A 144,179-nucleotide genomic window follows, 5' to 3' on the forward strand; every position below is an offset into this window, starting at 1 on the left:
ATACTAGTGGGTGGGGATTATTGGAGGATATTAGCAAAGAAAAAGATAATTGATTCATGCAGAAAAGAAGCTAATAAAAGGAGAGATTTTAGGAAACTGTCTACATTCAAGGTGAACCATCAAAAGAGAATTCTGATGAATTCAAGGATGTTGGTAACTGACATAATAAAAGTGGTCCTGAGGGTTAACCAGTTCTGAGACTCCAGGTCAACAACAAAGGCATCCTTACCCTTTGGGGATGCTGAGTTTGAACATTAAAACTTAAAGGTTTCCTTTTGATAACATGTCATTTAATTTACCAGAACCTCACTCAAGGATGGAACTCGGGATGTTTGGAAGAAATATTTTGATAAGGCATTGGCACCAGGGGTTAAACTCAGGGTAGTCAGTGGCTTGTAACCTGCCGTTGGGTCCTTGCTTCTGCAGGTTATTTTGTTTTGATGAAGGCTAGAATGCAGGTTTGGGTGCAGAGAGGAATTGCTCAGTGTCACACTGTGGAGGGAAGTGAGTGCAGTTGCTTGCTGGCAGGGAGAACCACCTGAAGAGGGGCTTTGCTGTGGAGAAGGGGGATTGGGGAGAAGAGTCATTCCAAATGTCTCTGCTTTATAAAATCATCAGGAAAATTCTCAATTATTCACCAGTGCTTTGTGGAAAAGGAATCCTATGGGGGATGTAAAGAAGAGGATGAGAGGGAAGCTTCTGAGCAATGTTGGATGTTCATAAGATGGAAAGTAGGGGAAATTGAGTGTTTTGCCTCCTATGTTTTCATCTGCCCTTTCATTCAACAAATATATAATGTTATTCACCAACCCGCTGAGTGCTGGGGGTGCAGAGATGGACAAGACCAATATCGTTGAGTTAACAAAAGTACGAATAGACTAAAGGACATGAAGAAAACGTCTCCGGATTCTCTGATAAGTCATGAGCAGAGGAAGATGCGTATCACTGGGGAAGATATCATTAAGGATACCTGTGTGTGTGTGTATGTGTGTGTGTATCTGTGTGTATACCTGTGTGCATATAAGTAACTGGAAGAGTTATTTGTGCTGGAAAATGCTTGATCAAGCACCTGAATGGCCTATTCTGAAGCCGTAGTTTGGGGGCCCAAGATGAACCCATACAAATGGGTGAGGGCTGTGGAAGGTGCCTTCGGATGTACTCCGTCCTCTGCCCAGGATTCGTGGGTGTTGTTTCCTGGACCTCAGCTGGCAAGTGAGGTAATGAGATGCGTCAGTCCACTGCTGCTGCCTCAAGTGTTTGTACAACCCAGCATTGACTTTTCGCCCCCCTTCTCCAGAAGACCGAAGTCATACATTTTTAATTGGAGTTTTTCAGCCAGAGAACAAACTGGCTTGCTGCCCAACTTATGGGTGAAGATGTCGAGAGAGAAACCTTCACCTTCTGTCCTGCTGGCAGCAAATGCAAACAAACCTCTTTTCTCCCTCTCTCAGCTGCTTTCTCTCCTCCACGGGCCGACTCTATTTAAAGCACTGACTCCTTCCCAGATTTGAAGACAAGGGGTAGGAATAGTCTGGCATAGCCTTTGTCTTTCTCTGTCAATTTAGGCTGGGACTGCGGGTAGAACTTCCTGTTTTCCTCTCCCCTACTTCCCAGCTCCTTTCCCGGCAAATTCAGCTTAAAAGTCTGTTGTTCTTATTCTGTGTGTGTGTGTATGTGTGTGTGTGTCTGTGTGTGTGTGTGTGTGTTGGGGAGTGTTAAGGCTCCCCCAAAGCAATAAGCGTCATTTAAAACCATAGTTGGCAACCTCTACAATACCCCCATAGGGACAATCTTTATTTGCTTCAGTTTGGTAATTCAATTGTGATAGGTAAAGTTGTGCAGTCATAGCAAAAGAGAGAGAATTTTTAAAAAAAAGCAAAAAGGAGGGAGGAAAAAAGCCTGCCAGCAGCTGTCATCTATCTTGTGAAAAGTAAAAAGTGCTTACCTGTGTCCAGATAGTAAATCCTACCTGCTTTATTAAATAAATGTAGTATTTCACTCAGGGAAGGAGACCTTTGGAATATCTGGAAAATCTTGCAGGCTTTGAAATGGAATAAAGATTGATTTATGTGGAGGTTCTCTTGTATGTTTTTCTTTCCCCTGACACAAAGAATGGTAACCGAGACACAAGATTCATTTTAAAAGACCAAGAGAAAGAGTTGGGTATTGGGCATTTGGACGTTTTATTTTTCTTTCTTTAAAAAAGAAGAATCATAGGGTTTATTGGAGAACCAGAAGTGTATATGGTTTGGGCATTGCGATGTATATCAAGTGTCTGGCTGGAGGCTGTCACATAGTAGGTGTTCAAAATGGTAGCTTTTGTGTAATTAAGGATTTGCATCCATGTTTTTTTTTTTTTTTTTGCATCCATGGTTTTGACTTTGTTTTGTTTTGTGCCTTGCCTTGAACCAAAGGTAATTTAAGTCTCTGCCCTGTTGGTCAGGATCATTTCAACTGCAAATGATAGAAACCCCAAATCAAACTGGTCTAATTAAAAAAAAAGTTGGCTCAAGAACTGAAAAGTTCATAGGGTAATGGCATCAGGTATGGCTGGATCCAGGTTCTTAAATAGTAGTAATGGGATTCTTTCTCCATCTCTTGGCTCTAATTGAGTATTATTAGCTTGATTCTAGTAGGCCTCTCTCTTGTGGTGGCCCCAAATTTCAATTTGGGGGCATCCATTTTTGCACCTTCACTGGTTCATCCCCTGCAGGGAAAGAGAGTTTTTCCTTTAAGGAGCACCCACAAAGTTTAGGGATTCACTTTAGTTGGATTAGCTGTGCTTATGACCACAGCTTGAGCAAATCGTTATGGCTAGTGGGATGGGATGATGTTGGCTGGCACAGTTTCCCTCATCCCAGTTATAGGGGGGAGTCAGCCCTGCCTAACTTCATGGACTGAGAGTGAGGGAGGGGGGATGCCCAAGGAAAATGGGGTGTGATTACCCCAAAAGGTAGATGAAAGCAATAGAGATCAACTTCGGTGGCTGAGATGAGTTCTGAGAACTTAACTTCATCTGTCCCCTTCTTTTGCCACTTTCCACCTTTTCTTTGCTATTTCTCTTTCTTCGTTTATTTAATAACTATTTGAAGGCTTTCCATATATCAGTTCCCATATTTGTACCAGAAATACAACAGACTATTTCAGAAACTGACATTCCCTCAGTGATTTTATAACTGCATACATGTTTAGTGAATACTTGTTATACCCACACTTTCACCCCTTTGGGCTGAGCCCAATATTAGGCACAGGTGGAAGAGAGGAAGGGAGAAAAGAATGACTTAAACTTTGCCTCTTGGAAAGGAAATAATGAACATGTAATTTTTTTTCTGGCCGTACTGCGTGGCATGCGAGATCTCAGTTCCTGACCAAGGATCGGACCTGCGTCCCCTGCGCTGGAAGTGTGGAGTCTTAACCACTGGACCTCCAGGGAAGTCCCAATAATCATGCAGTTAAGAACACTGATGTGCCTGCTGCATATCAGACCTTGTGCTAAGCACATGGTGTGTATTAGTTTTAATTACCACATAGTCCTATGGAGTGGGCACTCTTACTGTGCCCATTTCTCAGATGAGGAAGCTGAGGCACACAGAGTGTGAGTTACTTGTACAAATTTACCCAGCTGGTAAGTAATAGTCTGGGATTCCAACTACCCCAACCACCACCCTGTACTATTTTTATGTTGGGGTCACATTATGTGGCCTCAATATTACAGCACTGAGTGATATGTCATCCCTTCCAAAGTGTGGGACACTGATCCCCACAGAGAAGACCAAGGCAGCATAGGCCAGGCAGATGACATGTAGATGGGAGGAAGAGGCTGGACACCAGAAAAGCAGGGATCTCTTAGCCTCTATCATTTTCACCCCCCACCCGCTCCACCACTAGAGGCATGGCCACAGAGAAATATTTCTCACTGTAATAAAAACAGCAGAACAAGCACCGTGATAAATGGAAGTGGACCTTTAACTTTGGCTAGTGATGGAGAGATATTAAGGAGTGCTGTAGACTGGGGCAAACTTGGCCTTCATGCCGTCTCATTGGAGCAGCTACCATGTAGGAAGGTGAGATTTCTATTGTCAGAGCATCTGATTTTTTTTTTGAGAAATATTAAAAATATGGATTTATTTTTTGATGAAACCCCTTGATTTGTAAATGTTGGTATCTAATTCAAAAAATTTCAAAACTCTTGTGGGACAAATGAAACCTACCTGTGAGGCTGCCATCTTGAGATTTCTGGACCAGAAACTTCTTAAAGATAGAGTTCTGTAACCACATAAATTAGGGACACCATAGGTGCTGCACCTACCCTTGCAGGTTTATAAAATGCACTAGCAACTGCAATGATTTGAGGTGTCCTGAATAAACACAGCTTCGATTTGATGTAACTTTGCATTGCTTAAACATTCTAAACCACAGATGCCTCCCTGGCCTCACTGCACCTCTTCAGCATCCTAGGGACTTGTGTTGTCTGGACCAGTGTCTGTTGGTGGCCCCATGTCAGGCTCCAGAGAGGGCACCATTCAAACATGGCTTCCTCTTCCCCAAGTATGATTCCCCCATCCTGCTAGATATCAAGGGATTTATTTGCTCTTACAGTTGTCCTGAGGGCATTTGGGGGACATGGCCCCGTGGAGTCCTGACACTCATATGACATGTGCTCTGGCTACAGTGTTTTCAGCAGCCAGGGCACAGTGTCTCCTGATTGGACAGTCAGCTGGTCCCCGCTGGCGGTGTGATGAGAGCCGCCTCTCGTGGGCTGGTGGCTGGCCAGATCCCATAGCTTCTCTCCATCAGCTTCTTCAGCATTTCCTGGGTGGTGGCTCCACCCTTGGACCTGGCATTCTGGCTTCCTCGGCATCTTCTTTTGGCCTCTGTCTGCTTGCATCACCCCCTTTATCCCTCCACATGAAAGAGCCCCGCCTCTCAGGACTAGAGGCAAGTGGCCAGGTGCTTAGGGCACATGCGTAAGGAGGCTCTCGTTCCCAGAGCTGCCACGGGGCTTGCACGGCACGAGAGGGAGCTCCTCTTTAAATTCGCACCCTGCGCACCTCTCTCGCCTCAGCTCCCAGACCCTGTGTCTTTCTTTCCCCTCATAATGGCACTGCAGAGCCCATCAGGAAGGGCTTTGACTACCCATTAAACCTGGACTTCTAATCATTAACAATAAATAGAAAATACCCTAGTCTGATATGTCTCTTCCCTTCAGTTTTCATTCTGTCCCGGAGAAGGAAAGCACTGTGGGCTAAAATTCTTTACTGCGGTTAAAAACATAAAAATTTTCTTTAAATCAAAACATGTGCATTTATATCCTCCTGTACTTGCGTTGTAAGTCACTGTTGAAATGGTCGAAGACATAGGATTTGGAGTCACATGCTTGATTGGAATCCCAGCCCAGCCAGTTACTGGCAACATGACTTTGACAAATTAATTGAACCACCTGACTGTCGGTTTCTCGGTCCGACTGGCTATATTCACTTCATAGAGTTGTCGAGGGGGTCAAATTGAATTCGGTGACGTTCACAGAGCATGGCAGGTAATACAGTCCCCTGAACACAAAGTACCAATAAACAGTCTTTCGACGCAACATGTATTTGCTGTGAATCCACACATGGCAGGCTTTGCTCTACGCTCTAGAATCACAATTGATGCAAGTGTACATCCAGTCCCCGCCCTGGAGCTGCCCACCGTCTGGTGGGGGGAGAAGGGGGATTAAACTAGCAAGAATAGAGGTGATTAAGTGTCCTGTAAGGGGAAATACTAATGTCCAGGTGGTATAAGGTGGGATCTCCCATCAAGCCTGGGGAGTTGGGGACAGTTTCATGTTTAATCGGATTCTTAAGGTCTCAGCCAGGAGAAGGGGGATGGGGGGAGAAAGATGGGAGGAGGGAATGGTCCAGGCAGAGGGGAGAGGCTGTGATGAGAATCCATGAAACAGTCGTTGTTGGTTTTTGCCACTTGAACCTGTAGGGATGTTTCTTTTTAGTTTCACTTTAAATAAAACTGCTAATCACAGGTGATTTCCAAGTGTATCTTCTATTAGGGCCTTTTCAGTGGCACTATTTGACGTGAGGTTTTAGAGAAACGGAGTGACATTAGCATATCTGAGAGAAATTCCTTTGGGAGAGAGTTTGGAAAAGTCATTAATATAACAGAGAGGAAGTAAAAGGCATCACTGAGCAAGTTCCGATTTCAGATCCCCATTTCTCCTAGCATTATTTTGACCTTTCTCTTCTATTTATTTAAAAAAAATTAAATTTTTGACTGAATTCAGTCCTTCACAATGGGGAACTCTATTATTGCTGACCTGAGTCAAAGCATAATTCAGTCTTTGGTCCCTTGTTCTCTGCAAGTTGATGTGATAGAAATGCAGAGCCTGCTTCTGCAGCTTCTGTAGATACTCCAAAGATATGCCCCCATGAGCTCCCAAACACCCCAACTCCAAACTGGAATAGTCAGTTAGTAATTGGTGATTCTCCCCACTTTGAAATAACAATAATGGTATTAACAAAAACTAGCAGTTATTGAGTCGATAACCTGCTCTTTGCTTCCAGTCTCTTCTAATCCATTCTCCACTTAGTATGGGGTAAACTTGACAACAACCCACCTTTACTTCCATGATCTCCCCGCTTAAAACTCTTCAATGGCGCCCTATTGCTCTTGGGGCCAAGAATAAATTCTTTAATATGGCACAACAGCCTCCTGAAGACAGCTTTCCTGCGTCATCTTACACTAATCGCTGTGTCCTAGCCACACTTGCCCTCTTTTTGGTCCTAAAATGGGACATGCTCCCGTCTGCCTCAGGGCCTTTGCACATACAATTCCCCTCACTTAGGGTGACCAACTGTCTCAGCTTGCCAGGACTGAAGGGCTTCCCATGCTGTGGGATTTCCAGTGCTAAAACCAGGGAAGTCTGGACAAAGCAGGATACGTTGACCTCCCTACCCGCAAGGAGAACTCTTTCTTCTGTGTTCCCATCTCTCTTCACTCCAGTTAACTCCTGCTCTTCTTTGAGCTCCCAGCTCAAGTGTCACTTCCTCCAGGAAGCCTTTCCTGACTACTTGGGCTAGATTGGAATATGCAGCCTATCAGAACACTATTGTTTTCCTCCAAAGCATTTATTTGAGTTTTTCATCTCATGGTCACACAACTAACTTGTAAAATTAAGCTGTGTCTTCTCTGACAAGGGAGAGCTCCAGGAGGATTGGGACAGTCTGAACGGTCCATAACAGTGAGCAAATACAGCGGCACAGTGCTTAGTACATGCTTGGTGCTCAATTAGTACAAGTACAGTGAATGGGCCCCTGTTGTGAGCTGGATGCAATGCTGTATACGTTACATAAATTATTTTAATCCCATTTCATCCCTATGGGATAGATATTGTCATCATCCCCATATTGCAGATGTGGGAGGTGAGGCTTAGTGAAGTTAATGATGTTTTTATGGCCACCCAGTGGGAAACTGGTAGACCCTGGATTTGAACCATGCACTTCTGACTCCAGAGCCTGAAGGACGCTTAACAAAAAGCCGCGTGGTTAATGTTGTAATAAAGGCATTTCTTACATATTTTATGATGCTGCTGTCTACATTTATGAATGTGTGTGCGTGAGTGCAGCACTCCAGCCGCAGCCGCTCCTGACTTCCTTGCAGGCCCATGGGTGACCTGCCTGGGACCCTGCCCAGGAGGAGCGTTTTGGAAATTGCCTCTACTGACCATGGCTGATGCTGCATAGGCCAGTGTAGACAAGCCAGCGCCCTGTCAAAGGTCCCAAGTTGGGCTTCCCTGGTGGCGCAGTGGTTGAGAGTCCGCCTGCCGATGCAGGGGAAACGGGTTCATGCCCCGGTCCGGGAAGATCCCACATGCCATGGAGCGGCTGGGCCTGTGAGCCATGGCCGCTGAGCCTGCGCGTCCGGAGCCTGTGCTCCGCAACGGGAGAGGCCACAGCAGTGAGAGGCCAGCGGACCACAAAAAAAAAAAAAAAAAAGGTCCCAAGTTAAATTCAGCATCCCAGAGACAAGGGGTGGGGGAAGCTCGTCTTTTGGGTTCCCTGCTGGTGGACAGCCTTTCCTGGCATTCACCAGCAAACTGTCCATAAGTCTGATGCCAGGTCAGTTAGCTGAGCAGCAGTGGGACATGACTGTCAGAAGGATCTTAGTTCACTTGTTCCTTCATTCACACAACAGATACTTACTGAGGACCTACTACATGCAGGACGAGGGCTACAGAAATGATAGAAACAAATGAAAATCCTTGCCCTCATGAAGCTTCTATTCAAGTGGGCTGATGTGGACAATAAAGAATAAAATGTTTATCTGAGGCTAAGTGCTATGGAAGTGGGAGGGCGCGGGAAGGGGTAGGTTGTGCTGAGTGTCTGGGTGGGTGTCTGTGTGTACAGCTTTAATCCATGTGATCAAGGAAGGCCTCTCTGAGAAGATAAGGCATGAGCAAAGGCTTGAAGGAGGTCAGGGAGGGAACCACCTGGATATTTGGTGGATGAGCTCCCCAGGCAGAGGGAACGGCGAGTGAAAAGACCCTGAGGTGGGGTTGGAGAGACCGAAGACCAGTAAAGAGACAGTGTGGGCAGAGTGGAGAAAGTAGGACTGGGGTGCGGATAGCAGGAGGTGCAGATGAGAAGCACCGTAGTGAGTGTGGAGGACCGGACCACCTGACACCTTGCCGGACGTTGTCACAATTTTGACCCCTCCTCTGAGGCAGGTGGGAGCTAGGGGTGAATTGGGGGGCAGAGGAGAGATTTGATCAGGTACACTTTGAAAGAAATGATGGTGAGTCTACGCAGTGGGGCTCGTTATGCAGCTTTAGAATGAATGTGGTAGATCTGTGTGGTGCCGTGTGCCGGTTTGCTTACTTGACTGGCTCATTCATTTTTGAACAGATATTTGTGTGCCCACTATGATGAGTAAGCCTTGTGCTAGTGGCTGCGGATGAAATGGTAATTGAAGCACATGACAGCCCTGATTTCATGGGGCTTAAAGTCTAGAAGAAGAGCCGGATTAAAGATAAGTAAGCATGGGGACTTCCCTGCAGGTCCAGTGGTTAAGACTTTGCCTTCCATGCAGGGGGTGCGGGTTCGATCTCTGGTCAGGGAGCTAAGATCCCACATGCCTCGGGGCCAAAAAACCACAACATAAAAGAGAAGCAATATTGTAACAAATACAATAGAGACTTTAAAAATGGTCCACATCAAAAAAAAAAAAAAAGATAAGTAGGCACGAAAAACCAACAAACAAAATAATTCCACTTCTAGGTGTGTACCCCAAATAATTGAAAACAAGTATTCATATAAAAATTTGGACATGAATGTTCATAGCGACACTATTTACAATAGCCAAAAGGGTGGAAACAACCCAGTTGTCCATCAGGTGATGAATAGCTAAACAAAATGGGGTATATACATACAATGGAATATTATGCAACAACGTGGATGAACCTTGAAAACATTACGCTAAGTGAAAGAAGCCAGACACAAAAAGCCACATATTGTATGATTCCGTGGATATGAAGTATTTAAAATAAGTAAATCCATAGAGACAGAAAGCAGATTAGTGGTTGCCAGGGGCTGGGGGAAGTGGGGAAAAGGGTGAGTGCCTAATGGCTTTCCTTTTGGGGTGATGAAAATGTTTTGGAACTAGACAGAGGTGGTGGTTGCAGAATATTGCGAATGTACTAAATGCCACCGAATTGAACACTTTAAAATGGTTGATTTTATGTTATGTGAATTTTTCCTTTATTAAAAAATATCTAAGTAAATCACTGTGCCAACATGTATAGATTTAAAGTGCTCTGAAGGAAATAAATAAGATGATGTGATAGTAAGACAGATAGGGAGGGTGGCCGGCTCGGCATACAGGGTATGCTGTCATGTGAGAAAAGCAAAGGGAAGAAATAGGTGTTAGTACGTTTCCATTTGTAAACATTCATTTGTATACAAGTGATAAATTTCTGGGCAAATAGACCAGAAACAACAGTGGTTGTTTTGGGGGAAGGGAGATAGGGATCTGAGCTGGAATCAGAGGAGGAAAATTTACTTTTTATTTCTGTGGGTCTCTTTATTTTATTTTCAGAGAATTGTTTATCATGGACAAATATAAACACACACACACAAATAACAGAGTACCATGAATCGTGATGTAGCAATTGCTCAGCTCAGGCAATATTCGTTCGTTGCCAATCTTGGTTCATCTGTGTCCCCACTAAATCATTTTGAAGCAAATCCCATTTTATTTATATTCAATACATATTCTAGTATGTCTAAGAGGTAAGGATTTGTTTTTAAAACGTTATATATTAAGTGTGATAATAGTGTGTTAACAATAATAGTTTTACTTTTTATTATATATATTTAGTTTTACTATTTGATTAAAATTTTCTTTTTATATTTAATTGTTTTAAAAGAGAGGCAGGATCCTTTTTGGTTCTTTGGTTCTTTTTTCTGAATGTGATCTCTGCTAAGAGGTTGAGTGCAGTGATTCGTGTATCCCACTGACATGTCAGCCCTGTGATTTAAGAACAGACGTTTTAGCATCAGCCAGGTTCAAATCTTACCTTTCCTACTTGTTCTCTCTCTGACCTTAACTTCTTTGAGTTGTCCTTTCCTCATGTAAAGTAAGTAAAATGAGTATCTGGCTCATTGTGAGAATTAAATGAAACTTTGCAAGAAAGGATGATAGCCTTTAGCATGGTCGTGAGACATTATACACACTCTAAAAGACTTACTTTGTTTTATAACTGGCTGTCCTGTAATAGTTTGGTTGCAAGTATGGATTCTGGAGCTCACATCCCTATTTCTTAGCTGGGTAACGTTTTAAAAGGGATCAAATGTGCATATAACGTGTTCAACTCAAAATATGGTAGCTAGAATTATTACTTTATACTTAACCCATAGCAATTTTGTATCACAAAAGTAGCTGCACCCTAGTTCGGGATGGAAGAGCATCAAGTTCCCCAAAGATGCTGAGATTCAGTTCCCACAGATAGCACTGTCAGATTGAAAAATAAGGACGCGCATTCACTCTTGAGTGGAATCTGTGCTTGAGTTTGTAGTGACAGGAGAGAAGAGAGGGTCAGCCCAACTCCCATAGCATTCTAATCAGCTCCCCTTTCCCTTGGGGGGAAGGGTCAGCTCACGCAGTAAAATGCAAGGATCTTTGTTTTTTTGTGGCTTTGGTGTACAAAGGATGAGAAAAGCTATAAGGGCTAAAACTTCTGGAATTCTGTTCAGCTGTAAACTTCAGGGAAAACTTTATCGTTTCCCTTTCTTCAAGTATCATCCCTTTTGTGTCCAGGGATGGGTTTTTCTTGTCAATTGGGGGATAATAACATTACTCCCCTTTAGAAGCATGTCTTTACGTGAAAAGGTATGTGAAAGCACTTAGCACTGAGGCAGAGTACTCATGCAGAAAAATGAGTAGTTGTTATAACCGTCACTGTGATCATGATATGTGCACAGGTAATTGTGACACAAAGCAGAGAGCATTGAGGATCTTATGAAAATACAAATGAGAACTGGGTGGGAGTTTCGAGAAGAAAGGGTTTGCTTCCAACTTGAAAGTGGACGACAGGGGTCTTGAGAAAAGGAAATTAACAATGATTCTAAGGGGTGGAGGGGATTTCAAATGACCCTTGGATGACAGGAAGTTTGGACATGTGAAAATGAGGGGAATGTAGAAGAAACCAGTGCGGTGTGAGCAGAGATATTATGGGGTGTGTGTAAGGAGTTTGGCTTCACTAGAGTGTGGATTCCACGAACAGGGAATTGTAAGAATTAAAGTGGGAATTACAGATCATGACTGAGTCATGGAGGGCCTTGAATGCAAGGCTGAGAGAGAATTTAATCTCTGGGCCAGTGGTTCATAAACTTCTTCTGCCTTGACACACCTGATGCATGGTACTCACATATGTGACTCTCCCCTCTGGGAAGAGCCAGGGCTTTGCACAATCCAATGTAATTCCATTCCTTCCTCTTCTATTTAAGGGAACCTATCAGAAGGCAAGTGAGTGAGAATGACATTTTCAGAGGGATGGATCCCATCTGATTCATTTTGAACAAATTAATCCTTCCCAGACTTTGGGTTCTAATTATAATTTAGAGGTAGTAGATTATATGATGGTTGAGAAGATGATCTCAGGGGCTAGATTGCTTGGGTTTGATTCCTGACTCTTCATCTCACTACCGGGATGACCTTGGGCGTAATACTTAATCCCTCTGTGCCTTTATGTCCTCGTCTGTTGAATGTGGAAAACGTATTACCTACGTCACAGGGTTGTTGGGTGGATTGGATGAAGTATCGTCTGTGACATGCTTGACATAGAGTAAGTGCTTTGAAAGTGTTAGGTATTACAGTTTGTAAGTCACCGACGCCTCACGGGTGGTGGATGCCATTGGCTCTCAGCTGTAGGGTGTTGAGAAGAATGATGGCAAGATGGAAGGTGCAGATGGGCAAGCAGCACAGCACAGAGTAAGAGTGCGGGCTCTGGAGTCAGCCGTGCTTGAACCCTGAATTTACCGCTCACTGGCTGCGTGGCCTTGAATGGGCAGAGTAAATTCTCTAAGCCTCAGGCTCTTTCCTTTTCTATAAGATGAATACAGTAATAACAGCACCTACTTCACAGACTGGTTGTGAGGATTTAGTGAGATGAGGCATGTGAAGCACCTGTCATAGTCCCTGATGAGTCTGTTAGCTGTCTGCTGCTGTGTGACAGGTGACCACAAACTTTGCCACTTAAAATGAACAACTCACAGTGTCATCTCACAGTTTCTGTAGATACTGCCTACTGGGTTCTCCACAAGGTTGCCATCAAGGTGTCAGCAAGGGCTGGGTTTTCATCCAAAGGCTTGACTGGGGAAAGATACAGTTCCACATTTACATGGTTGTTGGCAGAATCAGTTTCTCACTGGCTGTCGGTTGGAGACCACCTTCAGCTCCTAGCTGATTGCTGGCCCGAGGCCACCCTCAGTGCCTGGACACACGGACCTCCCTTGAAATGACAACATGCTTCACCAAAGTTATCAAGGGAGATAGTGTCTTCCAAAGTGGGCATTGAATTCTTACTTAATGTAATTGCATATGTGCCATCACATCATTCTGTCCCCGTTCCCATTTCTGTTGATTAAAATCAATTCACAGATCTTGCCTGCACACTATGATAAGGACTACACAGGGTTGTGGCCCTCAGAAGGTTGGGGTTGTGGCAGCCACCTACATAATGCATACCTGATACATTCTTGCTGTAGGAAATGAATTTGGCAAGCAGAAAGCATCAGGAAGACAGGAGTTCACTCCTTCTATTTTTGTATCCCAAAGCATAGCGCCTTTCGTATGGTGGATTTTCATTAAATACTATTTGGATAAATGACAAAACTGTGAATTTCCCAGAATGCTTTCCCTGCCCCAAAAGTAGGCTTGTGCAGTCCAGATGGGGCCATATCAGTCAGTATAGGCTTGGTATTCTGTAGTAACAAAACAACTTCAAAATCTCAGTGGCTCAATTGTGGTTTATTTCTTGTTTATTCTGCATATCGACTGAGGGGTGACCAGGGGGATTTACTTATAGTCTTCATTCAGGGAACCCCTTCTGGTGGAGTAGCCACTATCCGGAATACTGCTAGTAACTATGGCAGAGGAAAAAGGGGAATTTTGAAGGGTCTTAACCTAGTAGATAAGTAATTCGTTCCAAAGTGCCTCACATTACTTCCATCCAAGCTCACTGGCCAGAAGCACTATCCCATGGGCCCACTCACCCCAGGGAACAAGGTGGTGTAATCATATCTTGCACTCAAGAGGCAGAGAGTCAGGGGTAGTTGGTGACCGGCACTGTTGACCACCCCAGATGGATAATGAACTGAGAAATCAGAGAAGAGTGCTTCTGACTACTTAGAGCTTTGCGTAAGTGGCCTGGACTTTCTCTGTCTGACATTCCACATCAGTTCTCCACCCTTCTTCTTTGGTCCTGTGCCCCTGGATGATGACCTTCCCAGAATGTATCACCTGGACTCCCTCTAACCTCTGGTTTCTGGTTAGATTCAGCCGAAGAGTGACCTGTAGGAGTTTGGAGGATGAAAAAGAGGTATTTGGGTTATTTATTTTCCTGGTTTCCTTTCTCCTTCATCTCTGTCCACAGCTCATGTCAGACAGCACCCCACACACAACTAGAGCTTTCGGTGGGTTCTGCTAGCAGCTGCATTTATTTGCCATTTCCCTCTTAAGGTGGCCCAGTCCTACCCTAGTGCCTGGGTGCCTCCCTATCCTCTGTTGCCCCTGAAAACTATGCCCACAGCTTTGTAAATAACCTCTTCCGTGATCTCTTTTCCGTTACCACTTTGAATGGGCTGTTCTCACTAGGATCCCGACTAATAGCTCTAACTCATTGACTTTTGACAACAACAGAATGATGTAAACACTTCGTGTTTCCTGTGGTTGGTTTTTTAGGCATGTGAATTCCTATAGAGTTATATGGAAGCTACTCAAAATGATTAGGCTGAAGATATTCCAGAAAACACATTGGCTGGAAGCGACGTCAGTCTCAGACCTCGTTTTTTGGGGAAGATCCTGTTGGACATTCTCCCACCTACGAACTTCTCTGATTGTTCTCATGAGACACCTATTTTCTTGACACTAAACTCTAAATTCTTAGTGTCTGGATTATGTGTCTAACTTTTCTGAGCTTGAAGTCAGTTGGAAAGAACACAGATGCTTAGGGGGATGTAGTCAATTGCATGAATGGCCCCAATGCTTCATTTCTCCCTGGATTCATGCCCTCTGCAGCCACTTTGCAAGTTATTTTCTCTAAAGAAGCAGAATATGTTTCCCTGCCCCAGACCTTGGGTCTGTCTGCGTGATTTGCTTTGGCAAACTAAGCGTTAGTGGCCATGGTGCAAAGTCCTGAAAATGCTTCTGTGCTTTCACTGGCCCTCTCGCACCTCAGCTGTTGCCACGAAGACAACGTATCTGGCTGCCTTGCTGGTCCAGGAGGAGGGTGAACTAAAGACACGTGGAGCACACTGCTCCCCTCCGTTCCAGTCTTGTTCTGCCGACTCACTGAGCCCAGCTGAGGTCAGTAAAGTCATAGCGGGGCCACGACCCACACGACTGTGGGAATAAACAGTCAGTGGCTTGTAGTGCGGAATTACTGTGGCCGTAACTAATCCAAGTGGTGATGAGAAACAAACGAGTTCACTGCTTATTCTTCAGTTCGTTCCACTCACAGGATTAAGCACCTACTCCGTGGATGAATAAGCCAGACGTGATTCCTAACCTCGGGTCTGCCCCTCCTCAGCTCACTCGCTGCCACTCGAATGTCAGAGTTTCCCACAACTGTGGACAAGTCTTGTGTTATATCGTTTCATGTCATCCTGCACTCTCTCCTCGAGGCTGTGTTTCTTCCGGGTGTTTTTGATTGCAAGTGATAGCAACTCAGACTGACTTGAACCAAGAAAGGAAAAAGGACTTACTGACTCATGTAACTGAGAAGGTCAGGGACGATAGCTCAAGGCACAGGTGGATTCAGGGTCGTGAGGACTCAATCCATGTCTCTGTCTCAGCCGTTCCTCCTCAGCCTGGCTCAGATCTCAGATAGGCTTCCGGCTGAGGGTCGCTGCACCAGCAGCTTCCACACTGGTCTCATCACTGGATAGACGCTTATCACCTGCTCATCTTGGAACAAATCACAGAGGTGGATGGCCATGCCTAGAGCATGCGTGTATCCCTAGAGCCCGGGATACCTAAGAGTGGGCGAGATGGGTTTCCAAAATTGTAGGAAAAGAAGAGGAAGTTTCTTCTATTAGTAAAGGAGAGAATGGGGCTTCGAGATGCAGAACCAATAGGGTGGAGATTATTGCAATTTCATTATGTCATGTTTTATGTATTCCCCTTTATTATCTTAGCCTCTCCCACTGGACTGCAGGCTCCATGAAAGGCAAAATGTGCATCTGTTCTCACCTCTAGATTTCCAGTCTCCTATATAGTCTGGTACATATTCGGAGATCAGTGAATATTTCTCTTTTTAAAATCTTTATTATTTTTATTTTCTCAAAGAGACATTTTTCTTTAGATATGCTCTACCTTCCCTTTATTTTCTCCCCAGGTTTATTGCAATATGATTGACATACAGCACTGTGTACGTTTAAGGTGGACAGCATGATTTGACTCACGTACGTCAAGAAATGATGACCACGAGTTTAGTGAACACCCATTGTCTCATATAGATACAAAATAAGAGAAAAAGAAAAAAATGTTTTTCACTTGTGATGAGAACTCTTAGGATCTGCTCTCTTAACAGCTTTCGTATATACATACCATACAGCAGTGTTAATTTCGTTAATCATGTTGTACATTCTTGAATGAGCAAATGAAGTTTGTAGTCTGTTGGGAAAAGATTAAGGTAAAACATGGTCAAATTCAATGAGTTACCTCAGATTTGCAGGGCAAGAAATGCAGAAAAATTTTGTTCATAGTAGTTAAAGCACTGTGTTAGGATGAGATTTATATATGACCATTTAAGAATCTAAAGCTTTGGCAAGAAGTATAGTAGTAAACAAAAGGCACCCCTCCCCCATGTCTCCCTCTTCATCTTGGTAGCACAGCTTGTAGGATACACAGTATTAATGTTCTGTAGACAACCGGGATTTGTGTGTATATGCATTTACGCACACCTATGCACAGAAACACACGAATGGTGTGGAGAGTATTGTAGAACCACTTGGGGGAAAATAACTAAATTTATTTTTCATCTATTCTTTTCAGCCTAGTCTTCTTTATTATGTCCACTTAATGTGCTAATACTATACATTTTAAGAAGTGTGGCAGCCGTTGTAAGCAGCGTAAAAGCTGGGCTGTCAATGGAATTCTAGGGAGCTGATATCTTCAAGGGCGTGGAGAAGAAAGGGTGCTGGGAAGAGCTGAGGCTTGGAGGAAAGTCTACATTGATTTGGGTGTGTGATTCTGGTGAAAGGTTTTGGTCTGTGAAAATCCAAGCTGTCTTGTCCAGGGGATGGTTGGGGAGGGGTGTCTTCACAATTAGAGTACCCGGACAGATCATCCCCAAAGGGAAAAAAAATGAGCGCCAGATGTTATCTCCCCACTTTTGCTTCCTGTAACTTTCCTGATAGAATTAAACCAATCTTAGGGCAGAACACATGTTCCATATTTTGAATGGATTTACTAGAAATAATTCCCTAAAGAGAAATTATATAGACGACTTATACTCTTCCAAAAGAATATTCTCTGTTAAAAATAGCTTTTGTTCCCCTTGAAGACATGCAATAACATATCCTGCATGTTACCCAACAATATCGTGCATGTCACTTACAATTAACTGCCCAGACTGCATTCTTTGATTACATCAAGAGGTAGTAAGGGGTGCATTAAGAGGGCAGGTTCTAGAGCTGAAGTCGAATCCAGCCCTCCCTCTTACTCAGTGTATGACCTTGGCCAGCTACTTAATCTCTCGTGCCTCAGTTTTCTCATCTGAACAGTGGGAATAATAATGGTGCATATATTATGGACTCATCATGAAGATTAAATACATTAATAAAAATAAAGCACTCATAATAGCACTCAGCACGTAGATTACATTATGCATGGTGGCCATTATTATCACATCAGTGCACAGGAGAAGAGGGAAAATGTTTCGACTTCTCCACCTTCCACTTTTGATCAGACTTGGTCCTCTCTTCTTCAAATGCAAGAATAGATGGAAAGTGGGTCAAAGTGAGGATGGACAGGTTGGGAGCCACAGTGAACATTATCTGTATAGGGAAATGAGTGAATTCATCTCTTTGTTTCTATTTCTCTTCCTTCATGGTTTGGCCAGTTGTCTTGTCTCCCAGTTTATGGCAGTGGCCACCTAACCAGACTCCCTGCCTCCAAACGTATCCCCTTATTTCCATCTTTTAGGTTTCTATCATAAATAAATTTATTTATCAAATATTTTAATTATGTTGCTGCATTGCATTAAAAACCTTGAATGTTTCCCCAGTTTGAAATTCAAACTCCATAGCCTGGCATTCAATTATCTTTGCAAAATGGCCCCAGTCCCTCCTTCCGGTACAGCCGTCCTTCCCCGTGATTCATAGATTCTCACCATGCTAGAAATACTAGTCACCTCCTGAAACGCACAAGCTTTCATTCTTCCATATCCTTGCCTGGCTGTTTCTTTTGCCTGAATGCCATTTTCAAGCCAAAAAAAAAAAAAAAAAAAAAAAAAAAAAAAACAAAGAAAAACAAAAAAAAAAAAAAAAAAAAAAAAAAAAAAAATCCAACGAACAGCAAGAACAAAACCTATCCTTGTCAATTATTATTATTATTAAAATCTGAGATTAGCCTCAACCATGCCATCTTTACTTTGTCTTTCTCCAAAAGAATCCTGTTGAAAAAAATTACATGTACAAATATCTAAATAGAGAGAGGTACCGAAGCCAAGAATCTAGTTAAAATATATAATGATGATCCCCCTGAATGCTTACCATATGCCAGAAACTACCAAGTGTTTCTGATGTAGATTCTCACAACCTCATGAGACAGGTGCAGTGTGTTACATTGCGTTGTGTTCACAGTTCACCTACCAGAATTCAACTGCAAACACTCCATGGGGTAGAAACAATGTAAACTGTACAGCTGATACCGCCAGCGATTCTAAGGAATGCATCTCTGCCTGGAATAAGCATGTAGGAATGGAGGAAGTTCACCTCCTTTAGTCTTTGACCATTTTATCATCTTCAAGGATCTCATACAATCATTCCAGAACATGACGACGATTTACATATTTCATACGGCATGCCCACTAAATGTAAACTGACTTTATCTGGAGCTCTGCTATAGAAGCAGTAACTTATTTCAGCTCTGGAGGGAAGATCTGCGTTGAACTTGGGTGAGACATGTGGGCAATCATGTGATTTTTTTCATCCCAACCAAGACACTTTTGACCGTAGAAGAGGATACTTTTAATAATTATGTAGGGACAAAAGGCATGAAGTCGGACTGCCCCAGTCAGACTGGGACTGCTCCTCTCTGCTCTCCTCCATGTGAGGATTTGATGGGAAGGTGACTGCCTGCAAACCAGGAAGAGGACCTTCACCAAATCCACTGGCACCTTGATCTTGGACTTCTCAGCCTCCAGAACCGTGGGAAGTAAATGATTGTTGTTTAAGCTACCCAGTCGGTGCTATATTTTTGTTATAGCAGCCTGGACGGACTAAGACACCTAGGGGCCTCTGTCCTGTGTGGGTCAAATGCAGCAGTATGAGAAGATCAGACTGCCTCACTCCCTTGCTTAATACAACCCACCCCCCATGGTTCCTTGTGTCCCCCGGCACGGAGCAAAGTAATGCACGCTTCCCGCCAGAGGCAAGATCCACCAAGATCTGGTGGATCTCCTTCTCGTGCATTGCTCTGACCACGCTGGACTTCTTGTTCTTTCAGCAGATCAGCTTTTTCCTAGTTAGGGCCCCTTGCACTTTCCTGTGCCCAGGACGACCGCCATCACCTCATCGTCTCCAGGCGGATGCCTGCTAATCCTTCAGAAATCTGTATGGCCTTTCTGTCTAGAGTGGGTGACCCCCCTTCATGCCCCAACGGCTTTCTGTAACCCACATATGCTGCTTGTCTTCTAGCCCTTCACAATGTTTGTAATTTAATTTTTTCACTTGTTTGTTTTTTCCCCACACTGTGGACTATAAACTTCATGAGGGCAGCGTTCGTGTCAGTCAGTTTTTCACTCTTTGCCTAGCACTGGGCTTTGTTTATAGTAAATATTCCACATGTTTTTGCTGAATGAACGTTCAGTCACATCAGGATTGCCAGTGTGCCATGCAGAAAAAAGATCACACAATTTCAAAAAGTTTTTATTCCATACTTGATTATTAAAGAACAATATCTCTCCCCAGAGCAGGTCTATAGCATCCAGCTAGGTCTTATACCTACTAAAAGTAAAGTATCTGTATTTTATTTAGAATTAAAATCAGAAATGAAGGAAAGATGGCCCTTTCACTCCAGCCCCTCTGCCTCTTCGCCCGACCATGAACACATGGGGCATGCTGCCTCAGGACCTTTGCACCTGCTGTTCCTTCTGCCTACAACACTCTTCCCTCAATATCAAGATGACCTGATTCTTCATCCATGTCAGATCTTATCCCTGAAGCTTTTCCTGACCACCTGTAACTTCTGTCCTGCCAGGTACCAACTGTGCTCTCTACAAAAGAGGGAGGAAACTTAGGGAGGTTGAAATTCAGCCCACACTCTACCTTTCATGAACTCCTGTTGGAGGAGGAAGAGACCTCTTTTTCTAATTGATCCACCTAGAAGGGGGTGCCTTTACATGATGCAAAGATGCTCTTTGTGCTGAACACCCTAATAGTGGGATGAAAATACTGCCAGGTTATATTATGAAGGCATAAGCAACAAAAAAGCCTCACACTTCCATGAAACTAAGATAAACCTGAAATTCCCTCCTGATGGCTCCTCTGGAAAACCATTTCTTCTCTGAGGCTTCCTGGGGTCTCTCTCTTAAATATAAGTTTGCCAGGAACGTCATGGCTTGAGAATAAATATTTCCCAAGCAGCTTTGGTAGACTTTTCCAAATCTGCACTACCCTTTTTTTTTTTTTTTTAAACTAGATCCTTACTCTATCTACAATTTCCTCTTTCTTCTTTGCCTTTAATATTTATTTATTTATTTTTGGCTGTGTTGGGTCTTCGTTTCTGTGCAAGGGCTTTCTCTAGTTGTGGCAAGCGGGGGCCACTCTTCATCGCGGTGCGCGGGCCTCTCACTGTCGCAGCCTCTCTCGTTGCGGAGCACAGGCTCCAGCCGCGCAGGCTCAGTAGTTGTGGCTCACGGGCCTAGTTGCTCCGTGGCATGTGGGATCCTCCCAGACCAGGTCTCGAACCCGTGTCCCCTGCATTGGCAGGCAGATTCTCAACTACTACGCCACCAGGGAAGCCCCTGCACTACTGTTAAAAAAACAGATTATTTGAATGTCTTTATGCAACATTTTAAGCTTGACATTAACATTTTTGTTTAGGCATAATTTATAGCAACTCAAGTGTTTAAATATCCCAGTGTACACCAGTGTTGGAGAGTGGGATGCCCCTTTAATTATTGAGATTCAACCTGAGACTGATAGAACTATTAAGACTGAAATTCAGTGCCGGCCTGGAATGATGCTACTAAAATTGAAAGATAATTCCCTAGTCTGTCAGCCTCACCATCACTACTAAATTTCCTCCCAATGAACAAAGGTGTAGCTCGGAAGCCCAGCCGACTGGAGACTTAACGATTGCCTAGGAAAACCAGATCTGGAGCCCATGTGGCCCCAATCCCCCTAAACTGATTACCTTGGTGTCTTTTAAGGTTTGGGCGCTAATTTAATTGACTGCTGTGTACAACCCCAGGAAAGGGGATACGAATCCACTCAAATCCTCACTGTTAAATAAAACCCTCGAGGAAATTACTGGCAACTGAGGGGTTTGCAGAGGAAGCATCACCAGCAAAGACCTCATTCAAAGTGGTTGCACCCCATTCCCTTGATAAAATGAGTACTTTTTTAGCTTCCCCACTGGGTAGCCCAGTTATCACGTTTGGCCATAAAACACAGTCATTTTTATATGTTTTATTTCAAAAACATGTTTTGCAGCAGTCAGATCTGTAACGCATTCATATGTGGCTGCCTTTATTGGATCAATCAATGCCATCGATTTCCTTTTAAATGCAAAGATTGCACAATTCAGTTTTAATTGTGGATCTGGTTGCAAGGGCTGTCTCTTGGAGCCAGGCAGTTCTGTTTTTCCCCTAATAGGTCACCTTTTACTGATGAACATTGGCTGGGTTGGACCTTCCTTGGTTACCGTTTCCCCCTTAATGTCAGACACGGAGGCAAGGGAGAAGGTGCACACAAGTGGCTGACTGAGGGAAGCATTTTTGCAGGGTTCTAATATCTGGGTTAGGTGTTTCGTTATGTCTTAATAAAGGAGTTAAAGCGAAGGTTAAGCTAAAGTGCCCTGGGGAATCTTTTTTTTTTTTTTTTAATGTCTTTATTGGAGTATAGTTGCTTTACAATGTTGTGTTAGTTTCTGTTGTACAACAAAGTGAATCAGCTGTAAGTATACATATATCCCCATATCCCCTCCCTCTTGCGTCTCCCTCCCACCCTCCCTATCCCACCTCTCTAGGTTGTCACAAAGCACTGAGCTGATCTTCCTGTGCTATGCAGCTGCTTCCCACTAGCTATCTATTTTACATTTGGTAGTGTATATATGTCCATGCCACTCTCTCACTTTGTCCCAGCTTCCCATTGCCCTGCTGTGTCCTCAAGTCCGTTCTTTATGTCTGTGTCTTTATTCCTGCCTTGCCACTAGGTTCATCAGTACTGTCTTTTTAGATTCCATATATGTGCATTAGCATACAGTATTTGTTTTTCTCTTTCTGACTTACTTCACTCTGTATGACAGACTCTAGGTCCATCCACCTCACTACAAATAACTCAATTTCGTTCCTTTTTATGGCTGAGTAATATTCCATTGTATATATGTGCCACATCTTCTTTGTCCATTCATCTGTTGATGGACATTTAGGTTGCTTCCATATCCTGGCAGTTGTAAATAGAGCTGCAATGAACATTGTGGTACATGTATCTTTTTCAATTACGGTTTTCTCAGGGTATATGCCCAGTAGTGGGATTGCTGGGTCATATGGTAGCTCTATTTTTAGTATTTTAAGGAACCTCCATACTGTTCTCCATAGTGGCTGTATCAATTTACATTCCCACCAACAGTGCAAGAGGGTTCCCTTTTCTCCAGCATTTATTGTTTGTAGATTTTTTGATGATGGCCATGCTGACCGGTGTGAGTTGATACCTCATTGTGGCTTTGGTTTGCATTTCTCTAATGATTAGTGATGTTGAACATCTTTTCATGTTTGGTGGCAATGTGTATGTCTTCTTTGGAGAAATGTCTATTTAGGTCTTCTGCCCATTTTTGGATTGGGTTGTTTGGTTTTTTTTTGATATTGAGCTGCATGAGCTGCTTGTATATTTTGGAGATTAATCCTTTGTCAGTTGCTTCATTTGCAAATATTTTCTCCCATTCTGAGGGTTGTCTTTTCGTCTTGTTTATGGTTTCCTTTGCTGTGCAAAAGCTTTTAAGTTTCATTAGGTCCCATTTGTTTATTACGGATTTTATTTCCATTACTCTGGAGGTGTGTCAAAAAATATCTTGCTGTGATTTATGTCAAAGAGTGAAGGAGGCAAAAGACCTGTATGCAGAAAACTATAAGACACTGATGAAAGAAACCAAAGATGATACAAACATATGGAAAGATATACCATGTTCTTGGATTGGAAGAATCAATATTGTGAAAATGACTATACTACCCAAAGCAATCTACAGATTCAGTGCAATCCCTATCAAATTACCGATGGCATTTTTCACAGAACTAGAACAAAAAATTTTACAATTCATATGGAAACACAAAAGACCCTGAATAACCAAAGCAATCTTGAGAAAGAAAAACATGGCTGGAGGAATCAGGCTCCCTGACTTCAGACTATACTACAAAGCTACAGTAATCAAGACAGTATGGTACTGGCACAAAAACAGAAATATAGATCAATGGAACAGGATAGAGAGCCCAGAGATAAGCCCACGCACATATGGTCACCTTATCTTTGACAAAGGAAGCAAGAATATACAATGGAGAAAAGGCAGCCTCTTCAATAAGTGGAGCTGGGAAAACTGGGCAGCTATATGTAAAAGAATGAAATTAGATCACTTCTTAACACCGTACACAAAAATAAACTCAAGATGGATTAAAGACCTAGATGTAAGGCCAGACACTATAAAACTCTTAGGGGAAAACATAGGCTGAACACTCTTTGGGAAAGCATTTTAAAAGGGTGTAATGAGTTTGTAATATAAAACCACCTGTCTTAGGGGAAGGGGTACCCTGGGGCCATTAATGTTTTCAGCTCATTGATAGAGGCTCCCTCCCACCTCAGGGCCTTTCCTCATAGTTTACCCATGCGTTGCTTTATTTGGGTCTGTTCACTCACTGAATTACTGATTCATTGACCTAAAACCAGAACCAAGTGAGCTAAATACTGGCTTGTTAGTTGTGTGACCTTGGTCACGTCTCCTTATCTGTGTTCCTCATGGATCAATCAGGAGTAATACTAAGTACCTCCTGGGGCATTACCAGGGTTAATTAAAAGAATGCATATGAAAGCTTGGGCTGATGCCTCATAATAGGGAGGACATACTAAATATTAGTTATTATTATTTTTATTTTTTAATATTAAATCTTGTCTTCTTTGTCAGTACCTTAGTCCTTACATTTTTATGTAGAAGCCATATTCTTTTTTTCTAAACTTTTTATGTTATATTGGAGTATAGTTGATTAACAACATTGTGTTAGTTTCAGGTGCACAGCAAAGTGATGCAGTTTTGTTTATTTATTTATTTAATTTAATTTTTTGGCCACACTCTGTGGCATGCGGGATCTTAGTTCCCCAACCAGGGATCGAACCTGTGCCCCCTGCATTGGGGGTGCAGGGTCTTAATCCCTGGACCACCAGGGAAGTCCCAGTTATTATTATTATAGGGTGTCAGGGCAAAGGGGAGCAGTGACCTATGTAGGTTCCATCCCCAGGTAGCCATGCTTGGTGGATCCTGTGTCTCAGGCACAATTCTGTGTATTTTACAAATAAGTATTTCTTTAACTCTCAGATCAATCCCACAAGGTAGGCACAGTTATTATTGTCCCATTTTATGGATGATGAAACTGATGGGAATATTGTCTGCAAAGGTACAGAGCTGGGCACTATCCTAGGAGATCTCCCAGGAGAGGGAAGGTCAGGATGATGGGAATGCAGGAGTAAAGTGTGTGTAATGGCAGGTGAAGTCTGAGAAGAAAGGTGGGTCGTGGGTGGGGGGCAAGGAACATGGTTTCATCCTGTAAGGCATCAGAGACCTTCAGTAAGGAAGGATCCTGATTTGTTATTCAGGAAAATAACTCAGGCAGCAAGGGTGCCTGAAAGAAAGCTAGGATTTACCAGGGGTCGGCAAACTTTTTCTGTAAAGGGTCAGACAGTAACCATTTTAAGCTTTGTGGGCCATCCAGGCTATGTCTCAACTATTTACTTCTGCTGTTGTAGCACAAAAGCAACCACAGACAATGAGAAATGAATGGGCCTGCTGGTGTTCCAATAAAACTTTATTTACAAAAACAGGCAGTGGGTTAGATTTGGTCAGTGAGCCATAGTTTGCTAACCCTTAGTATTCCGATAGAATATTTAAGCATGATGATTAATTATGGTAATTAGTTTGTTCTGAAATAAAAAAGGGAAACAAAAGATTTAAAGTTGTCCTTTATTCTTTACTCTTAGCAGAGATGCATTCATAAAGTAAATCTTGGGATCTCACAACTCTGAATTAAATAATAATATTTGGTAGGGCTGACTCTTGACAAAATTGCCAAGGTGTTGGAATAACCCCTGTCATTTTTCTTTTTCTGCACCATCTCTCCCAATTTCTAGGTCTTCGGCACTCTGGAATTTCCCTCGGTTTGGGGTAGCTGAGTTACATAGGGCAGTGGATCTCTGAGTTTCTACAGAGGAGAGAGGGGGGAGGACGAGGTCACCTCAAAAAGAGCTTGAGGTGACTTGTCTTGAAGTTATTTCCACATAGCAAGCATGTTATTTTATTTATAGTATAAGCGTGAGGAAACTTCAGAGGGCCTTTTGATAAAGATTCTGACTGATAAAGGAATATTAATGATATGGCAGATGTCAAGGGCTACGCGGGAGCAGAGCTTTCCCCCTTCGTGCAGGCTAACAAGGGGCCTGCCGCAGTTTTTTGGATGTTGTTGAAGACACAAGACTCTTGGGTCAGAGACAAAGGGCAGCTTACTACTCACAGCCATGGCAATAGCCCGAGTACCAGCATTTGTGCTGGTTCCTGGAGCTCTAATTCCCACAGGGTAAGACAAGAAGGGCTGGGTGACGTCTGCACACGTATCCACTTGTGGGTTGTGTTACAAGAGAGGAATCCCAAATTTAGGGAACCCCAAATCTTTTATAATGGGCAATATCTACCCTCTTCCCTAGAGGGAAACATTTTCTTTCTTATTATGGACAGTAAACAGATCTTCCCATTGCTCCGTAAGGTGACATCCTGTCTATCTTCCAAGGCTGTTTGTCGCACAAAATTCATGAAAGAATAGCCTGTCGCAAAGGCAGGCAGTGCCTCTGCTCACAGCCAGGAAGAAATGCAAGAGACTCCTGGATAATTGTCTCCCGACAGCAGGGTTCATATTTTGCATTTTAATTAGGTTCACAACAGAAAGTGGAAAGAACTCTGCTGTAACGATAGTATTTTCAGCAGCAGTGAACCAGCAGGCGATGCGTTCCTCTGAAGAACAAGATGATCCCTGCAGCCCTGGCATGAGCCCCCTTCACCTTTGCTTTGTCTGCTCTGACCTCTGGCTGACTGTCTAGGGTCTGTCTGCCAGCTTTGGTGGTTAGAATTATTTTTATCGTGTTAAGGGCTGTTTTCACACATCCGAAGTTTGGGGAGAGACATTTGTTGTAAACACACTTGATAAATGATCCCCAAACATGCCAAAGAGTTCCAACCAAGAATGAATCACTTTTGAAGAATGCTCCTGTAAAATATTTTGGGAAAATAGCCTTTCTTTTCGGAACTGGGTGTTAAACCATTGCAGAGTTATCATGAGTTCTTGGGACCTTTGAGTGGACATAAGACTGTCGGACTGTTTTGTGGTCACCATGATCTCTGCAGTTCTAGTGACATGGACTGTACTCTTTTATCAAGAGCCATTAACAAATCATGATTTCTCCTTGAGTATAAAAGAGAAAATGAAATGAAATCAGTTTTTTTCTTTTCTTTTGGGAAGGTGAGATTCTCTTCAAGTCAGGGGAGTTCTCTCTTGAAATTTTAACAGATTCCTGGGTTGGAAATAAGCTAGGTTTGGATACTTGAAGGTACACGATGAATTTAGTGATTTTTATATCTTCATTGCGTATGCCAGGCATAGGTATATTTATTGGTATATCGAAGGTGCTCAATAAATGGTTGCTACAGTAGATGGGTTCTTGTTTGGCAGTTAACAAACATATATTAAGTTCCTACCAAGTGCAGCCCACCAGGAGCATGGTGTTTTGGGGGCATCACTTCTGATGTGCATTCATGGAAGCTGTTCAACTAATTAGGAGTTTAGATCTGTTGACCCTGTTGATCTTTTTACTCTTGTCCTGGCAGTGCACTCTGTGTCTTGATTGTATGAGGTCCTGAAATCCTCACAAGAACCCTAGGGGGGTGGTACTACTAGTATGGATATTTTATAGATGGAAAACTGGGGTCAGCAGGGTTAATCGTTGACCAGGTTGCCACAACTAGTTAGTGGTGAAGGCTGGATTTAAGCAACACAGGCTGCCTCCATAGTTATCCTGCTTCCCTAGAACTCAAGTTTTTACTTTAGTGCTAAAACATGCTGTATAAAGGATGCACCAGATATCCCATGTCTCCCTTGAAAATGGAACAATAGTAAAAGAAGTAGATTTTATCTTAACAGATCCCAACAGTCTTCAGGGTTATTGGAATTGTCCCAGTTATGGTGGCTGAAGGCATACACTTCCTTCGTGAGAGCCTTGTTTTAAAATATAGAAAATTTGAGACATAGTAAAGGTCAACAGATCAGGAGATGATTGCCATTGAAAAGACCGTTCGTTACTTACAGTTCCCAGGAAGGGGAGGGCCACACCATGCCTTGGGGGACCACACTGGGAAGACTGGGGCTGATCAGAGGCAGAAAGAGAAAGGGAAACTGTGACCTTTATTGTGGTCTCTAAGGGAAGACCAGGCCAGGCAGGATAAACAAGTTAGGACTGGCTAGTTTGAGTAATTTCAGCAGACTTTGGAGGCACAGGGCCTCTCCCTAGTTGTCTAGTACCTGGCCCTGGGGTGATTAGGACAGGGGGATAGTGGCCTGGAATGTGAGAGCCTGATAAGGGAGGGGGTTAGAAACTCCAGATTGGTTGGATTGCATTTGAAAGATGCCCTGGTGGGTGATGGTGAGGGAAGCAGGAGGCCAAGGCAAGGTGACTCAGGCCTACTATAGGACCACAACAAGGTGTGTCCAACATCTGCATGTAGGGCAGATGTTCAAGCCTCAAGTTTACAAGAGGCGGAAGTATGGTTAATACATTCCTTAAGAAGAGATGTGTAGTGTGGTAAAAGAGTGGGGTGGGTGTAGAATGAGAAAACGTAGAAGAACAGGGTCATGGACTTGCCTCTTCTACCAGTTTATTTGTAGGACTGTATGCAAGTCCTTTTATTTTGCTTTACCAACACTCAATCTCTCCATTTGTAAAGTCAGGACCTTTTACTAAATCAGTATTTCTGAAGATAAGGGACACATCGTCAGTGTTACATTAGATGACTTCAGGCAGGACAGAAACGGGGCATCAAATTAACATTAAATCACAAAAGGTTATTTACTTTTCCGTTGCTTTCAGTCTTTCTAATTTTGCCCCAAAGAGAAAGTCTCAATTTGGTGCTATTATGCCGTTAACCCCTCCCTAACTGTTGCTACTTTCATTGCAACCAAAAGTGGATCTCTCACTTCTTAGACACTTTGGCAGGTGTTTCAACCTGGTTCTTGGTTGCAAATAACAGAAGCCACTTAGGAAAATAAATTGAGTAGAAGGTGAGAGCACAAGGCCAGAAAATGTTAATTACTAACAGGATGAATAGGTATTTGGATCCAAGGTATAACTCAGATATAGGGAAATTCATATCATCATAAGAGACATCCCCAAGCCCAGTGTATTAGTTTCCTAGGGCTGCCGTAACAAATAACCACAAACCTGGTGGCTTAAAACAGTAGAAATTTATTCTCTCATAGTTGGAGGCCAGAAGTCTGAAAACAAGGCACCAGCGGGGTCACACTCCCTCCAAAGCCTCTAGGGAAGAATTCTTTCTTGCCTCTTCCAGCTTCTAGTGGTTCCTGACAGTCCTAGGTTTGTCAATGCACCACTTCAATCTCTGTCTCCGCCTTCACATCATCTTTTCCTCTGTGTGTTTCTGTGTTCTCTCTTCTTATAAGGACACCCATCATTGGATTTAAAGCTCACCCCACATCCAGGATCTCTTCTTGGAGATCCTTAATGGATTACATCTGCAAGGCCATATTCCCAAATAATGTTACATTCTGAGGTTCCAAGTGGACCTGAATTTTGGGGAGATACTTTTCAACCCAGTATATCAACAACCAAAGGAAATCTGAGAAATCTGAGAAATTACATGAGAAAATGTCATGGGAGTTGGCTGCGTGGGCACTATGCATGGTGTTTTGCAGTATATCATCCACCCCTGCGTGGGCCCCTCCATAGGAATCCATTACAACTAGCCCTTTGTCCTTGATTCTTTTCTTTTAAGTTTCAAAGTCATGAGCCAGAGTATCTGATTGGCTAAGTCTAAGTGATTTGCCAGGAGATGAGGAGAGGGCTATGAATCCTTCTTCAGCATCCATCTCGGAAGTCAAGACCCTGCAGTTTGGACTTCCCCATAAAGGAAGGACATTCAGAGGCTCTGAACTTCATACATTCAGAGTATGAAAAAAATGACAGATGTCTACTGCGAAACAGCTAAATTCAATGCCTCTCTCCCCATTAACTCTCTTTTTACAGTTGTATTCTATTTATAACAAGTGATACTATTTTTTCACTTATAGCAGTACGGCTTTGTAAATTGAATTTATTTAGGTAAAAAAAAACCACTATTGATTTACAAAGGGATGAGAAATTAATGACAGTATACAGGTGTTATATTGCTATGGATGGATACGTAGTGGTACCCAGTTATGGTAAGAATCATAAATGTAGGAGACAGATGTCCAAAATCCACGCTGAACTGGAGTATTTCCAGACCCTGCAATTCTTTGCACTCATAGCTATTTGTTTAGAAAGACTTAGGTGTCATGAGCCTTGGGCACTATGTATCTATAATTCAGGGCATCACAAAGAACTGAGAACAGACAATTCATAAATTTCAGAGATTTTAGCAAAGCACTGCAGTTCCTCTGTGTTTTAGGTGAGTTTTCCAGCCTGTGCTGTTTTAACGTACACTGTATTTGGAGCTGGTTCCTATATCTCCAATAACCTACTGGGCATTTTCAACTGTATATCCCACTGTTACCTTGAATTTAGCAGGTAGAGAAACGAACTCATCATCATGTCGTCCCCCCTGCCCCGCCCCAGCCTGTATCTCCTCTTGACTTCCCAGGTGTACTTCCCTGATGTACACCTGCGGCTCCTGCAGCCTTGGAGGATTTCCGACATGCTCATCTCCATCACCTCCTAAATGTATCCAGTCACTGCATTTTAGTGAATTCCCCCCTCGGAGGGTGTCTCGTATCTCTCTTTCCTACCCACTGTTACCATCGTTTTCTAGGCTCTCACCTGCTCTTGTCCTCTAGCTGGGGTCTCCAACCCTCCCTTCCCACAACTCCAAAGTACATCTTCAGCTTAGTTACAGCTGTATCTCGTTTCTTCATCATCGGCAGTGCCAAGAAGTGGCTGGAGTGAAATGTAGCCCCTTCTGCAGTTTCCAGCAGTCCTACAAGCCCACGGAAGCGAAGAGTCTGAGTCACAGCATTGTGTGTGCCATGCAGACACAGCTTCAGTCCAGTTCTCTTACACAACCTTCCAAACAGACTGCCGCCCTCCCAGTTTACCTGTATGGAGCCAGCTTGGCCCCTTATTGTCCTTTGAGTACACAAAACTTAGGGCTTTCGCCCTCAATTCAAATTTCCTCCCTCTCTTCATTCCCTCAATTTTTTGATCGATACTCTTATTAATCACCAGGAGGTCTAGCGTGAAAAGAACACTAGCCGTGAACTCAGAATTGATAGGCAATGTTCAAACTTTGCTCCTTCCCGCATGAGTTCCTGGAGTGTGTTATTAAGATAGAAAAACTTGAGTGGCTAAACATTTGCATTTCTTATTTATTTTCCCCCATTCTTTCCAAGTTAATTTGCATTAGGATACATCTGTTAAGTGAACATGCCCAAGACCTTTTACCAGTTATAGCCCTAGGTAAGCAAGGTAGGAATGGAGAGGAACATCTGTTTGCCCCTAGCTAGTAAGATTTCTGAGGTTTAGCGTGGGACACCAGCTGTCTTGCAGAGTCCTGATTTGTCACTGATTATGGAAAGATGCTAATGATCCCCAAATGACTAGACCTGGCAAGGACAAGGTGGGAGAGGAGTACCCTTTGGGTAAAGGGCAGAGGTGGTACCAGCCTGTTTCTCAGAAAAAGCTTCCGTCCCCCACCCCCCTTCCCTATCTCATTCCAGTTCTGAGTTGACCTGGGAAATTACCCGAACTCCTCGGTATGGGAGGTAGTAGAGAGATAATAAAATGTCTTGCTATTTGGCAAGCAAACGGGCTCTTTATTTTTTACATTACTTCAGGATTGTAAGGCCGTTGTTCTAGGTGGTTTTGAGTAGGTTTAACTAATTGTGACTTGTCTTAGGTTGGTATACATCCATTCTCCTCCACAGAGCTGTTTCTGAATGTTCCAGACCTTGTCAGTTCTCACGTCTCCAACTTCTGTACCTTGACCCCTTTCATCCACAAGTAAACCATTTGTTTGGCCTGTCCCACCAGAAGTTCATCTGGTCAACTTAACATGACCAAAAGCATAAAACTTAATACTTAAATTGAACACTCAAGTGTCTACTGGCTTATGTCATTAGTTTTATCTTTTCACTGTGTAGATTCTCTCTTCAAATAGAGGACACCATCCTTAATGGCAAAGATTATGGCATTTAATTCCATGTCTCTTATAAAGAACTTTGAACACTCTGCCCTCCTGCCACTGAACTCAAAGTGTTGGACACATAGCACAGAACTCCACAAGTATGTTTCTTTTTTTTTTTTTTAACATCTTTATTGGAGTATAATTGCTTTACAATGGTGTGTTTCTGCTTTATAACAAAGTGAATCAGTTATACATTACAAATGTGTTTCTGATTTATTTATTCTGCAACTAATTGTTTGTGTCTCAACTGTGTGTCAGGCCTTGAGGTTGGCAGTGGGTGTACAGCCATACACAAGATAGAGTAGATTCCTGCTCTCATGGAAGAGCCGGATAATGGGCAAGTAAACACGTGGATGGTAGAGTTCAAGTTTGGGATTGGTGCTATGAAGGAAATAAATTCTTTGCTCCAACAGTCTAGAGACTTGGTCAAAGAAGGCTCTGTGTGGAGGTGATGTTGAAGCCAAGACGTGAAGGGCACAAAGGAGTCAAGGATGCAAAAGTCCGGAAGAAAGGAAACGAGACGGGAAAGAGATTGTTTTCTAGGACATTATAGACGGTCCATGTGCTGATGGTAGGGGAGGGATGTATGGTAAGATTTGTGAGTTACTCGGGCTCTAGTCCTGCTGATGCATGAGGAGTTGGGGTTTTGATCTAAGTGTAGTGGAGAGCCATTGGAGGATTAAAAGCAGGGGAGTAATATTGTGAAAAATAGGGGAGCGAGGATGACATGGGGGGACAGGTGAGGAAGGCACTGCCACAGACCAGGTGAGAGGTGATGGTGGCTCCTATCAGGCTGGTGACTGTGCAGGTAAAGGAAAGTGGATGGATTTGGGAGAAACTTTGGAGGTCAAACCAATAGGGCTGATGAATGTGGAGAATGCGTAGGAGGCAATGATTCCCATATTACTGCCTTCTGAATGTTGGGGTCACTTACTAAGGTGGAGGAAGCTAGTGGAGAGATTTAGGAGAGAGAAATCAGTTTTCACTTTGGACATGTTAAGTTGAAGATGCAGATGTGTCAACAAAGTAAAGATGTCGAGGGGGTATTGGTCTCCTGAATCTAGAGCTCAGGAAAGGAGATCTGGACGAAAAAAATGAATTTGTGTCGCCAAGAGATGGTATCTGAAAGCCACAAGAATGGGCAAAAGTCAACCAAGAGGATAGAATAAACTGCCATGTGGGTGTGAAGCCACTTATATGTCTGCAAACTGTTCCATGTGCTTCTGGGCTACAGAAGCAGGGTCTAGGAGAGTCGAGGCTCATGTAGCACGCAGCAGGGATTGTGAGGTAGACCTCTGCAGGCAGAGGCAGCTGAAAGCCTGTTGGTTGGGGTGATCGGGGGGAATCTGCAATTGTCCACATGGGGCGAGTCCAGCAGAATCACATTTTGGATGCAACCCTCTATCTCCTAAGAATATTTCTACAATTAGTGTCACACTTCAAGGACTTTATGCAGACTGTGGATTTAAACTGGGTTAAGGTATTAGATAAAAAACAATAGAACTCATCAGTGTCATTGCGAAGAGTTTTTTTTGAAGAGAAGAGAAAGTTGATGGTAATTTTCCCAACAATATGCAACGATTGTGCCAAAGCTGTTTTTCCTGCCGTAAGATCATTCAACTGAGTGATGATATTTTGAGGGAAGATAATTGCACTGTGTATATGGGACACAGCCGCTTAAAAGCAAAATAAATAAATAAATAAGGAAAAATTTTAAAGGGGAAAATAAAGGAGAAATTCCATCGATCAGCTTGTTTCTCACCCTTTTGTTTATACCTCAGAAAGGGGTTGAATGTGTCTTTTCCCTATTTATTCCTGTTTATTTTAGCACCCAGTAGATCAAGCAGGTTACTTTTAGCTAAAAGCAATCTCTGGTTACTTTCAATTGCCTTAAGTGTTTCCTTATTGTTAATTCATAATCGCATAAGTAATTCATGACCAAATTTTCATTGTAAAAAATGAAAATGTAGTAAATATGGCTAGTTTCTTTTTTTTTTTTACTATTTGATATATGTTTTATTTATTTATTTAAAAATATTTATTTATTTGGTTGCGTTGGGTCTTAGTTTTGGCAGGTGGGCTCCTTAGTTGTGGCTCACAGGCTCCTTAGTTGCGGCTCACTGGTTCCTTAGCTGTGGCATGCGGACTCTTTGTTGTGGCATGCATGTGGGATCTAGTTCCTGGACCAGGGATTGAACCCAGGCGCCCTACATTGGGAGCTCGGAGTCTTAACTATTGCGCCACCGGGGAAGTCCCTAGTTTCTTTTTTGACCCCTGCACTCAATTCAGTACTTAAACAGTGGGTTTTATGTGTGTCCTTAAGCCGTGTTTTCAAGTGCATTCCCATGTGTATTCTTTGGAAAGAGACATGTGTTTTCTTTGGAAATATATTTTGGTTTATTCTTCTTTTTTTTTCATTAATTAACTAATTTATTTTTGGCTGCATTGGGTCTTCGTTGCTGCCTGGGCGGAGAACTGGGGCTACTCTTCGTTGTGGTGCGCGGGCTTCTTGTTGCAGAGCACAGGCTCTAGGCGTGCGGGCTTCTGTAGTTGTGGCACAAGGGCTCAGTAGTTGTGGCTCATGGGCTCTAGAGCACAGGCTCAGTAGTTGTGGCGCACAGGCTTAGTTGCTCCACAGCATGTGGGATCTTCCTGGCCCAGGGATCGAACCTGTGTCCCCTGTACCGGCAGGCGGATTCTTAACCACCGTGCCACCAGGGAAGCCCTGGCTTATTCGTTTACACATATAGTTGTCACTTTTTTTCTGCCCAAAATATGTCTTATAGACCTTGCTGTGTCAGGGCATACTGAGTTGCATGACATTTTTTAATTGTTAGGTAGAATTCCGTATTGTAGAGATGCACTTTCTTTTGCATGGCTGTCTCTTGGCAGATCTTTAGATTGTTTCTGACTCTTTGTTCATACAGACAGGCTGCCGAGAGCATCCTTGACATATCCATGCGAGTCTTCCAGGAAGAACTTTCCAGTCAATACTTTTTCTCAGAAGAGTGATTTGTGCCCACAGATTCAAATTTAGCAAGCATTTGCCAGACTCTTCCTTTGTTCTGGGCTTGGTGTTAGATGTGTTAGGTGTATCCATCATCTTATCTAAACCTTCAGCCATTAGTGAGGTGAATGGTACTTGAAGCCAGGGGGCCAGAACTGACCCACTGCACCCTGTCACCTCCCTGCGTGGTCCTGTGACAGCCACTTAGTTATGGAGAAGAAGGGACTTGGGAGTCATACTCCCTAGGTTCTCAATTCAGATCCTTGCTCTTTCCTGAAGAACGTGGCATGACGCTTTATTGTGTCACTTAATCTCTTACAGCTTTGGCTTCCTTACCTGGAAAGTGGAGCTATGAATAATACCTTGATCAGATGGTGTGTGACCTGTGGGTTATCATGGATCCAACAATATGAATGAGATTTGAAACGTAAGAAGTACCAAATATGCAAAGCTTTATCCTGTGATGGTGTCAGTGAACAAAGTCCCTGACCTCAAGGAGATTAAATTCTGTACCAGGGATGGTTAAGCACGTCACCAGGACAGAATGGCATCCAGGTCACCAGGCATCTGACCAAAAGGCCAAAGTCCTTTGTTTCCTTTTATCCCTCTCCCTGCACGTTCCCTCAGAATTGCTACTGCTTTAAACATCTCTGGGCCTTTCTATTAGTTCAAAGAGATCTAAATCAGGAACTTTTGTTTTATTTTGCACCACATCAGAAACTAGGAAATGGATCCCCTTTTTATGGATTTTTGGTAATTTGGAAAATAAACATGGCTTGAGCATTAGGATGAGTTTGGAGCCTTCAAAAATCATAAGTAGTTTGTAAGTGCCTTCTATGTATCACAAAGTATGTTAAAGCTTTACTTAAAGTACTAGAACTCTTTAGATTGCAAGATCCAAAAGGCTTACCTAAACAAAAGCAAAAAGGCTGAGCAAAAGGTAATTTATGAAACAAATCATTCCAGTATATTCCATCTTCTGGCATGGTTGGATCTAGGAGCTTAAACAGTATTGTAAGGACCCAGTCTTCCTCCCTTAAGGATTTTGGTCTGTGTTCCTCTGGTCTGCCTTCTTCTTCACTAGGTTCTCTTCTTGGGGTAGTAACATGGCTGCCATCTGTTCTGAGCTGATGTCCTATTCTTTTAGTAATTTAAACTGAGCATCCCTCTTTCCCTGAAAAGCAAAATAACTTGAGTTGGGCCTTATTTGTCCTGATTGCTCCGGATTGGGTAATGTGTCCATCCTTAACTGATTGACTGTGATCAGGAGATGAGTTACTGCGATTGTCCAGGCCCAGTCGAGTGTCTGTCCTTGAAGCTGGAGAGGGGTAATCAGTAGCCATTCAGATCACTTGGACTGAGAGGAGAAAAGCCAATGCTGTACAAGGTCGGGGGAGTGGGAATGGGTGTTGGGTTTGCAAAAATCTCAGATGCCTCATGTGAGTGTTACATTTAGTTCTCGTAATAATTCCATAGAGTAGCACTGATAGTCCTTGGTTAGATGAAGAGGCAGATGCTTTGAGTGGTTAACTCATTTGCTGAAGCCCACTCAGCTAGCAGCTGGAGAAGCTGGGTTTTGAGTCTGGGTTTGACTGCATTCTTAGCCATTTCATTCTGTCCCTGTTCTAACGTTGCCACCCCACCCCTTTCCTCCCCCCTCTTCCGCCACCCCAGTGCGGAGGGCGATCCCTGCGAACAGCGCTGCTCAACTCCCATTAGCATCGCTGGTGCCTGGTTTCTCTGAATGGCACAGTCAGCGTTGCAGCAAAGGTGGGTCAGTGCGCAGTCCTATTAAGAGAAATCTTTACTAAACCAATACATGGGGTCTGCAAAACCATCGGTCTTTCCAACTTCACATCGAGTGGCCTGCGCTCAGGGGTAAAGCAAGGGGCTATAAATCACAGGAAAGGTTCCCCTTGACGCATTTCCACAGCTGGAATGTGAAACAAAGTGTTGTTTACTTTGTTTAACACCACAATTAGTAAAAATCAAAATGTCTACAGATACATTGGCTGTAGTAAATTATTAGGTAATTAACCTTAATGCTCCTTGCTCTGAATCACCAACTTACTTTGGCTCTGGAGCCATTGAGACTGTTTCTCAGGAATCATAATGTACGATTGCACCAAGGCTTAATGTTAAGTGCAACAAAGTTTGAATACAGTGGAAGGGATTTAGGATGGATACATTCCAAAAGAGGGAGGGGAAGAGCTTTGTGTAGTGTGGAAGGAAAAATACAGACTTGCAACAGGAACGCAAAGTAGGGAGGAGAGGTGTTCTTTTTAAGCAATCTCCAACTTAGATTTTCTTTTTTTCTGCCAGCAAGTTTAAGCCCTTATCACGTCATGCTTGGGCTATTTTAATAGAGAACTTCTTTCTCTCTCTCCTCTCCTCTCCTCTCCAGACCAATTGTACCAGATTAATCTTCTTGAAGCACAGGATTTATAGCACAGCCTGATTCACTAAGTCTTTAGTGGCTCCATACAAACACCTTCGTATAAATTTTTGATTCTTCCTCAATCTGGCTTTCAAACCACCTCTTCTGTTAAAGCTCAGGGTGACGCCTTTGAGCATCTGACCTCTGCCCTGCACACCCCTCCTGGGCTTTCTTATTCTGAGCTGATGCTCCTTCCTAGGGGTCGGAAGATGTAAAACAGTGATGGTTAAGAGCAAAGAGTCTAGGGTGAGATTGCGTGGATTTTAAAGCCAGCTTTACTAGTTACTGATTTTGTCACCTTAGTCCTGTTAGTAAATTTATTTTTAAAAAGTTTGTTTATGTATATGTTTATATCCATAGAATTAAAAACAGTTGTTTATATTGTCCTGGAACTTATTTTTTTCTCACTCAATAATAAACCTAGGAGAAGTAATCATATATGTGTTATTTCTTTCCTGTGGTCTATTATATGGAATATATATATATACACCCATATATACATATCTCCCATTTCTTAAAAAATAGCAACACAGCATTATATACTGTGGTCATGTCACAGTTGATTCAGCCATTACCTTACCGATGGGAATTAGGGTTGATCTGTGTTCTTTGTGCATTTTTACTCTTAAACTAAAGCATCCATTTTGATTCAAATTTGATTTAGTTTGTTTCTTGAATAAGTATTTATTGAATACCTATTATGTGCCAGACACTATAGTAGCTGTTAGGGACATAATGTCATCCTGCTATCACCAACTCTGTAGTCCCACGGACAACAGATTTGGGGAACAAGGGTGTTCTCAGGACAGGTTTTGTGATGTTACCCTTTATACCAGGTAGGCTCTGAAGCCAGCAAATACAGATGGCCAAAAGCAAGTAGCATCAGAATTATTCTTGAAAACCCTTGAACTGTTTGCAGAGTGTTCAGAGTTCTTATATGCAGTTCTCTATGATAAAGGGGGAGCTAAGTGGAGAATTCTGAAATATTTCTCTTGCCTTCAGGCTCTGTTTTCTTTTTTAAAGTGTTAGGCCTCCATAACTTTAACTCAGGTGCATGTGTGTAAAAGATCATGAGGCCTTGAGGTGTTGAGGTGAGAGACGGTGCATGGTTGGTTGTCAGGTTCTCAGATTACTTATGGCTTAGGTTTGCATATATTATATGATTCTACTTTATAGAAAATGCTCACAGGAGCCAATGACAAGTTCAGAAACTCAGAGAACTATTCCATTAGTCACTGGAACCAGCACCCAATGATTGCATGTGTTGTTTCTTCTTGAAAACAGAGATTTTTAGTATTTTTTTGGCTGTGAAGCTTTCAAAATTAAGACTGTTTGTTGTTCCCAATAGCAAAAGCTAATTTTCTGTTACCCAGAGATACAGCTTTCTCCCATATCAATTTTTTATGTTCTCTGACTTTTTGGAATTCCTGTAATTCATTAAACTGAAGTAAAAATAAGAAGGTAAAAATTGGGTTTTTATTCCAGAATGATTTTAACTCAATTATTTTCTCCTTTCCTTAAATATCAATTGCTAAAAAGAAAAGATATTTTTGTTTCAAGATGTATAGTGAAGAAGTTAGGGCTTCTCAGTATAAACGATTTATGGGGTCAGTACTTTGCACTTAAAGAGAAAACCAAAAGGGGGAAATGTTTGGGCAAGAGGGGAGTGTATAATCCTCAAACAAAAGGCTGTGAGAGTTTTCAGTGGAAGGCTGAAGGAGGTTGAACGGTAACAACAGCAGGTCTCAAACAGGATGATTTATCATTGAATCATGTGCAAGCATTGAGTCACAAGGGTACCACACATGGCTAGACTTTCTCTTAGCTCACTCCCATTTCTCTTGGAATATGATGTGGTTGAGTAGAAGGGTCATGATATGTGCAAGCATCTAGATGGAATAAAGTTGACATGATTGCCATGGGGGCGTGGCCAGCCAAGGAAGGCACTTCTGGCTGTCGCAGGCCTCCCCAGCCTCATAGAGGCTGGCGAGCTGGTACAGAGTGACTTGCCTGCACCCTCAGTCACGCTAGGCCAGGGAGCACCAAAAGCTGACCTGACGCCCTTCTGTAGGATCTCCATTTACATGTCTCACCAATCACCCCAGGAAGGACAGGCCTGCCTGTTATCCTAGTTATCCTAGCGTAACCTAAGTCATTTGAATGTTTTAACACACAAAAGCAAAACAGCAGGAAAGCTGGAATCCAAGGTCTACCAGTGAACTCACTGAAAAGGAGAGAGCACGTTGGTCACACTTACCTTTAATTTGGATGCAACTCAAGTCTTGTCCTTCACAGCTAAATCCAGCAGTAAAAAGTTTTAAACCTCATGGAGAAGATGATATTTCGGTGGAGTTCCCATAATCAGAGCAAAGATACAATGCGGATATTGGAAAACCTGAATTAGGTCCAAACGTGTTAACTATTTCTGGATTATCTACAATGTACCACATCTGTTCTGGGCTTTCTGACCTGTTTCATCTTCACTGTGAGTCATCTCTTTGACTTCAGATTACTAATGTCACCATAAGTTTTCTGAAAACCACTCTCTCTGAGACTTACTTCCTATCTAGTCATTATTTTTGGCAAGGGAAGAGAGAAGAAATCCTCTAAATCTTTCTCCTGCCTTACTTAGTGTATTTACCTTACCATTGAATATGAATGATTTGGTGAAAAGAATGAAGATCAAGAAGAGGTTTGGGAAATAAGAATCAATAGTAATGTGGCTTATGTAAGTATATCTTGCCAGTGCCATTAATTATGCCACATTTTAAAATTATATGAAAGTTGTTTATTTTTACTCCCACAAGCACTGCACAGTGCACATCTGAGAGTATGCTCCTTTGTCAACATGTTTGAATATTATTCTACGTTAAATCTCAAGTAGCAGTTTTGCTGGGACATAGAATCTGTAAATTTCAAATTTTAATAGATTCTGTCAAGATGCCCTCCTGTCTTAGCAGTCTGTGAAAGAAAGTGCATGCCTATAGTCTGCCAACGCTTTGTATTTCAAACTTTGATGTCTCTTGCCACTCTGTTGGGTGTTACTCCCCTCTTGTTGTTGTGGGATGGATCAAGGAATGGTTGTTAAAGTGGTTTAGCTTCATCCACAATGTTTGAATTTTATAAGCAGAATGAACTCATGCATTACTTATGAAATTTAAACTTCTTTTAAAAAATACTCTTAAGGGCTTCCCTGGTGGTGCAGTGGTTGAGAGTCCGCCTGCCGATGCAGGGGACGTGGGTTCGTGCCCTGGTCCGGGAGGATCCCACATGCCGCAGAGCGGCTGGGCCCGTGATCCATGGCCGCTGGGCCTGTGCGTCCGGAACCTGTGTTCCGCAACGGGAGAGGCCACAGCAGTGAGAGGCCTGCGTACCGCAAAAAAAAACCCCAAAAACAAAAAAAAACACTTAAAAACATGTCCATGCGATTGATGTTCACTGTTGACACTCATGGTGGAGTGGTGACCATCTGAGACATCAGCACCAGGATGGGGAAGGAGAGGCCAAGTCAGGAATGAGTGAGTTCTGAGGCTAAGACCAAACCCTGGTGCATAGATTGAAACTGGAGTCAGGGTCCTGCTGAATTGAGATAGTGAGTCAATAGCAGAGAAGATACCAAACTGGAGAAGCCAAGAGAGGAAAGAGAAGTCTGAGAGCAAATCACCAAATCATCAACCCTAGAGTCTAGTGAGAAAGCATGACGAGAAGTTAGGAAAGGTGCAGGGGATTCAGACAGATTAGTGCGAATGAAGCTCCCCTTGGTGCAGTGGGGAGAGGAGAGCAGGAGAGGAAACATCTTTTGAAAGACAGTCTCAAGTCTCCCTTCTGAGGGATGCCCTCACTGGCCTTAAAAACACAGATCTCTGCATTAAACAAACGGTATTACTGATGTCTTAATAATTTCCCATAATGTCTCTTTTCATTCCCTTTATAGAACAGGAACAAATTTGTAATTACACATTTACATCTTCTCTTCTGAGCCTCATATGTCTAGTCTAGGGGTTGGAGAACCTTCCTGTAAAGGGCCAGTAAATATTTTAGGCTTTCTGAGCCAGATGGTCTCTATCTCAACTCTGCCATCAGCCTGGGAAAGCAGGTATGGGCAATACATAAGTGAACGGGCATGGCTGTGTTACAATAAAGTTTTATTTAAAAAATTAGATGGTGGCCGATTCAGAGAGTGGGCTATGGCTTTCTGACCTCTGCATTTATCTGCATCATTATATATGGCTAATAATAGTACTGATCTTCTCGGTTGATTTGAGGATTGAGTGAGAACATGCAGGTAAACTAGTGATGAAATAAAAGTCATATTTTATGGCAAGATAAGAAAAATTCACACATAAAATTTTTCTCTGCCCATTTGGACCTCCTTCCTCCCCTTTAAAAGTGTATATTGTGTATCTGCATTAATCAGACCTCCTTAGGAGATAACATTCTTTCCTAATCTTATAAAGGGTCACGACTTATTAGGAGATAACCTTCCTTCTCAGTCTTTTAAGGGCTCATGAAGACGCTTGACCCCCTACTCACGTTGTAAATGCAGATCTGGGTTGTGTATACTGTCAGTACGTCCCTTGACGTATCCTTTGTCTCAAAACCTATATATGCAAAGGAAACCATAAGCAAGACGAAAAGACAACCCTCAGAATGGGAGAAAATATTTGCAAATGAAAGCATTGCTCACCACCCAGTTCTACAAGGATTAAGTCACAACCCACTGTAGTCGCCCACCAACAGTGCACCCTGAGAGGAATTCAGGATGAGGTACTCTGTGCTTTGGATAAACAGGCCCTTAGATAGTTAGATGTGTATCTCAAGAAGAATTTTAATGACCCCCAGATTCTTGCATCTGCCCATCTACAGAAAAGCACTAAAATCATCAAACTGAGGTGTTTGTTCTTTCTGATTAGTGCTAATTTTTTACCAAGATGTATGCTTGACTGCATGTATTTCCTAGCCAATATATAAAACTAGCATCTCCTCTCCCTCTTCAGAGCAGTTCCTCAGAGCTGTCTCCCAGGCTATAGTCCTCAGTAAGACCCTGAATAAAACTTAATTTCACACACACACACACACACACACACACACACACACAAAAACCTTATATATAATTATGACTTCTAATGGGTGGAACTCAGAGCTTTCTGAAAGACTGTCTCCTGGGTTATAATCCTCAGGTTGGCTCGAATAAAATTTTCCATCTCTTTCTTAGATTGACTATTTTTTTTTTTTTATTGACACTACTTTCATTGGTTCAGTGCTTGGCATATAACTTTCTTTTCTATTTTCTTTATTAAATGTTTAATTAATATAAATTAATTTTGTTATGATCACTGTAATTATTTTTTATAAACCTGTTTAATGTATCCGCTCATGAAAATGTTGGTTGGGTCTGGCTCCTTGTCATGTTCTCTACGTGTGGGTCTCTCATTCCTATGGGATTCTCAGCACCTAGAATATCCCCCCTGAGGTGCCCAAGTGCTTTTAATAAAGACTGAACCTATCGCTTAAAACAAACCTTACAGAAGCACTGAGGTTGCTAATTGCTCTTGGCTGAAGATGTTACCTGGCATTTGATCTTTAGACAGGCCTTGTGCAGTAAATGGATTTCAAGCTCAATTGGGAAGCTCAGTAGTCTCATAAAAGCACAATAAAGACATCGCTTTCCCAGAACCCCCTGAGGTTCGAGTGTCCTAGAACTGATTAAAAGCTGTTTCACTGAGTGTTACTTTCCAAAGTGAATGAATATTCTGATGACTACGGCTGTTTGCACTGAACTACTTTTTAAGTAGTAGCTTCATTTGCTGTTTTGATAAGTCTGATGAAGAGTGCTTGAACATTAGCAGAGATTTAGCAGGCATTCCGATTTGTTGGTACAATTTTCCCCAAACTGTAGGAATTATCCTCTCATTAATACTGTTGTTCGCTGTTTGGGCTAAGGCATGTAGTGAATGCATTGTAATTAGGATAAAACCAGAAACGAATGAACAGATTGGTTAATTGTCATCAGTAAATTTCCTCCTGAGTCCTTTTACACCATGTCAAGATGTAGGGAAGCAGCTGAGGATGAGTACCATGCTTAAGTCTAATTACATTGGAGTTTGATACTTTATTGTGACAAATCTATATTTGCAATATTCGGTATCTTTTGAGAATACAGCCGAGTGTCATGCCATTGGCTCTGAAGAAGGGAGGTTTAGAATCACGCATAAGGGTATAATCCTTCTGATGAAATGTCGAAATCCTTTAAATTCCAAAGTGAAAACTTGGGAAAATTTCCCAGTTGGAGTTCTTCTCTGGAACAAAAGATTCAATGTCAAATTAAGGTGGTGGTTGAGAGTTTTGGAGACCCCACTTTTATAATTACAAACTAACAACCAGCTGTAATGCTGTGGCATGGTAGAGGCTGTAACGGTTGACAGATACAGGGTGGGACTTTCAGACCACTCTTAATTGACTGAGTGACCTTAGGCCTCAGGTAAGTAAAAGTAAATAGGATGACCAACTTGTCTTGGTTTGCCCAGGTCTCTCTTGGTTTTAGCACTGAAAGTGCCACCTCAGCCCCAGGCAAACCAGGACAGTTGGTCACCCTATCTGAAAACGAGGCTACAAACACAAAGGATTGTTAAAAGAATAGAGGATAATCGTCCTCAATGAGGGTCTAGCTTGGTGATGTCGGATGAGTTACTTAATCTCTCTGAGCTTTTGTTGCCTCACCTATAAAATGGGATGCTAACGTCTTCTTTGCGCCGCAATTGGAGGGCCTACAAACAGGATATGAAGTGGGCTCTCAGGGTACGTGAGCTAAAGCTAGCAAAAAGAACCTGTAGCTGCTTTGCTGTCAATAAAAGATGAAAAAAACTTATTGTGAGCCCTAAGGAAGGAAATTAGATTGAACTGGGGAGGGTGTATAGGTATTTGCACGTATATGTTTTTAATTAATTCATTACTTTCCAGAAACATTTGTGTGTCAAACACTGTGGTTTTCTTCGTGAAGCTTATAGTTTGTTGAGGAAGGTAAAGATAGATACTATCAAAAAATCATACAAATAGATGGAAAATGGCAACTGTGATAAGGCTGCAGAGGAGAATGGCCTGATGCTGTGGGAACTGTTAGTGGGAAGATTTGACCTGGTCAGGAGGACATCAGAGGTGCTTTCTCTAAGGAGCTGGGGAGTGAGGCCCAAAGCGAAGGGAAGATCCTTCTCAGCAGGGAAAAAGGTATGTGTGCTGTCAGGACCCTGATCAAAGAAGAAATAAAAGAATGCCAGAGGTATCAGGAGAGAGAGGAGAGGAAAAGTGAGGCTGCTTGGAGGCCGAGCCAGACCACGTGGGCCTCCCAGACCGTGGGGAGGTGGGGTTTGTATTAATAGGAAGGCATTTAAATAGAGTGAGGTAAACAAACAAACACAAACAAAGTAATTGAACTTGAATCTAATCAAGCCTCTAGATCAAACTACCAGGCTTCAGGAAGTAAGAGGGAGAGAGGAAAAGGCTAAATGTCACCCAAGGGGGCAGCTAGCCAAATCCCGAATGTGGGGCATTCTGCAGGACAAATGACCTGGTCTGGCTCCCTAACAAATCCATGACTCACAAACCACAAAGGAGGGGGGAAATTAATATAGAATAAAAGAGGCTTAAGCGTCATAACAACTAAATGCAATCCATGGACTTTGCTATTCAAACAAACCAACTGTAGAAAGGCATCTTTGAGTTAATCGAGAGGACATATGAATATGGACTCATCAATGATATAAAGAAATTGTTAATATTGATAGGTATGAAAATGACATGGTGATTATACTCTTATAATTCCTTATTAGGGATTCATACTGAAGTATTCTGAGAAATAAAATGACATTGGGGATTTGCTTTAATATTCTCTGGCAAAAAAAAAAAAGGTGCAGAAGATGGAGGGTATAGATAAAATAAACTAAATAAAATAAAATAAGAATTGGCAAATGGTTATAATTTTTGAAGCTTAGACTTGTGGAGGTTCATCATATTTTTTCCTCTATTTTGTGTATGTTTAAATGCTACCACAGTGAAAAGTTAGGTTTACACATGGTGATAGAGAGATGGTAACATGATCAGATCTGTGTTTTTAAAAACATTTCTCTGGCCAAATTTGTAAAGCGTATGTTGGCCAAAATGCATGGATTTGACTGAATGACAAAAAAACTCATTCTAGCGTAAGGAATAACTGAGCAGAAATGGAAATTCTTTATTTAAAAAAATTTTTTTTTTGCGGTACGCGGGCCTCTCACTGCTGTGGCCTCTCCCGTTGCGGAGCACAGGCTCCGGACGCGCAGGCTTAGCGGCCATGGCTCACGGGCCCAGCCGCTCCGCGGCATGTGGGGTCCTCTTGGACCGGGGCACGAACCTGTGTCCCTTGCATCGGCAGGCGGACTCTCAACCACTGCGCCACCAGGGAAGCCCCGGAAACTCTTTTATTTAATTAAGATGCAGGGGAAGAGGAATGGGGACAAAGTTTGATTAGTTGGTTGTTCATCCAGAGAGCTTTTGGCATCCAGGCATCTCTGCCTGTTTCTTCTGGAAGCAAGAGCAGGATTTTCCTTCGGGAATCTCATTCCCTGTATATTCGTGTGTGACTCCACCCTCCCTCCCTAGGAAGGCGTGTAACTCAGATTTGGTCAATCAGAGTACAGCCCTCCCCTGGGTACCGTGGAGATTGGTATCCTTTGAATCAGTGAGATTCAAACCTGGGACTTTTGCTGAAGCTCTTGGGAAAGAAGCCCTCATCTTCCACTGGGCTCTGAGGACCAGAGTCTAGAGCTGCTGGCAGCCACTGTCCACCACGTGGAGAGTGCCTGGCTGAGAACAAAGTGACTGCAGAGGAAAGCAGGGTTGGGGTCTGGAGAGAGCAAGTAGTTAAACCCCAAGGATAGTATTTCAGACTCTGTATCCAGCCAGGCCTGCAGTGAAGCTATACTTAAACTTTTTTTTTCCGAATCAACATCAATCTCAGCTTCCTGTGGCTAATTTGGATATGTTTCTTTCACTTGAAGATGGACCAGTTCTGAGTGATAGAAAGTTCTGGAAAGTTTTGTCGCTTTGTCACATTCACAACGGTGTAACCTCTCCCCATAAGCAGTTCAGAGCTTGTTTGAAAGCCTTTTCGATATCTACTAATAGCTCAATTTCTTTTCGGCTATCAGCCAGTTGTTCTCCTTCTCACTATAAATCTTTCAGAGTTTCAAACTTATATGCTCACAAACCACTTTTTAATGGCAAACCATGTATTCTATGGAAATCATTGTATGTGGTAATTAGTAATCTGCAAGATAATTTTAGTTAATTTTAAATTTAAAACCTGTCATGCCAAACGAGTCGGATCAGCGTGGAGCTACCAACAAAAGAAATGAATCAGAGTGTGAGAGAAGCCGCGCGCAACCCTGGAAATAAAAATGTGCAGATTTCTCAGGGAATAATCATTGTCTCAATTTTTACTTGTAATTATAATTTAATTATGAACCTACTTTTGCAACATTTTAAAAGTACATAGTTAGCATTTAAGTGCTTTCCATATAATTATCTGTTATTGAACCAGCGCATGGAGTGGTTGCTGCATAAATTACCGGGCTTTGTGTGAAAATCTTTCTTCACTTCACTTTATTCTTCGCTTTATTTCAAGGTTGACTTGAAATAAAATAAGACAAATTATTTGAATGCTATTTAGCGGCTGCCCAATGTTGCGTAGCTGCTTCAAGCTTGACCATCGTCAAGACTGGCGTATAGGTGAACTGTCGCTTGTCGTGCTAACGCTGGTGAAGATCATTTCTGGAAACCCAGGAGATTCTCCCTCCCTCCCTTTCTTTCTCCCTAAGAATTTACTTCTTTCTTCATTGTTCCCCTTGGGACCTTCCTAGAGAATACATGAAAATCCTGCTTCAGACACCTCCCTAGAGCCTCAGTCTCCTGGGAGAAAAGGTCAGTGAATCTTTGATTAAGAGTCTACTGTGTCCTCAGAAGGCCTGTTCTGGGTCCCGGTAGAATATGGGTGGGGACAAGAGTAAATGAGGACATTTGAGCACTGTTCCTACTTATCTTTTCTCATTCCAACCTGCCAACCTGAAGGAATGCAGTAACAAGGTATATTCTAATACGGCCCCATGTTACAGAGCAGAAAACTGAGGCACAGAGGCTGGCAGCTTGCACAGGGTTGTATGGCCGGGGCACCACATCAGGATCCAGACCTAAACAGTGTGACTCCCGAGACCCTATACCTAACAGCTATAGTACCCCGGCTCAGGGGGGGATGGAGGATTCTGGCAACACCACAGAGGCTTCTGCAGAGAACGGAAGGCCCTGAGTACCACAGAGAGAGGAGCGGCACTCCAACTTGGCATGTGAATGGCTTTCTAGTACCTGTATTCCAAAAAGGAATTGTGGGCCAAAGCAGGGAGGAGATTGTTTGTTAGAACATCTGGGCCCTCGGCCTCATGGGCCTCCTCCTGTTCTCCTGGGGCAACCAGGCAGCAGGTAGGATGTGCTTTGCAGATCGTTAGCTCTGTAGGAGAATGCAGGGTCAGCAGTGCTGCTGCCCGTATCTGCATGCTCCGTTTTTCAAAATCCCCAGGATTTGAGAATATGCCCAGGGATGGAACACCTGGTTAAGTTCAGACCGCTTTGATTGTTAACTTTCATTTATTCACGTCCGTAGATCAATTAAAATTAAATGCTGCCATAACATCTAAACGTTATCTTATAAATAATGATTCTATCTCGAGTTCTAAAAGAAAGGGATGCCATCTTCCAGTTACGTTTAGGCCTGTGTAATCTCCGCAGCTTCTCCGTGCTGGATTGAAAGGCCATGGAAAGATGAATAGGAAATAAGCCTAACACTTATCAAGTGCCTACTGTATGCTAGGCAGCATGATGGGTGCTTGCCAAATACGCGCTTGTTTTGAACAGACACCCAAGGCTTAACTTGTATTCCCATTTTGCAGGTGAGAACACTGAGGTTTAACTAACTTGCCCAACTTGTTGGTGGAGCTGGGACTCTAGGTGAGGGTGTCTGATTTGAGCGTGCTTCCTAATCAACACTCAGGTAGAGGATCGTGACTCTCCAGGTGTGCAGGCGGGGTTAGGATGGCACTTTGGGTCCCCCTCTTCTCAGAGACACGCAGGGCTGCCCCCTTCTCGTTCACAAGGGACCCAGGTGAAGCTGAGACCAAACAAGAAGACACACCAAGCTGTTCGTTTCTGGGATAGTTACTAAGAGCAGGACACATAGCAGATGAGCAAGGGTGGCCTTAGAAGCCCAGATATGTCAAGGAGGAAGCGAGCTTTGGGAGCTGGAAGACCTGGTGATGGATGGGAGGGGCCTGGGTACCAAAGGTGGAACGGGACGAAAGCAAGACTAGGGGCAGATGGAAGGAATCCCACATCCAGACAGAGCGGTGGCGATGAGGTGAGAGGTGTGTGCTCCATAACATGAGGGCTCCCTCCTCTCTCTTCTCCCACGTGGTCCCCCTTCCCTACCCCCACCCCCAGACACTAGAACCCTTCAGGGTCCAGTTCAAAGTACCTACCCACCCCCCCGATTCCTCTACTGTCTTCTCCCAAAGACTCCAGCTCAGACCTTTATTATAGCACGTGCGATCATAACTGTGTGTCTGACCTTTCCCAGGGGACACATGAATGGAAGAAAGATATGTTCTGTTGCTTTTCCATTCGTGTCTACCCAGTCCTAGTGAGGTGCCTGCATGTGCAGATATTCAGCAGAGGGTTGAATAAATACGTTTCCATCTCGCCCGGTTTGTTCATCTCCTGTGTCCTCCCTCTAGAATGAAATATCCCTGAGATAGGGTCTTGGTTTTGTTTACCATTGCATCCCCAGGGCCTAACACAGAGCCCTGAAACTGACATACATTAGGGTCTTAATAAATATGTGATAAATAAAAGAATCAATTATTCTTGTACTTCAGACATTGATCAGGCTGGAAAGTTTTAGTTTGTTTATACCGTGAAGGGGCACAGCCCCCTTAAATCACTTTAGGGGACAGACTCACCAACAAGAACCAAAGGGAAGTGGAAACAACCCAAATGTCCATCAACTGACCAATGGATAAGCATCCATACAGTGGAATTCTTATTCAGCTGTAAAAAGGAAGGAAGTACTGATTGATGCTACAACATGGATGAACCTTGAAAACATGCTAAATGAAAGAAGCCAGGCACAGAAGACCATCTATTGTACGTTTCCATTTATATAAAATGTCCAGAATTGGCAAACCTATAGAGACAGAAAGGAGATTAGTGGTTTCCAGGGGCTGGTGGGAGGGGAGAGAGGAGAATGAGGGTTTCTTTTGGGGGTGATAAAAATGTTCTGGAATTAGATAGTGGTGGTGGATGTGCAGCCTTGTGGATATACTAAAAACCACTGAATTGTATACTTCAAAAGGATGAATTTTCTGATATGTGAATTACATCTCAATAAAGCTATTATTAGAAAAACAAAAAGAAGAACCAAAGAGAAGATCATGCTTGATCTGAGCCTGCAAAATGCTTCTTCCTGGGAGCCATATTCCGGGACTCTTCATTTGAGGTCCTAAGAGACCCACACTGCTGCTCTGGAGAAGCACACACTTTGGCGTGATCCCACCCTGCAGTGAAGAAACAATAGCGGCAGTCTTTGTGGATTTTAGGAAGAATACCTCTTGATTACCTCTTGGATAATGATTCTAGAACTTTTTTTTAAAAAAATAGAACTTGATATGAAGTTGATATTTATTTTTGAAAACATAGGGTTAAGCACTTAGTCCAGTTAATTCCACCTTTAGATACCACTGCATTCTGTCAAGTTTTCTCCAACTCATAAATCCTCAACCAGGACAGGTTTGCCCCCTAGCTGATATTTGACAGTTTCTAGAGATATTTTTGGTTGTCATACCTGGGGGGAGGTGCTACTAACATCTAGTAGGTGGAGGCCAGGAAAGCTGCTAACTTTACCCCACAAAGTACAGGACAACTCCCCACAACCACAAGAATAAAATTCTGATCCTAACTAATGTCAGTAGTGCCAAGGTTGAGAAACCCTGCTGTAAACGCGTTACCAACTTCCTGGTCCCAACTACCATCATCTCTCAACCGAGTTATTTCAGTAGTTTCCCAACAGATTTCTGTGCTTTCACTCAAATCATTGCTAGAGAAATCCCTAAACACAAATCTGATCATTTGTCATTGGCCACTGTAATTGTTTCCTATTGCTGCTGTAATGACTTACCACAAACTTGGTGTCGTTAAAGAACGGAAAGACATAAATACACTACCACGTGTAAAATAGATAGCTAGTGGGAACCTGCTGTGTAGCACAGGGAGCCAGCTCGGTGCTCTGTGACGACCTAGAGGGGTGGGATGGGGAGGGTGGGAGGGAGGTCCAAGAGGGAGGGGATGTAAGTATACATATAGCTGATTCACTTCATTGTACAGCAGAAACTAACACAACATTGTAAAGCAATTTTACTCAAATAAAAAAAAGAACAAAAAGATGTTATTTACTATTTATCCACCCACATAATAGAGCATTTGAAAGATGACAACATACAGTTCAAGGAAAGGCAAATTGTCAGTGGTCAGGAGACTCAATTCCTCATTGTCACATATGGACAAAGTAGGTACAAGCCATGTTCAAGTGGCTGTCCCCACACCACCTTTGTAAACTGTAAGAGTTAACAGTGAAATCTAGAAACATTAAGTCTGATATAGCCAACTTCTTTGTGTTTATTTGCAGTGGCGTGGGTTTAAATATGCAAGTCCTGACATTGGCTGCATTTTTCAGCTTGATGGCCAAGCAGGGTTTCACTGCAGATTGACATATAGAAAGATCAGTATCCATTGGTGGTCTGAGAACAAGCTGAGATTTTCTCTCTCTCTCCTCCCATTATTCCAAGAAGAAGAGTTTTAGGCAAAGATAAATGGAAATTATCCAGTAACTTCAAATATATTACTCTCCAGATCTCCTGTCTGAGTAAATCAGAGATACTCACAACTAAGGATAATGAGATAATTAAAAACTAGTAAATATAAATGTGAGGTGCTTTCTATCATTAAGCCCCAGGACATGTATCTGATTATGAAACACTGACTCTGTATTTTGAAATTTCATATCAATTATATGAGACACTTTTACAGATCTCCCTGAGAAATATTTACATAAAGCTGTATTTTTATACACTATGTAAAGTACTGAAGTATAGATTTAATCAAAACTGTAAATAAGACTAAAGTTATGCTGTTAGAGTGAAATACGCAAGCATAAAAAGTTTTAGCAAAATTTTAAATCAATTTCACTCTGAATTATATTGGCTTCACCATTACTTGCATATCCCTCAGTCCCCAACCTCCTCTTCCCCCACTTCAACTTAATGCTATTTCATTGGAGAGAAGACATTTTGGGGAAAAAAAAAAACCCCACAGTGTTTTTATGTTTCTGTTTTTGTGGGGAGAGGGATGTAAATTTAGAGAGTGCATTTCTACCTACATTCTGAATTACATTTTCAGTCCCTCCCTGTTCCCAGGAGGCCACGTGGGTTCCTATAGGAAGTCAGGCTTTGGTGATGGGTGAGACTTGGGTTTGAATCCTGCCTCTGACCTGGAGCTGTCAGAGCTGTGTGCTCTGGACAAATTACTTTCTCTGGGTCTGAGTTTCCTCATTTGTACAATGGGATTCATGGTACTCACCTCTTGAGGCGTGGAAAGGATGAAAGGAGAGGATGCGGGGCAGTCTGTGACACATCTTATGCTCTCAGTTATTTCTCCCACGGTACTGCCACATCTGTCTCACCTCTTCTCATTTCCCGGGGTGGTAGAGGTATTGACCTTTTCTCAACACTGTGGTTGGATAATGATGGATTGTATGTGAGGGACATCAAATAATCAGTGTCATCATTGTGTCCCAGTGATTTAACCGGGGGCCACCAGTTGCTTCAGAATCAAAAGGAGCTGCTTGCTTCATTGTTGTATTCTCTTCAAATCAGAATGTTTTACAGACCTTGACTACTAGGGTGGTCTCCTTTTGCAAGATGCCTTTGCGCTGACTCACCAAAGCAGGCTATGCCAGTAGGCAGAGGTCAGATTAAACGTGAGAGGGGGAAGGGAGACTGGAAAAGTTTGGTTTATGAACCAACTTGTCCTGGTTTCCCTGGGACTGTCCTGGTTTAACACTGAACATTCCATGCCCTGGAAATCCCTCAGTCCTGGCAAAACCAGCATGGTTGGTCATCCTACACTAATGTCAGCAATTTAAATTTTGGGATAGGCAGTCATCAGCAGGAAGGTTCATGGTTATATAGGGCTGGGGGTGGGAATAGGGAGCAGTTGTAAATGAGCACAAGGTTTCTTTCTAGGATGATGGAAATGTTCTAAAATTAGATGGTGGTGATGACTGACAACTCCATAAATATACTAAATTCACCAACTTGTGCTTTTAAAACAGGTGAATTTTATATGTAAGTCATATCTCCATAAAGCTGTTTAAAAACTGATTATGAAATTATATTTCCATAATAAAGCATTGATTTTTTGGTTAGAAAGATAATAATACCTTGTCCATAAAATGCATTAAGAATTTAAACTAAATTGCCCATCAAATTGGAAAAGATTTATTAAGGTTGACAAAACTCAGATTTGACAAGGAGATGGGGAAACTGTCACATGTTCAAATAGTCAAAAGTGTAAATCAATAAAATGTTTAAATAGGATCGTTTGGTAGTATGGACCAAAATGTAACATATACGCACTCTTCGACTCAGCAACTTCATTTCCAGAGATGTATCCCAAGCAGGTAATTGTCAAGTGTTCAGAGATACATGTGCAAAGATGTTCATCACAGATGGTTTGTAATAGAAACAATGGCTTATAATTAGAAGCAATCTACGTTTTCATTAGTGATGGATAGTTTAGATGAGTTATGGCAAATCCATACAATGAAACACTTTTACTATGACAGCATCGAGATGGTAATATACATCCATACACACATCTGATGAGCTGTTCTAGTCTGCCTGGGACAGTTCCTGTTTTACTCCCAAAAGTCCCATGTCCAGGGAAACCCCTCAGTCCCAGGGGAATAGACGGTTGGTCATCAACAAATCTATAGAAAAACAGCCAATAAGATGTCACCAAAAAGTTAACAGGAGTTATCTTGGGATGGTGGGATTTCAAGTCAGGTCAACTTTGTTTTGGGTGGTGTTAGGATTTTTTGGTATTATTTGCATTTTTTATTAAGTAATTTTACATTTGAGGAAAAAATATTGGCATTAAAAAAGAACCTCTGCTGACCCCTTAACAAAAATGTAGGAATATTAAATGTCCTTCATTTATTTTATGTGATTTGATTGCCATTTGTGGGACATGGGTCTATCTAAATAAATTAAATACCTAGGCACACATCACATAAGTAGGTGAGTTCAGGGACATAGCAATTCATAGTTTCCTTCACTTTGATGAGTATTTCTACAGAAACTATAAAGTTCTCAACTCCCAGATGGGGCAGGTGGCAGGGGGGTCCTTCAGGGACTCTCTCTTTGACTGAGAGGCAATGTATTTGGGTAAAATGCTTGGAGGTTTATTCAACCAGGCTGACATGGGTTCAAATCCCTGTTTTGTTTCTTGCTTATTCAGTGTCCGTGAACAGGCCCCTGAATCTCTCTACACCTTTGCTTCCTTATCTCTTAAATGGAGAAAATAGAATCTGGCCTCTAGGACGGTTTTGCAGATTCCATGGCGTATTAATATGTCTGAAGCTTCCCAGGAAGTGCCTGCCACTGTCCTTAACTGCTAATTTATGTTCCTTATCATCCTTCTTACATTCCATTCAGTCTAGATAACTGAAAACTTATTTGAAATTATCAAAACCTTTATCATCCATGCATGTTTTAATGCACGTAAAACAGTAGGTGATATGACTTGTAAGAATTAAATCTGTGGTAAATTTGGAGACTTCCAAACTTTATATTTACCGTAGCTTGACTCACCTGGGTGGAGACAAGACATGATAAAATAGTTTAAAAATATCTGGAATCTGTGAAAGTCTACCAGTTTTCACACAAAGAAAACTTACATTAGTAAAATATTACTCCAGTGCCTTAGAAATCTACACACAGACACACACAGACACACATACACACACACACACACACACACACACGCACGCACACACAAAGCCTCTATGATTATATACATTGTCTCTGCCTAGTTGCTACTTTTGGCCAAAAGCAAACATGGAGCTCAATTACAGGATTGGGGTGCTAGGCATCGAAATTACATGTTTGGTGCCTGGCACTCACAGGGCAAAATAATCAACTATTCAAAGCTTCTCTGTGTTTCTCAACCTCTTTAGTGTCTCATAGGTTGTCCTGCCCACAATTTAGGTCTCTGTGACTACTGTGTTTCATCCAGGGGCTCCTATTTCCAGACAAGTCTGCAGTCGTTTCTTAAGAGCTTTATTATTTTTATTAAATTTTCCAAATATAAGCAAAAGTCACAGTTGGAGGATAAAAATGCATTCACCAATGATTTCATTCGTCGATTCTTCCTTCTATCCATCTTCCTTTCTTCTGTCTATCCTTCCATCCAGCCAGCAGTATTTACTGTGCCAGCAATATTTATTGTACCCCAGCGATGCAATTCTTCCATTCATTCGGCCAATTTTTATTAAGTGCCTTCTATACGTTTAGGATGTTGACTCTGTTGAGTGCTGGTGATTTAATGGTGAGAGAAGACAGTCACTGTTCTTAATCTCATAGGGCTTATGTTCAAGGACAGAGGCATTAACAAAATAGCCTATATATGTTTATGAATATTAATGTATATAATGGCAAATTTGATAAATGCAGTGAAAGAAAGGCCACAGAGTCATGAGCGCTTATCATGGTAATCGGGGGGAAATGTAACTTAATCCATCGGGGGGCATAGAAGTTTTCCCAAGGGAATGAAGATTGTGCTGAGGTCTAAAGAACAAATAAGAGTTAATTAGAAAAGAAGGGAAGAGCAAATGTTAAGGAAAAAGGGGGAGTGTGTCCTGTCCTGTCCTGTGATGGGGGAGCAGTAGTAGGTAGGAGGGATTGAAAATCTTGAGTGGACCAGAGAAAAGGCAGGAGACAGGTAGGAAGGGCATGTCAGAGCCGGGCAGAGACCCTGGAGAGCTTTGTAGGCCATTTAAGAAGTTTAGATACAATCCTTCGAGCATAGAAAATACCCTAAAGGGTTTTCAGCAGGGGCATCTGTCAGATGAGGTAAGAACAGGTTAAAGGGCAAGTGTGGGGATGGAGAGTTCACCCGTCACAAGGCTTTATCAGCAGCCCAGATGAGAGATGCTGGAGGCTTGAGTTGAACATTGTGTTAAAATCATGGGGACTGATGGAGAAATATTTTATTCTAGGATCCAGTAAGGTAACTGGGGATGTAACTTGTAGACAAACGAAGTGGCAAGGAAACAACATAAGATGGTGTAACAACAAGTGGTGTGGTGGACGTTTGAAATAGGAGTTAGAGCAGAGCAGAATGGCCTTTTGAGGTTGGGAATTAACATGGACTATGAAAGAGACAAGGAAGGAGGAACTCAGAGGGCACTTCGGGTTGGAGGAGCAGGTGAAGAAAGCCATAGAGAAAACAATTTGCATAGTTTGTATAGAGGAAGCTGAGGAGGCAAAAGAAAAAAAATGCTGAGCCTGATGGCACAGAGCAGCTGTGTCAGTCTTTCCAGACGAAGTGATTAGTCATGACTTTTGATTTCATGGCAGAAAACTGGCTCAAACTGGTTCAAGGCAAAGAGTAAATTTGCTGAAACAAATGAAAATTACATATGTAAATGACATCAGGTAAAGCTGGATCCAGGTGCTCAAATAGTGGTGCCAGCACCTTTTCTTTCTTCATCTCTTGACTTTGCTTTTTACTGTATTGGCTTCATTTATAGGAAAACTTCTTCTTCTTGGAGGAAAGATGATGTGAGCTGATCTAGGCTTGCTTACCAGCTTGACAACGCAGGTAGTAGAACCTCCATTTGCCAACAGTTTTAGTAAAGGTTGGAGATATTGTCTTATTGGCCTAGCTGACATCACATGTCCATCGTTGAACCGATCCCCGAGGCCAGGATATCCAATGCTCTGATCCTGGATCATATATTTTTCCCTTTGGACCTGGGGATGGGGTCATTGTCCCCTCCCCCAAGCCAAATGGATTGAGAGAAGGGAGGGAAGTCCCTCCATTAGAAAGTAGAATGCTGTTATGAGAAGAAGAGAAAATGTACACTGGGAAGGTGAATTAACAACCAAATAATGCAGACTTTATTATATCACATGATGCTAAAATGGGTAATTTGGTGAACTTGGGAGGAGTGCCTTTATTTTAAGAGATTCCCTCTTGACACAAGAGAAACGAATTGTGATAACATCTTGGGGCACATACTTAATCTTAAAAATTTCATTTTACAGCCATGAAGTGACTTTCCTTTGTGGTGCAACCACATCTTCATTTTATCCTTGAAATTGGTGGTGGTTCCTAGAAGCTAGAGAATCTTCAAATGTCTGGTTTAGCTTCCTAAGACTGAGGTCAAAAACTAGGTTCAGATTTGTGCTCTCTTTTCAGAAGTTGACACGAATTTGTTCATCTGGTTTTTTTTTTTTGCGGTACGCGGGCCTCTCACTGTTGTGGCCTCTCCCATTGTGGAGCACAGGCTCTGGACACGCAGGCTCAGCGGCCATGGCTCACGGGCCCAGCCGCTCCGCGGCATGTGGGATCCTCCCGGACCGGGGCACGAACCCGCGTCCCCTGCATCGGCAGGTGGACCCTCAACCACTGCGCCACCAGGGAAGCCCTGGTGTTTTTTTATAAAAACAGAATGAACGTTGTCATAGAATTGGGAATTGAGTCATACCTGGAAGGTGAAGTAGAACTTGAGTCATTCTTTCCTAATTTTCAGTAGAGGGAGATTGATATGGGTTTTTGATCATAATTCAAGTAAGGTATGTCCTTGACAGTGATTCAAAAGAGGTATCTAATTTAGAGCCCTTATTCTCCCATAAGTTATGTTTTTCATGTGCTTCTCTGAATTCTTTCATCTTTAAGCAGATTTTTTTAAAAAAATTTAATTTTATGTTCTTTTCATCTTATCCTGATTAAGCTTTGAAAAGCCTTTCTGAAGATCTTATTCTGGCTGATAATTAATTTTAAGGTATTCTTTCTTGGTTCATAATAGTTTGTGTTATTGTATAATTAAAAACAAAATTAAAGTATTTCTGCCCCCTCACTTTTGTGAAGCCTGTAATCCAGCTCCTAGGGATGACTGGGATACCACAATCAGACGCAGAGCATGGAGCCTTCACTGTCTTTTGCAACTAAATTAAAACCCCAGTCAGAGGAAACAAAGTAAATATTGAATCATTTCACGGGAATGATGATGAAATTTGATCATAAATGAATTCCTCCCCCTTTCAACACCCTTACCTTTAGTCTTTTCAGGGTTCCAGGACAAATGGGTATAAGGATTAAATTGTCCTTACCTAGCACAGCATTTACTACCTTCTTGTGGCTTGCAGGTCCCCACTGAAGTGAAACAGTGACCAGCTTCAGGCAAAGGAGGACATGAAAAGGAGCTATGAAAGCCTAGGCCTCTTTCCAGGCCCCTACTCTCCACTTGCCACAAGGGTTGTGATAGGCAGAATTCTATAGATGCCGCCGAGATTCCCATGTCCAGGTTATTCCATCAAACACTAATCTAGGTACTTCTCTAAAGAGATTTTGCAGATGTAATTAAGGCCCTGAGGCAGATGACCTGAAGATATGGAGTGCACTCTGTAATTATTTTCACTGGTTTGTGTCAGAACCAAGAGCCAGAGACATTCAGGAATCTTCAAGAAGAATTCACGGCACCAGGGAAATCCTGTTTTGAAGATGGGGGCGAACACATTCAAGGACCAGAAAGCACCGCCTGGAAGCTGAGAACTGCTCCTGGCTGACAGTCAGCGAGGAAATGGGACCTCAGTCCTTAAAACACAAGGAACTGAATTCTGCCAACAATTTGAATGAGCCTGAAAGCTGATTCTGCCCTAAAATCTCCAGATGAGAATGCAGCCCAGCCAACACCTGGGCTTCTACCTGATGAGACCCTACCTAGGCTGAGAACCTAGCTGAGCCTGCCCAGACTTCTGACCTCCAGACCTACAGAACTGGCGGATAACAAGTGGATGTTGTTTTCAGCAGCTACGTTTGTGGCAATTTGTTACACGGGATAGAAAACTAATTCAGGAGTTTAAAAGCAGAAACATAAGGTCGCATAGAAATAGTTAGACACCAAGAGCCTCTCAATATGACCGAGCTGTTAAAGGTACATGAAACCAGGATGAAACTGATGTTTCATGCGTGTCAGTGCTTGTTCAGCAAGTTTGTAAAATGTATTTTTTTCAATGAGGAGATAAAAGAATGAAAATCCAATAGTATTCAAATAACCTCTCTAAATATTTTAGTGATACTCTATCCATAAGATTAAGAGCAGAGTCATGGGAAAATGGAAATGTAAACTCTTGAATACAAGTTCTATGATGGTAGGAATGTGTTCATCTAATTCTTTTTACATCCCCAATGAAAAATGTCCACTGAATAAATGAACAAAGAGAGGGAGACATTTGTCACTGTCTGGAGACATTTTTGGTTGTCATGTCTGAGAGGGGTTGCTACTGGCAGCTGGTGGGTAGAGACCAGGGATGTCCAAGTGCACAGGACAGCAACCTCCCATCCCCCAAACCTACACACACACAACAAAGGATTATCTGGCTGAAAATATCAATAGTGCTGAGGTTGAGAGATCCTAAATTGAGCATTTTATTTCTAAGTGAGATGGGCTTCTTTTTTCCTAGTTCCCTGTCATGGTCCTTCTGGTTTTCATAGATACTAAGTTCTTGATGGTTTTTCAGACTATTGAATCGTCTGCCTCAACTTCAGTCTTTGAAATCCATCTGATTTCTTAGCTCCTGTGCACTTACTAGAACGTTTGACCCATTCATTCCCAGTCTGGCTCTGGAGGCTCTTAACAGGCAACATGGATGAGCCACAGAGCTGTACCATGTGATGGATATTCTGCTTCCTTGTGTCCTCATGGCGATTCTGCAATACACATTCTGTTATCCCCATTTCACATATGGGGAAACTAGAAGACCAGAGAGAGTAGGCAACATGCCTCAGATCATAAGGCTAGTGAACGGTCTAGCTGTGTCCTGACTCCAAATCCTGTGGTCCTAATAACAGTGCTTTTCTCCTTTGCCCATGGTGACTGTACTTGCTTCAACTTTTAGTTTTAGAAAATGCCACACTGTTTTGTTTGCCTCGACCTTTGACTCTCGTCCTTTCAGTGTCGCCTATCTGCTGATATTCATGTCTTTTCTTCCATGATTTCCAGTCTGCTGCCAGTCACTCCATGGCATATCTGATGATTTTGGTGCCTCCTTATCTGGTACGGAGTCAACCAGGCGAAGCACAATGGAGAACTGGAGAGACTGATCACTCCACAAAGCAACCAGGACTGTCTTTTAAAAATATACCTTTGATCACGTCTCACTCTTTGCATGAAATCCTTCAGCGGCTCCCCATTTCTTAGGATAAACTCCAGCATCTTGAATGTGACCCGCTGGGCCCTGTGTGATCTTGTCCACATCCTTCTCTCTCTTAGCTAGCATAGGCCAGGCTGAAGGAATATATAGACTCAAAAATATATGAATCAAACACAGTGGAAGTTCATTTCTCACTCACACAACAGCCCAAACAAACATTACAGGTAGGCTGGTGGTTTTCCTGGGGGGCCCAGACTCCTTCCATCCTTGGGCTCCCCCTGCCCCTGGGGCGTCATGACCATCTTTGTCTCGTAGGCCAGCTGGGAAAGAGTATTGGAGGAAGAACAGCTGCCTCTTTAGGGTTAGGTGCGCCTCACTTCCTTCACATCCCACTGGCTGGACCTCTGTTCTGTGGCCACACCCGCCTTCAAAGGCAGCTGGGGAATGTGGTCTGGCTATCTGCCTCGGGAACAGGAGGGTATGGGCTTTGCTGTGCCTTTTTAAATCAGTGTATCATCACTTTATCTTCTCTCCATGTGCTGCAGCTATGCTGTTCCACCTTGTCTCTAAAGGCACCATCCTTATTTTTCCCCAGGGCCTTTGCATGTACTTCTTGCAGACATAGAGAGCAATCCATTCTCCTGATCTAGTTTACTCTCACTGTCTTTAGCTCCAGCCCATGTGTCACTTCCCCAGGGAATACTCTCCCTACAATTCTCTCGGACACGCTCCCATCAACCAGACTCTTCTTTGTTAAATGTGCTCACAGAACCATGTTCATTTCCTTCTCTCCACTTATCTCCATAAAAAAAATGCCCTCATTTATGTGATAGTTTCATTATTGTCTGACTCACTCATTAGACCACAAGTTCCGAGACAGAAAAGGAAGTGTCTGCTTTGCTCATATTCCCAAGTTCCTAGTACAATTCCTGTGGTCACTTAACAAATATTTGTCAAATGTAAAAAATTATCTTAGATAATTAGAATCCCATCAGTGGAGTCAAGCAATGATTCATTGACCACATTCCTGTCCTGGGAATGCTGTTATAAACTAAGTAAGTCACTGAGCTACTCAGGAGACAGAGGCAAGTGGAGTTGTGAATCTTCCTCTCAACACATCAACTAGATTTCTTTTTTGTAGAACTCTCTCATTTTGTTCTTTTGCTCCCTTCCTGTTTATTTATTCATCAAACATATACTGAATCTACATTAGCCATTATACTGAGTCCTGAGTATATGCAATTAAACAAGTCACATTTTCCATCCTCAAAGAATCCTGATAGCAAAGGAAATTGACACATATTCCACAAACTAGACAACGGTATTATTCTCACTGTAATAGATTGTATGAGTGAAAGGTGATGTTTTGAGGCTGGATGGGAGAAAATGATTGTGTTCCTGGAACAAATGCTTCACATTGTCTTTGCTGACAGACTCTAAGTACAAAGAAATGAGGTTATCTTATGTTGGCCTAGAGCCTTCTAATTTTCAGAGTGCTTTTATTATTTATTTATTTATTTAAACCTCTTTATTGGAGTAAAATTGCTTTACAATGTTGTGTTAGTTTCTGCTGCATAACAAAGTGAATCAGCTGTGTCACCTTCTTTCGTACTCCAACAAACCCAGGACCAAGTATGTAGGCCGAGTATTACTGACAACATTTCACTGACAAATAAAGAGAAACTCAGGGAGTCATGAGCTTTGCTAAGAGCTTATAGTTACTGAATCATTGAGAGTGTGGGGAAGGGATGGTCCCTGAGAAGCAGCAGGATGGCCACGCTGACGACAGTGTTTATTTATCAATTGGTCTAGATATATTTCAACAGTTTAATAATTGGCATGACTGGTTATAATACCTAACCATCAACCCAACTTCCAAACCAGGTATGTTATTAACCCCTGATGCCTCGCTCCATAAAGCTTATTAATTTTCTTTTTTAAAAATACCTTTTTATAGTTAAAAAATTACCTATACACATGGTTAAAAAAATCAACAGTGCAAAAAAATATATAAAAAGGAAGTGAATTCTTTTCTCTTTCCCCAGAAAGCTAGTCCCTCAGTCCCTTCCCTAGAGCCAATGACAGCTTCTTCTGTATCATTTACAAAACACTGCATAAAACCTATAAACTGTTAAATACAAATGGGAGCGTGCATTTCTCACAGGTCTGCTCCTAGCATTTTCTGCTTAAGATAACTTGGAGGTTTTCTGTATCATAATACACGGATTACTTCATTCTTCTTCATAGCTATAGAGGATTATCTTGCAAGGACTATTTATTTATTTAATCATATATATTATATAATCAATATATTATGTAACACATAATTATAGCTACAACTTAATATATATTATATACTTAAATCATTCCAGAATATCTATTCATATACAAATGCACAATTTATATATCTGTACTCATAATGTGTAAATAAATATAGATTTATTTATCCATAAATAAAACCATTAAATCAGGGATGGGAAAACTATGGACCAAGGGCCACATCCAGCCAACCACCTGATTTTGTGAATAGAGTTTTAGTGAAACATGGGCACACCTATTTGTTTATATAACAACAGAGTTGAGTAATTGTGACAGAGTCCATATTGCATGAAAAGCCTATAATATTTACTCTCTGGCCTTCTGCAGTGAAAGTTTGTCTGTGTTGTGTATGGTTTATTTATTTTTAAGTAATTAATAACATTTAAAATTATTACTTATTAAACTCAATGGATTAAATAACTAAACTTTGTATGAACTGGTTTTGGTTTAACTATTTTCTTACTGGGGGGCATTTAGATTGTTTTCAGTCTTTTACAATAGATACTGCAATGAATATCCTTGTACATAAGTTTGTTGGCAAAAAAGGGGTTGTGTCTATAGGGTGAATACTTAGCAGTAGAATTGCTGGAATCATCATGAAGTGCACTTTACATTTTTATAGATGTTGCCTCTATAATGCCCTCTGGAGAGCTGGCACTATTCTTCATTTACACAATAGGACTTGAAAATATATGTTTATTTATTCATACGCTTACCAAGCACTATGTACTGATCTTTGCTATTCTCTTTAAAATTACGAGTGTGGGTGAATGTCTTTATTTATGTTCAAAAGTCATATCGTCTGCCTCTATAAACAACATATTAAAGCTTTTTCTCACTTTTATAAATTGGGATAATTTTTTTAAATTAAGTATTCTTTTTGCTGTAGAGAAATTAGTATTTTGTCATATGCATTTTAAATACTTTTACTTTGTTAGACATTTGTGTTTTGATAATAAAAGCAAAAAAAAAATTTGAATAGTGAGATCTATAACCCATTTCTTAGAAAGATTGTTCCTATTTCAAGACTAGAAAACTCTTGCTTAGAAAGTAAGATTAATTTTTTAAAGTTTCATGTTTTCTTCTAGTGCTTTTAAGGTTTCATTTCTTACTGTTCATATCACTGACCCATTTGAGATGATTTTTGATGAAAGAAATGATGTAGAGCTTCCATTTTATTTTATTTTATACTTGGAAAACTTCTCAGGAGTCCCAAATCCATTCATTGAATAATTTATCTTTCTCCCACTGATTCAAAATGGAAGCTTTCTCAAATATTAAATTTCCATCTGTATTTGTGTCTGTTTTTTCATTCAGTTTTGTCCCATTCATCTTTCCCTCCATTTCTGTGTCAGGCATTGTGATAAGCAATTTACATTCATTATCTCATTAAATTACTCTAACTTTATAATGTTTTACCTTTCAAGGCTAATCCCACCCCTACTTACTCTGCCTTTTCAGGGTTTTTCTGCTTATTTTTGTATCATTATTTTTCTCTGAGACCTTAATTAACTTGTTTCCTTCCTAAAAAAATTCTCAACCAGTCAATGAAATATGCTTCTTGGGATTTTAATAGGGATCACATTACATTCATATGTTAGGGGAAATTGGATTGACCTATCTTAGAAAAGAGTGGTAGATATCTTTTTATTAATTTATTAATACATTTTTATCAGTTTATTAATACCTTCCATATTCTAATAGTTACGTTTTATAGGTTTTTAAAGAGCCTATATATTTTTTATTAAATTTATTTGCTGGTATTTGAAAATCTTTTTCCTTGCTTTTGAAACAAAGTCTATTCTTCCTTTATACTTTCTAGCTGTTTTTATTGATATATATATGATATATCTCTCTACAAAATTGTTATGAAAGTATCCACTATTCCTAAAACAATAAAGAATTTAATCAAATATCTTTTTTATAATCTTTAGAACATCATAGGTTTTGTGTCCACTGACCATCTAATAGGATAAATTATGTCAACAGCTTATGAACCTTATTTGGCATGGTAAAATCTATCTATTAATATGTTAATATTGTTCTTATTAATATTTTATTCAAAACTTTTTGCATGAATATTTATAAGTCAGATCAATTGGCTGTTTTCCTTTGCTTTGTCAAAGGTTGGTATCAGTGGTGTCAGGCCTTCACAAAATGATTTTGGTTTGTTTTTTTTTTTTTTCCTTCTGTATGTTCTGGAACAGTTGAAATGGTTTGGAGTTATCTGTTCATTGAGGGTTCATTGAATTCATTTGTGAACTTCTCAGGCCATTAATGGCCCATTTGGTGGGGGGCAGTGGAAACATCTTGGGTTGGATTTCCTAGAAGCAGAGCCTGAGACAAGGATTCTTGTGAAAGAGGTTTTTTGAGGGAGTGCTCCCTGGAGAAGGGAAGAGGGCAGCAGGACAGGGCAGGGAAGGATTTAAGCAAGGATGTGGTCTCAGCTGGAGTGGCGCCTCGGTCTGATCCCATGGGGAGCTCTGGAGCATGAACAGCATCACAGAGGTAGCCTTCTCGAGACCAGGAGGCTAGGCATCCAAACCCCCCAGTAGTCAGGCATTGGTTGCTAGCTGCTCCCCAAGGTAGCTGCTACCTCTTCAGGGAATCGGGGATAGGTATAACCTCCCTGGAAAGGCAGGAGCCTCCCATGGGCAGAGAACAATTCTCTGGAAAAGGAAAAGGAAGCAACTATGAGCTATTAGCAGCCAACATTCTCAACCACTCTCTGGAGGATGGATGTCCTGGACCAAACAGCATCCACTGTAGGGGGAAGAAGCTCTTTGACAACTGGGCTACTTAGATTTACTATCTTCCCGAAGACAGTTTTTCCTAGCACAAAATTTGGAGCATATTCAACCTATTCCTCCCAACAAATCCTTATTCTCTATACTACTGATAACCAGTGATTATTCTACTTTATTAACAATGACTTTAAAACATAGGAATATTTGCTATGAAAAAGAAAGATTAGTGTTCTAATCTTCCCCAAATAACACTGTCCTCCTAGAAATAATCACTGTTGCCAGGTTATAACATGTGTGTGTGTGTGTGTATGCATGTGTAGGTATGTGTAGAGCATGTGTGGGTATATATGTATATATACATACATATATATATTTTGCTATGCATTTGTATAAGTTCTCATTTTTAGGAGAGCTAGGAAGTCGATTTAAAGAGACAACAGAGCCACTTCAGTCACTGCCACATTCCCCAATATGGATTTTGATTACGTCCAGTGAGGAGTGATGAACTTTTTGGCTGAGGCTCACAGTCTAAACGTGGAAAACAAGGGTTTGGGAGTTTGAAAAGAAAATGTGAATTAGCATCCGGGTTCCGTGAAGCCCAGGACATTGAGAATGGGAGTTCAGAGGATGGAGCTGAAGTTGAACAGCAAATCTCTTGCGTCCCGGTGGCTAAAATGGTCTCTTCTAGCTTTAGGAAAGTCTTATTTTTTTTTTTTTTGGTCCTTTTCTTTATGGTTCTCATTTGACTATATTAGTCTGAGCATTTTCTTTTTGGCTTAGGAATCCAGTGACCTGCTTTCCGAGCAGATTCTCAGCATCACCTTGGCTAGGAGGTTACTGAATATCTCTGAATTCTTTCCTTCTCTCGTTTGGGAATAATAATACGCACCTTATAGAGTTTCCTGCAGGTTTAAATGAGATGATGTTTAGGCAGCACTTGGCATGGTGCCTATCATGTAATAAGCACTCGGTGAATTATGGATGCCTTATAACGTGTATTTTCCTATCTTCCCAACTGCTTTGGGTAACGATACTTCATTCAGGACTTCCTTCTCGGACATTAGGAGAGGCTGCCTGGTTTCTGTGCACCAGCACTAACTCATCTTACTCGAAAATAAAATGAGGGCTTCCCTGGTGGCGCAGCGGTTGGGAGTCCGCCTGCCGATGCAGGGGTCGCGGGTTCGTGCCCCGGTCCGGGAAGATCCCACATGCCGCGGAGCACCTGGGCCCGTGAGCCACAACTACTGAGCCTGCGCGTCTGGAGCCTGTGCTTCGCAACAGGAGAGGCTGCCATAGTGAAAAGCCTGCGCACCGTGATGAAGAGTGGCCCCCGCTTGCCGCAACTAGAGAAAGCCCTCGCACAGAAACGAAGACCCAACACAGCCAAAAAATAATAAATTAAAAAAAAATAATAATAATAAATTAATTTAAAAAAAATAAAACGAGAAAAAACAGTGTCTGCTGTAACTCAGGTGCCCCAGTATTGTGCTGGCGGACCATCCACATCTCAGGGAAGCAATTTCTTTTCGTAAATGAATAACGCAGAACAGTCAGCCAGTGCCTTGAGCCATTCCCGCCTTCTGGACACAGGAAAGATGAGTATTGATCGGAAACCGCAGGCCAAAATGGCAAATGGAAAATCTCCACCCATTGTAGGCCAACCAGTTCCTTGATTAAAAAACAAACAAGCAAACAAAACCTTTAAAGCAGATGAATAGCGTTTGAAATGGTTTCCTCTTTGTCCACTTTTTCATGCCTCTTTGTGGTGGGAGCGCAGTGTCGAGCCTGGGATTCAGGGCTTAGTTTCCTTTTTCGCGTGTCCTCTCCGTGGGGTCCTTTGAGTCCGGTGGCAGCCTTGCAGGAGAAGGAACCATTTGAGGGCACAGGTGCCCCTGGCACCCAGTTCCAGCTTCTGCTAATAAGCATTTCCATCTCTGATCCTTTTGAGCATGAGGCCTTTGAAGTGCATATTTTTTCAAGACTATTAATTGCGTGTGCCCTCCTTGGGGAGATGCCAGCGGTCAGGATTCACCTCCTGCTTCTCAGTGTAGAGGGAACCCTGAGGGACCTACAGTGCAGGGGAGACCTCTCTAGGGTTGGGGTAAGTGAAATGTGTCCCCTCCTCCTGGTTGCTAGGAAGGGAAAGCCCCCAAAGTGCCCTTGGTACCTCCGTGTGGTGGTGTCATTTGGAGAGACCCCAAAATGTGCCTGAGGAGGGTGCCAGCTGCTACTCACAAAGCCTTCTCATAGAGTTGGTGGTCTTTTTTTTTTTTTTGAATTAATTATTTTTTTTGAATTTTTGTATTTTATTTTTTTGTACAGCAGGTTCTTATTAGTTATCCATTTAATACATATTAGTGTGTATATGTCAATCCCAATCTCCCAATTCATCCCACCACCCCCACCCCTGCCACTTTCCCTCCTTGGTGTCCACACGTTTGTTCTCTGCATCTGTGTCTTTATTTCTGCCCTGCAAACCGGTTCATCTGTACCATTTTTCTAGGTTCCACATATATGTGTTAATAATTTATTATTTCTGGCTGCGTTGGGTCTTTGTTTCTGTGCATGGGCTTTCTCTAGTTGCGGTGAGCGGGGGCTACTCTTCTTTGTGGTGCGTGGGCTTCTCATTGCGGTGGCTTCTCTTGTTGCAGAGCATGGGCTCTAGGTGCGCGGGCTTCAGTAGTTGTGGCTCACGGGCTCTAGAGCGCAGGCTCAGTAGTTGTGGCGCATGGGCTTAGTTGTTCCGCAGCATGTGGGATCTTCCCGGACCAGGGCTCGAACCCGTGTCCCCTGCATTGGCAAGCGGATTCTTAACCACTGTGCCACCAGGGAAGCCCCAGAGCTGGTGGTCCTGAATTACAATTGTGCCTCCGTTCTGTGTCTGGTGTCTAAACCTCCTAGCGGATCTTTTGATGTGTGTACATTTTCCCAGCTTGGAGATTTTGCTGGCAAACTGCATGATTGGCAGGAGGGAGGCACAGCACCGGCCCTCTGCGGAGCTGGCAGGGAATAGGGTAATGTACTGAGCCCCCGCAGAGCCCAAAGTCACTTGAAAGAGACAATGAATGATGGTCTCCAGATGAAGTTGGCAGAAAGATAAAGAGGACACAGGGCCTCAGTCTTGGCCACACTGGTTTCAGTGGATGTTCCCAGTAAACATTTAATCAGTCTTCAGTCTTGGAGATGAAAATATCTTTCCTATCCACATGGAGGAAGATGTGAAAAGACATGGGAAAGGGCCAGAAGGAAGGGAAGAAGAGTAGAGGGTGCACATTTCCAGACTGCTATGGCCTGAATGTCTGGGTTCTTCCAAAATTTGTCCGTTGAAATATTAATGCCGGATGTGATGGTATTTGAAGGTGGAGCCTTTGGGAGGTGCTTAGGTGATAAGGGTAGAGACCTCATGAATGGGATTCATGTTCTTATGAAAGGGTCCCACAGAGCTCCCTCCCTCCTCCAAGCCCTAAGGACATAACGAGCAGGTGCCAGCAATGAACCAGAAAGAGAACGCTTGTTGGAACTTGCTGGGACCCTGTTTTGGGACTCCAGCCTCCAGAACTGTGAGACATAGATTTCTGTTGTTTATAAGCCACCCAATCTGTGATATTTTATTGTAGCATCCTGAACGAATTAAGACACAGATCTTCTGCAGCCCTATTTTCCAGTCTCCTACTTATGCAGGAATTCCCATTTTATAAACCTGGGAGCACAGTAGCCTTTGCTTGAGCACTTGTAGTGATTGCAAGCACAGTCTTTGCAAGGTCATCTCCAGCTGTTAGCCAATCAGCAGTTGTGTCAACAAATTTTCGTTGAGCTTCTCTTTGCAAACATTCTTTTCCCACGTAGGGAGCTCCCCTGACTTGCAGTTAGGGCTGTGGTCTTCTGGAAGAGAGATCACAGGCCCTCCTAGGATCCTCCGCTACCCATCACTTCTACTAGGTTTTATGATTGCCTCAGTACGTGAGTGGTTTTTTAAAAGAGGAAGCTGCATTAAAAAAAATCTGTGTGACTAGTATAGGGCTGGGCGTCTTCACTAATGAATGCAGACAGTCCCCAACTTAGGATTTTTTTACTTTAAGATGGTGTGAAAGCAATATGCATTCAGTAGAAATTGTGCTTCCAGTTTTGGATTTTCATCTTTTCCCGGGCTAGCGATGTGCGGTCTGATGTTCTCTCAGGATGCCGGGCAGTGGCAGCAGCTCCCAGTCAGCCCCTGGGTCGCAGGGTAAACAACTGATACATTTGCCACCATTCTGTAGCCAGACAGCCATTCTGCTTTTCACTTTCAGAACAGAGTTCAATCAATGACATGAGACCTTCAACACTCTGTTATAAAATAGGCTTTGTTTTAGATGATTCTGCCCAACCGTCGGCTAATGTTAGTGTTCTGAGCACGTTTAAGCTAGGGGATGTTTGGTAATTCAGGTGTATTGAATGCATTTTCGACTTACAATATTTTCAACTTAGGATGGGTTTATCAGGACATAACCCCATCCTAAGTGGAGGAAGATCTGTATCATAAAAGTAGCTAACTGGCATTGTGCTAAGCCCTTTATATAGATTGTCTAAGTTATCCTCAAACACCCTGTGAGGTAGATATTATGCTTATTCCCAAATTTGCACATGAGGAAATGGAGGCCCACAGAGTTTAAGAAATATGTTCGAGAACACATATCTCAGCAAATAGGGAAGTCGTGTGACCCTATGCCCTCATACTTTGAATCATCAAGACTAAATTTCATCGTCTAGAATCTGCTTTAAAAATTCACTGTGTCTATGACCCTCTAGGACTGAATGATAGGAGTCGTTCTTACATTTGGGGTTGGCTGTACAATTTAAATTATTACTTTTAAAATTATTTATTTGGAAATAATTTCAGTTACAAAAAAGTTGCAAAAGTCATACAAAGAATGACCATAAATCCTTCACCTAGTTCTCTAAATGTTTACATCTTACATAACCTCAGCAAAATGATGAAAAACCATGCAGTTTATATCAATAGAATATTATTGTCTAATCTACAAATCTTATTCAACTTTTACACATTGTCCTAATGTTCTTTTTCCTGGTCCAAGATCCAATTCAGGTTACCTATTGGATTTACCTGGCATTGTCTTCTCCTTAGAGCCTTTTAATCTAGACTGTTCCTCAACTTGTCTTTCTTTTTCAGGACTGTATTAGTTTCCTAGGCCTGCTGTAACAAATTGTCACACGTTTGGTAGTCTAAAACAACAGAAATTGATTTCCTCACAGTTCTGAAACCTGGAAGTCCAACATTAAGGTGTTGTCAGGATTAGTTCCTTGTGGAGGCTCTGAGGGAACATCTGGTCCTTGCCTCTCTCCCAGCTCTTGGGGCTGTGGGCAATCCTGTTTGGGACTCCAGGCCCTGCCTCCATCTTTAGATGGGCTTTGCTCTGTGTGCCTGTGTCTTCTTTTTTGTCTCCTATAATGACAATTGTTATTGAATTTTGGGTCCACCCTAATCCAGAATGATCTCATCTTGAGATTCTTACCGTAAGGACATCTGCAAACACTGTTATACCACATAAAGTCACATCTGAGGTTCTGGACGGACAGCCTTTTGGGGCTACAGTTCAACCCGCTACCATGACCTTGGTGCTCTTGAAGTATACTGACTGGCTATTTATAGAATGTCCCTCGTGTTGGGACCTTCTCATGTTTCCTCATGATGAAATTCAGGGCTACACGTTTTTGGAAAAATACCACGCTAGTGATCTTGTGTCTCTAGTGCTTTGAATCGGGAGTAATATGGTGTCAATTTGTTCCATTACTGGTGATACTAACTTTGATTACATAGTTAAGATGGTGCCCCGTAGGTGTCTCCACTGAGTCGCTAATTTTCTTTTGGGATCAGGGATCTTGTGAGATCTTTTAAGACTGTGTAAATATCCTGCTCATCATTCTTTTGTCCACCGATTTTTATTATTATTTTTTATTGACCTATAATCCATATATCATGAAATTCACCCTTTAACATAGACAGTTCAGTGGTTTTTATTATATTCACAGAGTTGTACAATCATCATCACGGTCTAATGGAAAGCTTTCAAGGGTCTAGATGTCAAGATGTATTTAAAGAACTGCATCTATAGATATGAATGAATGACAAAGGGGAAAGATAGGCAGTTATGAACAGAATTATTTCAAATGTAAGGTCTCAGAGTTTGGGCAGTTTGCATTTTACAACACGGTGGCTTAACGCGTGGGTTTTGCAGGTACTCGCGACTGGGTTGGATTCTTGGGCTTGGTGTGACTCTTACAATGGAGGTAATAATCATAACTGCTGATGTGTATATATTATCTCACTCTAGCTCTCGAGTTACATCATCTCCCATGTTGCTCTGGAAACATATTTGTCGTTTAACTTTACTTTGAAGTCAGTCTACACAGTCAGAGATCCTTGGCTTGGGTTACAGCTTTTAAGGAACCGAGTGATACTGAACTTGGCAAGGCTCTTGCTGCTGCCTTGGGAGCTCTGCCGGTTCACATTGTGTCAGCAAAGCTCCACTGGAGGGATACAGCACTTCCCAAACCCCAGGATGTATGTGCCGTACTGAACACCTTCCCTGTGGGGCACAGGAACAACTCAGGCGTATCTGGATGGACAGGCAGCAGAGAAAACCAAATGCGCTCAGAAATATTAGTGTAATGTATGCGACAATTTTTTTATGTTCAAAGATAGAATTATAAATCTCTTTTACTTATTCATATGCAAATGTCGAAAGGTTCCCTTCCATACTCCTATAATGGATGAGAGTCCGTAATGACTTGTGTCCTATTCAGGTTTAATGGAGGGGGGAGAAATACACACACGCACGCACACGCACACACGCACACACACACACACACACGCACACACACGCACACACACACACACGCACAACCAGAGTTTCTTTGGGGCTGAATAGAGTGCACAGAGGGAAAAGGTGTTGGTGGAAGACACACACCTCTTAGAGGACGTGAATCAAACAGAGTCTCCTCTGAAGTTTTAATAGCAGAATAATTATTTACAGTCAACAATTCTCAACTATTAATGGGCCTCGCTTTGCTGACGCTTACCATTCAGTCATTTCGCTCCTTGCCTTCATTAGATAATGGGCAGGGAAAATAGCACCCAGTAATAACTTCAGTTTGCATTTTTGTTTCTGGGTAGTGTGTTTATACATTTCCAATTACTCTCAGAGACTTTTCTTCATTATTTCTCTCAACAGCCTTGGTCACAAATTAGTTTTTATGTGATTGCCAAGACTAAGTGGCTTACTCCATAGCAAGTAAGTTAAAGAAATAGGACCCCAAACTGGTCGTTTAATTCTTAGTACTAGTCAGTCCTCTTTCAATTATTGGTGATTGGGCGAAAGCTCAGGGCTCTGACTCTTTTCTCTGTCTTTCATTTTTGAGCACCTCTATGCTGGTTCCTTTTCAAGCAGACTCTCCCTCATGGGGGCAGGATGGAGTCAACAGCTCCAGGCTTTTGCATCCTAACTTCTCAACAGGCCTAGAGGTGGAGAAAGGTCCTTCTGTCCTTGGTCTTCCAAGTAAAAGTCCCAGGTTCATCTCTGAGTGAATCACATGCTCATCCCTGAGCCAGTCATAGTGTCTGGGAGAATGTGATGCTCTGACTGGACAGGCCTGCATCACATGTGCACCCTGGGGGTTGGCTGGGGAGAAAACTCATCTCGACCTGGACCTTGTGGTAGAGAGTAGAGAAAAGTGATTCCTTAAGGAACATTAGGAAGTTGTAATCAGGAGGTGAGAGAGTGAGGCTGGTCAGGCAAATCACAGTTGTCCACTGCAACGGATCAGTGGGTGGGAGACAGGCATCGACTTTGGGCTAATCACCTGAGCCAAAAAGAACTAACTCCATCAGTCCTGAAGTTTTCCTCTAGACACCCTCTGTATTATCTTCTTACAGTTCCTATGGTTTTAAAGATTATTTTCAAACAAATTGCATTTCTTAAGTAGTCACTGATTTTCCTGGTTTTGTTCATTGCTTACTGACTAGTATAATTTGGACCCCACAGGGTGGCTATAAAGTCACCAAAACTAGACAGTTAATATATCATCACCGATGCAACATTCTACTTCTATGTAAAGTTTCTGAAAAGATTTTTGAAATAGTGCAAGTAGTTCACATAATCCCATGATCTCTTAGGCATCTAGGAACCCACGCTTGGAATGCCTGGGCCAAATAACTAACTTATTTGCCTTGGAGACCTTCTCTTCTAGCTGCTGGCTCCACCCCCAGCCTCTTGTAACCAACCTTGTTCTTACATAGTATTGATGAAAAAGTTGATGGGAAAAGGAGGTTGAAGATCACGGTGTAAGAGATCATTTGAGGACCTGACTTGATTTTAATTATCCATGCTTTTTCTTTCCTTGTTATAAATAATCTTGTAAATTGTTCAGATGGATCCGGAAAGTGAGCCTGTCAGGGAGAATAGTTAGGCTGCCTGGGGCTGAGGATGGCAGAAAGGGAGAAAGGAAAAGACATCGCTGTGGGTGGCAGCTTTCTCCCTGGATAACTTTCATTCTTACCAGATGTCAGAAGATTCTCTCCGTCCTACCCTGAAAACAGATTTCAGTGTCAACCACCTCGTCTTGGATGGAGGTCCAAGTGACTGCAATTTCTTGCCTAAATTACGGCAGTAATTTCCCAGCTGTCTCGCTGCTCTTTCACTTGCCCTGTCTACAGTCTCTCTCCAACCTCACAACCAAAATGATCTTGTAAAACACATCTGGAAACCCACGCTTCTCACTGCCTTGGTCCAAGTCATCATTACTTCTCACCTGGATTATTTTTTTTTTATTTTTAATTTTTTTTTTGGCTGCGCTGCTCAGCTTGGCGGGATCTTAGTTCCCCAACCAGGGATTGAACCCGGGGCCACGGCAGTGAGAGCATCGAGTTCTAACCCCAGTCCTTCACCTGGATTATTAGAAGAGCTTCCTAGCTGGTCTCCCTGCTTCTGCCTTTGCCTCCCTGCAATCTAAGCTCAGCAGCCACCAGGGTAATCCCTATAAAGTACAAACTCCATCCTGTCATCTCTCTGTTTGAAAACCCTCGAATGACTCCCCATCTCACTCAGGGTGTAAATCAGAGCCCTCACACCCACCCAGCCTGACTGACCTGCGACCACCCCCTTCTGCCAGCCACCTCGGCTCCACCTTCCACTGCATCCCCTCCCCCATGACTCTACTCAGCTGCATGTGGCAGCCCTGCCCCTGCCTCGGGGAATTTGCAATTGCTGCTTCCCTGCCTGGAATGTGTGTCCCTCAGATGACCCACGTGACTCGCCCCTCCCCTCCCTAGATCTCTGTCCAGATGTCAAATTGTCAGTGAGGCCGTCCATGGCCACCATATTTATTTCCTCTTCTGCTGTGACAAATCACCACAAACCTAGTGACCTAAACAACACAAATTTACCATCTTACGCACAAATTTACCATCTTACAGTTCTGGAGGTCAGAGTCCAAAATGCTTTTCACTCAGATAAAATCAAGGTGTCGGCAGGTATTTGTCTTCTGGAGGCTCTAGGGGAAAATCCGTTTGCCTGCCTTCTCCAGCTTCCGGGAGGCTGCCCACTCCTTGGCTTATGGTCCCCTTGCAGCCAGTGATCACATCAGTCCAACATCTGCCTCCATCACTACATCTCCTCTGCCTCTTAGAAGGACACCTGTGATTACAGAAGGCCTGTCCAGATACTCCAGGGAAATCTCCCAATCATAAGATCCTTAATTTAATCACATCTGCAAAGTCTCTTTTGCCATATCAGGTAACATATTTGCAGTTTTCTGGGATTAGGCCCTGGGCATCTTTGGGGGACCGTTATTCTGCCTGCAACCGTCACTCTGTGTATATTAGCACGCCTCCATCGACACACTCAGTCTCCTCCATCTGACACGCTTTTACTTATGTGTCTATTATTATTATTTCACTTATTGTTTTATTGACTGTCAAGTAGCTTAGAAAGTAAGCAGCTTGAGGCCAGGGACTTTAACTGCTACATTTCCAGGGCCTGGAACAGAGACTCACACATAGCAAGCATTCAATATATTTTTTTGAATAAATTATTCCTAAGTATATCATTTCCCCCAAAGATAAACAGTATGAAAGAATCTCACAAGGTTCCGATTTTGGGGCTCCTGTAAGTGCTGACAAAGACCAAAACTTCAAATGCCATTTCTACCTGTGCGTGTCACTCCTCCAGCCCTGCTGTGCACAGCTGGACTTGGAGGTCCAGTATGGACCATCTGACACTTGTCTCATTATACCTTCTGTCTGTGATATGAATTCTGTAGCTGGGAGTGAAAACCAATTTTAAAAGAGCAATTTATGATTAGCTTTTGAAGCAAAACCAGGGCTTTGAAAACTTCACAGTTATAATTAATACGTGCCTTAAATTGTGTTTTAATTGTTATATCTGCTCTAGGGAGAACAGCCTATATAGAAGGATTTCTGAATTTGGCCCTTGAAGGATGTTATGAGTTTGTGATCCTAGCAGCCCGTAATGAAAAATGGAAAAGTCCTTTTGAACTTTCCAGTACAAATTACATAAAACAGTTAAAAACTGTTACCTTAAAAATTAAAAATGTGTAATAATTTTAATTGTTGAATAAGCAATACATGCACATAGTACAAAACTTAAAAGGTCAAAAGAGTATATTACAGCCTCTCACCCAGTACTGTTCCATAGAACTTTCTACAATAATGGAAGTGTTCTATTTTTGTGCCGTCCAACGCAGTAACTACTAGCCACATGAAGTAGCTGAACTCTTAGAACGTGGTTAGTACAACTAAAGAATTTTAATGAAGTTTAAGTTACAACTAAATATGGCTGTAGTTTTGGGCAAGACGATTCTTGCTACTAAGCCCTTTCATTTGCCAAACTATTTGAGTTTCCAGGCTTTATGTATTCTTTGCTGGGTACTGGTACATTTGCACACACGTACACATATTTAACTTTTATGAAAAGCCATTGTTTCTAGGGATTTTGGTTTGTTTGTTTTGTTTTCCACGGTGTAATGGAAAACAGAACAGGGAAAGCAAGTCATAGGGGTCAGCTGGGATGATGCTACCCGTCTGATTGTCCCCATTAACTTAACCTTTGCTCATGGAAGATGACTGACAGAGTAAAGGGACGTGAAGCCTTGGGTGGTGGCCAACTCCCTCCGTGTCACAGACCAGGAAATGCCAGCCCTAAATTTTTTTTTCCCAATGTTTTCCCCTAATGCCTTCCTGGATCTTTCCTAAGCTTCCAAACCAAATCCAAAACCAGACTCCTGGGGCTGTTTCACCATCACATGAATTATAATGAATTACTTTATGGACATGAATATAATGCAGGAAGTTTCACCGTGGATCTCAGTTGGGGTGATAGATTTTTCCTGTGTCATGAGATCACACTTGTGAATTCCCTTTGTGAATAAGTTAGTTAGTGAGAGTGCAGTTTGACAAGAATCCAAAGAGGAACCAATCTCCCCTCATTTCTCTTGTTTAAATTTCTCCAGCTATGACGTAGCAGAGGTTCTCTGAGAGGTCCTTTGAAATGGGTAATAAACTTTTCTTTATTTCATGGGAAGTCTTAAAGACACTCTTCGACAGACAGTTGTATGGCAGCACGAGAACAGTGAGACAGTTTCCTTTGTGCCCCGGTGAGCAGAGAGACCGTTCCTTTGTACCTTTCAGCTTTGGAAAGGGCCTCTAAAGATAAGTTGTTCCTGATGTCCTTTTCTTCCTAATCTTTTTCTCCAGTAAGATGTCAGCCTCCTCTATCTGGATAAATGTTGAAACCTATCTGGTGAATATGGATTTTGCGTACAACTTAATAGTTTCTGTAAGCTGACATACAAAGAAAAATACAAAGCGAAGAGTGATAAGCCCTGGAAGTACCGTGGCATGGAAATAACATTTGATTTCGTTTTCAGAACACCCTTCTGTATAGCTCGTGGGCACAAGCCACGTAGAGAAGCATGTGGGGGATTCATGTAAATGAGATCATACTTTATACGTGGTTCTGCAAACTGATTTTTTAAAACTCAGTAATAGCATGTATATATTTCCAACGCAAAACTTAGTTTGATAAGAAAAAACATCTATTAAGTCTTTTTTCATTCATTTAGTAAGGGGTTTTTTTGTTTTGTTTTGTTTGTTTTTCCCAACTGTCAGGTCTAATGAGCATTTTAAGTGCCTTATCTCATGTAACTTTAACACTGACTCTCTGAGATAGTCACTTGTGGAGAGAGGAAATAACTTGCCCAAGGTAATATAGCTAATAGATGGTAGGATGGGGACTTGAACGCTGGTCTATTTGGTATCAGTGTCTATGACCTTAAACATTACATTGTATTGTCTACATGATGATGTTTAATGACTGGCTTGCAATCCATTGTGTTATCTCACAATTTATTTAGCATGGCTGGTAAAATCTTTATCACATTCAATTACCTAACTCTGGAGACAAGATTCAATCTAGAACAATGGCTGTTCTGTTCCTTGGAGTCCAATTCCTCTGCTTCATCTCAGTTGCCAAGTTTGAAACTTTCTAAGTTTCTTGCTGCACCAAGAATTTGATAGAAATATTCTCACGATATGAAAGGGAATGGCTACCTTGAGCTGAGACAGGATTTTTCCATGCTGCTGGCATTCGCCTTTACATCTGTAGAGTAAAATTAATAATAATAACAATAATAACACCCTTAACACAATAACTTGTAATTCTCCATGCCCCCCGCCTCTGAGCATTCAAAACAGGCTTCCCAAATAAGAAATCGCCAACTCATCACTAAGAGATGGGCAGAGCTTCTCTGATGCCAGAGAAAGCTGTTAATCATCCATTTTTCATTCTACAGTAGTTCCCAGTTGCTTCATTAGCTGACAGGAGAAAATGCCAGTTCATTTCTTATTAAAATACAGGGCCAGTGTGAAGTTACATGTTTTTACTCAGAGGGCATGTAAGCCTATTGTTTTATGGATAATGTCTTAGATGAAAACAAAATCTCTGCCGTCATTGTCCCCTCTCCCCCAGCCCTGGTAAATAACAGAAGAAGAAAAATATCCCCATGGGGTATGTGCTCTCCCTATTTTTTTTTTTGCAGTACGCGGGCCTCTCACTGCTGTGGCCTCTCCCGTTGCAGAGGACAGGCTCCGGACGCGCAGACTCAGCGGCCACTGCTCACGGGCCCAGCCGCTCCGCGGCATGTGGGATCTTCCCGGACCAGGACACAAACCCATGTCCCCTGCATCGGCAGGCAGACTCTCAACCACTGCGCCACCAGGGAAGCCCGCTCTCCCTATTAAACAACCGAAGATTTCACATTTTTTAAAAATAAATTTATTTATTTTTGGCTGTGTTTGGTCTTTGTTGCTGCGTGCAGGCTCTCTACAGTTGCGGCTAGCAGGGGCTTCTGTTTGTTGCGGTGCGTGGACTTCTCATTGCAGTGGCTTCTCTTGTTGTGGAGCACGGGCTCTAGGTGCGCGGGCTTCAGTAGTTGTGGCACGTGGGCTCAGTAGTTGTGGCTTGTGGACTCTAGAGCACAGGCTCAGTAGTTGTGGCACACGGGCTTAGTTGCTCCGCAGCATGAGGGATCTTCCTGGACCAGGGCTCAAACCCGTGTCCCTGCATTGGCAGGCAAATTCTTAACCGCTGTGCCACCAGGGAAGTCCCTCACATTTTGTTTTGTATGTAAGGAAGACCTTGAGGATGCAGTTACATCCGGACTATTGAATACTTGTCAAGACTTCATCCCAAGACTACAATAAAATAATTTCACTTTTAACTTGATATTTTGTATAATATCTATAATAATATCTAAAAATGCTTTGTCTGTATTTTTACCTGTGTTTTACAATTGAGTTTATTGCATTTTACATGGATTGAGACAAAAAACTACAGACCTTATGAGAGAATAAAACCGGTATAATTGAATTTCAAAGTAGGTTGCATACTCCCATTGGCAAAACTAATGCAGTTCAAGTTCGTAAGAATGAGAAAAGTGGAGGCTATTTGTATGCATGCATTTTATCGAAATTTTAGGGAAAATATTGACCTCAATACAAATATAATGGGTCTTGATTAAAAGCCTAAAGTTAAAATGCCCCTCCCCATTGCAATGAAGAGAGAGTCCATACCTTTCCTTTGAGCTGAGTTCTTCTAGTATATCTTAGCTAAAGGTTTGAAGTCTGTTGGGGTATCAACAACACACTGTAATGACTAAAAGTAAAAATGACTTGAAATAAGATTCTAGAGTTGGACTTAACTAATCACGATCAATTAATCACAACCAGTCATTGTCTTGGTGTTTTCTTGCTTTGCTTTTCTCACTCCTGCAAGCCTCTTCTCTGATCGTTTTTCCTTTCTTCAGAGATTTGTTAGAACGATAAAAACAAACCCAACAAGAAACACCAGATACAAATGCGAATCACCTATGACTTTTTCTTTTCACCTAAAATTCCCTAGGGCCTGGAATAATCACTTTGGTGCTTCCTTTGTCACTTGAAATGTTACCCATTTTAGAAAGGCAAGAAGGTGTCAACAGGCAGAAATCATGGAAGACTCTGATGAACCTAGTCTTGCTGTTTGCTGATGTAGTTGTTGCTGTTTTTCATTTTCCACAAGCTGGGATACCCACATGCAAAATGCTGTTTTCTTGCCAGAGCTGATGTTTGATATACCAGCGCTAGACTCCTGAAATTCAGCTGCATCCCCTTAATTATGTCTAATTTTTTTAAACTTAGGACTTTATAAAAGGATAAAAAGAATGTGTTGAGAAGATACAAAGGATGTGCTGGTGTAGTCAATGAGCTCTATGCCATTTACTACAAAGTTGCGCTTATAAGTGCACATACACACATATGTAGACACACATCCAAACTCACACATTCCTTTCAACCTATAATGTCTAGAATACCTATATGTTAAGGAATGTTGTATATCTAATTGTATCTAAGTAAAGAGATAATGCACATTGATTCAATTCTAAAAGTATATCTATACTGAGGAGATCTCTCTCTCTCTCTCTCTCTCTCTCTCTCTTTCTCTCTCTCTCTCTCTCTCTATATATATATATATGTGTGTGTATATATATATATATATATATTTATCTCTGCATCATTTGAATTGAGGTCAGAGACTAGATCTTGTTCCTCATTATTTCAGTAGAACTTAGAAAAGTGCCTGGTACATAATAGGTATAGCATAAATACTTGTTTATTAAATAAATGAATGACTACAGCATAGTTTTGTTATAAAACATCAACTGTTTTTCATTAAGGTGTTAGCAAAACTTTGTTACTGAACTGAACTTGGGTCCACTCGCCTGGCCTGCCTTGCAGCAAAGCCAATCTTCTGACACTGGGTTGTGGTGAAGGAAAGTTCAGCATTTATTTGCAGGGTGCCGAGCAAGGAGAATAGGCAGCTAGTGCTCAAAAGGCCCGAACTCCCTGATGACTTTCAGGGAAGGGTTTTTAAAGGCAACACTTAGGGCGAGGGTTGCAGCTCATGGACTTCCCTCTGATTGGTTGATGGTGAGGTAACAGGGTGATGTTTCAGGAACCTTACTCATCAGCCTTCTGGTTCCAGTCATTCCAGGGTCTACTTGCTTGTGGTCAGCATGTAGTCATCATTCTCTACCTGGGTGGAGGTCTTAGTTTCTGCAGAACACCTCAAAGGTATGCATCAGATTGTTATTTGTATCCCTTGAGGAGGAACTAGGATTCTGTTTTATTGCTGAACTGTTGTTTAATTTTGCTTAACAGTTTTTTCTTTGTTTCTGCATTTTATCACTTCCTTAATTAGTAACTGCTTAAGTCTGCTCTTTGGAACTCAGGGAAGGCCTAGGAGACTAAAGCCTTTCTCTGCAAACAAGAAATGGGGAACATGGAGGGGCTTTTGCACCTGGGAGGGCCATGCAGGGTCCTGCTCAGTTTCAACCCCCCCTTTTCTTTGTTACCTCTCATTCCTGAGGGGAACAGGGACAGGACAAGAAAGGGAATACAGTTTTAGATAGAGAGGTTAATCATAAACTCAGCAGGGGAACTCAGTTTTAGGGGGACTCAATTTCAAATTTAATCATAAGGTTAAAAAAAAGATTATTTCAGTTTCAACAATAGTGTAGAGAAGATATTATAAAATCTCCCATGATGAGGCAATTTTAAAGGGTGGACAGATATACTACAACAAACATCTTACTAATGTAGGACTGAACTTGCAAAAAAGAAAAAAGAGGGAAATTCCTAACGAGGGATCTGAAAACCAGAGACACGTTTCTCAACAGAGATGTGAGCTGGCACTGTGACTATGGCCACTGTGAAGGTACGACCTGTTCTCTCAGATCTGTTTCCTCCCAGCTTCTCTTTAAAACTGTTTCTTAGGATCCCTTGAAAACTGGTTTCCTGATAGGTTGGTCAATGAGAGGCACTCACAGAAAATTGGAGGGCAGAAGGGAGAAGCCAGTGTGTTGTTAAAGAGAAGACCACAGGTCCAAAATGGCATCGCTTGTGCTAAAGCCCGTGATACTAAGTCTGGATTTAATACCTGACCTAATTGCAGTTTAAACCTTCCCTGGAAATGCAATCTTCTTTTTTTTTTAAAGGATACATTTGTTTATTTATTGAAGTATAGTTGATTATTTACAATGTTGTGTTAGTTTCAAGTGTACAGCAAAATGATTCAGTCATACATATATATACATATATTTATACATGTTATATATATATATATGTACACACATATACATACATATATTTTTTCCGATTCTTTTCTATTATAGGTTATTACAAGGTATTGAATATAGTTCCCTGTGCTATATAGTAAATCCTTGTTTATTTTATATATAGTGGTTATGTATCTGTTAATCCCATACTCCCTCCCCCCACTTCCCCTTTGGTAACCATAAGTTTGTTTTCTGTCTGTCTTTCTGTCCTGTAAATAAGTTCATTTGTATTACCTTTTTAGATTCCACATATGAGTGACGTCATATAATGTTTGTCTTTCTCTGTCTAGCTTACTTCACTCAGTATGATAATCTCCAGGTCCATCCATGTTGCTGCAAATGGCAATATTTCATTCTTTTTTATGGCTGAGTAATGTTCCATTGTGTCTGTATATATCTCACATGTTCTTTATCCATTCGTCTGTTGATGGGCATTTAGATTGTTTCCATGTCTTGGCTATTGTAAATAGTGCTGTTGTGAACATTGTGGTGCATGTATCTTTTTGAATTAGTTTTCATCTTTTCCAGAGAGATGCCCAGGAGTGGGATTGCTGGGTCATGTGGTAACTCTATTTTTAATTTTTTTTTTAATTAGTGTGATTGGATCATTGGAGGAAGGTGTGTATTCAGCAGTGGATGGCGATCCTAGAGGCCGTCTTAGAATTGCACCTACTGCACTCACCAGTGCCAAAGTGAAAGCTTTCTTTATCTGCTGGTGCCTGACTTCCGTCCTCCCCTATGTGACAGAGGATGTCACAAGCCTGCATCTGACATTAATTAATTTATTTATTTTGGCTGTGTTGGGTCTTCGTTTCTGCGCGAGGGCTTTCTCTAGTTGTGGCAAGCGGGGGCCACTCTTCATCGCGGTGCGCGGGCCTCTCACTGTCGCGGCCTCTCCTGTTGCGGAGCACAGGCTCCAGACGTGCAGGCTCAGTAGTTGTGGCTCACGGGCCCAGTCGCTCCGTGGCACATGGGATCCTCCCAGACTGGGGCTCGAACTCATGTCCCCTGCATTAGCAGGCAGATTCTCAACCACTGTGCCACCAGGGAAGCCCCTATTTTTAATTTTTTAAGGCACCTCTATACTGTTTTCCGTAGTGGCTGCACCAGTTTACACCTGGGAGTGTAATCTTCATTGGCCAGTTGTGCGATTTTCTGGTCAGCCCCAATAAGGCAATCTGTCAGTGACCCCTCTTTTATCTCTCTTCCCTCCCCTAGAGAAAGAAGAGGCAATCTGCATGATGAAACCTGTGTGGTCCCTTTCCCACAAAAAGAGGATGTCCTGGACTAAAATAACCCTTTCTTTTCTTTTGTTAACGATGTCCTTGCCTCAGCCTCCTCTCTGTAAAAGGCTTCCATCTTGTATCACTCCTCAGAGTGCCCTTATGTTTACTAGATGGCATGCTGCCTGATTCATGAATCATTGAATAAAGTCAATTAGATCTTCAGATTTACTCAGTTGAATTTTTTTTTTTTTCCAGTACGCGGGCCTCTCACTGTTGTGGCCTCTCCCGCTGCGGAGCACAGGCTCCGGACGCGCAGGCTCAGCGGCCATGGCTCACAGGCCCAGCCGCTCCGCGGCATGTGGGATCTTACCAGACCGGAGCACAAACCCGTGTCCCCTGCATCGGCAGGTGGACTCTCAACCACTGCGCCACCAGGGAAGCCCTGAATTTTGTTTTTTAGTAGTGTTTCCCTCCCTCTCCTCCTGCTCAAGGGAGCATTTCCCTACAGTGGTTGTGTTTTTCACAATTCCAGCTTCTGGCTGGAAAGCTGTCTCTCCATGGTCTCAGCATCACAGGGCAGTCCGTGCTGTGGTTCTGATTTTTGCTCCATGCTTCGAGCTTCTAAGTTAGGGTAACACCACCTCCTCCCATGGCCCATCCAGGCCTTTGTGTGTAAGTAACTTCCTGCTGTTGAAAACCTCTAGATTGCTTCCACTGTTCGTCTTACCATTTCTTCCATCTTTTAGGTAAGTAGTATGTTTAGCAGAACTCTTGGCCTCTACGCCTACTAGATGGTAGTAGCACCCAGTTGTGACAAGCCCCAATGTCTCCAGACATTGCCAAATGCCCAGGGGGCAGAATTGTCCCAGTTGACCACCACTGCCCGAGATAAATCCTACTGCACATTACCTCACAATCCTAAATTATAAAATATATGAGGAAACAAGCCATCATCAGCAAGAATCAGCAGAATCATACCGCCGATACATTTAGATAGTGGAACTATTGCGAAAAGATGATAAAACCACATTTTAAGTATTTAAAGACATTTAAGAGAAAAATGAAGGAAGGAAGAAGATGTTTTCAAGACAGGTCAGATGACGATGTTGCTAATCATTGTTAGGAGGAGGAACAGGAAGAGGAGGAGAGTTTAAGAGACATGAGGATTAAAGAAGCCTAGAAAATAAAGCACACAGGAAATGTGGAGAAGGGTAGTGATACCAGCTGACACTTTCAAGAACTGACAACACACATTCTCACAGACTTTTTATGATATTTAAAAACAGGTGTTGCCACATGGGGAAGGTAACACAGAAATGTTAACTATATCATTATTATACTGTACTGTTTAATGTAATTACACACTACTGTAAGGATCTATACAATTTTAGCACTCCAGGAGATGTGCTTTGCCTTAGTGCATGATTTAGGAAAAATACTCTCTCCTCATTTTTCTTTTCCTCTCCTCTCCTTTTCTCTTCTATCTCTCCCTTTCTTGTGGACTGTAGCAATGAAAGATTTTAATAAGTTTATCATTAGGAAAAGTCCACCTCAAGGATACAGGTGTCCCTTTAAAACCACTCTCACAATTTTATGACGATGTGTGTCCTGGGACTTCCCGGGTACCTGCATATCCCTTAATCCTTGCGTCTCTAAAGATTTTGCTTCTGATTTAATTTGTGATGGCTAATACACTTATTGGATAAACATATAGTGGTTGTTTCTTAAATATAAAATTACATCCATCATCTGTCATGTTCTGGGCAACATATGACAAGAGAGATTTAATTCCAGTCCTTCTAGAGTCTTGTGGATCTGACTGACTGAAGATAGAAACAGGAACAATGTTGGTACTCAGGCAGGGGCCCTACATCAATATGTCTGATGTTTTAATACTTTTAACTGCATAGAGTACAAATGAAATGAATTAAAATATTTGAGAGAATTATATTACAGTTTCCAGGAAATAAGTAGATAAGAGTCCTACAGTACCTGAAGGGGTTCAGGATGAACCTCCCCAAAATATGCCATGTTGGCATGTGGATTGTTTTGAGCTGAAGACAACCAAGGTTCAAAAGACTCAAGGAGAGCTTTTTACCTCCTCCTTAACTACCTAAAAGAATTTAGACAGGGGGCCTGAATCTGAGAGAGAGCTGTTACCAGAGATAACTCTATCCCAGTGACATATCTGTATGGCAGGGCAAACATCTAATTACCAAACATCTGTTCTTCTTATTATCCTGCAAATTACCCTCCTCCCCTTCGAAGCCCCAGGCCCCATCCCATTCCTTAGATCTGGATGGCATATAAGCCTCAATTGCCCGACTCGTCCTTGGGCCTCATATTTTATGGGGTTCCCTTAGGTACATAATTAAATTTGTGTTTCTCCTATTAATCTGTCTTTTGTCAATTTGATTATTAGACCAGCCAAAGAACCTAGAAGGGTAGAAGGAAAAGTTTTCCTCCCCAACAATGCACAGGCCTTCGGAAAGTGTGAGTAAACAAGAAAAGGGCCTGCAGATAGGCAAGACTAAGTGCTGATACAGGAGAATTTTTTTTTTTTTTGTAAAAGAATTCATGACGTCTTCTACAGTTTAATGAACAATCCCAGAGAATCAGAGGAAAAGTCCCTTTAAGGCATAGATTGGCTACAAACATAGAGGAAAATTTGGGAAAAAATGTTTGTGTTATCAAGAAGATTCACTAGAACAGTGTGTTTACACAGTTGGAATAAGCAGGGAGAAGGGATGATCTCCGCTGGGAATGTCTGCATGGGAATTTAAGTAATGATTGAATTTGATGGAGGTGAGGAACTGCAGAATGGACGCTGCAAAAAGTAAAATTTGTCTCAGAGAAGGAAAATCAAGAAATTCACCCATAATTCTGAATAGAAGGAATAGTTAAAAATGATGAGTGGGCAAAATGAGAGGATAGTTCCGGGAAATCTGTAAAACGGCAATTGTGGGAAAAGAAAACACAGGCATAAGTATCAGACGTAAAAGAGAGAAACTTCACTAAGCTAAAAAGTCACAAAATCTACAACTCAAGGAAAGGATCCACAGTTATTATGCTGAAATAAATGAGAGCATTTAGACAAATATGAATAAAATATTTGAATTTCAAGGATAAAGAAATAATCTTTCAGGATTGAAGACTTACAAATAAACAGGTTACCCAAAATGAAGAAAAGCCTATTAAAGAAATTGAAGACTTTGGACAAAGTAAGAACAATAAAGCAAGAGTTAAAAATTTAGGGGAGCATGGCTAAAGCTAATTTTAGAGAATGATTTAGTTCTTTGAATGCTTTTATTATTAAGAAAGAAGATTAGATTTTTATTATTATTTATTTATTTTTGGCTGCATTGGGTCATGGTTGCTGCGTGCAGGCTTTCTCTAGTTGCGGTGAACAGGGGCTACTCTTCGTTGCAGTGTGCAGGCTTCTCATTGTGGTGGCTTCTCTTGTGGCAGAGCATGGGCTCTAGGTGTGTGGGTTTCAGTAGCTATGGCACACGGGCTCAGCAGTTGTGGCTCATGGGCTCCAGAGCGCAGGCTCAGTAGTTGTGGCACACAGGCTCAACTGCTCCGTGGCATGTGGGGTCTTGCCGGACCAGGGCTCGAACCCATGTCCCCTGCATTGGCAGGTGGATTCTTAACCACTGCGCCACCAGGGAAGTCCCAGAGATTGTTGAACTAATTGATAAGTAATATTTTTAAAAACTTCTAAGAAGAAAAGCAATGTAGAGCCTCGTGCATATATATATATATATATACATGTATATATATATGTTTATATGTATATATATGTATATATATATATACATGTATATATATATATGTTTGCATGTCCTTTTCCTCGTTTTGGCAATATATCTGAGATCAATTCTAAGAAATGGGATTTCTGGGTCAAAGGGTAAATTTGTATTATCCTTTCTGGATATTGCCAAATTCCTCTCTGTAGGGATTGACTCATTTACACTCTCACCATCAACACTTGAAAGAGCCTCTTTCCCACAGTTTCACCAACAGAACGTGTTGCCAACTTTTGAATATTTGCCTGATAGGTGAAGAGTGAGTGGTAGCATAACAAGCGAGCTCATTATCATGGCCAAAGTTCACCTTTTATTCCCCAGACCTTCAAGGGTCATTTGCGTCCTTTTCAGTGAACTATGTACTTTTATCTCTTGTACAACTTCAAAAAAATTAGCTAAGTTATTATTGTTTGCGGATAGTAAGTTTGTCTAACTGGAGACCTTCAAATTAGCTGAAAATTATTGGAAGAATTAGGAGTGTTTTATAAAAAGGATTATATGTAAAGTAATTACACATACATCAGTATCTTTATATATAACAGTCATATATAATAAAACATTAAATTTGCATTAGCAATAAACTGCTCCCTTCCAAAAAAAAGCCTAAAAGAAAGGTGTATTTTTTTTTGGCAGCGCTGTGCGGCTTGTGGGATCTTAGTTTCCCGACCAGACCAGGGATCAATGGAAGCATGGCGTCCTAACTACAGGACCGCTAGGGAATTCCCAGAAAAGTATACTTAAAGAAAATGGAAAAACTTATGGAGACATAAATACTTACCTATGATACAGCAAACCATATTTCTGAATGGTAAATGTTAGTTTTCTAAAGGTATGGCATCTTCTTAGATTAATTTGCAGCCTTAAACAATTTTAATCAAAATCCGAGAGGAATTCATTTTTTTCTAATTTAGTTGACAGAGTAGAATCTCACGTTCATTTGAAAGAATAAATGATGAAGAAGCTTGATGAGGCTTTTTTAAAAAGAAGCATAGCTAGGTGGGACTTTGTTAGTAGTTATTTAAATGCTTAGAAAGTGATAGCAATTTGCACATAATGCTTGTGAACCAAGAAGCTCTGTAGAGATGAATGGACAAGATAAAAAATTGGAGAAATAGACCTAAATACTAGATATGTGATGAATGGACCATTTCAAATCAGGGGACAAGTTTTTGGCTGTGCTCTTTTAATTGTATTAAAAAAATTTTTTTTTTCTTGAAAGTAGAAAAACAATCTATCTTAAGCATCAGATTGGACCCACCTGTGGACTTAAGAATATTCACGTATCATACAATTCAGGTGTTGAAACATGTTGCTTTCTTTTTTTCTTTGTAAATGTTACTTATTCAACCCTTAAGCCCTTATTTATTTTGATAGCAGAAAACTTAAGCTTGACAAATTAAAGGAAATCAGTCTCTTCTCATGTAAAACTTAGTCAGAGTCCATACACATATGATTATTACCTTCTCTCTGGGCTGACCTGACGTCAAGGGTGTGTGTGGGAGGGGATGTGAGTATACAGGTGTATGTGCTACCCTGGCCTCTGGGGAAAGGCTTATGGTCCCTGTCACAACTCTCTCCTCATCCCACCCAGCTTCCAAGTCTTGGCTTGTCACTACTGGACCCACCACTGGTGCCTGTAGTCCTTTCATGCTTTTCTGCTTCTGTAGTCAATGCTGGACCATTTGAAGCATCCACTCGTCATAACTGAAAGTCATCTAGTTCCCCCACTCCCTCATCCCTTTCTTCATCCATCCTTGGGCATTAGAAGCATTTAGATGTTCTGCTCTGCCACGCTGGGTTCTACAGCAGGGGTTGGCAAACCATGACCCGCTGGCCATAGTTTTTGTCTGGTTTGTGAGTTGGGAATGAAGTCTATATTTGTCAACAGTTGAAAAAGGATTAAAAGAAGAATAGTATTTATGATATACAAATATCATATGAAATTCAAATGTCATACATTTGAAATTCAAATTTCAAATACTAAAATGTTATTGGAACATAACCACACACATTGGTTTACACGTTGTCCATGGCTACTTTCCTGTGACAGGGGCAGCGTTGACTACCCACACCGTATGGCCTGCAAAGTCTAAGCTATTTCCTGTTTGACCCTTTGCAGAAAAATTGTGACAACCCTTGGCCTGCAGTGTTGTGTGGGACCAGGCTCAGGCTGTTTGCCGTTAGCTTCTCACACAACCACTGCCGCTCTGCCACTTGGTGCGCGGCTGGATGAGAGCAGGGAACTCATGAAGGGTTCTTCAGGCTACCTGGCCTCTATATGGGAAAAGAGGTCAAACCTCTCCACTTTGTTTAACTTCTCTGTGATTTCTGCCATCTCCCTGCCAAGGCTGGGCTTTGGTTGGGATACAGGGTATGTACATGTGGTAGGGACCCAACATACACCTGAAAGTTATCTTTTCCCCTCGATTCTCCACCCATGCCCAGAGAGGGTTGTCATTTCCACCCTGTGTGGTGGAAAAATTCTATTATCTGTTATAAACCCTACTTTGAGATACAACTAAACCTTTGAAATTTTTTTTAGAAAGAGAAAGAAATCTTTTCTACTGTTCAGTTCTTGCAATCAAAGGACAGGGTTTTCTGGACTTCTTTTTTTTTTTTAATTAATTAATTTTTTTTGGCTTCATTGGGTCTTCGTTGCTGTGCGTGGGCTTTCTCTAGTTGCGTTGAGCACGGCCTACTCTTCGTTGTGGTGCACGGGCTTCTCACTGTGGTAGCTTCTCTTGTGGAGCACAGGCTCTAGGCGTGCGGGCTTCAGTAGTTGTGGCATGCGGGCTCAGTAGTTGTGGCTTGCGGGCTCTAGAGTGCAGGCTCAGTAGTTGTGGCGCACGGGCTTAGTTGCTCTGCGGCATGTGGGATCTTTCCAGACCGGGGCTTGAACCTGTGTCCCCTGCATTGGCAGGCAGATTCTTAACTACTGCATCACCAGGGAAGTCCCCAGACTTCGTTTTTGTTGGGTTCTTTTATGTCCTGCCTTTTTTGGGGAAATCTACTCCAGACTGGGTCCAGTTTTAATGGTAGGACGGCTTTCAGGTTAAAAAAATATTAATAAGAGGAAATAAACAACTACTGGTTCAAAACATTTCCCTAATACATACGGATCATATGCATTTATGTATGGATCCCATAGATACCAGTAATCCTGCTGTGCTAATGAAAATCTTGAAATAGCCTGATAGCAGCTGCAGCATGAGTGTGTGGCATTTTCTCAGTATTTGACATATTTGGAGGTTGTGAAAATGAATTCCAAGTGGCAACCTCTAAAAATGTATTTGGGAAGGACACATTTTTTTTCCAAAGAAAATCTGTTGTTCTTTTCAGTTGGAAATGTATTTAATGCATGTTAAAGGGACATGACACTAACTCAGGTTAAGGTCTATCTCCCACTAGTGTTCCTCAGGAAAAGAAGGGTAAGGGAATTGGCATCAGTAATCAGTAAACTCTGAATATTATACAACTCCTCCCAATATCACCCCTTATGAGAAAGTGACAAGATATAATGTTAGAGAAGGCTGTGCCATATAATAGCAAGAAATAGTAAAAAAAAAAAGAAAAATACTTAACTAGCAATGCCAGAAACTCTTGAAAAATGATTTTATTTCCTGTTTCATATATGAAAATAAGTTCCAGATAGTTTAAAGAGTTAAAGTAAAAACAAACAACAATACTAACAATAAAAGCATAAAAAAATCCAGAAAACAATGACATAGAAAACCAGAAGGAAGATTTGATGAATGCTTAGCAAAAGATATATGGGTATGCCTACATAAACACCCAGAACTTCTGTAGGACACGAAATAAACACCATAAAATTAAACTCAAACAATAAACTGGGAAATATATTTTCAGCCAAGGAGTAATTTTACATAGAAAGAATCCTTATAAATGAGTAAAGAAAATAAAAGCTTAATGAAAAACTGAGCAAGGGTTATGAAAAATATAGAAACTTACAAAAGAGTATACATAACGATGAGAAAAATATATAAAAACTTTCATCTTGCACTGGCAATCAAAAACATTCTAGGCCCACCAGAGCAACACCCAGCTCTACCCACCACCAGTCCCTCCCATCAGGAAGCTTGCACAAGCCTCTTAGATAGCCTCATCCACCAGAGGGCAGACGGCAGAAGCAAGAAGAACTACAATTCTGCAGCCTGTGGAACAAAAACCACATTCACAGAAAGATAGACAAACTGAAAAGACAAAGGACATTGTACCATATGAAGGAACAAGATAAAACCCCAGAAAAACAACTAAATGAAGTGGAGATAGGAAACCTTCCAGAAAAAGAATTCAGAATAATGATAGTGAAGATGATCCAGGACCTCGGAAAAAGAATGGAGGGAAGGATCGAGAAGATGCAAGAAATGTTTAACAAAGATCTAGAAGAATTAAAGAACAAACAAACAGAGATGAACAATTACAATAACTGAAATGAAAAATACCCTAGAAGGAATCAATAGCAGAATAACTGAGGCAGGAGAATGGATACATGACCTGGAAGACAGAATGGTGGAATTCACTGCCACGGAACAAAATACAGAAAAAAGAATGAAAAGAAGTGAAGACAGCCTGAGAGACCTCTGGGACAACATTAAACACAACAACATTTGAATTATAGGGGTCCCAGAAGAAGAAGAAGAGAGAGAAAGGACCCAAGAAAATATTTGAAGAGATTATAGTCAGAAACTTCCCTAACGTGGGAAAGGAAAGAGCCACTCAAGTCCAGGAAGCGCAGAGACTTCCAGGCAGGATAAAGCCAAGGAGAAACACACTGAGACACATAGTAATCAAACTGACAAAAATTAAAGACAAAGAAAAATTATTAAAAGCAACAAAAGAGAAATGACAACATACAAGGGAACTCCCATAAGGTTAACAGCCGATTTCTCAGCAGAAACTCTACAAGCCAGAAGGGAGGCGCATGATATACTGAAAGTGATGAAAGGGAGGAACCTACAACCAAGATTACTCTACCTGGCAAGGACCTCATTCAGATTGGATGGAGAAATCAAAAGCTTTACAGATAAGCAAAAGCTAAGAGAATTCAGCCCCACCAAACCAGCTCTACAACAAATGCTAAAGGAACTTGTCTAAACGGGAAGCACTAGAGAAGAAAAGGACCTACAAAAACAAACCCATAACAATTAAGAAAATGTCAATAGGAACATACATATTGATAATTACCTTAAACGTGAATGGATTAAATGCTGCAACCAAAAGACACAGGCTTACTGACTGGATACAAAAACAACACCCATATATGTGCAGTCTACAAGAGACCCACTTCAGACCTAGGGACACATACAGACTGAAAGAGGGGATGGAAAAAGATATTCCATGCAAATGGAAATCAAAAGAAAGCTGGAGTAGCAATACTCATATCAGATAAAATAGACTTTAAAATAAAGAATGTTACAAGAGACAAGGAAGGACACTACATAATGATCAAGGGATCAATCGAAGAAGAAGATATAACAATTATAAATATATATGCACCCAACATAGGAGCACCTCAATACATAAGGCATCTGCTAACAGCTATAAAAGAGGAAATTGACAGTAACACAATAATAGTGGGGGACTTTAACACCTCACTTACACCAATGGGCAGATCATCCAGACAGAAAATTAATAAGGAAACACAAGCTTTAAATGACACAATAGACCGGATTGATTTAAGTGATATTTATAGGACATTCCATCCAAAAACAGCAGGTTACACTTTCTTCTCAGGTGCACATGGAACATTCTCCAGGATAGATCACATCCTGGGTCACAAATCAAGCCTCGGGAAATTTAAGAAAATTGAAATCATATCAAGCATCTTTTCTGACCACAACACTATGAGATTAGAAATCAATTACAGGGAAAGAAATGTAAAAAACACATGGTGGCTAAACAATACATTACTAAATAACCAAGAGATCACTGAAGAAATCAAAGAGGAAATCAAAAAATACCTAGAGACAAATTATAATGAAAACGTGATGATCCAAAACCTATGGATGCAGCAAAAGAATATCTAAGAGGGAAGTTTATAGCAATACAAGCCTACCTCAAGAAACAAGAAAAATCTCAAATAAACAATTTAACCTTACACCTAAAGGAACTAGAAAAAGAAGAGCAAACAAAACCCAAAGTTAGTAGAAGGAAAGATCAGAGCAGAAATAAATGAAATATAAACAAAGAAAACAAAAATCAAGACAATATGGTACAGAAATATAGATCAATGGAACAGGATAGAAAGCCCAGAGATAAACCCATGCACCTATGGTCAACTAATCTATGACAAAGGAGGCAAGGATATACAATGGAGAAAATACAGTCTCTTCAATAACTGGAGCTGGGAAAACTGGACAGCTACATGTAAAAGAATGAAATTAGAACACTCCCTAACACCATACACAAAAATAAACTCCAAATGCATTAGAGACCTAAATGTAAGGCCAGACACTATAAAACTCTTAGAGGAAAGCATAGGAAGAGCACTCTTTGACATAAATAACAGCAAGATATTTTTGGATCCACCTCCTAGAGTAATGGAAATAAAAAGAAAAATAAACAAATGGGATCTAATGAAACTTAAAAGCTTTTGCAAAGCAAAGGAAACTACAAACAAGACGATAAGAGAACCATCAGAATGGGACAAAATATTTGCAAATGAATCTACGGACAAAGGATTAATGTCCAAAATATATAAACAGCTCATGCAGCTCAATAAAAAAACCCAGACAACCCAATCCAAAAATGGGAAGAAGACCTAAATAGACAAATAGATAATAAGAACCTGCTTTATTAAAAATAAATAAAATTCAAAAATTCAAAAAAACCCATTCTAAATTAAAGAGCAAGACATTCCATTTATTCCTTATTAAATAGCACAGGACTTTAAAAAGATAATCTTAATGGGTGTGATCATATACTGCTTAAGGAAATAAACATTATCTTTCTGAGAGTTTGCCAGCATGTGCGAGAATTTTCAAAAGGCTGATACCAGTTTCTCAAGTAGAAGTTATGCATTAGCTGCATAAGGATTGTCTGTGGTACTTACCAAAAAATGCATATTATCTGGCCCCCCGTCAGACCTAATGAATCCAAACACTTGGAGGGGAGTGGCAGGTAGATCTGTGATTTGTAGGTGTATCAGGAACAATGATGGGGCTTCCCTGGTGGTACAGTGGTTAAGAATCTGCCTGCCAAGGCCAGGGATACAGGTTCGAGCCACGGTCTGGGCCCTGGTCACATGCCGTGGAGCAACTGAGCCTGTGCACCACAACTGCCGAGCATGTGCTCTAGAGCCCGCGAGCCACAGCTACTGAAGACCACACGCCTAGAGCCCGTGCTCCACAGCAAGAGAAGCCACTGCAATGAGAAGCCCGCGCACCGCCATGAAGAGTAGCCCCCGCTAGCAGCAACTAAGGAAGGCCGGCGCGCAGCAACGAAGACCCAGTGCAGCCAAAAATAAATACATTTAAAAAACCCCCAAAACAATAAAACCACCCAATGATGAGGCTTACAGAAAATAGTGTTGGAATTACTAGTTTCCCCAAACCCAATCGTTCTATATAATTATAATTACACATATAGGCACACATACACACATTCTTATAAAAGTGAAAAATTGAAGTCAACTTAAATGTGCAAAGATGGGCATCGTTAATTAAATAGTGTATATTTATATAATAGATACTGTGTGTACAACCGAACTGTGTTTCTCAAAATATGTGATGACGTCCAGTTACGAGATAAATCAGCACTAGGGCCGCAGGGTACAGCGTGATGAACATAATTCACGCTGCTGTATGCTGTATGTGAGAGCTCTTACGAGAGCAGACCCTAAGGCTCACTATCACAAGGAAAAAACGTATTGTTTTGTTTCTTTAAGTTTGTATCTATATGAGATGATGGATGTTCACTGAACTTGTGATAATCATTTCATGGCGTGTGTAAGTCAGATCATTATGCTGTACCCCTTAAACTTATACAGTGCTGTATGTCAATTATATCTCATTAAAAATGGAGGAAAAAAATAGATGATGATATAGGAGGATGCCCATGACATCGTTTGAATTTAGTTTTTAAAAGAGTATAAAAGTTTATGTGTAAAGTTTTAGGCATACAACTTTGTGTTAACCCAAATTCATAAAGCGTGCATTTACACAGAGAAGGGAATTAACTATCCAGATTGTATTAGTACTTTTCTCTTTCTAACATGTTGTTGTTCTGTAGTTTCTAGTTTTGCTTCCTTCAAAAGTATAGTTTTCAGTATAAAAACACAAATTAACTTTTTCACAAAAAGCATTATTTAAAACAGATTGGAGCTCTCTTTATAGGAGCGATGGGCTGTAGAACCTTTTGGTTGACCCTGCAGTGCAAGGAGTCCTCACTAATAAGCCTTTTATTATTTGTGGTATGTGCTTGATTCACCCACACAATCTGCTACCTTTAAGTAGAAGTCTTTTATCACCAACCTTGCTAGTATAGTATTGTAATTATAGTATTCATACATTTAGAAATGAATATGCTGTGATATCTGATGATTACATTTTGGTCTGTAATGTACAACCTCATCCATTCTCAGTTCATGTTATGTGGTGAGGTAGGCAATTAGGTGTAGACCCATATATGACTGTGTACCCTGTAGAGCTAAATATCTCCAGCCCATGTTTGCTGACCTTATTAAGTAATTCAGTCTGATGACATCTCTGATAGAAAAGTTTGTGTATCTGTTCAGTTTCTTCTTGGCTTCCTCCTTACCGATCAGTGGATCTCAACCCAGGCTTCACAATAGATTCACCTGGGAACTTCAAACAAATGTCTGGACATCATCTTAGACCAATTGGGTCAGAATCTTTGGGGACAGAGCCTTTGAATGGTGTTTGCTTTTAATAATCTCCCCTAAGTGATTGCATCCAAGGTTGAGAGCCTTTCATTTGCATAAATATACTGAAGGCCCAGGATTTGAGGTTGGATAAATGGAAATGATGAAGGGTTGTTTGCCAAGTTCAGTGGCAAGTTGCATATTGGGTTAGCATAGAAAGCCCAAGATGCTAGTTCTTTATTAGGGTTTCTTTTTAAGCCTCACGTATGAGAATCAAAACTTTGAAGAACAATTAGCAGTTAGTAAGAGTGGTGAGGGAGGTGAAGAGCATCTCTTATGGAGACAAATCCCTGTGGGCAGATTTGGGAAGGAAAGAAACCAAGAAGGCCACTGAGATTAGGAGATGAGGTCTAAGGGGCTTAGGCAGGGGCCAGATCAACATGTGAGCTCTGTTAATAAGACCCATGGCACAGCAAGTGAGAGATGTTGACAGTTCAGTTAGGGAGGTGATGGTGTAGATGGAGAGAAAGACAGATCTGAGAGTTATTTCCCAAATGATTTTCAGATCAAGATTTTCATTTCTGAGCGATTCTCTGTCCACGTAGGGCAAGAGGGGGCTAGAGTAATAAATTTCATTTGGTAGATACATAACCAAAAATATCAAGACAGGGTGGTGTGGCCCACTCAAGGTCATGGAGGGAATTTGGCCAAGGAAAATGAAAACAGATTGACAAAAGTATATCAAGGAATCACCTTTCAGCTGCCACCGGCCAGCACTATAAACATCTCGCTGTCATGTTATTCAATTCATTTTCCTTCATAACCTCAAATGTGTTTGATTTAAAGTCCTGTCTTAAGCAAAATATATGTCTCTCCCCTTTCTCCAAAGCTCATGGTATATTCAAACTATTTACTTTTTCCAAGGCAGTACTGTAAGTTATTCACCAAGTAGTTCAGAGGAAATTTATTCCATTGTTTTACTATTTTTAGTGAACAATTAAAAAAATCCTAGTTCATTTCCTTAATTTCTCATTCAACTTCTATATCCAAGTACAAACATATTCAAATGAGATTATTGGGATAGTTGATTTAAGAGTTATAAATTGGCATCATAAATCAGATATTATAAATTGGTGGTGAAGAGGATTCATCTTGCTAAGGTCAAGCCACTTAATAACTTAGATGTACTTAATAACTGTGTGAGTTTGGGCAAGTCACTTAACTGTTTGGGGGCCCGAATTTCATCTGCAAAATGGACCCTTCTGCTGTCAAGATTAGATGAGATGATGCCTGTAAAGTTGTGCAGTATTTTGCATAATGCCTAGGTCAACAGTGCCCCAAAAGGGTTAATTATTGTTATCTTTAGTAGTGGTAGAAGATGGAAGAGAGAAGAGGTTTTTATGCAAATTCCATTAATAATTAGGCAAATGATTTGGTCTAGAAACTTGTCCTTAGTGTGGAAGAATTCTTCAGTTTGAAGAAGACATTTTTGCTGAGATGTGTATTAGGGGAGAATGGCTTTGGTTAAATGGAATGAGCCCAACTTTGGCATCAGGGAAGATTTCTTATTGCTTTTATGTCTTCTGAAAGTATATTGCCCTCTATTGGGGGGGAATCACCAGGAATTCTTCTGACAACAGAGGCGATACATAGTCCTCGATTTGCAAATCCTTGACATTTACTTGTTTGGAAAGTGGAATAAGCCATCAGGTCATTTTGTGCTGTAAGAAACCCACAAAGAGACAGCAGGGATTAGAGTACAGTTGTAATTCATCATGCCTCAAACGGATTCTGCATATTCTCAGCCGGAGAGCTTATGATTTTAATGATTTTGTGCTCCTTGGTAGAGATAGGCAAAAATTACTAATGTTTTTCCTTGTGTACTTTCTTCTTTTCCCCTTCATTTATTTCCTGGTCTTGCCTCTTTATAATTCTGTCTTCTTCCTTTTCTTCTGTCTTTTTTTTTTCTTTCTCTGTGTGTCTTTCTTTCTCTCGTTGTATTTATGCCACTCATCCTCTTTCTCTCATTATTCAGAGCTGTCCTTACATTTATCAGAACTTGTTTTTATTTCACCCCAGAATCTTAAGCCCTTGTTCAGAACTATAAAACAATAAGTAAAACTTACCTTTCTTTGCGAATGGTAGAAATTTATTGCAGATTTATTGCAGAAAATTTCCACTTTATTAAGCTGACGGATTTAGCTTGAAGGCATACTACCCTATGAAATTCTAAATTTGATTTAAAGGTCAGAGGGAAAGCCTGGCACCTACAATCTGCCTTTGAATTGTTTTTGTAACACTAAATAGAGTTTACAAGGAGAGGAAATTGCAGTTGGTCAGCAGAAGGCATGACAATCACATCTTTTCTCAATAAACTCTTTGCCTTTAACCAAGCTAAGAGATGAAGAAAACTACTAGATTAACATCATCTTGCAGAATGTAGGAAACTTCAGGTTCAATTAGATGTCACATTGGATGAACCACTTTGTGAGACGAGAGGGAAAGTGCTATGTCTCTGAAAGCTGGGGGGGAAAAGTCCTTAATCATAGTTATCACCGACAAGGGCGTTTTCATTTACATAAATAAAATAATGACTCTAAAAGGATACACATATTTAAAATAAGTTCTATTTTTGTTTGTTCCTGAATACAAAATAGCTCTACTTGGTACTGGTGATGGGCATAGGAAACTCTCTGTTTCCAAACCATTTTTATTACCATTGCAAAAATATATTACTTTTGTTAATTAAAATTATTTTGTATATAATCAGGCTGTATTTTTTAGCAGTAAGGAAGTTTAATGGAATTTTCAAATTTACTGTATTAAACTCTTAAAATGTGCAAACTTTAGTTATCTGATAATAGAGTCTTGGTAATAGTGAGAGAGAGAGAGAAAAAAAAACCCAAAAAGCACACAAACTCCTAAATCTGTCAACATGGGACTTGTCAGAATCAGGAATAAGGCTAAAATAGGAATGCAGAATCTAACACCATAAGTAACACAACTTTGTAAATCAACTATACTCAAATAAAAATTACAAAAAAGAAAAAAAAAGATAAATTCCCAAAATTGGGGAAAAAAAGTCTAATACCATTTTGATGGCTGCAGAACGACCATTTTGCATCTGTACATCTTTCTGATGAAGGGCAACTCTTCAAAAGTTACTTGGGGTTGAAAAACAACAAGGTCCCAGTAGTAGCCATGTAGAATATTGGCTATGTAAACAAAATAATAGTATGTCAAAATTGGTTTTCACCCAAGTCAAATCTTCTGCTGGTCAGTCTCAGGGAAAAGAAAGTCAAAAAGTGAACTTTCACTGATGATATAAAAGGCAGCACATCTGGTGATGGCAACTACAACAATAATGGTAGCAATCACTTTCTCCTTGCTCTTTGTGGCCGATGTCCCCACGTATCAATGCAAACTCCTGCAATCTTTAAGTATCATTATTGATACCCTCTGCAGCTTGTTGTTATTGTTTTCCGTCCATTGTTATTGAAATATAATTGGCATACAGCACTGTGTAAGTTTAAGATGTACGGCATCATGACTTGACTTACATATATCATGAAATGATGACCACAGTACGTTTGTGACCACGCATCATTTCATATAGATACAAAATTAAAGAAATGGAAGAAGAAAAGTTTTTCCTTGCGATGAGAACTCAACTCTCTTAACACCTCCCATATATAACGTAGAGCTGTGTTAATTATATTTATCATGTTGTACGTTACATCCCTAGCACTTTATCTTGAAACTGGAAGTCTGTACCTTTTGACCGCCTTCATCCGATTGCCCCTCCCCCCCGCCTCTGGTAACCGCAAATCTGACCTCTTTTTCTATGAGTTTGTTTGCTTTTGAAGTATATTGACCTACAACACTATGTTAGTTCCTGTTACACAACATAGTGATTCGATATTTCTGTACATTTCAAAATGATCACTGCGATAAGTCTAGTTACGACCTGTCACCATACAAAGACATTACATAATTATTGACTATGTTCTCCACACTGTACATTTCATACCCATTACTCATTTATTTTGCATCTGCAAGTTTGTACCTCTTACTCTCCCTCACCTATTGTTGTTTTTAAAATACTTGTTTTACCGACTATAATAATAGCACAAGCTCCTTGAAAATTTGGGGAATTCATGATAATTTAAAGAAAAATGATAACATCACCCATAATCTCACCACTGAGAGATAAAAGCACCGTGAATATTTTGGACCATTTCCTCCAGCTCTTTATTCTGTGTGCTTATGTGCACACACCTGTGCACACACTGAGGGTGTGTGTCCCTGTGAAATGTTACAGAATTGGTAGGACGGAACATACGTAATTTTATATTCTGTCTTTCTAAATTTAACATGATGTTCTGAGCATTTTCCATATTATTAAGAGTTCAAAAAAAAGGCTTATAATAGCTGGATAATATTCTATCATGAGGAAGAAGCACTTGATAATTTGCACTGGGTATTAAAGGTTGTCTGTAATTTTTCACTCTGAAATTGTCCTGTGGTGAAACCCAATTGTACCTAAGTCCGGGTATATGACGATTTTGGGGGGGGGTCTTTTCCTGAAAGTGTAGTGCCACCTTCAAAGGATAGGAAGAACAACCTGGGGTTCTGGGTACATATCGATGTAATATGTATGTGTCCTTGCTGTGCGGCAAATGTGAGACCTTTTCTTTTCCTTCTCAATGTGAGTCGTGCTGCACAGTCAGAGAGCGTTACGCCAGGGAAGCTGAGTAAGTGTCGGAGCAGGCTTCCTCTGTGTTCTTCCCTCCTGCCAAGATTCCATGCACATCTTCTGAGTTTGCTGACAAAATACATTTGGATTCTTTTTACTTTCTTGGAAACAAGATGAAGAAAACTTGGTCTGACTCTGGAAATTTATGTTCATATGTTTTCTATGTAGGCAAACAGTTATAACGGACCAGCATATTTATGTCTTTATGACAGTACGTTCAAGAAGCAAATAAAATCACTCCTGAAGATTTCTTTTTTATTATTATTAGTTTGAAATGATGGTTGCCCTAAGCTGGAAGCTCAGGAATGGGGTCCAAGAAGTCCAGCTGGAATTTTCAAGCAGTTAACCAGTTTATTGAGATTATGTCTAAACAACACATTACTATATTTTAAAGCCCATTTAGGACGAATTCATGTTATAAACACAATAAATAATACTGACTATTAGAAATATGTAGTAATCTGTGTTATTTCACAACAAAACCCACAAGGTAGCTAGTATTATCATCCACATCTTACATATGAGGTAGTGAAACTAGGAGAATTGAAATCATTCACCCAAGAATTTACCCAGGTATCAAAGAACGAATCTAGAATTAGAAACCATGTGTATGTGACTCCCAAATCTGGCCCTGATTTCATGGTACTACTTCACAGTACTATTGATATATCTCTGTGCTATTTCATAGTACTATATCCTGGTACTGCTTCATCGGACTACTTTATGGTGCTCCTTTGGGGTAGTACTTAGGGGTAGTACTTCAAGGTACTGCCTCACAATTGTACTTCATGGTAGTACTTTATGGTAGTATTTCATAGTAATACTTCATGGTACTACTTTGTGATACTACATCACCATACTACTTCATAGTACTAGACTATGGTACTACTTCACAAGACTAATTCCTGGCGCTACTTAAGAGTAGTACTTTGAGGTGTTGCTTCATGGTACTAATTCTCAGTACTGTATTGCAGTGCTATGTCACCATACTACTTCATGGTACTACTTTACGGTACTCCTTCAGGGTAGCACTTCACGGTAGTACTTTGTGGTAGTACTTCATGGCAGTATTTTAAAATATTATCTCACAGCAATAGTTCAGGGAAATACTTTACCACTTTGTTGCAGCATAATTTGGGAGTTTATCTGCAGTGATTAAATGCTGTTAAAAGATAATTTTCCAAAAAAAGTAAATCATGACCTGCTATAAAATGAACATGCGCTAGAGGCTCTAACTCAATCAATGAGGAAGCCAGGTGAATCTTATAAGTGGTGCAACGGAGAAGTCTAAAAATCACACATTCAAATGGAATAAAGGACTGTTCCAGTGAATGTGCAAATGGAAGCAAAACCAGCTTCTTCCACAGTGGGGGAGGGGAGCCAGGTGAGCTTCTGCTGGATAGGACAGAATCTGTATATCTATGGACAAGAGTGGTGTTCCTTTGCTGTCAGTCTATAATTCACAGAGCCATAAAACAGAATGGAAAAACTTCTGGTCTGGACAATACATAGGTTTCCACTGAACCGCAAATTTAGTGCGTACTCTTGGAACACAACAGTACAGATTCTCGTCATCTAGGACGATAGCTCAGTTCTTTGAATTCCTCGAACTTGAGTTATCCAGGCAATTGAAATAAAAGGGATTCACATGCAGTATCTACACATTGTTTTTTTGTTGGTGGTGGAGACTTGACCAGATCTATGCTGTGCAGTGACTTTACCAAAGCCATTTCAGAAGGAGATGGGTGGCAAGTTTTATATTAATTCTCTGACTTTCATCCACAAATTTTCTTGGTTTATAAAGCTGCAAGATAATTTTCTAAATGCCAGCCTTGCAAATTCAAGCTGGGAATGAAATTCAAGCTGTGTTTTTTCTGCTTCTTATCATTGTTCATAATAGAGAGCCCACAAGTTTGTCAGCCAAGTTCTAACAGTAAAATCTTTATTAATGGTGATATGTAAGAGGCAAAAGGAACACAACTTGAGTTTTAGACCACAGGTTAAATACAGAAAGCTGATGTCTAGGAGAAAAAAACATCTTTCACTGAACAAATTTCATCATTAAGGGAAGATAAATGTGGAACCCAGCAAGGCCAATTTTATAGTCATGGAACCAACCATGACCACTGTTAATTGTTATTCAGAAGGTGATGAAATTAATGTAGGAATTAACTAATGCAACAGAAAAAAAACCTGTAAAAAAAAGAAAATTAATTTAAAGCAACATCTAGTGATACAAGTCAGCTTCAGTGTATGGTGGCAGGGAAAAATTGATAAAACAATTTCTCAGGAAATCTATAAAATTCTACCAAATTGCCCTGTGATAAGAACTGCAGAAGAAACAAACATTTGAACTATTGAGAGTTGGAGGATTGTTTAATTAAAATTAAGCCAGATCCAAAGGGTAGGTTCATCACCACAGGTCTTGATCAAGTAGCATTAATTAAAAAAGCAAGAACTAAACTGGGAAACAAAATGAAACCGTACAATTAAAAAAAAAAAAAAAGACTTCCCTGGTGGTGCAGTGGTTAAGAATCCACCTACCCATGCAGGGGATATGTGTTCGAGCCCTGGTCTGGGAAGACCCCACATGCCGCGGAGCAACAGCAAACGAAAACACATTGTACCTGTAACCTCTCTAGCGAAAGAAAGTGGAGGTTTGCTAAAACTATGCTATTAATCCGACATATTGAAAAATAGACTGACGTAGATGTGAGATCCCCCTCCTCATCCACCACCACACCTTGGTGAAGGGAAGCTTATCCAAACCCTGCTATGCAAGAATGTTTATCCTTGCACTGCTGCATTGCTCAGAGCTGCTGAAGATGCCTTCTTCTCCTTTATTCCCTTTTTGTTGAGGTTTGCCAGAATTCATTTCTGTTGCTTGCAACCAAAGGCTCTGACTAATATGTATGACAATTATTGGAGTAATTATAGGATTGAGCTTCTGTATTTTCTGACCTCTCTATATCTAAAAGCCAGCAGGGGTGTCCAGCAAGAGCCCCGATGAGAAAAGTAAGAGATAGAATGGAAGGATAAATATGGGAGGAGAGAGAGAAGAAAGGGGTCAGAAGGAAGGATCAGCTGTGTGGTTTTTTTTTGCGATACGCGGGCCTCTCACTGTTGTGGCCTCTCCCGTTGTGAAGCACAGGCTCCGGACGTGCAGGCTTAGTGGCCATGGCTCATGGGCCCAGCCGCTCTGCGGCATGTGCGATCTTCCCAGACCGGGGCACAAACCCGTGTCCCCTGCATCGGCAGACGGACTCTCAACCACTGCGCCACCAGGGAAGCCCCAGCTGTGTGTTTTTCAGAGTTAAATGAGATACCACAATTTGTTTCCCTTATCATCAAATCATCTGAATTTTCCTTTTTTTTTTTTTTTTTGGTAGAGTCTATTGATCTTCTCTTTCATAATGTAGGGTGTTGAGTATGGATTTCAGTGAAGTGGTCCAAAAGCCTTATCAAGTTGACTTTCAGAAATGTCTTTGCAGTATTTGCCTTAACCTGATATCAGGAAGTCTCACTGCCCTTGGCGAGGGGCCTTCACACCACACTTGTAGTCGGCCTTCTATAAATTTTTGTTGAAGGCTGTGAGGATAAGATGGACATATAAATATTTGCAAGGATATGGCCCATGCAATTGACACCCTTGAAGGAAACTACCTTCAAGGTAGTGATTTCATGAGTGGTATGGGGGACAGAATCTTAATACGGTCCCATCCCTGCCTCCTGGTATTCATGGGCTGGGTGATCTTTTCCCCGCAAGCGTGGGTGGGATGGCTGACTTGTTTCTAATCCGTACTATACAGCAGAGGTGATGAAAATGCACATGGTCGGATTGCGTAAGGTTAGAAGGTGCCTGCCACCCTGGAGTCTCTCTCTTGCCAGCTTTGAGGAAGTAAGCAGTCATGCTAGGGTCCCCCACGTGACAAGGAACTGTGGGCAACCTCTTGGAGCTAAAGACGGCCTCCAGGTGATGGCCAGCAAGAAACGGTGGCCTTCAGTCCTACAGCTGCAAGGAAATTAATTCTGACAACAAACTGAGTTTGGAGGCCAGTTCTTCCCAGGTGAGCCTCAGATGGTACCCCAGCCCCAGGTGGACACCTGAATTACAGCCTTGTGAGAGCTTGAGCAGAGGATCCAGCTAAGCTTTGCACAGACTCCTGACTCATGTACTCTACGAGTTGTTATAAGCTGCTAGGTTTCTGTAGTATTGTTACTTAGCAGTAGATAATTAAAAGAGAAAGCTTGTGTCATAGACAGAAGCCTGGATTTGGAAATCCATTGGCACTGGTAGAGTCTGCCTTTGCCCTTTTTTTTTTTTTAATTGAAGTATAGTTGATTTACAATATTGTGTTCATTTCAGGTGTACAGCAAAGTGATTCATCTATTACATATATTTTCAGATTCTTTTCCATTATAGGTTATTAGAAGATATTGAATATAGTTCCCTGTGCTATATAGTACATCCTTGTTGTTTATCTATTGTATATATAGTAGGGTGTATCTGTTAATCCCATACTCCTAATTCATCCCCCTTTGCCCTTTAATACTTGGGTCCTTGGACAAGTTAGCTAACTAAGACTTCGTTTTCTAACTGCTGTAAAGCAAAGTTTCTCAACTTTGGCACATGACATCAGAGCTGGGAGGGTGTCCCGGGTGTTGTAGGATGTTGAACAGCATCCCTGGCCTCTACCTACTAAATGCCAGGAGCACCCTCCCCCATTTGTGACAACCAAGAATGCCTCTAGACATTGCCAGATCCCCTAGGAGGGAACATAACTGCCCTCAGTCGAGAACCACTGGTATAAAGGTTAGTGGGAATGATAATAGTAATAATACCTACGTCATGGGATTGTTGGAAGTTTTAAATCAGATGGTTGGATGAAGACCTGAAAACCTTCATAATAGGAACTTAAAGGAAGACATTTATCATTACTGTAATGAATTTTATATCTTTCTCTTATTTTAATTTTCTTAGTTGCATTTTTATTCTCTTAGTTGCAGCCGTTGGCCCAAGGTGGGTCCCGGCTGCCACTGAATCTTCCAAGAAGGGGGCAGTATTGCTTAACATGAGATGAGGAACAAAAACGTGAGCTCCTCAGAGAGAGACAGGGAGCGAGGGAGAGAGAGAGGAGGTGGGCGGTTGAGAGGGGAGAGGAAGCTCAGAGCCCTGTGCTGGGGCTTCTGCGTTCACCAGAGGTTGCTCAACTTGGGAGTTGGATCAGGACGCAAAGTCCTGTGGGCGTTAGCAGTCATGTCGGGTAGACTCGGGCTCCCTAGGGCTTCCCCAGGCTGTGAATTGGGATTGGGACAATTCTGCCTAGATCTTGAGAGATGGGGACCCTGGGTGACACCTGGATTGCATTGCTGTTACCATCCTCATCATCATTACCCTTTGGATGATTACAGGTGAGGACACTTACCAGCTAGAATGCCTTCCTCAAATCCAGACTCTTTAAGCTTCTTCCCCGCTGAATGCAGAAGTGTTGCAGCTTTATCTCTAAGTGAGTGAAGGAGCACCTTGGGCCTCCTGGTAATTAGTTTAAACCAGAGTATCACTGGCAAAAAATAATAAATAGAGAATCTCCCATCTCTTTATTAAGCTTGGTTATAGTGATTGGACACAGTTTAAACCAGCCGAAAGGGATGGAAAGCTCCCTGAAGGAAAAGCACAGAGAAGGCAGAAAAAATTGCTCTTACTAACGAGTCATAAAACAGTTCAGTGTGTCTTTCTATTGATTTCCCTTTGTTTCTCTTTTTACCCCCTTTGTCCTCAGGTCTATCCCTGACCCCTTCGCCCTGAACAATATTTGGTCCTGTAAAGAGGGTCCAAACTGCACATCAGTCCACAAAATGGATAGCTGAAGATCAGTGAATACAGTAGGTCAGTTTCAAGACTGTGTTTATAGCAGGGCCTCCAGGAGATGAAATAATCACAGCTCACAGTTGCACAATACTTCCTACGTGTGGACGTTCTTCTGAATGTTGCACTTGTACGATAACTCATCTAACCACACGGCAGCTCTGTCGTGTACGTAGGAGGCTTAGTCCCCTTTGAGAGACGATAATGAGACATCCTGTAAACACCCATAGAGTGGCAAGCTCTGGTCTAAGGACTCTACACCTGTTACCTCAATTTAATCCTCAGGTAACAATGCTCTGAAGTTATCATCCCATTTTAGAGCTGAGCAAACTGAGGCACAGAGAGGTAAAAGTGGTTTGCCATGATTTCTCAGGCAGCCTGGTCCCAGCATATTTGCTACATTAACTCTCTCATCTGGCAGATGGTTCCATGCAAATCTGGGAAGTTTTAGATATTTCTAGAGCTAACTCAGCACAAATTAGGAGTGGAGTATGTGTGTGTGTTCCCAAGGAATGAAAGGTGGATGCCCAGGTAAAACTACTTTCCATTTATTTGGGGGGTATATCTCCATCCCAAATAGAATTGCTTATTGCAAACTTTTGCATAGATCTTGACGTTTGCTTCTGGTAACAAAATGCTGCAATTATAAATACTGTGAGATAAGTCACAAACCAGGAGATAAACATTCCTGTTTCGATATGACGAAAGGGTGTGACTGCTAGAAGCAAGCTTCTATTTCAGCCTCCTCTAATTAAGCCTGGAATGTGTGTAGGATCATTAGCATAGAGCTTTCGAAACTCTGGTTTGAGCTACACTTTGGCAGCTTGTGACACCCAAAGACAATTCTGTGATATGTGTATTGTTAAATGTGATCTCCAGCAGCAACTGTAAAATGAGGCAATAAATAGCTCGAGTATTATGCCGGAGGCAGCAGGCGCCACTTTGCATGGGTAGTAAAATCACAAAAGTTGCAGGTACATCAGAAAGCAGCAGTGGTGTCAGATGGAAGGGATTCATAGCTGAATGAGCAATTAGCATCCAGCTCATCTGAGGGGAGATGGCATGTGCACATCAGCTTTCTTCTGAAGAAGCAGATTTTCCCCCCATCTTTAAAGATCCCTGTTAATCAGGGATTCTAAACCTTTATAAAAGGATACCAGATCCTCTGAGATTTTCATGAGAAGTGTGAACCCCTACTCGGAAGAATCTCCATGGGCATCTGTGACTGAATGAGATTTTTGACCTCCCCTCTACTTTTTGTTTTTAATCGTTCAAGCATGTAGCTGTGTTCTGTGCTCCTCGGCTCCCATGGAAGGCTTTATTTCCAAAAGGCTAAGTATGTAGAAAGAGGGACAGAGTTCATGGGCAAGTGTCTTAGGGTTTGCCCAACTCAGGGACATCTCTCCTGTTTGCATCAGACTGTATTTTGACAGAACTTCAGAGAGAAATTGTAGATGTGTTTACAGGAGACAGAACATTACAAGATGCCACATTCACATTTTTTCTGCGTGCATACAGACATGACGGTACTCTACTGAGGGTGAGGTTCTTCAGTGGTCTGTGGAGTCCTGCCCACTGGGCTTGGGTTGGGTGGATTCCTTGTCCATGGGAATGGACAAAAAGTGCCCATCCAAGTCCATGGACATGGGTCAAGGCTGCTGCAGCCAAGAGGCTGGGGGTGGGTGGGTTATTCTGCCTCCTTGTCTTGCTTGTGTAGCACATGGTGACATCTAATCTCTAGTCATTTGGCTATGGGGATACCGGGGAGCCAGTTCCTCTCTGTCTTTTGGTAGAAATTTTAGAGAAGAAAGAAACAAAGGTAATTTCTGAATAAAGAAGGCTCTTTGAACATGTTAGAGACACCTTTTCCCGACGTACACACTCTCCAGGAAGGGACCCACAGGTCCTAGCATGCTTTATTTTGGTGATAGTCATGGTCTGTTCATCCCATCTGCTTCTCTTCAGAAGGAGAAGGGGGGACTTCCCTGGTGGCACAGTGGTTAAGAATCCACCTGCCAATGCAGGGCACATGGGTTCGAGCCTGGGAAGATGCCACATGCCATGGAGCAGCTGAGCCTGTGAACCACAGCTACTGAGCCTACACTCTGGATCCCGCGAGCCACAACTGCTGAGCCCACGTGCCACAGCTACGGAAGCCTGTGCACCTAGAGCCCGTGCTCCACAACAAGAGAAGCCACCGCAATGAGAAGCCCACACACCGCAATGAAGAGTAGCCCCCGCTTGGCGCAACTAGAGAAAGTCCGCATGCAGCACCGAAGACCCGATGCAGCCAAATATAAATAAATACATTTAAAAAGAAAAAAAAGGAGAAGGGGATACAGTGATGGCAGAGGCTGTGGAGGACCATGAGGGTGGTTTCCTGGGTCTTCCTCAACAAGGGGGAGGAAGGGAGAAGGGCTCTGTGGGATGATGCAGAGTCCGCTGCAAGACACAAGGGCAGGAGAGAAGTCTTTCAGTGGATGTGGCACGCATACTCCCCCCACCATACACAACATACAATACATTCACAGCACATACACACAATGCACACAACACACACACTAAGTACATTCACAGCATATACATACAACACACACATGCACTTACAACACACACAACGCACACATACACTCACAGCACACATACACAAAATGAGAGAGAGGAAGTGCATTCATTCCCGGAACTCAGCATGAACTCCAGGCAGCACCCTAGGCCTTTGGTGATGGCTTGTTCGTACACGTCAGCAAATGCATCCAGATTCCCCAGGCTTCACAGCCAGTTTGCTTTAGATGCTGAACTATTTATAATTTGAGAATTCTTCCTGCTAGTTTTAGCTCCGTGGGTATTGTTCCCTCTGTCTACACCTGTCCTCCAACCCTCAGGCCCAACTAGATCTTTACCCAGTGCATCCCCACCATCCTTCAGCCCAGGCACCATCCTTCAACCCAGGCGTCCTTCAGGAATCCCATCCGACCTTCAACCCAGTGCAGTTTGGACAAGGCTTCCGCTGCCCGCAGGCTGACATCTTAGGCTGTGCGGTACTAATTAGTTTAGTTGTTGCTTCCTCCTCTGAATTTCAAATTTCTGGAGGGCAGGGGCCGTATTTCACTCAACTTTGCCTTGCAGAGTGTCTGTCATAATATTAATATATACATCTGTCTGGTGAGGGGTTGGTTGGCTGAAGAAACCGAGAGGATGATGCATACTGGATGAAGCATTTGAATAAAGTGGAGACTCAGTAATAGCTGGCTTTTGAAAAGAATATCTTTCAGCCCAAATGCCTGATTATACTAACCAAGATAGGGGAAATAAATATATGAATTGGGAGCTTGCATTTGGTCTACCATTGGTTAAGCACCGCCAGTGTTTACCAAGGGGCAGGGTATGTAATGGGTAAGAGCTTAGGATTTGGAACAGATAGTTACGGGTTCGAACCCAAGCTCCAGCACTTACTAGCCTTGTGACCATGGGCTAGTTATTGAACTCTGTGTATCTCCCTTTCCTTATCTGTAAAAGCAGAGTGATACGTACCTACCTCTTTCAGGTGTTGTGACGATTAAATGGAAGGATTGCATGCACAGTGGTTACTTGGGTACCTGGCACATGGTTAGTAATCAGTAGACGTTCACGTTGTGTAGGCGGAATGTAGGCTGCCATGGCCGAGGTGAGCTCAGGACTGAGTTGCATTTGAAGGGTGCTGCATTTGCTCTGAATCCCCCCTCCCCGAGCTGGGATTCAAGGACAATACCAGAATATCAGTCCATGATGGGGAAGTGTCATCCTGTGCTCCGTTTAATAAGTTAATTTTATGGCCTAAATTTTGAGTAAATGCATGCAATTTTCATTCTTTAGCATTCATAATGTTGTCCGTGGCTCTAACATTTCATAAACATCAAAGCGTTTTAGCACATGTTGATTTTCTATGTATATTCATAAATTAAGCTTTGGTGGTAATTATCACTAGCAATGTTTTCTACTTATTAGGAATTTTTCAGCAAGGGTGATCAAACTTGTTTAAAAAGAAACATGCCAAGAACAGCTCATGTTTTTTCTCTTCTGGAATTTACGACCAAAGTCAGGCATCTGAATCCTTATTTATTTGCACTTTGCATGCCATAGGACGTCCAGAACACGCTTGTTAATTTACTTTTCTAGCTAGAAATGAGTATAAAACAACTGAATTATGGCAATGGTGGCATAATCATAGTGTGACACTAGCAGGGAGTTTGTCTGGGAGCGATTATTAGGGGCATTCAGAACACACTAGTCACCCCCATGGTTTTCAGTCTTGCCTGAGCTATAGCGTCAGCCAACTCCACTGGTAGCTTTGGAAGATCAGAAAGGCCTGACAGAGTCCAAAAATGATGATATAAAAATGATTTGGGGCTGGATTGAATAAAAATATGGTCAGAGAGGGTGTCAGAATCCCTAAGTTCTTGTCTTGGCTTTGACCTCAAAAGCTCTATGACTTTTGGGCCTCAGTTTCCTCAGTATCTGCATTGGCCATGCAGGTTAGGAGGCAGGACATTCAAAACTTGGAGTCTGTGAATTCATCAACAGTTTTGTGAACTCCGTGGAATTTTGTGTGTGTAGGTACATCTTTCTGGGATGAGGGTATGCTGTTTTCACCAGATTCTCAAAGAGGTTCATGAATACAACATAATCAATAATCACTCCTCTGTCCAATCCTTAAGATACTCTCCTAGAGCCAAGATTCTCTGATTCTCTCAAAGTTGCAACTAAAGCCCAATATAACAATATAAATATATATAAGAGGTGTTTTTTTGGTAAAGATAATACCTTACTTCCAGTTAAAAAAATTTTTTTTCATCTTCCCTGAAATAGGAAAATACCTAGGTGTCATGTTCAAGGCTCACTTGATCTAGAACTTGTATCTCAAACTGAGTTTTTAACAATCATGATAATATATTAATAGTTGTACCTTGGAGCATTGATCCTATGTTACATGCACTTTGGGAAAATTCCATACTATAGCTCTCTTTCGGAGATTCACAGGGTATCTTGGCCTGTAGGAAGCTCAAAGCACTTCTGCACTTGAGAACCTGTTTAAATTTTTTAAACACAGTGTTTCCTAAATTATTTGACTGTAAAGCTCCTTAAGCACCAGTTCACATCATGAAGGGTATTTCTTCTGAGGAACGCATTATTAGAAATGCTGACCTAGTCATTGCAGCTCTAATTCTTTGGGACACATTGGTGGCCTTCACTGGGTTCTTTGAGGTCTAATAATGCTTACCTGATGAGACAGCACATACATTTAGGGCACCATTTCATGGTGTTTTAGGAAGACTTAAATAAGTGTAAGTAAAATTGACTTTTTTATGTAGAGAAGGGAGGTATAAATAGAAAGAGTCAGTATTATGGTAGATAAAGGTTAACAAAAGCAGGGCTAAGGAAAAGTGTGTTGAGAGTTGTAGATATTCATTCATGATTAATTACTGAGATCCTCCTAAGTAATGGGGACCATGAGACATCTAATAACCCTAAAGGAGGCTGGGAGACAATGTCTGACCTTATCATAGACGAAATCAAATGATATTGGGAAGCAGGTGATAGATCATTTCAGTATGGAGTGAGGCATGCTACGTACAGGTAGATAATGTTGATATAAAAACACAGCATAAAGGAGCCAGTCATTTGCAGATCTGAAATCTTCAAGGAGGAGATGATGTTTGAATTGGCTTTAATATTCACAGTTCAATAAACTTAAGTCTATGCTCTCATCAGGAGGCTGAAATGAATATAGGAAAAAACAAAGCAAGAAGATGCTGGTTAATAAAGTGAGAATTGTACTTAAAGTTTAGATTTTGGTTAATGGGCACGTTGGCTGCAAATATCAAAAACCCAGAAAATCAGAGGTAGAGAGGCCTTCTGGGTCATGAACTCATTTCTTGTCATTGCTCCGTTTTGCCATCTTCCATTCTGAATTTGTTCTCATGTTGTCAGCAAGATGATTGCCAAAGTTTCAGGCATTACATCTAGATGAACAATGGCTAGGAGAAGAGAGCCTCTTTTCCTCCTCTGAGTCCTTCTTAGGAGCAAGAAAATCCTTCTCAGGAGCATCTCAAGAGATGCCACTTCATGTCTTACTGGCCATGTATAAGTGACATGCCAATTCCTAAGTGAGTCTTGGGTGAGGGACCCCGATCCAGTCAAGTCCACCTGGAAGGCTGAGTGTTACCATCTTCCTCCAAAGCACCTGGTTGCATGGAGGAGAGGTGGACACCTGAACAAGGTCAGGATCTTATCAGGAAGGGAGAAGAAGTGGGAGATGATTAGGAGGCAACCCACAATGTTTACTTCAGAAGCTCAGTATAAAAGGACATTGCCAGGCTTCCCTGGTGGCACAGTGGATAAGAATCCACCTGCCAATGCAGGGGACACTGTTTCAATCCCTGGTCCAGGAAGATCCCACGTGCCGCGGAGCAACTAAGCCCGTGCACCACAACTACTGAGCCTGCGCTCTAGAGCCCACAAGACACAACTACTGAGCCCACGTGCCATAACTACTGAAGCCCACGCACCTAGAGCCCGTGCTCCACAACAAGAGAAACCACTGCAATGAGAAGTCCGCACACTGCAACGAAGAGTAACCCCGGCTCGCCACAACTAGAGAAAAGCCCGCGCAGCCACAAAGACCCAACGCAGCCAAGAATAAATAAATAAATAATTCTAAAAAAGACATTGCCATCTGCAAGATACTTGGACAGTAGCAGATACTATTGTCTTTCCCCATCTCCGTGACCAAGACTAACAACCTGGGCACAGGGGTTGCCTGTGGCGTGTCTCCATACCTCCTTCTATATTTTAATCTGCAAGTCTGTGTAGCATAGTAATGCTAATCACTGTGCTTCAAAGTATCTCCCCCGCCGGCGTACCAGAGGGTATTTCAGAACCACTGAAATCTTCCCCACCCTTGAGACTTTCTTCTCCGTTAACACTTACCATGAACGTGAAGTCTAAGATCAGACATACTCAAAGTCTCTCACGGCGCTCTGCAAAGTTAGGTTTGTAGAAGAACTATCAGATAATGATGGTGACGATTGGACAGTAATTGTCATTTCAATTAAATGACAGATCTCAAAGGCTGATGAACTAATTCTAAGAAACAAGGGTTTCAGCATCTTCATTGTATGGAGAGAGAAAAAAAACCTCAACCACATCAATCTTCTGGCTTTCATATTGATTAACATTAATTGCTTAAAACTCCAATGCCAGCAATATCTTACTGATTTATGGTTTATGAAAACTATTGACATATGTGGAGATGCAATAAGGAATCTTTTATAGGCATGACTACAATAGATTGCTATAGGGATTATCTAATTATTGAGTAAGCACTAGTGATGAACTCCAGCAATAAAAATACTGTATGCTCCCCAGGGGGTGTGGGACTAAAATAACAGCTAATTCTGACAGCATAAATTGGCTTTTCTTTTTCTTCCCCCTTACATAGAAATTCTCACCAGTGTTCTTTTGGAAGCGAAGAGTGGATGAGTTGAACAACTGTGATCTCACTCTTCACCCCAACTTTCCTTCTTTTAATTATAAATCTTTTGAATTTCTAATTGAATTCTTATTGTTTCCCTTTACTAACTTTCTGTAGAATTCTCTTGTAGGCATGCAACAATAGAAATGACAAAAAACTTCAATTTAAAGGTACAGTGGCTTTAATTTTTTTGGTATTCATTGCTTATACTTTCTGAGCACTACCTAGGCCAGGACTTTGACAATTGTATTACTTATCGTAAACAAGATCCAGTGGATCTGGAGTTTAACCAATTCCCCGTGATAAGTCCCTGCAGTGGGAATGCATACTGTGGCTTCTGTCTTTCTCACTGATTCCTGACTGATATATTAGGTAGTATTTCCCCTTTCCTTTCAGGTAAAGAAACGCAATTAGAACGGGAAGATTTAGCTAATGGATGGAGACCATGTTTGAACTAAGGTAGTTTGACCCTAGCATCAAACACCCTTTTCCCCATTGCTCTTTGGAATCTTAAGTTTCGAAGTCTGAGTTGGAAGGGACTATAGGAAACACTTAGTCCAATGTCTTATTTAGCAGAAGGAAGCCAAAATTTCAGGGAAGTGAAGTACTTGGCAAACCAGGTCATACTCAGAGAGCCGTGCTTTCTTTCATTCATTCATTATATGGAACACATGTTTGTCTAGTGTTTCCTTTCCTGGGCATTGGCTGATGAACTAATTCTAAGAAATAAGGGTTTCAGCATCTTCATTGTATGGAGAGAGAAAAAAAACCTCAACCACATCAATCTTCTGGCTTTCATATTGATTAACATTAATTGCTTAAAACTCCAATGCCAGCAATATCTTAGTAGTGGAACAACCAGCCAGGTCCCTAGGCTCATGGAGCTAAGAAGTTTATAAGGGAAGAGATAGACAACAGATAAAGAAATGAAAGAGGCTAGCGAGAAAGGTGTAGTAAGTGCTTTGGCGCGGGGAGGCTGCAGACTTGGGTGGAGTGATCTGTGTGGGCCTCACTGAGAAGGTGGCACATAAGCCAAGACTTAAATTTGTTGGTGAGATGAGGCAAGAGGCTATCTGGGGAGAGAACGTACCAGGCAGAGGGAGGAACAAGTGTAAAGGCAGGACCGCGGCCGGCCAGGCTAAGACACGTACCGGAGGCCCACGTGCCTGGGAAGATGGCGGGTGTGCCTGGGAGGAGATGAGGTCAGAGAGGAACTGGGCTCTGGAGGCCATTGTGAAGGCTCAGAATTCCCTCTCAGATGGGCAGCCATGCAAAGTTGACCTGAAAAGTGGGAGGCTATGACCTCTATTTACAAAATTTCCATATATGTATTGTTTTAATTTCTTTGAAAAGGTACTTTTTTGTCCCAGGCTCTAATTTGTCCCCAGAGTTCCGGATCTATATGCCCAGTTGCCTTCTAGACATCAGTAGGCATCTCAGACTTAACACGGCCACATCTGAACTCTGATTCCCCACCAAACCCTTCCCCAGACATCCCCTTCTCTGTCAACGGCAGCTTCTCCCTTTCCATGGCTCAGGCCCAAACCTTGAGGGTGTTCTTTATTTCAGTGCCCCCACTCCCCATTCCTCACAGACACAATCCATCAGCCAATCCCATTGGCTCTACATTCAGAAGCAGTTCAAAGTCCCACTACACGCTGCATGTACTGCCCCCATCCTGCCAACATCATCTCTCTGCTGGACTGTCACCATCACCATCACTTAACAGGTCTTCCTGCTTCTATTTTGGCCACCCAGGGTCTAATTCTCATCATAGTAGCTGGAGTGAAGCTCTTGAAACATAAATCAGGTAATGTCATTACTCTGCTTAAAATCCTCCACTGGCTTCTTATTTCAGACAAAATAAAATATAACATATTGACAGTGGCCAGCAGGGCCCTGAGTGACCTTTACCCTGTGCCGTTTCTCTGACCACATGCTCTAGCAGCCTCCCTCGTACTGATGCTAATTTAGTCACACTTGTCTTCTTGCTGTTCCTTAAACACACTCCACACGGCTCTTCCTCGGGTCTTTTGTTTTCATCATTTCTTCTGCCCAGAACACTCTTCTCCCACATAGCCACCCACCTGTTTGTTATATTTTATGTTACTGGCAGGAAAAAAGCATCTTATGTGATTGTCTTGGTCATTGCTTCTTATACAGCACTTACAAAAGTGCTGAAACATAGAAGTGGGGCTCAGAAAATTGGTGAATGGATAGAGAGATGGAAGGATGGATGGATGGGGATGGGTGGATGGATGGAGAATAAATGGTAAACTTGTAATGTTTACTTGGTTCATCTGGACAACATCCATGTGAAGAAACTTATCTGAGGGACTTCCCTGGTGGTCCAGTGGTTAAGATGCCAGCCTACCAATGCAGGGGGCATGGGTTCCATCCCTGGTTGTGAGATAGGCTGGGACCTGGGACCCTTTTGCTGCCGTGCTGCAGTGCTTGCACCTGGACACACCTCTCCTAGGGCAGCAAAATACAAGGAAACTACACGGGACTAAAGATAGCTGCATGCATGCTCAGTTAGGGCAAATTCTGGACAAAAGATACAAAGAGACCAAGAAACCCAACTGCCACTTCTGAAGAGCCTGGAGCAAAAGCAGGGTACTGCGCATGCCCCCTGCACACACCACCACCTAAGGGGTGGGCAAACCACCTAAGCCGCCCCTCCGCCTGAGCCCTGGACACACCCCTACCCTCACTCCATATAAGGAACAAGCTCGCCCACGCTCCCCTCCGGGGAGCAGCTAGCGAGCAAGGGAATCTGTTACTTGCTCTCACTCCCCTCTCCTGCCCCCGGAGGCCCCCATAAAGCGGTGACTGATTTTCTTGTCTGGCCTCTAGTCAATTTCTATTGATTGGGGAAGGCCAAGAACCCTGGTCGGTAACAGTTGGGGAACTAAGATCGCACATGCCGCTCGGCGTAGTCAAAAAAAAAAAAAAAAAAAATTAAAAAAAACCCCCAAATTATCTGAGATTAGGAAATGATGAGAGGGAGACAGACAGACAGACAGACTGATGGGCTCCCAGGGGTGTTTCAGTCTTACATTCTGCCAGCTGACCTGTTCTCACGACACTCTCGCATTTGGTAAATGAGCTGATACCTACCTCTTTTATTTACTTATTTTTGTCCTGAATTAGTACAAATTTAATTTTGTCATTTGCTACCTAAAGAAGGCTAATACTAGATGACCTCATAGGATTGTCTTTATTCACTTGACAAATATTTATTGAGAGCCTACTATGTGCCAATCACTGTTACAGGAGCAGAGCAGTAAACAAAACAAGATGTTTGCTTCCTGGAGCCCACATCCTGGAGAGGAAGACAGACAAATGCTATATTCCATTAAGAAAAAACAGTGAGTGTCAGAGACTAGGGCAGAATGAGGGTGTTCTCTGAGGATCTTTAGAGAAAGGCTGTCAAAAGGGAAGGTGGGACTTCCCTGGTGGCGCAGTGGTTGAGAGTCCATCTGCCGATGCAGGAGACGCGGGTTCGTGTCCCGGTCCGGGAAGATCCCGCGTGCCACGGAGCGGCTGGGCCCCTGAGCCATGGCCGCTGAGCCTGCGCGTCCGGAGCCTGTGCTCCGCAACGGGAGAGGCCACAACACTGAGAGGCCCGCGTACCGCAAACAAAAAAAAAAAAGGGAAGGTGTTCCAGAAAAGGCAAACTCACAGAGACCGGGAACAGATCGGTGCTTTGCCAGGGGCTGGGGGAGGGGAGGAGCGAGTAACTGCTGAATGGGCACAGCTTGCCTTTTAAGGTGATGAAATGTTTTGGAGAGAGACAGATGTGGGCATTGCACAGCACTGTGCGTGTACTTTACTAAAGTCACTGAACTATTCACTTTAAAGTGATTAATTTTATGTTATGTGAATTTCATCTCAATAAGGTTAAGAAGAAAAAGCAGGGGAGATGTTTAAAGCAGAGACCTGAAGAATGAGAAGGTGACCCGGCTAAAGGGGGAAGACCCTGAGAATGCTGGAATGCTCCAGGCAGAGGGAACAGAAAGAGTAAAGATTATTTGAGACAAGCGTGGGATACTTGAGTTACTCTCAGAAGACTGGGGTTGGGGGCAGCCAGAATGCAGAGAGTGAGGAGAGAGAGGCAGGAGCCCAAAGAGGTAGCCGTGCTCAAATAGTCAGGTCCCTGTGCAGAGTGGGTCCTAACCTATGTTGTGGCTTTGCCCAGCAAGTACAAGAGAGCGAAAGCAAGTGGTCAGAGCCAGAGGGAGGGGCAATTGAAGCCAAGGTAGAGAAAGAGGGAAGTGGGAACATGAAGGTGGATGATGAAAACATGGCAGGGGGGATGGATAATGTCCCAGTAGGGCTGGATGGATCAGGTCCCAGTGGGGTTGGAGAATTGTTGTAGCGGGGATACTAGAGAGAAACTGAACTGGAAAATTGGTGGTGATGGTCCAAAAATGGGACCCGTTGAGGTGGTACAGTTGTTGATGATGTAGTTAAAAGTGTCACACAGTGCATGGCTGAGGTGGGCTAGAGGAAAATGCTGTGTTTTGTGTGCACTCGGGTCAGTGGACAGAGAGGCAGGTGGGTTAGATAGAATGCCTATGAGGTTGTCGAAGGTATCAAGGGAATTGATGGGAGACATGAAAATACGTAGAGGCCACATCTCTGCTGATTGATGGGGAGTGGTGTGTTTCTAGGAGATGACAGCGAGGGCTGATGTTAGGTGGCATCATTGGATGGTCTGTACTTCAAAGAGGAAGGTGGAGAAATGGTTTTGAAGGGCTTGAAGAGCCAGAAGGACACCCACCTTACTCACAAGCCTGGTGGGCATGGGGTGTGCTCAGGAAGGTCATGTTTACTTACAGTCTGGCTTTAGTTAGAACATTCAGAGAAGAGGCAAAGGGACAAGAGTCTTTTTGTTGTTGTTGTTGTTTTCTGATGACAGATCGTGAATTCCAGAGGCCCCTGTGAGGGTTTGGAAGTTGTAGACCAGATTAGGGGATGTCCTGACTTTCTGGGGTTGAAATGAAGATGTCTGGGGATGCTTGGGCTTCTGTTAGTAACTGATTTAGAAAAAGATGTAGAATGTAAGTCATGATGGGTCTGTGTTTATTATCGCCCCCATTTGGGGGTTGGTTTTGTGGCAGTTCATGGGGCTGAGGCTGGTGGTGTGTGCTCAGGTGAGGGCCAGCTGCGGGGAGAAAGACCAACGTTCCTAAACCGCTGTCTGGACAAACAAACAACTTTCAAATGAAACTTGGTAGAATCTTCAGATGTTCTGAACGTATACCATCCAGTACTAACTAGATGCTAGTAAACCTTATAAAGAGTTCCAAGAAACACAATTTTGGCAAACGGATTCATGTGGAAAAGGAAAACTTGATTTCTGGCAAATGGGCCCTCAGTGGACTGATGCTTGATGAACTGAGCTGCTTCCCGCCTTGTGTCCCGCAGGGGAGTGGACGCACCTGAGACGTTCCTTAGACGCTGTCCCCCTTCCTCTCTCTCTACTTTGAAAGCCTCTGATTGGCTCGTCTTGGGCATGTGCCATCGCTGTGGCCAGAGGTGTGGTTTTAGGATGAGTGGCCCTACGAGAACTTGGGTGTTGGAAGGGAAGAATTTCTCTGGGATGGAGAAGTGGGGCGCGGACCCTTTCCTTAAGAAAGGAGAGATGCTGGACCAACAGAGCAATATTCCTCTGCAGTGATTTTTTTTTCCAGATTATCGTTCCGCCATTTGACCACAGAGAAGGGTCGATTTAGAGAGTTAAAAGGGCTCAGACCCTCAGAACCAGGGATTGCTCCAGGATAGGAACCCGCAGTCCCTGGACTTGCATGCCCTGGTGTGTTTCTGCCTTAGATGGCTCTGAAACATCTGCTAAACCCCCACTCATCGCTTATCAATGTGTGTGCTCATATTTTCTCCCGAAGTTCATGCAAATCCATTTTATGAATTCACCCACACGACTCACTGGCCAAAATTACTTATGCGGACGTCTGCTGGAGCCGATGAGCCTGAAATCCAGACTCCTGGCCTGGAGTTGGAGCAGCGAGGGGAACCTGGGTGTCAGAGACCCAAGGATAATTAGCCGGGGCTCACTGTCTGCACGGCGCCTGGGGGAATTTTAAAACACAGGAAAACTCCCTGACTTCGGTGCTCTGTCTGTTCAGTTTGTTCCCTTTCTGGGCGGAGAGGTTATCAATCGAGTGCAATTTATCTTCGCCCTTGTCTGAGCCAGCTGTTATGAGAGGAGGTGTCTCAACCATGTTTTGAATAGGAAGAAATGGATGTTATTTACTTCCGTGATATCAGTTAATATGTGAGTGGTTGGGGTCATTCCAAGTTCCAAGCCTTCCAGCTTATCATAAAGTATACCTTGCCTTTCCTCCCACCTAAAATACATGGAAAAATTAAGGGCTCTTCTATTTTTCTAGCTTGGAGCATTGCTCAGACAACAGATAACTAATTCAAGATCTCTTAATATCATATCTTCAAGTGTGATGCAGATGAAAAAAATGCTTTCCAAGTGGGCTGGGTACACCCAAGATTACACGGAAAACAACCATTAGCTTTGGTGCTGGCTGTTTTCATTTCTTAAGACAATTCTCGTCAACTAGGGCTAGCCACAGTATCAAGTAGCAGTCAGAGAGGCGTGGAAAAAATCCTTTCTAAGTGAGCGAAATAAATCACTGCTCACTAACAGAGATATTTAGGAAGATTAATTTGAATTGCTTTCTCCTCTGGCTACATTTCACAACAGTCAGTATTTATCTTTTGAAGGTTTCCCAATCATCCGAAAGAGATGGATTAGACTGAATTCGTTACACAGGCAGAAACGTAAAAACAGAAACATAAATTGGAGTCTAATGACCACGGTTTGAAGCATTTCACGTACAGTGCTCTGAAGACTACTGGAATCATATTTTCCATGTCTGACAGCTCTTGACTGTAAGCCCTGATGATTGTTTTTGAAAGCAAGGAGGTTGCCTCATTGGATGTGGCATGTGTCATAGCATGATGTCACAGTGAAATGATAATCTGGGTGAAATGATTTTAACTAGTATTTGGCATAATTTAAAAGAGAAGGATTAAGAATTCACGCCACAGTGACGTTCTTACACCCTGAAGTCTAAGAACAATGATCTTCCATAATCATCTTTTCGTTTTTCTCAGTAGGTATTGGCATCTTGTTTGGCATAACTGAAGAGCTTTGTGTTCGAAAGATCAGTGCTCACACGATGTTATCCTTGTTTAGTATCACTGTAGAGAGGCTTCTCGAATGACACCCGTTTGTGGACATGTGGACATTGCCTTGCCTGACAGCATTCCTCCATCTCTTTTCCAAACAGCACCCATCTTTTTCTCTGGGAATCCATTCCTTCTCTACCTTTGGTCCTGCGGTTTGGGGGGGACTGACCTCCCCCTCAGTGTCGGGGTGCGGGTATATCCCCGTGATCTCTGTGGCTGGCTCAGGCATTGATGTTCCCTAATTCAGGTGGAGGTGTGGGAGGTGATGACTCTTGGGGACTCTGGGAGAGATGCTTCCTCTTTCTCTAGAAGGGCTACTAGGAGTAACACATTCTCTCCTGCTACGTGTGAACCGGTAAGTGCTGAGCCCTGGGAGCTGTCCGTGATCTGTCCCAGCAGCAATGGGACAAAGCAGGCACAAGAGAAAGCAGAGTGGAGGCCCCAGAGAGCAGGATCCTTGGTGATTGAAGTCTCAGCGGAAAGCTCTCCAGTTACATGAGCCCAGCATGGATTCCTGGAGCTTGGAGGAGCAGCTTAAAGAGAACAGTTGCTCACTAAATATTGTGACCCACTGACTATGTTAATGACTGGACGTGTCTCGTGTTAGTGAAGCCTGGAGCTTGAGAATTCATTTAGAGAATAATTGTTCTCCAAAGAGAAAGGGGAAAAACAATTCACCGAAATTCTTCTTTAAATGAGGAATCAGCCACCCCCCCCAAATATTTTAAATTTAAATATAATACATTAATATGTGAGTTATACACAGATTTCCTGGAACCTGCCAATGGGCTACAAGCAGTTCAACGTTTTTTTTTTTTTTTAAACAAATGTCTTATTCGTGAACACCCACAGTTTTGCAAATGTCGGGTGCTCTGGGGAAACTGATAGCCGTGGTAGTCTTTAGTCCTGTTTGTTGAATACGTCTTATTCTATTTTCTGAGCACGTGGTAGGGTTCTTCCTGGACTCCGTGCCGTTGAGTGGGACCATTGGCTGATTCTTGGCAGTGAGTTGCAAGCAGAAGTGATATGTGTCATATTTGGGATAAATATTTAATTACCAGTGCAAAACTCTCTAAAGCCCTTTGTCATGGAGGTGGCTACACCATCAACCTGGATCTCGAGGGACAGACACGAGCAGAGTTTCCCTGCCCACCCAAAGTGTCACGTAGTTGTTATAAGCCATGGAGGTTTGGAAATTGTTTGTTACTACAGTGTTCCTAGCCCATCTGGATGGATCCAATACCATGATTGAGTTATAGGCAAAGAGACTAAAGCTGAATTCCCGTAATCTGTCAGAGAAACTGGCTTGGCAAACTTTCACAGGCATTTCAATGGAATGATAGGTTGGGTGTTTATTTTCCTGAACCAGGTTTTGGTATTGAAGAGACAGAAATATGCCCCTGGTTCTTCAGACAGTCTCCAGCACAAGGATAAGTCAGAGAAGCTCTATGAGAGTGCTAGAGTAGAAGAAAGAGGGGAACAGACAAGAAATGCCATGTGGGTCAAATGAAGACAGAATTTTTGTGGTTTTTTTGTTTTTCGTTTTATGGGGGAGAAGAAAATCAGAAAGAAAGCGGAAGGAGATTTTATAGTGTTGTAGGATATAAATTAGGTAACCACAAATTTTCTTTGAGCCGTATCAATAGATGGGCTACTTATGTAGTTACTTTTGGTTACCATTAAGTGCTTTGGGTGTTTTTTTTCTTTACATAACTTGATTGAAAAGCTATAGGTTCTAACATTTATTAGGGTTATATATGTAATACTAAGAATATGATTTGCTTAGGGTAAAGGCTTGATTTAAATTTTTAGGAGCACTGATTGAGTCTTGGACATTTCCATTTGTGGAAAAAAAAGGGCACACAATAAGTGTTTTAATTTTTATTTAGTAAAATTTGGGTATGTTTCCGATATGACCCAGAAATTCTATTCCTACGTATTTACCCAAGAGAAATGAACACATACGTCCACAGAAAAACTTATACTCAGATGTTCATTAGCAGGACTTTTCATAATACTCAAAAAGTGTAAATAATACCAATGTCCATAATTGAGGGATGGATAAGCAAAATGCGGTACAGCTTTGCAATAGAATACTAGTCAGCAATGAAAAGGAAGAAAATACTAAAACCTGCTACAACATTTTTGAAGTTGAACCCCCAAAACACTTGCTAAGTGAAAGACACTAGACACAAAAGACCACATATTATGTGATTTCATCTATATGAAATGTCCAGAAAGGCAAATCTATAAAGACAGAAAGCAGATTTGCTAGATGGTACCTGGAATGAGGAGTGTGAATGAGGACTCACTTAAATGGGCATGAGAGACCTTTTTGGGTGTTGGGAATGTTCTAAAACTGAATTCTGGTAATGGTCACACAACTCTGTAAATATACTAAAAAAAACAGTGGTATTCTTAAAGCAGGTGAATTTTATGATATGAAAATGACACCTCAGTAAAGCTGTTTAAAAATTTAGGAGTTCACCATGGAATATACTGTTTCTTTTAATAACGTGTAAATAATTTAGAATCAGGGAACTTCCATGGTGCCTGGCATATAGTAAGTATTTGATAAATGTATACTGAGTTGAATCAAAGGGCTGGAGAGGTCTATGTGTGTGCAGGGCTGACTCCCAAGGCAGTTGGGTTCTCAGTTGGAGAAGATGTAGCACAGGGCGTCTGACTTTTCTCTTCCTGAAGTTTCTACATCTGCTTAGCCAACTGTGATCATCAATTGTAAAGTCCACATGATTATAGTGAACATATGCTGTCTTGTAGCCACACAGCATCTATTACCTTTGCCTTGTTAACAGTATCCGAAATTTCTTTGGGGCAACACCTCTCTCTATTCTCAGTCCATTTGGTTTGAGTGAGGCTGACTTCACCTTTGGTACCTGGGATGGACAGGTGAGTCAAACTCAAGTGGATCAGTGAATTGCGGCCTCCCTAAGCACTGTGATTGGTCTGGGGTGGACACGACCCTTGCTGGTTCTTTGAGAATCAGGCTGTGGACTTTGGTTCACACTTCAGGGAAAAGAGACTCTTGCTTTGTGGACTTAGACCCTTGAGGACCTGGTATTTAGAGCTTTAGGCAGGTATTCTTCATCATGTGAAGCTTGAGAATAAGGCCAACCTGGAGGAAAGCACAGCCCAGAAGTGGAGAGAGCTGGATCCTAGTGGCGTCCTTTGAGCCCCAGGAGCCAGCCTTCCCTGCATGTTCTACAAGCCAATGACCACTCTTTATTTTTGGGTCGGTCTGGATTGTGTTTTCAGTCAATTGCAACCAGATCCCTGAAACAAGAATGCTTTTTACTTCCTGGGAAAAGTGAAGGGCTGGGGATATAAAAGGCCCCACAGTGTCTGTGTCTCTCCATTTTTAGATATGCATACTGAGCAGTGGCCGGGGAGGAGCTAATGAGTTCAAACCTGAAATCCTTGTCGCTTTGAAGCCGGAACTGGGGCAGGTCACCCATCAGCTTTTATTAGTACTAATGGTAATAATTACAGCTACCATTTATTGGGTGCTTAATCTGTGCCAAAATCTATTTCAAGCACTTTAGGTACAGACACTGGGCTGAGGGTTTACTTGCTTCATTTCATTCCGTTATCCCAGCAAGTTGGTGTGTTGGTGCTACTGTCGTCCCCATTTTATGCAGGAAGAGTCTGAGGCCAACTTGCTGAGCCTAATAGTGGGCAACACTCCTTGTTATGTACCAGGAACAGTTTTAAATACTTTATGTGTTTTATTAGGAGGCAGGTACTAGTATTATCCCCATTTAGCAGATGAAGAACTTGAGGCCCTGATTGGAGGTAGTTGCTCAGGGCCACACAGCCGGTGAGGGCTGAGCTGGCCTGTGATGGAGGTCCAAGATCCAGACTGAGAGCCATCTGACTTAAAACTCGTGCTCATAAATATTAAGTTCTACTGCAATTAAAAAAAACAGCCTTTTAATTTTGGTGTAATTTTAGATTTATAGAAAATTTGCACAGACGGTAGAGAGAGTTCCTGACTACCCTCATCCAGTTTCTTCTAATGTTATTATGTCACATGACCACGGCACATTTGTGAGAACTCAGAAATCAACACTGATGCATTACCATTAACTAAGAGCCTCAACCTATTTGCATTTTACCAGCTTTTCCTCTTTTTCTCCCCCCTCCCCCCGTCCCAGGCTCCCATCCAGGATACCTCATTGCATTTGGTTCTGCTGTCTTTTTGAGAATTCTTTTCATGTTATGAATCTTGGTTTGGAATTAATAAATGCAATGTTTGCTCTTGATTTTTTCCTAGTTGGAAGAACAGAAATGATTTTTTAAGAAAATTTCAAGTGCCAGTATGTTAAATACTAGGAAGTAAGACCTGGAGCTTGGGCTATTACTGGACCATTAACAAATGTATTAACTGAAAAAAAATTCAACCTTCTATATTTGCTATATTCATTTGTTTCCCCTGAAACCTCTCCAGTTTTAATGCAGTTGTTGTTGAATTTCAGCAAGGCATTATTCCCTTGGATTTGTCACATGTGAGAAATGGGCCTCAGTGAGACCCCAAATATGCCCTAGGAACTTGACCCTGAGCCAGTGTTTTCACCTGTGTCATGGCCCAGGGCCAGCCTCAGGTATACTGAATCTCTCAAGAAGTGTGGCCCTGGAATCTACATTTTAAACAGGCGCTTCAAGTGACTGGGTCCATGCTGTTGTTAGAGAACCACTGGGCGGACCTCACGTGTGTAGGAGACGTTCCTGAAACAAGAGTCTCAAACTGAAACAAGATAAACACACAGCCTGATACCACTGCTGTGGTCAGTCACACGTCTTTATTCTTCACACTAGTGTAATTGATGTAAACCGTACTTTATTCATTGTGCCTGGGGGAGGGAGGCAGAAGGCAAAACGAGAGCATTTTAGGACGTGCTGGCTGCCTGAGTGTGGCATGGGGGACCCGAATCTGCTTTCCCTGGTCTGATTCTGACGGTCTCCGTGTCCCGTACAATACAAATATCTCTCCACTCTGGGTGTGCGGCTAATATTTGCGAGTCAGCGACCACATCTAGTGCTCAGTCAGTGAAACAACGATCTTGTTGATGGAGGAAAAATGAGCTAGTTCAAACCATCCTTTATTCCAAAAAAAAAAGAAAAACCAACAACAACTCAAGGGATTTTTCAAAAGTAATTATAACTAGATAACATTTTAGAACCCGATTCATGAAGAAGAAATAAATCCACTATACTCAAGACAAATATTCTCAGTAAAGTATAAAAATTTATCTTATGTATACATATACCTATATATGTATTACTTGTAAGTGACGTGTATGTGTGTATATATATATTTACACTAAGCACCTAAAAACTATCACCTCATATAAGCTTAGTGACAATCTTTTGAGATTGGTTTATCTTACTATCCCCGTTTGCAGGTGTGTATCTCAAACTCAGGGAAGGGAAGTGACTCGCTCAAGTTCACCTAGCTAGTGAGTCACGGAGGCGTGATGTGAAGCCAGGTGTAGGCCCCAGAGTCTGTGCTCACAGCCGTTGTGTGGGTACCTCCCTGTCAGAGAGGGCGTGATAATCAGTGTGGGGGCCAATGAATGTCAGAGGGATTAAACTCTAGACCCTGGCAGTGACCCTCCCCGTGATGGCCACACAGGATTGCTTGTTTGTGCCAACTGTCAAGATGTGGCAAGTCAACAGAAATACAAATGCTGTGGCACTTCCTCAGCAATGGTAGATGAACTGAAAAATGAAATTATCCATGGCTGGTAACTAATTGTGAATATAATAAGGTTAAGGCTGCTTCCAGGGGTCTGCAAATGAAAAAGAACATGACAAAGGCAGAACGCTCCAATGAGGTTGTACAGAACGACCAAGGCGACAACTCAAGATAAAGGTAGCTTGCCTCACCTGTGACTTTCTCTCACGCCTCCCCAGCTCCCACTCTGCCTGTTATTACACGCTCAGATTTCTCAGTGCCAATCTTCACAGAAGTGTGGTTCTTGCCAAAGGACCTGGTTTTGTTTTGCTTGCTAATAGATATCCTTCTCAATGAAATGCAAATTGGACTTTTTTTTTATTTCATCTAATGCTTCCTCCTCCTGAAAAGACATTCTAAGAAGTTGCCACACACATTGAATAAAGTATCTGCGGCTGTATAAACAAGACCATAACGAGAGTTCTGGGCTGATGTGGGCAGCATACCACCTGCAAAACAAATGTGAGTGTCACCTGGGTTGATTTACGTGGGCTGCATGCCACATTTTATCCTGATGGCCCTTGCTCTCCTAAGGCACAGGTGCTAGAGAGGCAGTAATGGATGGTGCCTCTACCTGCGAGCCGTACCCCTACTGTACTAGGTACCATTACTGTAAGAAGTGGCATCATTCATTTCCTGCTAGGAAGCTCGTCGAAAAGCAACCTGTAATATTTTGTAGTACGTTGAGCTCTGCTCTGCCTGGCTTCTTCTTAAGGGAATTTTCCTTGACACGTTTGAATGAATTTATGAGCAGGAAAAATATTTTAATATCCTGATGAAAAATAAAACTGTAAACAATGTTTCATTACCACCCAAAGGATATGAAACACTAAATGGGTGGAAATCATTATCATTAGGTTTGTGAGAGACATTTGAAGCCTTTGAAAAATCATGTTCCTTGTAGACAATTTAGAAGATGCAGAAAATTTAAAGAAGAACTTTATGTCACCAAATAGATGATGATACAGACTCATGGGGCTCATGCTTTAATGTATTTTTATTCCTGGATGGAAATTGCCCTTTTTAAAAAAAGAAAAAATTTAACTGCCCACTGTTTGAACCCTCTTCACATTTTTGAAGATTTCATTTGCCAAATTTTGGCTTTTCCGCTCACTCGTACAGCTGGATTGCAGAGCCATGATGCTGTCTCGCCTGATGGGATGAAGCTTCCCCTTCTTTGAATTGCAAGCCATGAAGAGAAGGAGCGGAGACCCCAGAGGGTTCCTGGTGGTGGCAGGTAGCAGCAGCGGCATTGTTACCTGCTGGAGTGCACCGCATTTCCAGGAACACGGGACAAGGAGCGGGGCGCGCTCTGCAGTGGAGGGGGACCGGGTGGAGCTCAATGCTGCTGCTGCCACCACATGGGTTTCGCCTGGGCCTGAGAATTAAGGGGACATAAGACAGATTAACAGGAGAAAAGCATACAGATTTATTTAATAGAAGTTTTACGTGACACAGGAGCCCTCCTACAGAAACGAAGACCCAAAGGACCAGTTAGAGTTGGGTACTCGTATGTGAAATTGGACAGAGTATTACATTATTGAAAACGTGACCAAAGGGATTTGGGCTAGAGCAGTTACTGGTGGAAAAGTGATGAGGATGATAAGGGTTAGTTTAACCAGGTCTGTTTGTACTGGTTTTTCTTGGCCTCGACTCCCTGCCCTTGGTAATGAGAATGTTACTTTCCTGTGTAGGGAGGATGTCTTCCATATCGGGGTTTGATCTTCTGCTTTCAGGAGGGGTTGGGAGTCAGAGCACCCTTCTTGCACCTGCTGTGTTTTTAAAGTGCCTTTAGCTCAAAATAATTCTTATGACAAAGTGGCACGTTTTGGGATGGCACATTCTGCCACCCTTCACCACTTTTGTCTTTCCGTGTCCCGAGACCGACCGGCTGTGTAGCATGATTTTGCTTTGGTTCTCATTTCTACTTCTCCCCCTTTGTCTTAGCTCCGGCTGCTGTAACAGAATACTACACAGCACACATTTATCTCTCACAGTTCTGGAGGCTGGGGAGTCCAAGATCAAGGTGCTGGCAGATTTGATGTCTGGTTAGAGCCCACTTCTTGGTTCATAGATGGCTGTCTTCTTCCTGTGTCTTGGTGAAGGGAGCTCTCTGGGGTCTTTTTTATAAGGGCACTAATCCCATTCATGAGGACTCTGCTCTCGTGACCTAATAATCTCCCCAAAGCCCCACCTCCAAATACCATCACTTTGGGAATTGGATTTCAACATATGAATTTGGGAGACCCCCAGCATTTAGTCCATAGCACCTGGTTCTGCCTCTTTTCTAAGCCTGATTCCAGGAACCCTCCTAAGAATTCCCTGTGCTTCTCAATAGCCTTTGAATAGATTCCTTTTTTCTACTTAAATCAGCCAGTTGTCAATTTCTATTGCTTGCAACAAGGAACCCTGACGGATATATTTCTAGTTTTTTCATATTTGCATATAGCTGAGTTTTCCTTTTTTTTTCTTAACTTGGAAGTTAAAAAACTTGCAAGCATTTATTTTATTTGTTTGGTAATCCAAAACGAGATCGGATGTTTTGATCTTTGTACCAGCTGCTTCTAGTTCAATACATGCAGTGCCCTATAGGATCGTTCGAAATATGAGTTAAACATTCTCTCAAATCCTCCCCTACTTCCTTTAGGACATCAGAGATTGATCCCCTTTTGATGATTTAAAGTATCTTTTCATAGGCCTGAATATTTGTATCTGGTGATACTTGGCTTACGGCTGCTTGTGAATTTCTACTCCCCACTTGTATATTATGCTGGCTTAGGGTTGTTAGGGTTAGCAAGTAAGAATACAGGATACCCAGTTAAATTTGAATTTCAGATAAACAGTGAATCATTTTTAGTATAAGTACATCCCGAGTACTGCATGGGATATTCTTACATTATTTTATCTGGCAGCTCTTATGCTGATTGTTACTTGCAGCCTCATGGGCTGCTGTCACTCCTTGGGGTACAGTGTATTTCTGAGGAGTTGTATGGGGACCACCACTACCATCTTACAGTACACACAACTCCCACATAGTTTTGGGAATTCACACAGCACTTTCTTCCTTTTCAACTCGATTCCAGCTGTGTAATCTGTGGAAGAAATTCCTTAAAGTTTCCGGTACATGAATGACATCCTTTCTATTTTCTCAGACTACTAATAGGCTGTTTACTTGGAAGTCCAGATTATCCAATACTTCACATGTTTCATGAAATACGTATGATGTGTGTACACACACACACACACACACACACACACATATGCTGGCTTCTCACTTAATCTGCAGGAATTTATATGGTGGTTGTTTCCCCCTTTTATTATACATTTGGAAGCTCCCACCTTGGACTGTATCCACGGCACCTCAGCTGCAAACCCAGCTCTGAGGTCATTGAATCCACTTGACCCCTTTGTCCACCTGCATCCCTTGCAGTAAATAAGCACAAACCCAAACCCAAATTCCCTAATATTGCTTTTACCAATATTCCAACAGGTGCCAAAAATAAATGAGAGAAAAAGAAACGCAGCCTCCATTTGGAAATGCTCAGCAATTTCCTTTGATTTACAAAATTAAGTAAAGGCCACGTCCTTTGGAAAGTTTGTTGCTTTTTTTTTTTTTTGACATATTCTGCCTTTCTAAGAGGAAAAAAAAATATATGACTGAAAGTAACTCTTACAGACAGATGGAATACATTCTTTGTTTATTTTTAAAAATCAGTGAGATATGCTCTTCTTCAGAAATTCATTCCTGTCATTTGAATAACTTACAAATACTGGACAGAAATTCCAAAGGCCTGCAGGGTGTTGGGTGACTCCCTGACCTAGGCGAGAATATCGGTGTTTGTTTTTTTCTTGGAAGAGCTGCCTGAGGGCTTTCAATGGAGGTACTAGAAGGTTTGAAGAGCTATTTGTGTTTGATTATTTCTGAGAACTTTGTTTGGGTATAGATGGAAAGAAAACAGTCAAAGGAGGATAAACTCATTATTTTTGCCACCAAAAAGAAGCGATAAAGTAAGTTCCCAGTAAAGCAAGTACAGGTGAAAAATTCTGAAACCTTTTTTTTTTTTTTTTAACATCTTTATTGGAGTATAATTGCTTTACAATGGTGTGTTAGTTTCTGCTTTATAACAAAGTGAATCAGTTATACATATACATATGTTCCCATATCTCTTCGCTCTTGCGTCTCCCTCCCTCCCATCCTCCCTATCCCACCCCTTCAGGCAGTCACAAAGCACCGAGTTGATCTCCCTGTGCTATGCGGCTGCTTCCCACTAGCTATCTGCCTTTACGTTTGGTAGTGTATATATGTCCATGCCTCTCTCTCGCTTTGTCACAGCTTACCCTTCCCCCTCCCCATATCCTCAAGTCCATTCTGTAGTAGATCTGTGTCTTTATTCCTGTCTTACCCCTAGGCTCTTCATGACATTTTTTTCCTTAAATTCCATATATATGTGTTAGCATACGGTATTTGTCTTTCTCTTTCTGACTTACTTCACTCTGTGTGACAGACTCTAGGTCTATCCACCTCATTACAAATAGCTCAGTTTCATTTCTTTTTATGGCTGAGTAATATTCCATTGTATATATGTGCCACATCTTCTTTATCCATTCATCCGATGAAGGACACTTAGGTTGTTTCCATCTCCGGGCTATTGTAAACAGAGCTGCAGTGAACATTTTGGTACATGACTCTTTTTGAATTATGGTTTTCTCAGGGTATATGCCCCGTAGTGGGATTGCTGGGTCATATGGTAGTTCTATTTGTAGTTTTTTAAGGAACCTCCATACTGTTCTCCATAGTGGCTGTACCAATTCACATTCCCACCAGCAGTGCAAGAGTGTTCCCTTTTCTCCACACCCTCTCCAGCATTTATTGTTTCTAGAGTTTTTGATGATGGCCATTCTGACTGGTGTGAGATAATATCTCATTGTAGTTTTGATTTGCATTTCTCTAATGATTAATGATGTTGAGCATTCTTTCATGTGTTTGTTGGCAGTCTGTATATCTTCTTTGGAGAAAACCTCTTAAGTATTCCAATTTGGGAAAGTTTAGCCACAGTGACTCTAGAACAAATGTTCAGGGTCAGCCATTTTTAAGAAATACAACAATGATAGGTTGAAAGAGATGAAAATGGTCTGGTCTCTGTTGCCCCTTTCCCAGGATGCAGTAGCGGTTGACCACAGCAATGGCTATTCAAACCTATACTCTTTAACAATATCTATGCTCATCACTAACAAGGATGAGTTTGTGTTCAGAAGAAACTTACCTTTCAGATTCCCTTGCAGCTCATGGTAAACATGGGAGAGAAAAGATCAACAGCTAGATGACAGTAGAAGTCCCTGAGGAGGGTCTTTCTTCCCAAAGGAAAAGGTGAACTCACCAGAATGTTTCCGTTGTCCTTGCCCTTTCCCACGATCCAAGGATAAGAGGTGACAGGAGCAGTGGAGTGGATGCTGGAGCAAAATGTTAGCAGAAACCTGGGTCCTAAGAGATCACTGAGCTGGAACACCGGACCTGGCTGTCTTCCTGCAGAAATACAAATCTCTATTTCTTTGCGTCATCTTTAGTCAGGGGTTCCGGTCTCTTCACGTCTCTGATTTGCCTTAAATCTTTCTGACTTCTCCTCTGCCCATCAGCTGAGAAAACTCTCAGGACTCCTGTGATTGGATAAGGTCCACTTGGAAATCTCCCTTTTGCCGTAGAGCATAACTCAATCACTAAAGGGATATGTCATCATCTTCACAGGCTCCAGGCACACCCCAGGGGAGGAATTACACGAAGGCGAGGGTCATGGGGTGGGGTCTTTTTTAGAATTCTGTCTACCGCACCCACTAGGGAAAAAAACACTGCCAGTTAGACTGTGGAACGAAGCAATTTTAAAAATGGTCAGTTGTACTACTGTATAGTACAGGGAACCCTGTTCAATGTTACTTAACAACCTAAATGGGAAAAGAATTTGAAAAAGAATAGCTACATGTATAGTATAACTGAAACACTTTGCTGAGCACCTGAAACTAACACAACATTGTTAATCAACTATACTCAAATATAAAATAAGTTAAAAAACTGTCAGTTGTATACTCTGGTTTCTCTTCAGAGTGTATAAATCTTCCGCCTTTTAAAAATGGTCAATTGTATGACGTATCCCCATTTCAGAGATATTAAATGTGAAAAAATATGCATTCTAATATCAGTGAAGTATATCCTTCCCAATTTATTACCCATATTATTGATCTATAATAATTTGAGGAAATTGAGACTCAGAAAGTAACTTCCCTGAAGACAGAAAGCTGATCAGAATTTGACCCCAGCTACTGATGCTGAAGCCTTGTACTTCATCTTCGATACCAGACTGCCAGCCTGAAAGACCAGATACTGGGCAGCATCTCTTTATGTGGGGGCAGGTGGTGGGGAAGGTTGCCCCTTTCCCCTACGTCTCTCCTTCCTTTCCTTGGCTTCTCAATCAGTGCCTCCCTATCTGCCAAAGTCCAACAGGGGGTCTCCATGCAGGGGCCCCTCCCACCGAAGGTCATGGATAAAATAGAGAAGAGTCTGCAGGACATTTAGAGGCGTGGTTGATATGGCCCTGAGAGCAGCCACAAGGGTGCCGCGTGGCTGAGTCTATGGTCAGTGAGAAGAATTAGTAGAAAATCTTGTGAGAGTGTATAGTGGTGCAGCATTGCTGGAAAATAACTTAGCAGCACATGGCAAAATCCTTGAAATATTCATGCATATTAAACAACGATCCCTCTTGTAAGAGTGAATCCTTAAAAAGAAAAAGAATCATCATGGTGGGTGAAACAAAAGATAAAGAGATGTTCATCACAGCATTATTTATAACATCAAAAGCCCGGAACCAATCTCTATGCTCTCTATATAGTTAAATCATCTGCACATGTTAAAATGAGGTTGCAGAATATTTTTTATAGACATGGGGAGATGTTTTAATATGTTGTGAAATTTAAAGCCCTATTACAAAATAGCCTATATAGTACAGGTCCCTGAGTGTATTAGAAGGCCGGCCAATAGTACAGTTAGAAAGCCTAGCTCTGGAGCCAGATTACGTGTGTTTAAGCTAATCTGCGCCATTTACTAGCCTCGTAAACTTGGACAAGTTACTTAACTGGGCAGTGGCACTTCTTGCACCTGAGTGTCATGGAGTCAATTTTTATCCATTAATCCACGTACATAATCACAGCCATAGTAATACTGTATGACTATATGACAATAACAGCGAGTAGTCTGACTCTTTATTATGTGTCAGACACTGTTCTAAACACTTATAAAACACTTTTGTTGTTTTTCTTTCTACCTCCTATCCCAACTTGTACTTATATATCCATCTGTGTGTCTGTCACACACTAGACCAGCCAGAGTTAATGTTTGTTTTGTTCACCAGTTTAATGAGCTCGGTGCCTCATACATATGCTTTGCATCTAGTTGGCATTTAATAAATGCATGTTAGGTGGCTGGATGAGTGAATGAATGAATAAGTACTAGAGCTCAAATGTAGTTTCTTTTAGGTATTGATAGAAAGGGATTTATAGCCCTATCTTCGTCTCTTCAGGCTGCTATAACAAAAATACTGCAGATTGGATGGCTTCAACAGCAAACATTTAGTCCTCACAGTTCTGGAGGCTGGGAAGTCCAGGATCAAGGTGCAGGTAGATTTGGTGTCTGGTGAGAACCCACTTCATGGTCATGGACGGCCTTCTTCTCATCTTGTCGCTGTGTCATCACAGTGACTCTCCACCCCCATAACCTAATCACTCCCCCAGAGCTCCCTCTTAATACCATCACGTTGGGGGTTAGGATTTCAACATATGGGTTTTGGGGGACACAAACAGGCCACAACAGCTCTCCTCCCATAAAAGCATGTGTGCACAATTCCGTACCCAGGGGTGTTCGTTATATTGTGTGTACATCCATGCATGCACGTCTGTCGTTGCCATTAATTTATGAGCCCCTTGAACCTGGAGATCAGTTTTTACTCAACTCTGCTCCCTCCTCACCTCTTGGCACAGTCTCCTATAGTAGAAAGCAGTCAGCATACGTTTGTTGAATTGGAACAGGAATCTGCTAGTTGACTGGGAGAGCTAATTTGATAAACTAATTGCTCTTATTGAGTGAAAATGGCTTAATGTGCCATTCTTCCTAGTTAGCATTTGTATAGGAGACTTCTGTCGTTAGGAAAATCTCAGGGAATTTGAATGATGGGAATCTGGGGGTACTCAGGGAGATTAGAGGAATTTTGAGATAGGCAGCCTTGGTAACCCTCATATCATGTAGGCAAATGTCTGTCTAGACATAAAATGTGCAAATGAGAAATAAGGAAAGCTTCCATTTGCTGAGTATTTACTGCGTGCCAAGCGCTGTGCAAAGCATTTCATATATGCATTAGCTCGCTTTGATCAATCCTTAGAATACTCCTGTAAAGTAGGTATCATGATCCCCTTTCCTACTGAGGAGGGAATAAAAGCAGAGAAGATAGGTGATTCCCACCAAGGTCACACTCGGCTAATAAGGAACCCTGTTGGTATTCGAACCAGTCTGTCTAACTCCAAGTCACCTAAGTGGTCCCAGTACTTACTGCCTCCCAGGAGGTTGTAGGGTGGCTTTGCTGTGCTCTGTGGTTGGGGAGCTGAATGGCAGTGCTGCACAGTTCGGGGAGGGAAGATAATGTGAGGACATGATAAAGGCTGACACAGACAGAATCTCCCAGATGCAAGCAGAGTGGTTGCCCTGACCATGCAGGACTTACTGGAAAAATGCCAACAGTAGGAAGAAACGAATCAGCTGGGGAGCCCAAGTAGACTGTCATAAGGACAGAACAAAGGCAGGATGGGACAGACTTAGATCATTTGTGCCGATGGAAGAATTGGAAGGGTATTTTCCTTCTGGGTGGGTTGCAGTAAATGCAGGGACCCTCTTGCCCTCTCCCTCTGTAGCCTGGCCTCCTGCTTGGATGGCAGGGATAATTTGTAGGGTTTTTGTTTTCTATCTTAATCTGATTTTCAGGTTTATAAAATATGTTTAAAAATAGAAGAGTAGGTCATTTCCTCTTCAGTTCTTAAAAGCAAATAATTAAAAGCATTAGACAGTATTTGTCCTTCGCATTCATGGATGTCTGTGAGGGAGTGAGTCTGGAAATTAAGAATTTATCTTAAACGCTGAATATTTAAATATCCTTTAATTCTCTAAAGAGATGGATGTTTTGCATGCGACGAAGTATTATACTGTGGTTCTCAGTTTAACTTGTTGCATTCATAAATTAATTTATTATCTTGAGTGATCTGAAAATGTGCTAAAATACCAACTAGCCACACTGGGAAAGAGTGATTGTTTGGAATGTATGTTGACAAATGTTTGCCCAAGGTGAAGCAGTTCTTGAAAGGAAGCTACACTTTAATTAAAAGCTGTGCCTTTTAGATCTCAACATTTGATTGTTTGTCTTTAATGAAAGTTTAGATAAAAGGGCTTGTTAATTATATATCTGTCTCCCAGTGTGGTCCCTTTCCATTTGCTTTTGTCATCATGGCTTTTCCCAATTTCACCTGACTGATTAGGACATATCAAACATTCCAAGTTATTAAGGGCTATAGCAGCAAACCCTTAGTAATTAGTAAAAATACTTTACTAGTTAATGCAACTATCTGACCTCAAAACTGAAGTGTTTTGCAGTCGTGTGGTGAGATGGTTTGTAAGTAAAAGTGGGGTAAAATGTAGGATTGTTCAACCCTATTAGTGCTATTCATTTTGATTTCAGATAAGTAGAATGAATTTCTGGTTCAGTAGAGGTTCAGTTGTTAGCAAAGTACTAAATGTTTGATTCTTTGGTGATGATTCTTTGGTGGCAAACAACAGAAACCTACTCTAACTAATGTAACCAAAACCAGAATTTATTCGAGTGGTTGCTGGATGCTCAAAGGGTTGAAGGAACTAGATTTAGAAAGGATAGGAACTCAGAAAGTTCCAGAAAGTGTTGATTTCAGAAAATTCTTGACAGTTACTTTTAGTTGTTCCTTCTGCAGCGAATGAACTCCAGTGAACTTGAGTCTTTTTTGTCACTCATGAGAAAAATTCCAGGGAGTGTGTGGGTGTGTTCCATTGGCTAGATTTAGGTGATGAGTCTTTCCCTCAGCTGGAAGGGGAAAGATTCAAGATGCATTGATCAACAGTGCTAACAGACAGTATCCAAAAGAAAAATGGTAATCTTCCTTTAAAAATCCTAGAATTGTTTCTGAAGGAAGATGGGATGGATATGGTGCCCAAGCAGAGCAAGTCTCTACCATCATGATTTTATTACTTTTTTTCTTTTTTTTTTTTTTTTTTTTTTTTTTTGGTCATTTTGATATCTGCAGTGAGATTTTGAATTCCTTTAGGACAGCAATTTCCAGCCTGATGTGGTTTGAGCCCCAGGGAACATTTGCCAACATCTGGAGACATGTTTGATTGTCAAAACGGGGGCATTGCTACTGGCCGCTAGTGAGTAGAGGCCAAGGATGCTGCTAAACATCCTACAAAGCACAGGGCTAGCCCCCATAACAAAGAATTATCTGGCCTTAAATGTCCAGTCTTAAAGTTGAGAAACCTTAGTCTAAGTCAGAGTTTGTATGTTTTATCCCTTTTCAGTCCCTGTGTATCCTAGTAGAGAATTGGGCATGGCAGGCCTCGATCCATAGGGGAGTTTATAGACCCCTTTCTGCCATGTTACTATTCCTATCTTCACTTTCAAGGAAGAGAAATGCTAAAAGAAGATGGAATATCATTATATACGTAATCCAGAATTCTTAATTAAAAAAGGAATTCCACTGATAAGAAAAGGCAGAGACCAACGTTGACCAAAGTTTCCGAATATGATGGTTACAAGCCAACTCCTAAAAGATCAGGTGAATTCAAAGAAGTGGGAAGGAAAGAGATGGGGGAAAAAATAGAATTTCACTCCTGTAGGGTAGACTGCAACTAAAGACATGGTAGAGAGACTGGGTGTGGCAAAATATTTAGTCAGGGAGAAAGCTCTGACTAAATAAAGCAGAGGACGATATTTTGGTGACTACAGGGGACAGACGGGCGACATACGTGAATACAACTGAGTGGAGTGGAGTGATAAGAGTGATGAGGGCTTGGAGACCACATGCCCTGTCTGCAGTGGGCAGCCCTGACTCAACTCTCACAGTTGTTTTGCTGTAGGAATGTGAGCTCAGTGTTTCTAGATCTTCTGAGTTTTTCCAGGGAAGCTGAGAATATGGATTTCCTATGCTCTCTCCCAACATGTAAATGCTACAAATAAACTATAAAATTTTCGTTTTACCGCCCCACCCCATCTGCATTCTCCTCAGTCTTAGCCAGGAAACAACATCAAGTTCATATTACTCTCATGGCGAATGCTTTACTCTCTTGGTGATTTATTTCTCTTGGTGATTTCTCTTTCTAGACCAGGGTGCAAGGAGTCCTCACTTTTCACACTCAAAGTGGGTGTTAGAGCTAATGCACTTGGTTCCAGGTTCAAATAAGCTTAAAAAATAAATACAGTTTTTTGGCTTTTGACCCAGAAGAGAGAAAACTGTGGTAGAACTGACACCAAGCAAGGCTTGGTCGTACAGTGTCACCAAAGCCTCAGTTTCCTTATGTCTCCCATCTTCCTTCCATGGTGTCTGGTTCATCCTAAGCCTGATTCTCTTTATGGTCCCCAAACAGCTGTCACCCAGGACACTTCCTCACCGGGAGTGTTGCTGTCCCAGAAAAGTCCCGCAACTCCTTTTGTTTGGATCTGCTTAAGTCACATGGCCACCCTGCACCAGTGACTGTAGCCAGAAGAAAGGAAATGCACTGATGGCTTAGCAAAGTCATGTGCCCTGTCCTTAGAGGTGGGTGGACTTAGAGACCCTGGGACCCTGGAGACCATAGATGGAAATGAGTGCTCAGATGTAGGGAAGGCTACAAACATACGTTTGTTTCAGGGCCCTTCAAAGTATTTGTTTAGACCAGCAGTTCTCAAATATGAGCATCAGAATAACCTACAGGGCTTGTTAATGTACAGAATTCTGGGTCACATCCCGAGTTCCTGATTCAGCAGGTAGGTCTGTGATGGGGCCTGAGAATTTTTTTTTCCAGTGAGTTCCCCAGATAATGCTGATGCTGCTAGTCTAGGGACAGCAGTTTGAGAGCCACTGACTTAGATCAAAACAAAACAAACTAAACAAAAACCGAGCGAAGACGGTCACTGAAATAATTCAGGAACTCCCGTAGAAGTCAGAAGTAGCGATCTTTAATTGTAAGTTAAGTCATGATTTTAATGTTGTCTTCTTCCCAAGGTAAAGTCATCTGTCCCAGTGGAGAAAACAGATCCAAGGAGATGATTTGACTTGTCCAGGATCTGATAGGTACTTTGTGGCCAAACTCAGAGTAGTTCCCTCTGTTAACTACATCATGGTGTCTTCACAGAATGGCCGACAGGGAGCCATTCCAGGGCTTTTTACAGAAAGCATCCTAGTAGGAGTGTGGTGTCACAGGAACACGGCAGATGTTTAGAGGGTAAATGCAGCACTTTAGGTTCTTTCTCCTACATGGAGACGGGATTCGTACCCCATCTCTGAGATGCAGCTTTCCTCTTACAGGCAAAAATGGCGCCCTTGGGCCGCTGGGGATGCATTCAGCTGCCTCTTCATAAACACCAAGTAGACAGCAGAGGTTGACCGTCCTGCTTGTGAACAGAAGTTGAGGCTGAAACGGGGGACCTTAGAGAGATTGATTCCAAGGTAGAAGTTCACCTTTCACCAAGGTGAGTATTAGAGGAAAAAAAAATAAAAAAGATTTGTCTTTGAGAGGCACCCTTTAATAAGGCAGACCATCTGGTTCCCTGATTTTAAAGATCTTTCCTTGGGGCTCCTGGGAGAGCACGTCTCTCACTTGCTCGGCTTTGGCTTCCCATGGTTTAGGAGCTGCCCAGGAGAGAATTCTCCGGTACCACCTTCCACGCTCCCTCAGACACTTGACAGCACTTCTCTGCTCTGAATTAATACCGAGAGCAGAATCCTTATTGTGACAAGCCCCAGAGGCAATTCATGGTTGCCTGCTTTCCGTGTGTTGCTACAGGAAAAATCATTGCCCACCAGGTGACACATTCTTCCCTCCCTCCTTTTCTTTCCTTCCCTTTCTCCCTTTCCTTCCTTCCTTCCCTCCTGCAGACATTCAGCAAACTGCCTTGAGCACTGGGTGCTACAGGGGAAAGAGGGATGTATAAGGCTGAACTCTTAGCCTCAAAGTGCTCTTGGTCTGTTAGAGCAGGGGTCCCCGACCCGCAGGCCGCAGACCAGTACCGGTCCGCGGCCTGTTAGGAACTGTGCTGCACAGCAAGAGGTGGGTGGCGGGCGAGTGAGCGAGGCTTCATCTGCCGCTCCCCCACCGCTCCCCATTGCTCGCGCTCGCATTACCGCCTGAAGCATCCGCTCCCCCGTCCCACCCCCATCCGTGGAAAAATTGTCTTCCACCAAACCGGTCCCTGGTGCCAAAAAGGTTGAGGACTGCTGTGTTAGAGAACACTAAACTTGATCCTAAATACTTAAAGTGCAAGGCAGGAGCGCTAATGTGAAGCAGAATCCAGTGCTGTGTAAACCATACGTTCTTCACGTTTCCAGGTTTTCATTTGGTTTCTGTTAGTTCAACCTATAGTTATTGAGCTCTAGTCTATTGAGTGCTGGAGATACCCTAGTGAACAGGACCAAAATGGTCTCCTGTTGGGAGGAGTGAGAAAATAAACAGGTAAAGAAACAAATGAGCAAGGCTGGCAGGTCCTGAGAGGCGGTAAAAAGAGAAGAGATTCATAGAGAGTGACTGGGCAGGGATGCTTTGGGTGCAGTGAGCACGGAAGATTTCTCTGAGGAGATGATATGTGAGTTGAGGTCTGAAGACCAGGCCTGCCAGGATCTTGCTGTCCAGGCAGTGGAAATAGCAAACGCACAATCCCTGAGACAGACATGTTGGCAAGCTCAGGAGCTGAGAGAGATCCCATGGGGCTAGAGAATCGTGAACTTTGGGGTAGAGTGGGTGATACAGGAGCAGATTGACGAAAGCAGAGGCCAGATCAGTGGGTCTTAAAAACCGTGGAAAAGAACATGGATTTTATTCTAAATGTAAAGAGAAGGAACCACTGGAGAACTTTGAGCCGCAGAAGTGACTCTAGCCAAGTGTATTAACAAGGTTCAGGTGTCCTGGGGCCTTCCAAATGCAGTAATGCCAACATAACCTACATATGTGCTCAATTATACCAGTTGAATTGACCATGTCCTTTTATATAAACAGAGTACGACCGCCAGCTCCTTCTTGCAGTCAGACCTACTTTGATTTTTTTCTTCTTAAGAGAGGTTATAGAATGTTTATCCCAGAAGAATTTTTAAGAAAATTGATTTGGGCCATTGGCAGTTTTATTTGATGGTTGGGTTTTAGACTGTGTGACTTCTCTGGGCATTAGATGGTCATGCCAATTTTCCAATGAAGAAAGAAAAATTAAAATTGGCCTGCATTATCTCTTTTGTTTATTAACAGAGGCCTTCTTCATGCCTTCCTTAAACCACCAGTTCACCTAGATTCTGCAAGTGTGACTTACGTTTTTCCTGCACTACCATTAGAACAAACTCCTTTAAATTCCCCTTTCCTGTCTCATTAGCCAACTGTTTGATATTCAGTGTCAGTGGACATGATTCCCCTTATCCTAACGGTATTTCACTACTTGGTTTGGGTTATTTGGTTTTGCAGATGAGGAAAGGATTGGAGCATAAAGACAAGATATGGAGAAAAAACAAGTTACATCTTGTAATATTCCCATAGCAAGCAGGAAAGTAAGGTAGTCGAAAACTTCCCAATAAATGTTAAAGTATTTCCCCTCTGTGGCCAACTGCTTTTTATTGCTCTCTTTTATTTTTGTACCACTAGCAAAAAAAAAAAGGGAAAGAGACAGAGAGCTTGCTGATTACACTTTATGGGCCAATATTTGCAGGATGTATCTTCATGACCTTGAGACAGTTTCTACACGTTTATCCAGTGTAGGTAGGAGTCTGGTGTGGTTCCTGGAGTACCCTAAGGGGTTTTTGCTACCTAAATTCCAAATTTTGTCCAACTTTGAGCTCCAACTTAAACCCTCATGCAAAATAATTGCTGAGTGAAAGTGGTGTTTGCACCAATTCCTCTCTAAATGCAAGCAAAATACAGTCTATAGAATTATGAAGGATGCGTTGATTAAGAAGTGACAGCAGAGATTTGCGGTGATGAAGGGGGAGGAAAACGGCGGGTATTTGGAGACCTGCCAGGTTCTAGCAATTAATTTTGCTCAGAAGTCAGCAGGATGCCCTGCTGTGGCTTGCAGACTGAGTGGGCATTTTGTTTCCCAGATTGCCTGGGCCTTGGTTTGGTTTTTGAATTTAGGAGTTTTTCCCCACCTCCTTTGCCCAGCTGCTCTAAAGCAACTCATAGTTTCCTATGGATAGAGTCCAGGCAAGGTCACTTTTCTTCATGTCCATGGAGTGAAAAACGAAAGGGGAAATGTATCGAGATATTAGCAGCCCCCGGTGTCATCATCACTCAGGCGTAAAGTGTGAATGTGGGTTATTCTCCAAATCCTCACATGTTAGCATGGAAAGGGAGTAGTTTTAAAATGAACGGAAAGGCTCATGGCATGCGATAAACAGATAGGACATATCAGCTCAGGGCTGGCAAGGGCTGAGCATGTAATTAAATTCCAGAACTGTTTAGATGAACTACTTGGCCATCATTACAAACAAAAATAATAAGAGGAGTTTGTGCAAAAACCAGTGAGTGAGTTTGCTAGGGAAAAGAATATTTGTACAATATCAATGTATCTCCCTACAGATTACTTTTACCAAGGGGAAACAGATCATTTCTAAGCCGAGTCTTCCAAAAATGGCCTCATCCTTGTGATCAAAGTTCAATAGGGTGTCCTGAGAATGACACACTATCATTGATATACATGTGTAACTTGAATCTAATCACGAGGAAACATCAGGCCTAAATTGAGGGATATTCTGCAAAACAGCTGTCCTGTGTCTTTCAAAAGATGTCAGCATCGTGAAAGTCTGTTCCAGATTGAGGACACTAAAGAGACAAGACAGTTCAATGCAGTGCATGACCCTGGATTGGATCCTGGATCAGAAAAAAAAAAAGCGGTACAAAGTATGTTATTGAGACAATTAGTGAAATTTGAATATGGAATCTCTATTAGATAATAGTATTATGTCAAGATTAATTTCCTGAATTCAGTAACTGAATTGGGGTTATGTCAAATAATATCCTTATTCTCAGGAGATACACGCCGATGTATTTAGGATGAAAGACCAACTTGTTTAGCAAAATAACAACCGTAGTGTACAAGTATACTTCATGTGCATATTATATATGTTTGCACACACACACGCAGAGAGAAAACAAATGTGACAAAATTAGTGATTTAGGTGAGCAGTATATGGGATTCATTTTAGTGTATGGGGTACTAGTTTTGCAACTTTCTTGTAGGTTTGCATTTTTTCAAAAAAGAAAAGTTCGAAAAGAAGCAGACGAGGAGGGGGATGGAGGAGAAGAGAAGGAGGGGCTTGGAGACATTTGAAGCCCCTCCAGAGACTCCTGTGTGGATGCCCCAGTCTCTACCAGCTGTCCCCAGAGACCTTACCCTGGCCTGGATGACCCTATTGGCTGTTAGTTATGTTCACAGAACCTGTATTTTCCTTCAAATCCACTGAGATGAAACAGTAGGCAGGAAGAAGGGCACGCTCACCTGTTCACTTGTGAGTTGAGAAGGCTTTGTGTGCTCTCTAGAGCAACAGCGCAAGCTGCTTCTTCACTTGGGTGGTTCCCCATTCAGTCTAGACTCCCTTCATAATGCCTTGCAGGCCCTTTCAAGGAATTTCGATTCCCTAGGAAATATTTCATTGGCTGCCTTTTCCCTAAGATATTTCTGTTTAATGTTGCTGGGTCCAATTAACTAACTAACCAACTAATTAACCCAGGGTTTTTTTTTTTTTTCTTTTCATGACAGCCAAAGCCTACCTTTCCATCCTTCTAAACTAGCCTTTGATATGTGAGAGAAATATTCTCCCCACTCCCACCCCACAAAAAGAGAAAAAAGACTCAGGAATACTGAAGAAACACAAAATTCCTGTCTTCAAAAATCTTAAAAGAAAGTTATCTTTATTTATTTTATGGTATTCCTGCTGGCAAGTTGGCATCAGTGTGGGAAAGGAAGCAGTGGCAAAAGTGGTAACGGAGAGAGAAATCTGTCCAAGCATTTTTCCGGCTCTAGGAATTTTTGAAAGTCTGAGAAGGCAGGAAAGGTGACTATTAGCTAAATTTTATTAAATGCAGATTCCGTTTAGCCATTATAGTTTTCATTTATGTTTACTTTGCTTTGAAGACTTTCAATTCATAAGGTCATTTAAAAATGTTTTAGCTGTATCATTGCATTCAAAGGGGCTACTCAGGTATCTCTATTTACTGGTCTCTCATTTGCAAAGGAGCGTCTAGTGAC

This window comes from Neophocaena asiaeorientalis, unplaced genomic scaffold (assembly GCF_003031525.2).
Source record: "Neophocaena asiaeorientalis asiaeorientalis breed wild unplaced genomic scaffold, Neophocaena_asiaeorientalis_V1.1 scaffold606, whole genome shotgun sequence".
Taxonomy (NCBI): Eukaryota; Metazoa; Chordata; class Mammalia; order Artiodactyla; family Phocoenidae; genus Neophocaena; species Neophocaena asiaeorientalis.